This window comes from Prenolepis imparis, unplaced genomic scaffold (genome assembly GCF_030444845.1).
Source record: "Prenolepis imparis isolate NDT839.2.m4 unplaced genomic scaffold, iyPreImpa1.0 SCAF_10, whole genome shotgun sequence".
Classification (NCBI taxonomy): domain Eukaryota; kingdom Metazoa; phylum Arthropoda; class Insecta; order Hymenoptera; family Formicidae; genus Prenolepis; species Prenolepis imparis.
Genome location: NW_028141168.1, coordinates 14,981,917 through 15,103,577, shown reverse-complemented (window position 1 = coordinate 15,103,577; position 121,661 = coordinate 14,981,917). Strand labels below are relative to the sequence as shown.

The 121,661-nt window shown below is 29.4% G+C and overlaps 2 protein-coding genes across 3 annotated transcripts; one reads left to right on the top strand and one right to left on the bottom strand.

The window, feature by feature from the left end:
- Window positions 1–1,005: 1,005 nt before the first annotated feature.
- On the top strand, window positions 1,006–117,280 carry Ache-2 (acetylcholinesterase 2). 2 transcript variants are annotated; one of them, XM_083048273.1, is made up of 7 exons: window positions 1,006–1,147; window positions 5,373–6,795; window positions 83,632–83,774; window positions 91,968–92,120; window positions 100,400–100,563; window positions 104,510–104,667; window positions 108,163–117,280. In XM_083048273.1, the coding sequence occupies exons 2-7, from the start codon at window positions 5,640–5,642 to the stop codon at window positions 108,288–108,290; spliced, it is 1,902 nt and encodes a 633-aa protein (XP_082904399.1). In that variant the 5' UTR covers window positions 1,006–1,147; window positions 5,373–5,639; the 3' UTR covers window positions 108,291–117,280. The 2 variants fall into 2 exon arrangements, with proteins under 2 accessions (XP_082904399.1, XP_082904401.1); XM_083048275.1 differs by lacking the exon at window positions 1,006–1,147 and adding an exon at window positions 1,200–1,340.
- On the bottom strand, window positions 26,647–40,962 carry LOC145941889 (uncharacterized). The gene is made up of 3 exons (XM_083048277.1): window positions 40,749–40,962; window positions 26,920–27,136; window positions 26,647–26,831 (listed from the first exon to the last, which is right to left on the bottom strand). Exons 1-3 carry the CDS (start codon window positions 40,798–40,800, stop codon window positions 26,744–26,746), a joined length of 357 nt encoding a protein of 118 aa, XP_082904403.1. The 5' UTR covers window positions 40,801–40,962; the 3' UTR covers window positions 26,647–26,743.
- Window positions 117,281–121,661: the final 4,381 nt, after the last annotated feature.

Genomic DNA, 121,661 nt, shown 5'->3' with positions numbered 1-121,661 from the left:
ATGGTTCTTATCAAAACAGGAAGAAATAATAACTATTTTCCTGGGCATTCAACGCTTCTCTGTACGTCCGGGTGATTAAGAACCAAGAGTTAAAGCTGGGGTATAGATTGTAAGTAAAACAACGTGAGCGTGCGGACGAATAACACCTCGTGGTAAGAAAGGAAAAGAGAAAGAGGAAGAACGGACCGACAGAAGTGGAACAAAAAGAAGAAAAAAAAAGAAGAATAGAAAGACAAAAAAGTAAGCGATAGGAAAGAAGAGAGGAAAAGATTCAAATAAAAAAAAAGAAAGTCGAGGAAGAGAGAAAAAAAGAAATAAAAAGAAAAGGAAAATAGAAACTAAAAAAGAAGAAAGGAATAGAGAAAATGAGGAAAAGAAGAAGATTGAAAGAGATTAGTAAGGGGGAGAGAAAGAGAGCAAAGAAAGAAGATGAAAAAAGGGAAAAACAGGGGAAATTAGGAAAAAAGACGAAAGTAGGACAGGAGGTAAAAAGAAAAGGGAAGAAGAAAGAGATAATTGCATAAAAGAGAGAAAAAAGAAAAAGAAGAAGAGAAAAATAAGAAGTGAACAAGGGAGGGAGAGAAAAGGGGTGAAAGGAAGAAAAGGGAAGAGAGAACAGGAAACGGGAAGAAGAAAGGAAGAAAGAGAAAGAAGAGTGAGAGAGAGAAAAAAGGGAAATGAGGAAGAAAATTGAAGATTGAGAAGGGGAAAAAGGGAGAAGAGACGAGTCGTAGCAAGCACAAGGACAATGTTTGAAGATTGAGTCGCTTGTAGATACGACCGCGCGGCTTATGCGCGAGGCGTACGCCACCACCATCAGCATTGCCACCACTACGGCTAGGACTGCCACCACCATCAGCACCACCTCCACCTTGTACCTTCTCGATCAGTCGACCCCGTGCAACGCGGCACGCCGGTTGCCGCGTGATAACTGTGTCTACGTACGTAGTGCTCTCTTTGTGGCAGCCCGCCGGAATTACAAAGTCGAGAGATCGTAATTTTTTAACGGGGGATCTGTCACCGGGCGACAAAAAGAAGGGACGGGAGTACGTCACGAGGAGTGACGGAAAAGTCATCTCTGAAAACAATACTTTGGAGGGAGGGGGGGTGAAAAAAAGGACCGAACTAGCGGAAGCGATTTTGAGAGGTAAACCTCCATATCCGGCGCGTGTATATTGCGCACGGGAGTGTATATAGGACGGAAGATTAGGATGAGTTTGTACAAGACGGGAAGGAAAGAGAGGAAAGGGAAAAGAAAGGGAAGAAAAAATTGCAAGGGTTGTGCGACAGGGGTGATCGCGTTAAAGAGGGAAAGTTGGTTGTTTGAGAAGTCATCATTGGTGGGAAATAGCTTATTGCTATTACCGTGACTTTGATGATAAAAAGGGGTAGTCACAGTTCCTGCAAAATAGTGCTTAAAAATTATTTTAAACGATTAAATCAAGAGTGATTATTTGATAAAATGAGGCTCTAAGAAATATCAAACTCGCTATGATGAAAAAAAATATATAAAAATCTATATTAGTCAATTTTATTTTATGCGGGGAATATGTTTTCATGTTCAGCAAAATGGTTATTCTTTTCCTAATAAGAAACATGTGTGTTATATGTTTCAATATTAAAGGAAAAGAATGTGTGAGATATGATAAAAATTTGATGCACTAAGATGTAATTTTTTTTGTTTTTAAAAAAATACAGTAGTCGGGAATCATAATACAACTAAACAAGAGAGATGATCTTTGCAAAATTAAATAAAAAATAAAGAAAAAATTTTTGATGTCTTATAGAAATTGAAAAATTTTGAAATTAATAATATATTTATACTTTTTTTTAGGCTTATAATTTTTTAGACTTTATATTATGTATTATTAAATGTTGACAACAATAATTAATACATAAATATTAAAGTACAATTTTTTTAATAAAATAATTTACATTAATTTAAGTTACTAAAGAAGAAAAGAGAGAGAAAGCGAGGAGAGCAGAGAGAGGAAAGGGGAAGGGAAAAGACGAAAAAGAGAGTTATAATAAAATATCGATATAAAATATGGACAGATAAGTTTTACTTTTTAAATAAAGATAATTTGGAATTTTTAATATAGATTTTAAGTGCGACTATTGAGATAAATTCAATAATTTAAAAACAAAATTATATCAATTTATAAATTGTGTGATATTATCAATTTTCTAAATTTAAAAACAAAAGGAAAGCGTATGAGGCTTCTACGACGTATTTTGCACAATGTAAATATTACTGGAAAATGCATGTAATATTATCAAAACATATACATAATGAAAATCTAACTTATATAGCTAAATTTTTTAAAGATTTTTAAATTATTGTGACATTTTATTATTCTATTTTTTCTTTTCTAATTAATAGAAAATTAATTTTTTCTACTAATAGAAATATGATAAACATCATAATTTTCATAAAGAAAATAACAATCTGATAATACCTCAAATAATATATCAAACAATTTTACAAAAGAAATATCTCATCTCGTTAAAGAAATAATAAGAAAAAAGAGATCAAGCTAAATATAACAAAATAGATCAAATTCTAAATAATAAGTTCTACATAATAGATTCTATCGTCATTAACAATAAATAAAATATTAAACATAGAATATTAAAGTTAGCTGAATATTGTATAACAATATTCTCCCCCCCCCTCTCTCTTTTTCTAAAAAAAAAAGAAACTACATATTTATCATCTATTTCTAATTAAAAAATTGACAATCCATTTTTTGGTTGAAACAGATTCTAATATCCCAAAACTATTCTTTTAAAAGAAAAGCTTTTATCTTGTTGATAAAATTGTATTCAATCTTGACAAGCTAATGACTCTCAGGAATAATCGTTAAAAACCCTAATTTAATTTTCTAAATAATATAGTGCTTGGTGAGTGTTCAATAGCTAATACGCTGACGCAAAATCCCATCTTCGGTTCATGAAGCTTTAATGATGATTCGTGGCGATTGCATTATTGCAATCGACACTGTGCAGTATTCTGGCGTTGTGGTTTATAGCGGATACTACAATCGGAAGTAGAAACTGTTTCGTGAAATACGAAATTATTATCGTGCGACGCAAACAGTTACGTTATCATAACCAGACAACTGAATAGGAATGTAATTAGTAATTACTAATATCAAGTGTAATTTACGTGATTAGTGATTGACATGCATTAGTGATTTCATATAAGTCACTTTAAATGTAGACTTTAAATTTAAACATAGACATTATTTTCTCCGTTTTTTTTCTAACCTTAATTTTAAAAACAAAGAGAAAAAAATTAAAGTCAGATTTTAATCGATTTTGAAACTATAGGCTTTAATTATGAAGGAAAGTAATTTTGTACTATACACGTGCATAATAATAATTATTATTTTATCGTGAAAATGATTATTTTTAAATGGAAAATATATAATAATTGTAAATAATAATAATTATAATCTATCTGTAAAAAATAATTGTATATCAAACGTGATAATTATTTACTATTTAGAGTTTATATATGTAGTTACAGGAAGTAATTGTATATAGTATACCTATATTATAAAATTGAAAATAATCACTCTCTCGTAAAAAAATAATAATTTTGTATACAATAGTAATGACTTAATTATAAATTAAAAATAATTTTACATTACGCGCGATAATAATTATTACAAAACTTAATTATATAATAACCCTTTTTATTATCGCGTTATACTATTTCTTCTTACTTATTACAAACATTACTCCTCAATAAGTTCATATATTTAACGCAAAATATTTTCCTTTCCTTCTTTTTTCTCTTTAAATAGGCTTAGAAATATCGAAAGAAGGAAGTTGGTATTTTCCCCACCACGCTAATGCTGGCCTTTCGGTCTCTAACTTGTTGAGTCTCTCTCTCCTGGTAGATACAGTACCCATAGGAAACGTTTTATGACAATTCTAAATCTTTTACGTGGATATTATTTTTCAATGACCTATAAAAGTTTTATAGCAAAAGGAAGTATCCGCTGTAATATACTATTGTATATAGCGTTGTAATTTGGAATGTATGACATTCGTTTTTTACGAAAGATTACAATTGCGATTGGTATTTTAAGCAATAGATATCTATTGTCTTAATATCTATGTCTAAATATTTATCGTATAATAAAATAATAAAAATAAATAAAAAATTAACTCACAGCAAGATATCGAGCGTATAATAGTCAGACTAAATATAAATGAGCAGCTATTGTGAAAGAAATGATTTTTTTAGCGAAGTGGAGAAATCATTTTAGAGGAATAAAGTTTTTCATGCAAATTGTAATTTTTGTTAATGTTGCGATTAAGAACAGTCTATTCTTATTGTTTCATAATACTAATTACATTAAGTCTCATTTGATATTACTAAAATAATTATTAAAAAATGAGTCATATTTTTATCTTATTTTCTTTGAATTGGCGTTTTGAATGATAATATACGCGGAAGCTGATAAATGCAAAGGCTTAAATAATTATTGACGCAAAAATATTTTAGTAAAAATTTGTATTTTTTAATCTTTTGCGGTTCACACACACAATTCTCATCCGACTTTTTTTTAATAATGTTATGGTACAAAATAAAATAATTCAATACGAAAAATAATATGTAACAATATACAAGAAATATATTTTATTTTATTTTTGTATTATTAAAGTAGTAATAATTACTAATAATATAAAATAATAAAATAAATGCTAAAAGAATTTTATTAATGTAAACATAATAAATTTTTTTTATTCACAAAATTAAAAAAAACAATGAAAAAATTACAATACTTTTCCTTGAATAACTACGATTTTAGAGTTTCAATGAGAGAAAGTGTTGCGTGATGCGCATTATAAATAAAAAAAATAATTATTCAATCAAAACGTAATGTAAAGAATTGCAACAATTTAAATAATTATTTATTTTTACCACCATGGGCATTTTAATAACGAAATAATGTGCCATCTATACTTCATTAATACAATCAGTTATAATAATAACAATATATTCGCGATATGCCTTGAAGGCACACTTGGACCACAATGCCAAATACTGTAATAATATTGGTGAATTGCAAAAAATATTCTTTTTTTAAACCAATATCAGTTACATAGATTATATACAAGATATGAAAACATGTAGAGTTTTATGTCTTTCCCATAGTGCAACAAAAATTTTCCCCGTTAAAAAGCAACATACAAAGCACATTGAATGTAGCTTGCGCAAGATTGATGATTCACCTAAGGGAAACTCTATCCCTCAAAATCGTCTTACTCTTCGCCAAAGAATCGCTCTCTATTCCCCCATCTTTCCGATACGTTATATGCATAAGAAGAAACTTCTTTTTTATGTATCTTCCTAGACGACAACGAAGACATCGGGATAAACGATTCCTGAAGTGTGCAAAATCCTGACAAACTAAATGCATGCTGAGTGAAACTTCGACGAGCTTATTTTCGCGCAAAGGACGCTCGGACGTGGAGTATCATCGCCTATACTGATGATTGAATAATTGAACTCTCACAGTGCTACTCTTACCAGACCACACAAATCTCGCTCGCGAGAACGTGATCGATTTAACAAGCGAGACAATTGTTTCTTATTGACATACAAGGTTATTCAATTGACCATGAGTTTTTGGATGAATTGTCCGTCGTCGTTGTTGCTGTTGCTGTTAGGTCTGAGCCTGCACAGCGCGTGCATCACTCGAGCGAACGTCGCCGGCCAGCACAGTGGTGGCCAGGAGAGTGGTCACGATCCTTTGTTAGTAGAGACTACAAGCGGCTTGATGCGTGGTTTCTCCCGTACAGTGCTTGAACGCGAGGTTCACGTATTCTACGGGGTGCCGTTCGCGAAACCCCCGGTCGGACCGCTGCGGTTTCGCAAGCCGCTGCCGATCGAACCCTGGCACGGAATCCTGAATGCTACCACGTTACCCAACAGTTGCTACCAGGAGCGTTATGAATATTTCCCTGGCTTCGAGGGCGAGGAGATGTGGAATCCAAACACTAACATCTCTGAGGATTGTCTCTATCTAAATATTTGGGTGCCGCAGAAGCTGCGTCTACGTCACAAGCCGGAGTCGCAGGACAGTAATGGTAATAATGGTATGGCAATATTAGTATGGATCTATGGCGGCGGATTCATGAGTGGTACCGCCACTCTGGACGTCTATGACGCCGATCTTATGGCAGCGGCAGGCAATGCGATAATCGCATCGATGCAGTATCGAGTCGGTGCTTTCGGCTTTCTGTATCTCAAGCAGCACTTCCCTAACAGTGAGGAAGCACCGGGAAATATGGGCCTTTGGGATCAAGCCTTGGCTCTCAAATGGCTTCGCGAAAATGCGCGCGCTTTTGGTGGCGATCCCGATCTGATTACAATCTTCGGCGAATCCGCAGGCGGTAGCTCGGTATCTTTACACCTGATCTCACCAGTTACTCAAGGTCTAGTACGCCGGGGGATCCTTCAGAGTGGCACCCTGAACGCCCCGTGGAGCTACATGACCGGCGAAAAGGCGACTGAAGTGGCCCGAGTATTGGTAGACGATTGCGGATGTAATTCGACGATGCTGCAGGAAAACCCGGCGCGAGTTATGGCCTGCATGAGATCGGTAGACGCAAAAACCCTCTCCGTGCAGCAGTGGAACAGTTATTGGGGTATCCTCGGCTTTCCGTCAGCGCCTACCATTGACGGGGTTTTTCTACCGAAGGATCCGTTGGACTTGGTCAGGGAGGCGGATTTCAAAGACACCGAGATCCTGATTGGAAATAACGAAAACGAAGGTAAGGGCACCAACGTGTATGTATATATATGTATGTATGTTTGTATAGATGTGTATATGTATGTGTGAGAGTATTGTTTTACGATGGCATTATTGCGATGTTATTTATGGTCGGTGGCGCGGTTAAGCCACCAACATACTGTACGGCTGGCTTTTGTGGGATGAGAATATGTGTGTCTTCTCTATATGGCGTTCTTTGGATTACTATCAGAAAGATGGAATACAAGAATTTTTGTAAATCTTTCAGATTTTTTGTTACGATTATTTTAATATACCAAAAATTTCATTCGCGCGTTAACTCAGTTTATGATGTAAAAATATGAAAATAATGGATTGTGGAAATTATATTTATCTGTCGACGTGATTTTTCTTTCTATATCACTTTTGATTGGATAGCAAAAAATATTTTTCTACATAACAACAGTTAGATATACAAAATTTGTATGTAAAATTATTATATACAAAATTTTGTTAATACATTTAAGATGTATTTGATTGAGTTACATGTAAGTTAATTTTTTTTATGATTTGTCATTGATAGTGTATTTTATACTTTAATTTGTTTTATTATATGCTCTCTCTTGATATATTTTTAACTTTATATATTTTTTGAATGAAGAAATAAATTTTTAAACGAGATTTTAAAAAAAGAAAATTTTCAAATTGACTCTGTTTTATATGTATATCTCTAAAATTTAATTAACATAAATATCAATTTAATTTCTTTGTAATATTTATTTTTTCAGTAAAGTATTAGAATTTGTATTAAATTTTCTCTAAAAAAAGATAGTTTTCAAAATTCACTAAAATTAATCATTAAAATTCAATCACGTTAAATCATTATACGTGGATTTAATATTTATACGGATATTCTTAATTTACAAATATTAAAATTATTTAAGTGTTGCTAAATGCTTTCAGTTTCCCTAGTTTTGTTAATTATATTTCAAATTTGTTGTAGTTAACCAATCGTTTTATTTATTATTTTATAGAAGTTGGTTTTTAATTTAATTATTTAGCTGTTATTCGAATTGCGAAATATGTTACTCATTTATTGCATACACACACATACATACTTTTCGCGATAATCTTGAGATTGTAAAATAGCGAAAAAATATATCTGTGTGTGTCCAGAGATGCAATATTTAATAAACATCCATCTATCCGACAACTACTTACATAACATTAATAAAATTTTCTACTACGTAGTTATTTAGCATGTCAACAAGCATATCAATAAATATGTTGTTGCTCAAGATTATCGATAAAATTCTGGAATTCAGAAAAATATCGTTCTTTTCGCTCAATGATAAACTGGATTACTCGGAATAAAGCTACGTAATTATGAAAACTGTTTATGTCGCAGCTAATATGTGGTTCTGGCATATATTGATAAGTAGTCAATAGAGAGTGAAACGCGCGACATGCATGTATCGACTTTAGCTTATTCGGATACTTTTTCGCCGATATCCGAGAAGTGTTATATATTATTTTTAATTAGTACGTAGCGCATGATATTCCGCTCGCGTACTAAAAAAATTCATTTAGTTAGAATTGTGTGTGTGTGTGTGAATTTGATATTGATAAAGTATTATCTGGTATTGAAACTCAAATATGTGAATTATATTTACGAATGCGGAAAGAATTTGATAAAATTTTAGTTCACTGAATAAACATAGAAGGCCAAACAAATTCAATAGAAACTTATAATTAATACGAAATTTCGGTAAATTAATTTTGCAGCAAAATAATAAGAAAGATGTTTTTGTCCTGCATAGCCATGAAATTTTGAAAATAACATATAATGTTTCTATCTAATATAAAATATTAAAATAAAAATAAAATAATTTAATAAAATATTAGTAGAAAAATAATGAATTTAAAGTTTACGGTAATTTCTTTCATAAATAGAGTTTGACTCGTTTTTCGAAAAAAAGTACTTAAAAAAATATTAGCATTTATAATTTTTTATTTTTTATTTTAAATACTTTATACCGATTAAACATTAAAATTTTATAAAATATAATTGATCAATTACTTACTTTTTAACTCTTTCAACGTAAAATATATAATTAATACAATTTTATACATAAATATAAATTATAATAAAATTATATATTATCAAAATTATATTGTTATAATTTGATATAGTAAAAAAGTTTTATATATATCTGCATGTTAAATAAAAGTTTAGTGAGAATATAACATAAATTATCGCTGTATACTGTAAAGTGCAAAGAAATATGTTCATTTCATTCACATGATAAATTGATCAGTTAATTTTGAAACGGTTTCACATGTCAAATGATGTAAATTGAACGATACATTACAATTACTCACTCCACGTCTCTTCTTGTTTTCCCCATTTCTCTCTTATCCTTCCATATATTTTGTCTTTTATAATCTGTCGAGAAGTATTACGTGATGTCTCTTGCATAGTACACCTCAAAATCGGAGTTATTAAATTATTAACAGATAATTTAGTGCCCTTTCTCTTCAGTCTTTACTAATTAGTAAATCATGATATTCTCTAATTTTATTTCCATCATTATTTAATTATTTCGTTTATATTATTCGTTTATATATGGCTTAGCGATGAGAAACTTTAATAAATTATTTCTCATTATATCTTATTTTATTCTTTGTTAAGTATTGTATTCTACTGTTTTAATGCAAAATTAAAGAAGTAGAACGTAAATCTTTTAATAAATCTTTTAATTATATATATACATATACTATCTAAGAGTTTTTAAAATTTTTTATTTCATTAATTAAATATCAAAAAGATTAATAATTATTATTGTGACTTCCGTGCTTTGTTATAGTCAATATATTATCACGTAAGCAATATATCCTATTAGCAATTCGAATAGACATTCGCACATATGTCATATATCTTTATCTGGTCATACGAATGTTACTGCCGATTTAATGACCGTATTACTTCCCACGCAGGATCGTTATCTTATATGTTTGATTATCCAGGCGCTTTCTGTTGCTGGCGCATCTATCGAACATGCAAATGTCGTGCCGAGATAAATCGGTATTGTCTGCAGAGGCCACGCACAGATGCATGTTTAATGCAAATTCAAAATATATCCAAGCCTGCTCACTAAATCAATTAATTAAACTTTGCTATTGACAGCCAGTCACTACCGGAAACGATTATGTGTGTGTGAGAGAGAGAGAGAGAGAGAGAGAGAAATTGTAGAGATAATTTCTTGAATTGGCACTTAACGATAATTTTTAAAACCTATTAAAAACGGATAGGGAGGAGAGGGTAGTGAAATAGATTAAATAGTGAGGGAACCAAGAATAGAGTGTCCGGGCTATTGTTAAAATTGAATTGAACTCCCCATATATCACCAAATATCTGCAACAGGTTTCTAGTAATGGCAGAAGGAGGATAGAATTTGCTGAATGGACGAAAAGAGGAGAGGAAGAGTGTAATTTTTGCTGGGGTCAGAACTCGATCACAAGCCCGAAGAGATTTAATTAAGGATATTTTAGTGGATGATTGGCGTTGTTACATTGAATTGTTATACGAGAAATCTCCATATTTTCCGCGACACATTTCGCAAAACGTCACCACAAACGCATTATTTATGCATACTGACTCGCGACGATACATAACGCGACGTTTTGTTTCATTTTTTGAAATGATTAATATTACTATGGACATATCAAACACACATTTTACTTAAAATAAAATTTAGTAATTTGAATTTTAATAATAATTATTTTATTTTACGTAACAATTAAAATAAAAGGATTGCAGAGTAATAATAATTAATTTTTTAATAAACAAGTAAATAAAATATTTTGTATTAAGAAGGAAGTGTAAATTGTAAAAAAATATTGTATAATGATAAATATTTTGTTGAAATTAGTAAGAAATAATAAATAGATAATTTAATCTTTAATCACACAAGGCAACACAAAAATTAAAAAATGATATAATTTAAACTTTGGAGAACTGAAATGAGTAACAAAATCTTTTTCTTTAGTGAAATGGACTTTACTTCAACAAAGTTATAATCTGATGTTTTTAATTATCATGATATTTAATATCAAAAAATAAAAGTTTTTGAGATATTTTTTGAGACAAACTTTTTAGAATAATTTTTCATAAAATTTTCTTTACAAAAAGATATTTATTTTAAATTTGTCAAAGAACCTATTATTAAAATACATTTTGTCAATTTAGCAAAATCTTATTGATCCTCAAAGCATTATTCGAAGGATTAAACAACGTCCGATCTAAATCAGAGGTCGTTCGTATACTCTCCAATCTTTTACAACGATATTTTAGAGACGAAAGTGATGGAGGCGATCATTAATAGCTGTTTCATGCTCGAACGGATCAGGGCAATTAAGTACCTGGCCGTCCACCCCATCACTTTTGCTTCTTCACTTCGTTCCACATTGAACCGTAAATCAGATATATGTTTTTTTTTTACGAAATATATAGTTAGGCTTATAATTTGATAATAATTTGTTCATGGGAGTTGTGTGTGTGTGTAGGTGTATGAAATAAGAAGTTTACTATAAAACTGTATGTCGCATAATTAATCAAAAAATATATTAAATAATGAATGGACAGCTTTTTTGAAACATGATATAAATATATTCCATTTTGTAAATAATAATAAATTTGAATTAAAAACTTTACAAACAAACTTGAATTTGCCTTATATGCATATATCTACAATATATTTAAAAATTATCTCCTAATATAATTAAATATTAAATATTATATTGAATCTCTCTCAAATTATATTATACGATAATATAAAAAAATCATATAAAAAGACATATCTGTCATTTATAATATTATTGCTCTTGCTTTGCGTTATTTTCAATATAAATAAAGTTGTACAACGTCATATATAATATCATTTACATAAATTGTCAAAATTACAGAATAAATTATAGATGTAATTATGTAAATATATAATTACATTTATCAATTTATTTTGTAACTCTCAATTTATTTGAATGATTACTCAACATGTATTTTGTTAACTAGATGTATTTTTATCAATATATCTCTCTTAATTATCGAAAAAATGTCGCTTACAATAATAAGAGCAATAATTTATATAAATATTTTGCATAATTGGAAAATATAGGATTGCATAAAAAATTTATTTTGCTACCAATATTGCAAGCAATGTTGTTTTGCATTAATTAAGATATCGATAAACGTTATTGACATTATAGAAAATACCATTATAGATTATATTTTGTACTCTTTTCATTCTCTTAATTACTAATATCCATTTTGATTATCCCTTGTTTCCCGTGTAATTTGAAGAGCTATATAGACAGATATCAAGTCATTGCGCGAATATATGAATAATATATCAATCTTATATGAGAGCAAAACGTGTGTGCTATCATCGTGAAGAAATATGTATCAGTAATTTACGATAAAACTCAATGTTAATTATATATAATTATAACAATGTTACATTTTGACATTTATTGTATCGAGATATAATTTTTAATCAAAATGAATTTTTACTTGAAACTTCTCACATTGCACTTTACATGCTGCATGACACTTGCACGACTTACATGTAGTTGTACTTTGGTGCCTAAATTAGCTAATTGTAAGTGACATTTACATGTGCTACATGAGAGCTTCTATATTTAAAGTGCTTACATATGTAAAACAGTACTTCGTTCTACATTCGGGTCATCTCTTTTGCATTTTGAGCATCGGTATAAAACTACATTGTTGCAAAATAAAAACATATAAGACATAGCGAAAGAAGCGATCCACACAAAACATTAAAATATACTTATGTACATTGCATACAATTATTATATGTATAGGTATATTCTACAGTTGTACTTTTTTAATGACTTCTGACATCGGACATATTTATATCATTTTCGGTTTCAAAAATATCAGTATATATATTAAATTTCAATATTTATTAAAGATTTTTATATTTATATATTTATTCGGTTTCAAAAATATCAGTATATATGTATATTAAATTTCAATATTTATTAAAGATTTTTATATTTATATTTTATATTTATATATTTAAGGATTTAAATATTTATTCTAATGATAATTTAATTGACGTTGATTTTTGGTATAAATGATATCTCCCGAGATATAAAAAGTTGTACATTAAAGATTAATCGATACGATACAATATAGCTAAATATATTATTCCAAGAAAAATTTTGAAAAGAGCGCTCTCTCTCTCTCTCTCTCTCTCTCTCTCTCTCTCTCTTTGTGCACGAATAAAAAAAATTAAGTTGATGATTAGTAAAACAAAAAGAGTTTGATCTAATTCAACCAAAGTGACATATTATATATCTGATAGCGTGATATCTTAACGACTATCTGCAGAAAAAAAAGAAAATATTTTATACAATTTGAATAAATATTTTGACTTTATATGTTGAAAAAATTCCACACTGCACGTGTCCATTTTTTGTAGTCATATATAGTTAGATATCTAACTTTTGCATTATTTCGTGTTATATTAAGCGCGCAATAGAATTCGTTCTGTATTTTTCCTCGGGCAAACGAATTTTGATAGATATTCAAACCAATCGCCATTTTGATAGAGATTCAAACCAATCGCCATCAGTCATTAATAACGCACACGATTATATTAATAGTATTTAATTTAATAATTGATAGTGTTGTCTTTAATAAAATAATTAGCAAAATTATTTTTTATATCAAAAACAATCTATTTATTACATCGTGTTTTGCTTCCTTACACATTGTTTGTGTTTACGTTGTTATCATTCATGCGATAAAGCATTAGGAGCATTTGGAGGATTTGGTTGAACTTTCAAACTAATTAAGATATTTGATAATAACTAACTATTATTTAACTCTTTTGGGAAATACGCTGATATACAGAGTGGATTAAGGAAGCGTATATACACAGGTTTTTCAACTTATCTTAGAAAAATACATATCATAAAATTAAAAGTTAATTGCGAGAGAAACATATTTGCGTATTTTTTGCAGAAAGTAAAATAGTGTTTTATTAATTACGATGGCTGCCATAAATTTAATCTTTCCCACAATACGAAATATCGAAGAGGACCATGTGCTTTTATCATTATTGCACTTTATTAATTATTTGGGTGGGAAAGCTTGTCGCTTTGTTGCCGGCTCTTTACGTACACATTTACTTATGCAACGGATAATTAAGCAGGTCATAACGGATATTCTCTGAAAAACAGTATGTGCTTAATTAATACCATTTTAAGTCGGTTTTTTTATTTTTTCTAATTTTAATTACACTGAAAGTATATCGCGCTTAATTACACCACGGTTTCAAGTTCCCGACTTGTGGGCCACGCTAGCAAATAAAAAACATGTTTTTCCTTTTAAAAGCGAAAGATCTCTTGCATAAAATCTTATCTCAATGTGTTTATAATATGACGAATATATAATGTGAAAATATTTATACCAAAATATATAATTATAATTATAATTATACCAAATATGGATTTTATGCTCGTGACAATCCGAATAAAATAAGGAACTTTAACAAACACATAAAATAAACATTTCTAATAATAATATTAGAAATCATATATACATACACAAATATTTTTTTAATAGTAAATTTATATCCACTTGCGATTAGCAAGAAAGAGAGACAGAGGAAAGAGAAAAATGCGTCTTTTACTGCACATTATATTGGTTTCGCAATAAAAAATACCAAGAATAAATAATAATTAAAGCTATTAACAAAACTAAATCTGATGTGACTGATAACTGTATATATTTCATAGATATTTTATGTCATGAATGTCGAATGCAAATTTTTTGGCGCATTCATATTCGCCGCACGCGCAAAATTTATAATTTCGCTAAACTACGCGGTATGCATATTTTTCTAAATCCTCTCACCAGTCCGCAACTTTATTAACGCCCGGCTATTGTAAACGGAGCAGAGTTTTTATGTAACAATTTTTCGCCCTGCATTCCACGCCTCTATAACTGGTCGACGCGTAGCAGAGATGATCCGATCGAGTCAGTCGATGTTGAAAAAAAATTGAAATTTTTCGCGATTCGTCACGTGTTGCTAAATCGATCAAAAACGTAAAAATAATAAAAGAAGAACTAAAAATGTCAATGGAACGCGACATCGCTGTACACAAGGTGCCTTAAAAAAAATAATGTTTCAAATTTCTTCGAAAGATAATTCCTGATACGGTACTTGAACTTAATTCTTAATCTACCTGATGGTATTGCGAACCATATATATATGATTAAGCCATGTGTGTAAATATTATGTTTGTAAATAAGATATTCTTTAGTGTTTCCCCAGAGAAAAAGATCTAATGGATTGAGATATTGTTGACGAACGAAATGTTGTTGACCAACAAATGTGTCTCTTCTTATCGATTGGTAATTTTATATCGAGGATATTACGTACAAACAATGAATTATGCACAGGATATTCATCATGTGTATTCGATTTTCAATTGGAATGTCCTTGTAATTCAAACAGATTTTTGAAAAAAAATTCTTGTATTATCTATTTACTACATCATTTCTACAATAATGTTGTAAAAGCTGTAAAAGAAAGAAACTACAAACAATTTCAATATAATTTATTAATGACTTGATCACCATTGATAGAAATTTTGATCAAAAATTTTTTATCTATTCTTTAATACGTTTTATAATAAGAAACTTTATTGGACCTTTCTGATTATGGTTAAACAAATAAAAATAGTTTTTTTGGTAGTTTTTTTTATATATAACATATTTGCAATAATTTACATTTATATATTTATTTGATATATATTGTGTAAACATATATTGTGTGAATAAAATAAATAGAAAAAATCTATATTTTTAAAGAAAAATGTTAGTTCTCTCGAATAATGTCCTCTTATGCGTTCTGTTAAAATGGCAAGCTTCCATATGCTATTCTAGAAGAGCGCTCCTTATTTCGTTACGTTTCTCCGGACTTTCTATTCTATCTCTTTTCGTCTGACAACTTGACTTGCCTTTCTTATTCTATTCTTGTTCTATGGTAGCCCGTACTCTTAATTATCGTTTTGACACGTTTTAACATTCATATAAGAAGTGCAGAAATGATCTATCATACGAATTTATTTTTATTTGAGACTGCATTGAATGATTGAAAAGTATTATCGCGAATTTAAGTACAACATACGGAATATATGTACGTAATATGTATTTAAAGTATCCAAAAGATTATATTAAAAAGTCATATTAATGCATAAAAAAAAATAAAAATGCGTTTTTTAATAGTACAGAATTGCTATGACTTCGTATGTATATATTTGATAGTTTGATATATTATCTTTATTTCAATTCATAGTTTTTTATTTGTATATGCTACAATAATATACATATGTATATCTAGATATACACAATTATTTATTTATAGTCTACTACAGTTCTCTTTTGCATAACAAAATTAAATAATATTAAATAAAATATACACACGTACACACAAACAAAGAATCTGTTTTATTTTCATGAACAGAAAATTCAACTAAATATTTTACTTATATCTTTTTCATATATAATACTATTGGATTGTTCAGAAAGTTCTAGTTTTTTTATAATAGAATATATATAATGTATGAATTAAAGAGTAATATAAATAACTTTTTGAACAATTTAATATAGGTAACTTGTATTGAATTTTTTTCTTTATAATTTTCTGATTTAAATTTTATTCCATTTAATATCTAATTTTGAATTATTTTATGTAACTACACAACTACACGATTGCAATATACTTTTCAAATGGCCTGAATTGTTATAAAATTGAGAGAAATAAAAGAATTGTATATTATTACATTTAATGAATAAAATAACACCATTATATTCCATGTTTAATAATACTTTTGTAACAATTACTTCTTTCTGATATAATATTCTTCTGATACCACATATTCTGTGAATAATTACTTTATTATTATTTATTAATGCTTTGATATTAAGCTAATAATTGCTGGAGAGTTATTTAAAAATTTTTATTTTTACTTAAAAACTTGGGTATATTAATGTTACATTTTCCAAGAGAATATTTATAATGCTTATGTTACATACAGATTGTCTTGGATTAGTAAGTATAGCGTACTTAGATATCTAAAGCGAAAAATATTTCATAGCAAGGAGAGACAACTCATATCTCTCGTCGTATCTTACATTGATCTTTTTCTTTTACTCTCGTTTCTGCCCACTTCGTCCTTTAGGTTGACTGCACGTACCTCGTTCTACTTACGCTCAAGATGTCGTATCTCATGTGAGCGCATCAAATCCACAAGAGACACTTTACGAACCAAGTCTTGCGACTTTTTTCGTAGACAGACATTTGAAAATTACATGAAACCGCGTTGAAAAAAAGGATTAATTAATTCGCATATCAACATTAGAGCAATCTGCCTATATCCCTTTAGCCTAATTATCCTTGTCTACATTAATCATTAATTTTTCATTAATTTTTTCATTAATTAATTAATTAATTAATTTTTAATATAAATTTAACACATATATTTAACGAGAATTTTCTACAATCTAAAATTTGTCTATTCATATTATAAATATAAAAAATATAGTATTGATCAAGCATTGTCAAAATTAAAAAGAGAAAAAGCTTGAAGGAGTCTTCTCTTTCAAATTTAAGAGCCGAGATATATCAGATCATAGATAGAGAGCACGAGGGGGATCTATAATCACATCTAGCTAAATTAAAGAGAGATAAACAAATTCTCCCGAAATACTGTTTCATTTTAACTGCTACATCAACGCTTTACATTTACTTATATATATATTACAATTTTCTAACGCAAAAATAAAATTGACAATTTTTCTTTGGTTTAAAAATATTACTATATACACTCGTCAACAAAATTAACGCATATGTATTTTAAGTCAAAATTTCGCATAATTTCAAATAAGCATAACTCCGCTAAAAATGATCGGATTTGAAAAAAATTTTTTTTTACTGTCAAGCTTGAAGTCTCTACTTTAAAAACCATTCGTCAGATTTTTAATTTATCCTCCTCTCCCGTACGCTACTGCTTCAAAAGTAAGGACGTGTTTTGTCTCTAAAAAATTGCGTACTTTGTTGCACTCCAGGGTGAAATAAATTTTTTTTGCAAATATTATCATAACTATCGTAAAATGTGGACTTTTTACTACAAATTTTAAAAAAAAGCAAAGTTCGTACGATTTTTTTTCGCGGAGTTATTACATATGAACCCATACATTTTTTCCATTTACCGCCAGCATTAGTATTACCCGACACGCACCACGAGGTTGCTGGTTGGATTTGGCGCATAGTGTGTGTGTGCATGTGTGTGTATGTGTGTGTGTGTGTGTATGCGCCCACGCGTGCCTGATGCGTGCGTGTAAATTTGGGCTCAAATTCCTTAAACAACAATTAGAGCATGCATTAATATGCGTGAACGTATAGAAGAAGTAATTTGAAGACGAGGCGGGAACACACAATTTTGAATGAGAACATTCCTACATTTCCCTCTCCTAACCATACGCACGCACGCATACGCACGCACGCACGCACACACACACACACACACACACACACACACACACACACAGCAGAGAGGGTTTGGAGTCATTAAATGGAAAAAATGTATGGGTAACTTTCATATAATAACTCCGCGAAAAAAAATCGTACAAACTTTGCTTTTTTTTTTAAATTTGTAGTAAAAAGTCCACATTTGACGATAGTTATAATAAGATTTGCGAAAAAAATTTATTCCACCCCGTGGAGTGCGTCAAAGTACGCAATTTTTTTGAGACAAAACACGTTCTTACTTTTGAAGCAGTGGCGTATAGGGGAGGAGGATAAATTAAAAATCTGACGAACGGTTTTTAAAGTAGAGACTTCAAGCTTGACAGTGAAAAAAAAATTTGTCAAATCCAATCATTTTTAGCGGAGTTATGCTTATTTGAAATTATGCGAAATTTTGACTTAAAATACATATGCGTTAATTTTGTTGGCGAGTGTAGAATGATTTTTTGTCACCTTTTGTTAATCGATTAATTAAGTTTATGTAGATACGCAAAATATTCTCTCTTTCTCTCTCTTTGTAATTAGGTTTTCATAAATTAAGTCCGTTTATGTACTATTATACAGATAACTGGAAAATTCTGATTTTAATGAGGCTTTGTCCAATTTCTCTAAAGACGTCTCTAATATAAGCATCGAGCTATCTCTGTTTTATCTCGAAAAAGAGATCTTAAAGATGAAAGCGTAGTCTCTCAAAGGGTAGTTGATGCTTGTACAATAGTGCGTTAAATTAAATTTTTTAAAATGAATGTTATATACGATTGATCGTTCGCAGGATTTGGAATGTGTTATGCTCAAATGTAGAGAAGAGCAGTGCTTAAAGTTTGATACGCGCATTCCAAATCGCGCTCTCAATCAGCTAGAATTCGCGACGCTAACGTAATTCTACGCTACAATTTTAACAAAGATAAAAAGTTTCTCTTCAAGGCTTTTTAAATATCTTTTTATAGTGAAAATGTATCTTTATACATTTATAAATTTTATAAGCTCTAAAGTAAGTAAAAAAAAAAAATAAAACATGCTCGCGTTTTTTCGATCCAACGCAGACGAGATAACATTGCGGAATAATTTATATAGCATAAATCTTGTGCGTTGAGTTCAAACCTTATAGCTTTATGGCTCGTACTATTGCACCACGTGCATCGAATTCATTTTAAATAGCACAATCTCGCGAATATGAGGATACGATTATTGCTGTCATAGGATTGCCAAGTTTTTCAAAGTTAATCCGTCTGACAAGACGGTAGATAAAGTGTGAGATTTAACGAGAGTTGCGACTTCGGTCATAATTTTTCTATTTCACAGGCCTTCGATTTTCAGGATACACCTACATCACGAAGCGAAGAAATAAAAGTCACGTGACAATTTATGCGATGACGTTTCACGTAAAATCAATGGTAAATTTACATTTAATGTTTCGTCAAAGATAAACTCCGTGCACATCCATGTATTTGCTTTTGAATATAGTGATACAGAGCGTTCCAGAAACTATTGATTGTATAAAATAATTTCATGATTATATATAATGAAACAAAGTGAAAAATTTGATTTAATATGATTTAAATGGTTTTATCAAATAATTATTATTGTATCTCTTATTTTATTATTATTACATTGTTATATGTCATATTTAATCGATATTATAATTGCAATATGGAAGATATTTTTTTAATTTTAAAGATGAAATTTTTTTTATGGATATTATGTACAAAATAAAAATAATTGTCTATTTTTTATGTTTCGGACGTTCGCAAATTTATATAATCTACATATATTTGAATGGCCAAGTTGAAGCAAATAACTCTCGTGGAATGAATTATTATCCGAGATAGCAATTTAAATTAAACAAGAGGGAAGTAGCTTTTATTAAACGATGGATAGTAATTAAAATATATCATTACTCTCTTACCTAGAAATAAATTACCTATAGAAATAAATTGATGATAATAACTCGATTTTTTATATTCTATTTAATAATAATAAAATGAAATATAAAAAACGAGTTTTTTAATTGTTAAAATGACACGTTAAAGCAATTTATTAAAAGAAAAATTATTTTTTAAAAAGTAAAATATTACTTAATATTTATTATCTTATAACTCTATCCGATAATTCTAAAATTCTAAAATAATGTACAATATAAAAAATGTTTAATTTTTGTACAATTGTAATAAAATAACTTATTATATTTACATATATTCTATGCAAATCATATCCATAATATATTGCGAATATTTAATCTAAATTATATCATATTTAAATCTCTTTTAGTAGATTCTTTTTTATATTACATATTAATTCGAGATTAAATTTTTATTTAAAAATCTATAAATTAATAAATAACTATTCGTTTTACATATGCATATAATATATGTATGTGTGTATACAGAAAATGTCTAAATAAATGCTGTTTGAAATAATTATTAAACTAGGTATAACAGACATGAAAAAACTATAATAACAGACACTATAAAAAAGCCTTTTTGTATTATTGTTTATACAGAATCTAATAATGCAAGAAAAATTTTAATTATTTTAAAATTATATCGAAGTTATTTTATGTTTTTTTAAGCCGGACGTTGCATATTTATATTTTGCAATTTTGTACTTTTTGAAAACATCAATAATAACAAATACTCATTATTTAGAAATTATTCAATCCACTAAAGAGTTTACAAAAATATGTTAACATATCATAAAACAATCGGATAAAAATTTATGCGCAATTGTTTCTTGATAAGGAACAGAAAAATGGTATTGAATTTTTGTTCGCAATAATCGTTCTTTCACCTTTCCACCTTTTTGCCCTTCCTGCGAACAGTAATATCAACTTTCAGATACACATGGCTCTGAGTAATTTGCACACGGTGGTCACACGCGGAATTTTAAATAACTAAAGAAAGGTTCTTTCGCGGGTCGTGCCCGCGATTCACCGAGGGCATGCATATTTTAGAGGCTCGGAAGGTGCGAAGGTATAAAAGAAGCTACTTGCACTTTCGTGCGCTTTAAATTATGATTCTACCTTTCTGCCTTCGTGATGAAGATACATTCAACTTATATTAATGTCATTGTTCTCCCGGAAAATATGACTGGAGACACTTCTGTCAAAAAGAAATATCATCCCTTTTTAAAAATCGTTTAAATCGGTAGTAAAAGTTATGGTAATTATTACGAAAAGATTACATTTCAGCGATCACTTTGATTTTCATCGATTATACGTACAGTAAATAGAGTTCTGAATCACGTTGAGGACTCTTCTGATTTCTGAGAGATATACCACTTCAAAATTTTCTATTTTTTAAACTTAAAAATAACATATCTTTAATAACTTTGATTTATCATGTTCAAAAATATTGGTACTTTCAGTATTATAATTATATAATTTAATATGAGTTTTGCAACATTTTATCCAAAACAAGGATAAAACGTAGCGGAAAGTAACTTTCTAATTTACGCGGAAAATGATGCATTTTATTATTTTACTACACTGTAAAATATACATGCAATGAAGGATTTCCGTCCCTTCTCCTACTGAGTTCCTACACTGAGAGAAGAAAATCATGGTAATCGTAGGACAATATGGTATGGAAAGAATTTTATAAGAATTTCTCTGATTAATATTTATCACAATAAACATAATATCTATCACAATAAAATATAAAACATGTTTGATTAATTTTATTAAACTGCATAGTAAAATTATCAAACATATTTTACATTTTATTGTAATAGATATTATTTTTATTGTGATAAATATTAATCAAAGAAATTCTCATAAAATTCTTTCCATACCATGTTGTCCCACGATTATCATGATTTTCAGGGTAAATTCTAAGAGAAAATTCTCTCTGTGTCTTTTCCTCTATTCCGAAAATAATGTTTAATTTAATCTAAATATTTTAATTTAAAAAACAGAAATTAGTTTGAGTTAAGTTTTCCTCCTCCATATACACGTACTTTACAATAAAGTAAAACAATAAAATTCAAGCTTTCTTTGCACTCAAAAACTTGTGTAGTTTTATAAAGCAAAATTGTTTAAGAAATAAATAAGCAGAGAAATAAATAAAGTTTGTTGATAGTATAATACTCATACAGAAGTCAAAAGAGGTAGCGTACATAATCAAATATGTCAACAAAGAGGTACGAATAATACACAGTACAAAAAACTAAATATAATCAAATATAAAAATGCAATACTTAAAAATATTATATTTAAGAAACTAGAAAAGTTTCCAACGCGATTCAAAGTGTACGTGATTCTGGACTCTATCGATTATAATATATGTGAAAATCAATATGATCGGTGAGGCGTAACCTTCTCGTAATAGTTACCAAAGTTATTCCAAGTTGTATTTATTAAGAGTAAAATAATTATTTTAAATACATAATTTTGAAAATTATAGAAATAAACACATAAATTGCACTCTTGTATAGAAACCTTGGCTTTCATATTGTTTAAACATTGTGAGTTATTAAGTTTAAATTTTCTGTTTTATTTAACTTTAGATTTTCAAAATTGCTTCAACTAAGATATTCATTACTACGATATTTAATATTAAGAATTAGAAGCAAATAAAATAAATGTTCTATTTTTTTGCAAAGGAAAAATTATTTATTTTTTGACATATGTAATAATCAAAGATTGATATGTTTATATGATACATTAAACATAAACAAAGCAATGTATTATTCGAGATATAAATTCGTGGTAGAAACTGCGTTTCCAATGTGAGATTTGTTTTAAGAATTGTGAAATGGAACATCATCATGGGATTATCGATTAAACATTAATACGGTTTATTAGGCAACTCGTTGATGCATAAACCTCTGCTCATCGAATGATGTAATTTACATACTCGCGGCAGTACATTATCGTTTATCTACGCTTAATTGATTCTACGGTGTGAATAACCTACCTATTACGCCTTTCTAAAGCGGGGGGTGAAATCTCGATACGAAACTATACTGTTGCGTCTATTCGCGTATACAAGAACGTAAATATTTTAACATTGCGGCTTAAGGGTAAAAAAATTAAGTGACGCGCGCGTAATTTGTACGTGGATAAAAATATTTGTTAATACTTGTGAAATACACAATCGTTAAATTGGGTTAAATTATATCGAATAATCAAGTAAGTTCGCGTGCTTATCTTCTATCATAAAAGCCGCATGAACTTATCTTGGTTACCTGATATTTATAATCGTGTATCGAGATGAGTGAGTATACGAAGGAATATCTTTAATTGATGCGATTAGAATTGTATTTTTTTAATTAAATTTCTCAAAGAAAACAAAAATATATATATAGATGATATAAGATATTATATAATCACTATTAAAAATATATTATTAATTAATAAAAATTCCTCCGAATAATACAATGTTTCCAAATAACACACAAAGTGTTAGCAAGTACATATTTATTACACAAATTCGGAAGATATATATCAATTATTTATTTCCCTTGGATTTAATTGATTTATTTTTATTGAATATCTATATTTTCAAGATATGTGAAGACAGGATGGGCCAGTTTTAGTTTGTTTATAGTCAAGTTTTTATTATATAAGAGATATTAATGCTGTCTGTATATAGGATGATAGTCTGTGTATAGGATGATAATTAATAATTAATTAATAATTTGTGTTTGTATCTTTATAATTACACTGCAGGTATTGTTAGTCGATGTAATCCATGAAACAATCTGCAGATATTAAATGACCTATATCATATGTAACATATTAACTGTTTAATGGATGTGTAATTTTTAATGTTTGCATTATTCATTTTTGTCATAATCTATTGTCAAAATGCTAACAATTATTGTAATAATTACGATAAGAGTATAATTAAAATATTTAAACAGAAAGCTTATTATATACTGCAGACAACAAAACCGTTAATAATGCAGTTTAATTGGCGATAATTGTGCGGTTTCCCGCGATGTATTTGTGTTCTTAATGCAAATAATAATTTAAGTAACATGTACAAGCTCGATACGGTAATATATACAAGAAACGAACAATTAAAGGTTGGCAACCAATCAGGTTGCATCTTATATGGCTTTCAAAGCCGCGTTTTTGTTTTCAGCTTGACAAATTGTTCGTCTTGAAAAAAGGTGGGTAAAACCGGAAAAAATAGACCAGAAAGGTCGCTCAGAACACCAATATCGCTGAAAGTCATGGGTTGAAAGGGTGTACCACGCTTTTGAAAAAGAAAAAAAAAACCTTTATATGTCTATTCATTGCGCGAGAATAAAAAAGAGAATAAATTTAGACTTTCATTTATTTATGAGCTTTTCTCTAAGAATTTTAAGCTCGCGCGTTGTTTTAATTGAATGATAAATTAATAATTTATTGGTCCTCTGAATTGGTTACGATATTCTTACAATTATCTTACAATTACTTACATCTATTTCAGCTCCAACTTAATTTCATCGTACATTTACAACCTAATTTTACGTCGAGCTTAATCCTTTTATTATAGGGGAAAAACCTTCAAAAGGCACTTTGGTCTTTCGGGAGGTACATAATTCCCGGAGTAATGTGGGTTTCTAACTCACTAAAAACGTAACGTTACTACACAATTCCTTGTTTCATCATTTCCCCTGCTCGTTGTCTTAATTGAGAAATTACAATAATTTATTTGTAGAAAAGTAATCGTTAAAAGTAGAAAAGTATCGTTAAAAGTAAACTCTGTTTCCTCTCCTTTTCTAACAAATTTTTAATTTACAATAGCTTTTAATTCTGAATTTTTGTTTGTCTTTTTATGTTTTATATTATGAGAGAAAAAAAATAAAAAAAGAAGAAAATTATTCAAGCGTTAATAAAATCTGACACTTTGTGTGTCTGTGTATGTATGTAATACACAACCAAATTTAAAACTTCAATTTAAAACTCCTTTAATTGTTTCTTTTCCGATTTACAATCTATATATGTATATAGTCAAACTATACGTTTATATGCGCAAAAAAAATATATGTTCTCAATTATAAATGTGTTCTAAAATAATTAGAACAAATTTTAAAATGAACGAAATTCTTTGAAGTCGATTTTTTTCTTGATGCTATCATTTAAATCCGCAAAGTTTAAAAAACAGTAGATAATTCTGATTAATTAATATAATTTAGTAACAGTTTTTAAATTTTTTTAAAGAATAGAGAGAAACATTTTACTTAATATATAGTTGTATTTTACAACGCATCGACTTTGATATTGCATGTGATCTGTATATGAAAGAGGCTAATCTAATGCTAACATAAGTTGGTATCCAGGATTCAAACACATTCATGGTTAATATTTTGATTATGAGTTCTATAACTAGTTTAGCGGAAGAGTTAAAACGCAACACACTTCAGATGAGCAATATTTTATGATGTTTCTGCGATATTACATCCTGTATACGATATTTCATTTTATATAAGGCTCTTGGTTTTAAGGCAGTATTAATAAATTTCGTTGTGCATTCTTGCGACTAATAACTATAAATTGTACACTTTATAGTTTAGCGTGCTTTATTTAAACACGATATTCTATATTATATAGGCGTCGTAAGATTCGCAATTTCCTTGATATTTTTGAGAAATCGTTCTATAAAATCATCTAACACTCAGCCATATATTGTAAATGCCGAGCGCTGACGCTTATTTAAAACTAGGTTCTTTTTACTACTAGAGCTTTTTGTTAAATATATTAAATATTAAAATATATAAATAATATATATATATATATATATATATATATATATATTATAAATGGATATATATATATCCTTTTCTAAAAAAGGATATGTAAAGTCGATACTCGCATATATCGAAGTTTATTATTGTTGCTTTTCCTCGATGCTCATTGGCTGTCAAGATTCGCGTTGTGTGTTATATTCGTAGCATTAAGAGGCTGTTATCGCAAGGATTAACAGTTTGACAATTTGTTCAAACTAAAATAAAATAAAATAATATTAGTTTTAAATAATATGTTATAATACTCATTTAAACTCGATTAATATTTTTGACAAAAATCAGCCAATAACTATCAAAAATATTAATCGAGTTTAAAGTATTATAATATATTATTTAAAACATATTATTTTATTTAATTTTATTTTGAACAAACTGTTAAACTCTCGCGACGACAGCCTCTCGATGCTACGAATATAACGCACAATGCAAATCGAAACAGTCAATCAGCATCGCGGAAAAAATGCAACAATAATTGCGAGAATCGACTTACAATTAACATGCCTTTTTTAGGAAAGGATGTTATAATATTTTAAATTCGATTAATATTTTTGACAATTATCAGCTGATTTTTGTCAAAAAATATTAATCGCGGATATAAGATATTATAACATATTATATACACCCCCATTACCGCTATAGAAATGTTATAAAATCGAAAATAAACAATTTCTCACTCACCGACACGTACAATAGCGGAGTGTAGTACACAGCACACATTGATCTGAAAACAAAATATTCAAATTATGTATATATGTGTCGAATATCTCATAAACAATGCAGTTTCGAAAAAATGTTTTTATATTGCATACCTCACAGTTGCCCCACTGTCGCCCGATGCCTCCCCGGGCCTCCTCCTCCTCTGTTCGTCGACCGTCATTGCTCCTTCATAGCACTCACGACACTCACGAAAACACGAATAATTACCGACACGATTGTCCGACACTTTACACGGCACTCCCGACACGCGAAACTTTACACGGCACTCTCGACACGACACGTGAATCGCACTGTGTATCGCAATGCTACCTGTAACAAATAAAATACATACATATATTAGAATAATCTTATTATTTCGCATTACAACATACACACTATAAATATAAATATATAAGCTAAAATATTTAATTAGCACATTTTCGCTTTATTAATATTTTTGACAGAAATCAGCTGATTAAAGCGTTAATTTATTTTTAAAATAATAATATGTTTTAAATAATATGTTATAATACTTTAAACTCGATTAATATTTTTGACACAGTTATCAGCTAATTTCTGTCAAAAAATATTAATCGAAAATAAGATATTATAACATATTATTTACAACATATTACTATTTTAATTTTTATAACATATTATTATTTTAAAATTTAATTAGCAAATTTTCGCTTTATTAATATTTTTTGACAGAAATCAGCTGATTAAAGCCTTAATTTGCTAATTGATTTTTAAAATAATAAATGTTTTAAATAATATGTTATAATAAACTTAAACTCAATTAATATTTTTGGGTTATTCTAGTTTATTTAAAAACATGTAGTAATTATAAAATAGACACTTTTAAATTAAATTATCGATAAAACAATTAAACTTATCTTTTTTGAATAGTATACTTATTGTTAGCTACAAGTTTTCTCAACTTTTATTAATATTCAATATTAATAATGCAATTATTTTGATATTAGCACGTTATAACTATTTCTAAAGCAACTTTTATCAATTTTTTTACATTCTTTTTTGTATAGATACATAGTATTTATACATAATATAGAATATAAAGTATAACACAATATAAAGCCAAGAGAGCGAGAGAGAGAGAAAGAGATTCTAATTTTTTTATTAATTTTTTTAATAAACAGATCAAATAAATATTGCAGAAACTAAACGTTCAAAAAATTATTCTTCTTATTTTAAATATTAATAATAAAAAATAAAAAATTTTAAATAATAAACAAAAAAAACTTCAATTCAAAGAATTTTTTTCTAACGAAGAATGTACTGTGTAACTTCGCAGAGAATTTCTGACGAAATTGTTCATCAAGCTGTGATAGGAATTTTCATGCAATGTTACGCGACTGCTATGTTGCAAAGGAGATTTGCCCCAGTATAGGATAAATTTTAAGTTAACGTTTAATCTCCGGTTGTTTTTAATAAGTTCCATACGATAAAACATTAAATAATGTTTACAAGACCTTTATCTTGTTTATAATAGTTGGTATAAAACAGTTTTGATATAAAAAATATAATTTTGCCACTTACAGTATCATATTCTCTCCGATTTAATTATTGGTAAAGAAATAAATTTTTATTTCTTTGTATTTTCTTTTTTATTTTTAGAAAAATATTAATAATATGATGAATAACGCGAAGTTGATAACATCTTTGTAGAAATATTACGTCGAAGTAATATATAAAATGAGAGATTATTTCTGATGTATACACTTTTTTGTTGCTACTGAAACTCTATACGTTTGTTATTACATGAATAAATTGTAAAAAAAATTTTTTTAACATTCACATAGAAAAAGCAACCTGGATATTTAACGCTTTCCTGATTTATTGCACACAAACTTCTTTTGTAACGTGGGATATTGCCGATGCGGTCGCTCAGTCAAGTAACGAATAATTGTCGAGGGGTCGATAGTTGTGCAGCTTACCCTACATATATCTCAACCGTCATGTTTTAATCAACCAATCAATAAATTCTCAAGCCAGTTCTCACGAAGTTTAAAGTTCCGGAAGTCGCCTGGAACAGTACGAACTATCAATTGTTCTGCTTGATACGTGTTGCACGTGTACTTGGTTGCGACTGCACGTTTTATGTACGTATATATGCCCTCAGCTGGCGAATAACTTTTTAATCTCGTTCTATCGTTGTTATGAATACTTTTATTGCGCAAAGGATTTCAATCGTCCAAACATTTTAATCTCGAAATATTCTAGTTAAAAAAATTCGTGTATTTTTTCTCGACTATCTTACAATTAGTTAAATTACAAGTTCGCGAAACCGAAAATTCTGATTTTAATAAAACATTTGTATTAAAGAAGGATAAATGGATGAATTTAGAAATTTTTGGTGCCCAATTTTTTGTTGCCCAAAAACAAAGGAGATAAAATTATCCCTCATACGTAGAATAATTCTTTCGGTTTTTCTCAATATATCTCGAAAACTATTCGAAATTTTATAAAATGTTTTATACAAAATTTTATTGTAAGAACATTTCTATTTAATCGCGTCAATGTTTATAATTTTAGTAATATTTTTCTGTAAGAAATCGCGTGCAGCTATTTTTCTATAATCTTAAATCATTCGTAACTTTAAAAGCTGTAGCATGTGCAAATATTTATATGTATATGATTACTTTAGAGAACTGTTTAAATGTATTTTATAATTGCCTATACTTTAAATACTTTTCTTATGCTTTTGTTTTACTTATTATTCAGAATAAAAGATCATACTTTCATTATCCGATTTTTCACGCTTTCAACTTTTACACTGTAATGATTTTTGGCACGAATTTCTTCTTTATGCGGTAAATGCATGTTATATTAGTTCAAAATTAATAAATAAAAATAGAAATATTATTTTTTTGCGTGAATTACTAGCGATAATGCTACATAATATCTCGACGATTAGTCTGTTTTGCGGATTCAGCGAAAGATTTCGGACAGAGACAGAGAGAAAGAGAGAGAAACGGATATAAAAGTATTCATAAGTATAAAAGTATTACTATTTCTAATGTAACAAACTTTTTGATTCAGCATTATACTTCCCATACTTCTACCTAGTTGTTTTCTCATCGTTAGACTACCTGTTCGAAAGTTCTGTTATACACGTGTGTATAGCAAGTGAGAGTAAAGACACTTCGCACAAGAGGAAAAAAACGATAGTCGATTTATTATGTACAACCTGAATTATATCTTTGGTCGATACTTGCACTGCCAGTACATTCCAGTTGTTATATTGTTGCTTCAGTCTTTAAAACTATGTAATACTTTAAAGGTATATATTCCACGCATGGTGTACTTCGCTAACTTTGTCGTACAAACGGTCAGAATTTCCGATGACCTCTACAAGCTTTGAACGCGCCATGAAATCGTTCTAAATAAGAGTTATGTGCCATGCCTTTTGCATATCTCGCTCGAGTGTCGAAAAGTTATAAAAGACAAATTAAAACAAATCATATATTAAATTCCAATCGATCCGATTTTTAACATCTAATTTAAAAGTGTAGATATTATACGATATGTATACGAAGAATAACGTTATAAATTTTTAAATTAGTAATATTCTCAATATAAATATTGTAATTTTATTTTGTCTTATTTCCTAAAATTTTATTTATAACCGAGAAGTTTGAAATTGATATAATTATCTTAAGATGTGCTCTAATAAACTTTATTTTAGTTTGAATTTTACTAAAATTTGCACTAATTAATTTTAATTGAATTAATTATATTGTAATAACATGAAATTATTAAATTTAAAATTTTAAAGAGCAGAGAGGTATTCATACTTTTCTTTATTTCCTAAGAAAAACCAAAGCTGTAACTTTCTTTTTTAAAATCTAAATTTTTTAAACTACATTTCTTTGTACTTAAAAAATTTTTTATTATATATTATATTTTATAAATCTTTTAAAATAATTTTGGAAAAAAAATTATACAAAAATTTTATAGAAATTCTTTTTGTTCCAAAAGAATTTGTTCATAGCTTGCATATATTTGTGAAATGTGCATATATTTATTGATATAATTTCAAATAACATAATTTCTACGTTTATCTTAAAAAATTACATATTTAAAAAACAGCATAATTTATTATGTCAAAATTTTATGAATTCTTAATATTAAAATTTGAAATGCTTAATTTCTATCTGTTTTTCTTATATATTTTTAATTAATGCCTAAAAATTATTATATATTTTTTCGTATAAATTTGAGATAGACGCGCTCTTTTATAATATTTCCGCTTGTCTTACATTTATACCACATTAAAATATTATTATTGAATTATTCGAATATGCGTCTTGGTATACAATTTAGTTTTATCAAGTTTATGAGAATTGTTGAATGTTTGCAACTAATTTACTCCACTTTCTTAAACGTTTATGTAGAATCGATTTTTATTTCCTTAAATTAATTTAATCGCGCGAAATTCTAGACTGTCTTATTATAATACGATATTATTTCTTCTAAATCGCAATGTATAATGGCGCATTGAATATTGTATAGCGTAATGTCAATAATCATCTCTCACAGCTGACAGCGCTGTTATCGACAGACCTCAATATGTTTAAATGCTATATCCGTGAGCAAGATTCTCACCCTAAATTTTATCATGTCACGCAAGTTCCGTATCTTTGATGGTGATTTAAAGAATACGTCTCAATGTACCACGAAGTGGAGTACGTGAGCAGCGCAAGAAATTGCAAGCTACGTGTTTCGAACGTAGATGCATTTTCTTGAATAATGGTGAATAATAATACTGCTCAGTTTTTATATGTATATATGTAAACGATATATGTACAAATTCTGAAATTAAAAATAGAATATCGATTTTATTTATACTTGTCACACAGTTCTGTGAAAGCGCTGTTGTACAATATCAGATATTTGTCTCTCATTTTATACAACTATTACATAATAATCTAAATTTGCAATATGGAAAATTATTTTCTACCAGATACTCTTAGAAAAATGGCGAAAAATATTTTATTAAATACATAATAATATACTGCTGTTTGTGAAAATTGTAACACCACGAAGGAATAATGATATTAGCTGTGTTGCAATTTTCACAAACAGTATATATTATCATTAATTATATATATATATATATATGTATGTATGTATTATTAACTTAATAGATTAATATAATGTTACTAATAATTATTATTAAATGTAATTAATTAGTGAATAAATTTCCATTATCAACAAACACCTAAAACATGAGGGAAATGTCTGCGTATTTGGAGAAAGATTTTAAACAAAATTATTTCGCGACATTCTCAACTACGTCGAAAAAGTTCGATTTCCAAATCGATATATCGATTAGGTTTTTCCACTTGATAGTCAAGCGACAGCAGGTCAAGCTATAGCAGCGAGAAATTGAGAGCTTGCGTGGCTCCTTAAAATTCAACTGAAAAGTCTCTGCAAAGCCATGTGCAAGATTTTCCTTTACCTAACTTCCGCAGTGACATACGATGCATCTTCGATAAGAATCCTCCGCACGCGCTCTTGTGTGCCTGTAGCGCGACTGTAGCTCGAAAACTCGATAAGTTGGGACACAAATGAAGGAATGGACTCCGAGGAGCTGATTTATTCTTATGATTGGCCGAGAACTTTTATCAAAAGCAAATATTCTCGATTTTGGTACTCGATAGAAACTTTCTTTTCGCACGAAATGTCTGAGCATAACATGAATATTTATTTTTATACTTCCTCCAAAAATTCTTAAAAACTTTTAAATAATTCTTATATGTGTGTACAAAGATTTGTATATGTTAATAATAAATAATATATTAAATTTATTAAAAAAACATTTCTCTCGAAACTTAAATGCTATCATACAAGGAGTAGTAGTTTAGTAATTTTATTTGAGTCGCACAAAAAAACCTCAATGTGTTATTTTTTTAAATATTTAACAAATTATTAGAAATTTTTTAAAATATGTAAGTTGAGTTTAATCGCATTTTTTTCTCAATTATTAATCCGTTAAACAGATAGTGTTCTGATATGAATTTTAAAAATAGTCTATCGCCCTCATGGTCAATTAAAACAATTCCAAAGTCAATTAAGAAAAAATATGTGTACCAAGGGAAGAATTAATATAAAGATATAATTTTAATATATCTATATACGAGCGTTTAAAACCTATTTCGTATCAATAAAACTCCTAATCGTCGTTCATCAAAGCGTTATCCGGACCATTGGAAGAAAATTTGTTCGGCAATTCCCTTCTCGTTAACGCGACATCAACTTCAAACTATGCCGGGAGTTAATGCGATTTTCTCTCGAACGAATGTAACATTGACTGATCTTTTCAACTCTGAGAACTAGAATTTTTGCCAGCTGGAACTTTTGTCCCACCGTAACTTTATCTACCATACATGATGGATATCCAATAAGAATTCCATTCGTCCGCTCGCTTTATCGCGTGCGCGTGCGCACTTTTGAGAATTCTTTTCTAAAGGATAACTCGCGGAACATACGACAATAGATGAGGAATGTTCCCATAGGATCGAGCAACGACAACACCATTCCCGCGATCCTTCCCGCCAAGTTTTTTATATGCACATACGTGACGCGGCCCCCGGAGCGGATATTCCCCGACGTATACTCGCGCAGATCAAACCAAAACTTAGTGGAAAACCTAGTGTGCGCTATCACGTGTGTATGTGTGTATGGGAGGGTCGTGGCAAGGTGAGAGCATACCCCTTAAAGGGGATGGAACAGGCACGAATGCGCCAGTAACCCCCTAAAATCCCAAGAAGTCGAAATTGTAACTTTTCTAGCTCGCTCGTTAGCGGAGAGGTCGGAGTCATTCGATTTAACCCCCGTCCTGGAAGCGAACTATCGAATGTAATGTCGTAACTTGTCGCTCCTGGATTTTCTCCGTTTAATGCCTCTCGGGCTAACCGAAATGTATATGTATTTTGCGCGACTTTTTTTAAAGGACTGTCGGGAGTACATACATATACAAGTCGACGAGATTTTGCATCGTTGAATTTTACATTGCATGTTTTATGAATTAACAATCTATGAATATTTTTATGATTTAGCGATCAATCGTTTAGTATTACTTTGTTCTATTCTTTATATTATATATTGAATTCATATTTATTATATATTGATTTATACTTTATGATATAAATAAAATTTAAGAATAAAAAGAATATATATATTATATATTTATACAAATAAAGTGATATGTTTAGATTGTATTCTTATTATTTCATGTATATACATATGTGTTTTATATAATCTTTATATATGTAATTAATCATCAATATAATTATTACAAACATATAGCAATGAAATTCGACAGCTGACAGATATCAAAGCAAACCTCAATTAATTAAAGCTTGAACATTATTTGATTTGTATCAATGATTATTTGATATACTAAGCAAAGATTGAGCGACTATGTCAATATTATTATATAATAATTCATGATTGTGAAAATATATTTAGAATATATTTAACTAAATAGATTCAGAAAATGGTATATCCCGTATAATCTCAGAGATTGCAAATAATCTAATGATCTAATAATTCAAAATCTAATAATCAAATGATTAAAAATTAAATAATCTAATGATTAAAAATTTATAATTATATATGCATTTTTTCTGCTATATTCCGTTTATTATACTCCTCTCTCATACCTATTTAGATTGCTACTTGAAGATAACATAAGGCGAGAAGATTGAATAATTATTATGTATTACACAAATTATCTATATTGATGATGTTATTCATTGGTATTATCATTATTGCTATAATAATAATTATTATTAATGATATTGGCATCTATTGTTAATATATTATCAGAAATCTACAGTTGTATTGTAATAAATTATTCTAATTAACAATAATCGTATTTGTATAACATATTTTAGATGTACCTATGTATATTAACGCAGGGTCAGTAATGCTTTAACATATAATTTATGAGGCATACTTGACGCATGTGATTCATATCTGAATGGTATTCGCGTATTATAACTATTGGTTATTTGAAAAACAAATAATAATTTTATTCATAAAATGATATTTATTAATAATTGCTAAAACAAAATTAAGAATAAAAATTGTTTTTAAATAATAATCTTATGTTTTAAAACAGCGTTTCTCGAATAATTAACTAATTTCAAAGCTCTTGATAAATAATACATTGATAATACAAATCTCACACTACCCCGGAACCTTTCATGAGAAACCGAGGTACCTTTTGAAGATTTCCCTGATCTACAAAAAAATATAACTGCTTATTGTGTGATACTTTTTGCAAAATATTTTGTTTTCTTCTTTTTTTATTTTAATTTTACTTTTACGAACACCATAAGGTATGCATTAAATTTCTTACTTTCAATGTGGGACACAATTTTAAAAATATTATTAATAATCATTTATTTATTATTTATTTGATTAATTTTGAATCATTTTATCACGTTTTATCTATTTATGCGTATTTAATTATATTTGATTCTATTTCTTCTGCATATCAAAATTTTAAAACTAGTCTTTTTCAATATGAGTTTCCAAACAAAATTGTTAATAAAATCAAATTGTTATGTAGAAATAAGTATGTTATTATCATTAAATAAATAATAAGTATGTTATTATTACATTAAATAAAATCCATATTTGCGATATCAGCGCGAAACTTATTTATTTCATCGGTCGAGCGTGATTAATAGCTGCAGAAATAAACACAAAATAGCCGCAGGAGTGAATTGCACGATGTATTTTGCCATACATCTCTCATTTATCTAAACCAAAAATTATTTTATTTATAAATATATTTTCGCTAATTAACAAATGTTTACTCCCGCACTATTTATTCGCCTTTACACAGGCGTACGCGCGATTTGCATTAATTATTTGACGCGAAAATATTCAACATTCGATTAATTTTCTGATAATTTGTCGTTGTTCGAGGTTTACAACGTCAGTTTACAATATATCACATAATACACGAAATAAACACTCTGAGTTTTTTCAATAGTTTGACAAGTGTTATAAACATTTTTTTTTCCAATTTTTGTACTAATTGCAATAACAAAATTATTTAAGTATTAAGATGTATACAATTTTATTAGTAAGTATTAAGATGTATACAATTTTATTATATTGCGATTTATCGTTTAATTTATCGTTTAATTTATCGTTTTGTTTTATCAGACTTATCTGAGAAATTTGCTATCGCTAAATCATCGCTAAATACCATCTTGAGGCTGCGATAATTTGTTCAAATGAAATGAAACGCACCGAAATCAACGTGCGACAAAAGTTTTTGCCTGTATAGGAGCTCGTAAACACAGAGCTCGTAATCCTACCCTTGAAATTCGTATATCATCGTCACACCGTCGTCGAGGACTGTTTTATTGATAGATCACTTGATCCTTGATACGGTAATCGACGTCTTGACTTGATAAGGAAGTGAAGCGCCTTAACTCACAATCTCGTGTAATTTCGCTAATAGTGTCAATTGGGATCGTACGTAGATGAAGCTATCTCACGAATAGCACGAATAACAACGTGCGCGCGACATTTCTCTCTCCCTTTCAATTAATCAACGTATCATTTTACAATTTAATATGGGGATTATATTTTCCAAACATCTCACTGAATTAAATTTTAGAAAGACAATTTTACATAAAAATAATATCAGTAATATAAATATTCTTATTTTGTTTTTGAAGTTATGAAATACATATCGTTAATATAACATTCGCGTTCTAGTTCTCCTTTGTATCATTTGCAAAGGCGAAATTCACGCTCGCAAATAATGCATATTTCTGATAGAACTAGAGTGGAAAAACGTTTTCGGCATTTCCAATTCCGAGAGCGTTTAGGCGTGATCAAGGTCAGCTTTATACCATAAACGTCGCGGGGTTATTGGAAAACACGCGAGCGTTCCGCTTTACAGTAGATTTCCCTTGCTTTAAGCGAAATCGTTGATTCGGTTGCAGTCACGAAACATGAGAGTATATATTGCACGAATGCATCTGCTCTTAGTTTCAGGCCTGTTGGCCAGATGCATTCCAGATTGCATTTTATATTCATGATTATATAATATCAGCCCTTTTTACGTTGCGTGCGTAAAATACTTTAGTAAAATAATAGATACATATAGAAGTGTTGCCTTGAAAGACTGATAGAAATTACAGATAAATGTGTAAATATCTCATCTTTTGCCACAAAGACAATTTTTGTGATATCACAACATAATCTCATCAATATGAAGTGATATTAAAATAATTTTATATATATATAAATAAAATTAACACATATAACACAAAAATTTAGGTAAGAAATTGACTATTAAAAGGTTAATTCTTTATAAATATACTATTACGTTATTTGTTTTATTATTTTAATTAAAAATATTACAGTTGCTTATATTTGTCAAAGAATGCTTGATATAATTATATTTTTGAAACCTTTTATTTATAATCTCTGCAAGAAATTTTGATAACGTATTTCTTATCTTGTGATTACTTTATATGAGCAATATTCCATGTGATTATTAGAATAATGCCTATGGAGAAGTTTTCGAAAGATCGTTTAAGAGAGATGATCGTCCAAATGTTCTATAGGAATTAATATGAGAAAGTTTTTGCCATTATCTGTTTGCACCGTGCATTCTGCCAGAGTCAATTATTACATCACATTAAGAAAGTTTTCTCATTGTTTCAGAAAGATAGTAAACATAATTTGCGACGCAATTGTGCAATTAAAATAGAAAGTTGCTTTCTTCCAATAACATTAGAATTTTTTTATAGTTTACTATACACAGATTGTGTTCCAGTTTAGAGAAAAACATTTCATTATATGTATAATATATTAATATAATAGCAGATAAATAAATATTTAGTTTTGTACTCCAAAGAAAATTTTTATTATTGAATAATTAAATTTTCATAAATAAAATATTGGATATAATAGATATTGAATGTAATAGAAAGCGACTTATAGATATTATTCATATTATATTAATTATTTTTAAAAAATTTAATACATATTATGTTAGAAAACATAAGGAAAATATAAGTTTATTTAGATTTGTTCTTAATATTTATTTCATGTGCGTAATTTTCCTTTTTTTAACAATCAAATTCTTATTTCTTCTATTTAAATATATCTGTATAAGAAATAAATTAAAATTTTTTTCATTATTTTAAAATTAAAATAGTGATCTTAAATCTAGTAATTTCTTGCAGGAATATACCATTTAAACAGCAATTTATAATACACGGGCAAGTTACGAGAGTTTTAAGAAAATCTGTATATGCCTCATGAGTAAAGTTTCTGCTTGGGAAACTACGAGATACGTCGCATGGCGATATTCTGAACTTAAAAAGCGCGCATTACTGAAGTTATCATACTAAGAAAATCCTAGAAGAACTGTATTACAGTAAATTTAGTGCTTTGCATCATATTACTATCAAAATTCAATGTTTTACTTTAAAGACGTGCTGCTCTTTTTTATTTTAAATATTACTTGTGCGTTTATCTTTTATTTTCATATGACTATTTTCAACAACTCTGTATCTCTATTTACAATCAATTGATGCAATAAAAATTTATACCTTATTTCATAAAAAAATTCTGCAAATTTAATAATATATGTACATATAATAATACGTTCTCAAAGAAAAATATAAAATTGAATAGGAAAAAACTATATTATATTTTGGTAAAAAAAAAAAACATCTCGTATTTTTCTCCATTAATTTTAATTTTGAATTAAAAATAATTAAAAATTATTAATTAAAAATTTTGAAAATAATATTATATATTGCATTACTGTATTTAAAATATTAAAGCAAATATTAAAGTAGAAATAGGAGCTTAGAAATGGAATTTTGCAGGAATTTACTACTTCAAATATACTGAATCGCATGCAATTGTATGCATATGTTGCCGAGTGTCGGCTTACAATTCATCGAATTTCGATTTGAGATTCAGGCGTATATTTATCGTGATACACTGTTTTGAAAAAATCGGAATACTGCGCGCACGAATATTCGCACCTCTATTCTGGACCTCGCAAAATAAAGGCGGTCCGTTCATCCATTTATCACTTCCTCTTTTATCTACTTCGCTGCTTACTTCCGCAGTGTCATAAATTCGTAGCTCAAAAAGATACATAAAGTAGCATTCTCCAGATTCGTTTTTACCGAACAACAAACAAGAATAGCCGGCCCGCGTATTTTAGCTGTACACGCAATCCCCTGATATCGATTCGAATCAATATAATCAACCATTCGCGTTATTCGCCGCAAAATAAAAATGAATTTTATAAGTTCAACTTTATAGGCGTATTATGTATGTTTTGCTATTGCATTTTGCAAACAAGATTATACGAATTGCTAATGGGTATCGTTCTCAATAAACGACTTCGCTATGCTTTTAACTTTTAATTGCAATTAAACTGTTGAATATAAATCATTTTTAATTGTATATAATTATTTAATCAAATTATACTAACTATGTGTATGTGTTAGCGATGTTACTCAGCACAAATCACAGTTAAACATAGTTATGTAATTTAAAATTAATTTCATTATTTTTAAAAGATTTTTCGTTCCTATATATATTAGAGAATTTATCGATATTACAAATGATAATTTAATCTTACAATTAAGGCAATCACGTGAGTAACATGTTACTCAGCTTTTTTAATATCTCTTTCGTTTTATTGATAAACTTCATAACTTGGGCAATTTCTAACTAAACTAATGTTGTAATTTCACCATTCATCATTCGATGAATAAATATAAAAATAAAGATGCAAAAGAAAGAGAGATAAGAAAAATTTACATTATTTTTATATTATCTTCATATTATTCATATTATTTTAACAAAAATAATGCATAAAATAGGTTTTATACTGTTCATGAACTCTAATAATGATACGTAGCGAATTTTGTAATATATTAATGTAACTAAGTTTTAAGTACAAAATAACAAAGACTAGCAATGACGTACGAAATTAATCAAGCGTTTCAAAAATATTGAAAAGTTATTTAAAGGCTTATTTATTTTAGAAATATGTTATTTTTATTTTTTTTTAATAAAAGATTATAAAAAATTGTTTTTACTTCTTTCAATTATGTTAAGAGTTATTTCATCTTTCTCTCTCTCTTTCTGTCTTTTTTTCTGTTGTGGTACAATGTTATGATGATGCTTTAGTCTTCAGTTTTTTCTTATTATATTAAAAACTTTTATGAGATTTTTCAAACATTTTATTCAATTTTGTGGGTAATTGTATCTAGAATCAAGTTATAATAAATGGCAGATGGTTCGGAGGCTACTCATTCTCTCTCAAGTTAAATAATTCTGTTATTAAAATTTTTAAATGTGTTATGTCGTAAAACTTTTCCAAGTGAAGATCGGTTAAAAATTCACATATTAATAAGGCTGTTACATAATATTAAGTTAAAGAAGTAAATTTAAAGATGCATAGTAAAATGCATAAACTGCATTCAATGTATAAGCTACAATCTAGGAAGAAAGCACATAAAAAAACTTAAATTTACCTCGAAAATCAAATAAATGTGAAAATCAATATTGCGCTTAAATTGCTAATCGCACAATTTTGCTCTGTTTCTCTTTAAATATATACATATATTTCTTGCACTATTTCTTTATCGTTTTCATCGTGTTATATATAAAACAATAATAATTACTTTTTATTTTAAATAATATTATAATTATTTATTAGATAAAACGTAGTAAATTATTGTATTTTATATAAACACATTAAATAATAGATACGTAGATATACGTCAAATAATAGATACGTAGATATACGTCAACAATCTATATGTATATATATATAAAAAATTTTAATATTTAACAGAAAAAACGAACAAAAAACCTTTTCTACAAAAATCTTTCAAAATACCTGCACATCCATTAGACTTGCGTATCTCCACTTGTCTCCGTACGTCCACCATGTTGCACGTCACGCGAGACTAACTGCATGACTCTGCCACCTGACGGCGAAACCTGACTTTACAGCCAAGCGGCGAAGCACCTCGCCTGACCAGACCCAATGTCTCTCTCTCTCTCTATCCTTTTCACTGAACTTGTACGTCCTACGCGTCCACTACGCTGCACGTCTCGTGCAAGACTGATCCCCACCACTGCGCCGTTCGCGAATAGCAAGACTCGCTGCGCCGGTCTGGCAGCGGCGAAACGTGATTGGTGCGGCGTCGCTCCCCCCGATTCGTATAAAAGGAACGCGCCTAGCAGCCGGACGATCATTTGATGCTCAGCGTTTATGCAGTAATGATGGCTTCCTGATAACGAAACTAACTTTACAGTTACAGCCAAGAATGAAGTCGAGCCGCCTCGCCTAACCAGATCCAAAATGTCTTAATGTTCAAATTTCTTATTGTTAGTATCAAATATATTAATTAAGGCTGCGTTCCAAAACGTCATTCGAATGCATTCCCTCTCTCTCTATATATTACTCGGAGAAAAGTGATACAGAAGCAGCCTTCTGTTAAAGATTTAACTATTAAATTTTTATGTATTGCATAATTAGGCTGCATTCTGTATCACTTTTCTCTGAGTAATATAGATTCTCTGAGTAACGCAGCCTTAATTAATATATTTGATACTAACAATAAGAAATTTTGGATGCATTCTGTATCACTTTTCTTTGAGTAATATATATATATATATATATATATATATATATATATATATATATTGTGTATATATAGAGAGAGGAATGCATTTGAATAACGTTTTGGAACGCAGCCTTAATTAATATATTTGGTACTAATAAGAAATTTGAACATTAAGAAATTTTGGCTCTGGTTAGGCGAGGCGGCTTCGCCGAGCTCAACTTCATTCTTGGCTGTAAAGTTAGTTTCGTTATCAGGAAGCGATCATCACTGCGTAAACGCTGAGAATCATTTGATCGTCGATCTGCTAGGCGCGTTCCTTTTATACGAATCGGGGGGAGCGACGCCGCACCAATCACGTTCTTGGCCGTGAAGTTGGGTTTCGCCGTCAGGTGGCGACATTGCTACGCAGTCTTGTGGTAGTCGGTGGGGAGTGGGGATCAGTCTTTCGCGGAACGTGCAGCATGGTGGACACATAGAACGGGCAGGTGGATAGAGAGAGAGAGAGAGAGAGAGACGCTTCGCCGAGCTTGGCGTCGTTCTTGGCCGTGAAGTTAAGTTTCGCCGTCAGGTGGCGACACGCAGTCTTGTGTCAACTTCGTGCGGAACATGTAGCGTGCAGCGTGGCGGACATATGGAGACGTGCGAATCTAATGGAAATGCACAGGTATTGTGATTAAAAGATTCTTGTAGAGAATTCTATGTTTTTGTTCGCATTTTTCTTAAAGATTTAACTATTGAATATTCAATAGTTGTGCATTGCATAATTATAATAAATTTTATGCATTGCAATAATAATTTTTATGCATGCATTGCAATTTTTAAGATTTTATTATTAAAAGAAAGAATATAACTTCGCTTCACTTCACGCGCATAATTATATTCAGTTAGATTAAAGGAAATGAGAAAAATATATATATATTGAGATATATAGATAAATTTTAGAGGGAGAGATATATATATACATAATTTATCAAATTAAATGAACAGGAAACAGAAAAAGAATATTTGTTACAGTTTACCTTCATTACACAAATACCAATCTACTGTTGAGATCTGTTTTATTTTTATCCAACTACAATTAAAGTCGTTTTAAAGTACTAGCTTAACTTGCAAATCGAGTATAATTTGTGCGAGTTCTACCTTCAACAGAACATGCTTTTACAAAAAAATGTTTTCTCGTAATTAACGACATCTTTCCCTTTTTTCAACTGTTCTCTTGTTTTAAATTGTTTTGCACATTTTTAGTTAATTACTAAGAAAATACTAACAAGCGATTATTCATCATTATAAAATCTTTAGAGCGTAAGACAAACAGAAGCTGTGTGCTATTAAGTATAGCAGACTTTAATAGCTGTTTGTTATTAAATTAAAACTGCTATTATTTTAAACTGCACATCCCCAATTAATCATAAAATAAAATAAAACTAAATAAAATAAATAAATAATTTATCTGTCATATTAACTTACTATTTGCATATTTAGAGACAATTCTTTATAATTTTGTTATTAACTTTAATATACATTTTTTCAAAAATTATTTTGAATTTATTCCTCGAAGTACAATTAATCTTCATTAGTTTCATATCATGCGATCTAATTCAACTGCATGCTGGCAATAAGAGAGAGAGAGAGAGAGAGAGAGAGAGAGAGAGAGAGAGAGAGAGAGAGAGAGAGAGAGAGACCTATATTTAATCTTCTTGTTTTTCTCTGTTTTTTTTTATTCTCTATTGATTGATAAAAAGATATCAATATATAAATTAAGAATGTGCTTTAATATAAAATTACAGGTATCGAAGTGATTTACGATTTGAAATATACTTTTATTTTCTATATTTAAAAAGAATTGGTCCATCTCTAATTCAGAGTTATCTTTATATTTTTATATTATAGATGGACAAATTTTTTTAAATATAGAAAATAAAAGGTATATTTCGAATCGTAAATCACTTCGATGTAATTTTATTAAAACACATTCTAAACTTATACATTGATATCTTTTTATCAACAGAGAATAAAAAAACAGAGAAAAACGAGAAGATTAAATGTAGCTCTCTCTTTCTTATTACCAGCATGCAGTTGAATTAGATCGCATGATATGAAACTAATGAAGACTAATTGTACTTCGAGGAATGGATTCAAAATAATTTTTGTGAAAACATATATTAAAGTTTATAATAAAATTATAAAGCATGGTCTTTAAATATGCAAATAGTAAGTTAATACAACAAATAAATTATTTATTTTATTTTATTGTTTTATTTTATTTATAATTAATTATTAAAATGCTTTTCTTGCGAACATTATTAAAACATAAAAAAATACATATTTATAAATGCTCGTTTTATTTCTCTCTTTTTATTATGAAAAAATCTAAGAGAAGATATATGTATGCAATGACATTTTCTTTAAAAGAGTATAATTACAAAATATATATAAATTTAACAATATAATATATAAAAAACATTAATTAAAACTGAAGCTGAACATAGTTACAACATTAACACAAAGAGTATATATATATATATATAAAAATGATTCATTTTTATATTTTAAAGTATGACAAATAAAGAGGTTTGAGAAATGTACACGTTGTTTCATCTCTCATCTCATATCTATAAATAGTGTATGTATACACACACACACACACACACACACACACACACACACACACACACACACATGTATACACTATACTTATAGATGTGAGAGGGCAATACAACATTTTTATATCACCACATTTCTCAAACTTCCTTTATATCTTTTATGCTTTCGTTGAAATATGAAAATAGACTTCTTTTATATTTTTTTCACATACTTTTAGTGTGCAATTATGTTATATCAGATGTATATTTAAGAGGTATACATCTTTTGTATGTATAAATATAATAAACGCATATGTGTGCACTCGCGTAAGAGAGTGAGAGAGGGGAGGGGGGAAGAGAAGAGATAAAAGATTTTTCGTTGTATGTGATTTTTTAAATCAAAATCATTGTATTCAAAAATCACACATGTTGTTTCGCATAAGAATTGGAAAACATGCGATGCTCTTTTCGCATATTGATAAATACATACATATTTTGCTGTATGTATACAATACATTAATATGCTCTTCACTATTCCATCCGATAGGTCACTATGAATATTGCGCGAATTCATATAACGTGGCTAATCGATACGATAGTTGGACATCCTCTCTTTCGAGCAACATACAGTTCAAACGAGCAGCATTATGCTAGTTATTTATAAAGTTTTCGTATATCCCTGTATCACTACGGATACGTAACTTTGGTATAACATTATCGCTAATTACAAATTAATTTAAGGACTTGAGTTAACAAGTAAATTGTGTGTAGTTTTTAGTTCTAGTGTTTATGTTGCATTTTTCCATCGTTTTATGACGCGTTTAATTATTAGTTAGAACTGATATCTTGTCCCTTTGTTGAAGTTATGATTTCAAAATTGTTACAACTGGCCTCTCAGATTTTACTTACAAGTTTATTTCTTAAAATTTATGCATTTTATAGTGCTACAAGATATAACATGTAAAAGAAAAGAATTATGGAGTCGTAATAATATTCTTTCTCTATAAACTTAAGTTTTCTCTCTTTCTGTAAATTAAAAACATAATATTTGCCCTAATCTGACGTTAATTAAAGAATTTAAATTCTTACATATATAGAATATTCTGCATATCAACATCGATATCTCTCAACGTCGCATATATTTATATATATCTGCACATACACATATATACATATATTAATATATTAATATATTAATTACATATACATAAATAAGATTATGTATGTGTGTGGCACAAATTTGCATGCAAATTGTTATGTTAAATTTTCACGTTCTCGTAAAAAAATTGGATACAAGATTTGCGCAACGCTGGATAATTTAACCTTTTTTAATCTCGTGTTTTGGTAAATGCAATATGGAGCAATAATTAATATTTACGAGTTGATAATATCAGCATGAATGATTGTAACATTTGCCTTATAATAATTCGTATAATCCTCTGTTATAAAAGATTTATATCTGTAATTATACATCGCGTGATTAATATTGTAAGTCATATATTTTTATTATTGTAATATGGCATATAATCAATAAATTGTTTAACACTTGAATCATAAAGGATATAATATATATATTTAGGGAAAAGTGTAATAAGTTTAAGTTGAAATTGAGATAAAATATTTAATTCATGAATGCGTTGAAAATTTGACAAATAATGATTTTCATAAAATTTTGCCAAAAACTTTGTAATTTTATTAATGTTTAATTACTTATATATCTTAATTATTTCGAGCTATTACTTTATATTGCTAATCCAGATCTACTATTGTTGCATCCATTTTTTATTAAAGAATAAATTTTTGATAAAAGTGTTCAATGATTTAGATATCAGGGGAAAAAGTTGTCCACATATAATTAAATATAAATATATATAAATGTATATAAAATATGTTGATACACGTTTTTCTTTCTTTTGTATAATCTCTGTTTGTACAAAAATATAATAGGAATAATGGAAAAAAATAATTAAAAGAATACTTTTTGCATTGTTTTTTTTTTTTTTTTAGAAAAAGTAAAATTTGAAGAAGTGAGAAAGAATTATTGATATATAATTATATATAAATTTATATATAAATATATTTTATATATAATTATATATAAATTTATATATTGATATATTTTTTCTTGGGAATGTAAAAAGTGGAAAGAATTTTGATGAGTTGTGCAATATCAAAAGCTTTCATGGCAAGTCTTGGAACATTAAGCGTTTTATTCAGCCGGAAGAGAACTTCATTCGGTTTGGAAACTTGTGAAATCGATCCCGACCGCGATATAATGACCAAATAAAGGTGTAAACAGAAAAATTGAAGATTCTCACATTCGTATTCTCTCTCTTTCTCTCGTTTTCTCTTGTGCACGCGGGATGCGAGAACTTCGTTTTGCGGCAGTCGCTGTGTATCACAAATAGTTTTTTTTTTAACTTTGTAACTTGTAACAACAATCGGTACCAGTTGAAAATTCTACCAATCATCTCGACTATACGTCATCACAAAATTCTTTGACTTTCGAATATCTGTAACTGACATATGTCTCGTAACATTGCGAAATTGTTTCGGAGAACAAAAACTCTTTGATATATAAAAACAAAAATAAGGAAAGAATAGCATGAGGATTCAATATACATATCAAATACTCTTATCAAATGAAATATATAATAATCTCTGTCCGTATGTGTGTACAGAAAAAAATAATAAGAAGAACAAAAATAATTAAAGCAAAATTTTTGCTCTTTTTTAGAAAAAATAAAGAACCTTGCATTGTTCTTATGGGAAATGGCTTTCCCAGTTATATCGTGATGCAGCCAAATCCATTAAAAGTCATTTTCCATCGGAATAGTGCGGAGTCCTTTAAAAACTAAAGAAAAAGTTGGCCATGTATAATTATATATAAATTTATATTTATTTATATATAATTATTTATAAACAATTTTGATTTCTTCAAATGTATTTTTTCTAGAAAAACGATGCGAAAGAATCTTCTGATATTTATAAAATTAAAATAATCTGATAATTGTATTTTAATAATGTTTATCTATGGATAATAAGAATGACATTGAGAGATTTCTTGAGACATTAATATATTAAAAAGAGAAATTTATATCATAAAAATTAATTAATTAATTAATAATTAATTTAAATTTAAAAAATGTGAATATAATTTTGTTTATATATTATATATAATATAATTTTGGTATATTTAGTAAAAAAAACATTATAACATAATATATGAACGTGTTTAATTCCATCAAGTAATTTGCGAATTACGAAGAAAATTAATTCCGCTGCAATTATTTTCTTTCAAATAAACGCAGATGAAATCCATTTCTCTTACCTTTCTGGTTGTGAGTAAGTACCGAAAGATCCTTGTGAATTCTGATCCTTATCAATTTTCTGCATTACTCCGAGCATTACGACGGTGTCTGATTAAGAAATGCACCACTATGCATCGCTTAGGATTTCTTTGTCGTCAACAATGCTTTTAAACCGGGAAAGGACGCAAAAATAGAGAAGCTTCGTATAATTCATCTCATAGCTTTTATAAACTTAACAGTCGTTCTAGTGAAAAGATATTTTGAATTTAAAGGATGTTTGAAAGGATTATCGTATAGAACTCGCGAGTGCGATCATTACTTGAGTCTCTTTATTGCCAGTTCTTCGATATAATTTTACGATGTATAATTTCAAATGCTTACTTATAATCGCTTTATCTATTAATTATATTCAGACACACAATATTTGAAATAATTAAATCATGTCTTTATAAAGTATGGTAATAATTCAAATTTTGTTTCAAACAAACATCATTAATAATAAATATATAATGTGTCATGTATATATGTATGATATCACTGTTAAATTTGTTAGTATTAAATATATTTGACTGTGTAAAAGAAATAGGTACAGGTTTCTCTTAGGAAGATAAAAATTATTTTGAATTATTACGAATTCTTATAAATTCATAAGCTACGTAAATTATAGAGACGTCACAATATGTCCTATTTTAAATTTATTAGTTGTTATTTTCCAATAATGTTTATCAAATTGATAGCTAATATCAATGTAATTATTTTTTAATATGTATTTTATAAATGAAATTATTTTATCAGAAAAAATATTACAATTCTATATCTATTAATAGATATAATTACACTCGCGAGAGAGAGAGAGAGAAATAGAAATTAATTGGAAGCTTTGCATTCATGATTTAAACGGTTTATGAAAAACAAATAGAGAGATAACGAAGCTGCTTGTTTACCGGTGGGTTATTGATTTAACTCGAGTTCTGGCAACTTGATTGATCAGGATTTAGTCTTGTAATTCTTGCAATTGATTAGTTACCTATAAACTTAACTTCGGTTTAGTTCTAAAGCAAACAGGAGCACGAACTTATTAAGCGCAGTTAAATTATGTCCGATGTTATCTTCGCAATTATCGGAAAAAAACTTGTTTTTACAAGACTAAGATCGATACATCAAAATGTATTAAAGGTTTCCAAAGGATCGAGACAATGTAACACAAAAACAATACGTTAGTGCTAAAAATATACAAAGAAAAATCAATTTTTCAAATGACATTACTTAAATATGTGTGTGTAAATAAAGATAAATTAATATATTTATATTATTTATTTCGTATATTAAGTTGTTTCTATAAAATAATATTAGATAACTCTTTGAGCAAACCACTATAAAGTCAATATGATCTGGGACGCAGTGATGGTTTCGATGTATATTTTGAAGCTTCATTAGTATTCAACTATCGTTTCAGACTATCGTACGTAATCCATTTCTCATCGCAAGTAATGATCCTCTCCAAGAATGATTCTACATTTCTGATCGTCAAAAATGAATACTTCCATATTTCTGCTTAATTGCATCGCAATTTATGAGCATTTGTCAATTTATCCGGTAATTATTTAACCAATTTTTTTTTACTTTATCTATTGCACACAGCCAGATATTGAGAACATTTTACATTAAATCTTTCTTCAATTAAATCTTCAGTTTCCAATTTCAATGTACATTATAAATTATCCTCTTTTTGTCTATTTATTTTCCTATTTCAACCATTTCGTTTCTTTATATATGTATTTTAAATTTATTTTATCAATACGCTCGTATATTTTTTAAGATATATCATATTATAATAGAAATATATGATTTATCAGATAATATCAGAATATTCAAATACTTAAGCTGCTTTTACAAGGTAGTTTTTTTAACGTACAAAACAATACTTTTTTTTATTACAAAATATACCGCGCTCAAAGAGGCATTGTGTGCAACGGTGGTGCACAAGGTTTTTTATTACCTTTTTTTTTCGGGCACTTCACAGTTTCAACGCATTTCGTGCATGCACTTGCGCATGTGTCGCATATTAGTAGATACTCACGTATGTTATTTGCCGACAGAAACATGTTGTTCCTGTTTGTGAAACGCTGCGCGTAGTTTGTTTCACGCACCAATCGTTGTTGTGGAAGTCGCCGTCTGTATAGTAGCTTAATGGAAACGACATTTTCGTTGAAAACTTTCAAACTTTTATGAATCTTATTTGCCTTTTCGTGACATCGCCGAGGTAAATGCATTGCTAATAATTATGCAAATTTCTACGGTGATGTCGGGGATGACAATTTGTGCATATTTCTCTAATCATTGAAGACCACTTTTCTGTAGTACAGAAAATTAATTTTGTGGGAATAATTATTTCTCTTGACTTTTAATAAAATCTAGAAAGAGTAGTCGATTTTTTAACTATATATAATAATATGTTTACATTATGAATATCGGAAAGTAATCTATCATTTACCATGTTTGTGTAATATCTTTTCGATATTGCTTTTTGACAGATGATTATGCAAACTGCAATTTGGATAAAAATTTAAAGCATTAAATATCCAATTTTAAAGTAAATTATAACAAAAAGAGAGAGAGAGAGAGAGATCTCACATAGATATCTGTAAAATATAAAATTTGAAGAACAATCTAATAAAAATGTTCTCTCTATCTATTTATCTTCTTCTTATATTTTACTCTTTTTTCAAATATCGTATCGACTTTTTTTGAATGTCATTACTTTTATTCATTATAGAAGGAAATTAAAAAGAAATATTTTAGAGAAAAAAATAGAGAGAAAAGAATTTTTATGCAATAAAAAATTAATATCTTTAATTATTTATTTATTTATTTCTTTATACAGAAACTAGTTAAAAGACAAAATTAAAAATTTCAGATGTGAAAATTCCTTATCTTGTTAAAAGTTAAAGAACAATATCAAAATTTGTACAATTATATTAAATTTTTTTATTATTAAATTTACTATGTTATATAGAGATAAATATAATGTAATATAATATATTAATATAATATTTTTTGTTTTTATGTTTTATTATCCTTTAATAGTAATAAATAAATGCTTTATACGTCTTATTTTAATACAGTTATTGCATAAAGATATAATTCTTGAAATGACAGGACAATTTATGTACATATGATAATGTAATTCTCTCTAAAAATATTAGTCTTGAAATTTGAGATCAATTCACTTATAATTTCTTGACACACTTGATACACCATTTATAGCTTGTGCTCGCATCTTGACTCTAATGGCTTACTATCGAGTAACGGATGAAGAAAATGTATGAAATGCTTAATAATATAGGCAACCAACATTTTCGCGAAAGTGCTGCCAGTATCTAACAAAAATGGCATTTTAAAATTACATATATCTACGAAGATCAACGAGTTTCATAGAAAAACGATACTCTGGAGCTATATAAAGTATAGAATTTTGATATAGTATTCGATATGCATAGTTTCAGAAGTACATTGTAAGTAAAAATCTCTTATTGTACTATCAAAACCTTCTAATAATACCATACTATCATTATCATTATTACAAAATTGATTTCCTATGAGAGGCGAGAGTTTAAAATTTCACAACATAAAGATTTTGTAAAATTTAAGGGTTTGAAAAGTTTATAATATGAAAAGGATTTAATTCGAAAAATCCAAGCATCTAAAGCTACGTAGAAATCGTAGAATAATTAATGCAAAAAGTTTGCTACAATCAAAAATCCTATGATTCAAGAATAAAGGATCAAGTCGACATAATAGTGACATCAAGTATAGATAGACACAGATAAAGCGACTAGCAACTATATACTAGATAATCCTGCAGGAACATGTCCGAGGGGACAAAATAATGCGAGTTCCGATGCGAATACTGTTAAACATGTCCAGTTCTAGTCATAGATATTGAGATATATGGGTTACTATGAATTCGTTTATGTCCGATTGTAGTCTTGATTGAATGTGCAATGTATTATCAGCTTTGCGGTTCTGGACAATGCATTTAAGGAAACAAGAATTATCTCCCTATTCTACTCTCTGAGAAACAGCGCAGGATTTCATTAAGATTAAACTTACACACGGACAATGAACTTGCGTTAATAAACTTTAATAGATGCAAAATAAAAAGAGTACAATATAAATTATTATATTCAAACTGGTGATTTATATATACCATTGAAAAATTATACAAATTATTTTATTGACATATAACAGTTCTATGACTTCTTAATATGATATTTATTTTAAAAAGACATTAGTAATGTTTAAATTTGTATCTTAAATTTGTATATTAAAATTTATATGTTTAACTTAAAAGAAGAAAACATGAATAACAGAAATAATTTTTAAAAGAAAATGGCAAATTTTTTAATATTTGATGGAGAAGCCACATTTTGAAAATAATGATTTATATATGTTTTTTGTTTGTGTTAAATTGTCTGTCTTATCGTTAGATTTGTGTATAATTAAAAGATTTTTATATAATATTAAATACATATAATACAAAACATATCATCCAACATCCAACATAGAAAAGCCACTTTAGAAAAGAACATAATCTTTTTTTGAACCTCAAAAAGCAAGTAAAAACTATGTTTGTAAAATCAATAATGCAAGCAATCATTGAACTAACTTTATAATGTAAAGATAATATCAGTAAGATGTATTTTCTGATAAAAATAGTAAATTAACTGGCAATCGTTAAAGTCTATTTAATTATATCAGATGTGACATTTCGATTAATGAACTAGTCGATAAAGTATTCCATTTCTCAAAATAACTTTTACAATTAAATTATACGAACAGAGAAAGAACTTGGAGTAATCACATATTTTTCGCTATTTCCAATAAATCAATTTATTCAGGCAAATGGAATTCGCAACAAAAATCACATCTAAAAGTACGACTCAATTAGATTAATAAATTAATAATGGAGCTAATTCAGTGAGCATACAGAATAGAATTACATATAGAACTTGAGTATTTAAGCACACGTTTAAGGGAATTACTTACAATTATATTTCAGTATGGAAGGTTTACATCACTTTGCGTGTATAGTATGTTCGCGCCTTTTTAATTGCGTGCTGAGTGCTTTTTTTAATTGTTACATTACGTGCCGGCTATAATTTTTATATTCTTTAAATACAAGTGTTTGCGTAATCGCTTTTGAGTGAATTAATGTATTTTGCACGATATACTCTTTAAGTGACTATGTTTTTCTATATGTTTGTTAAAAAATTGTGTCAACTCACTCAAAGGATTAAGTCAGCAGAACATTGAAAATAATTTGATAGCGTAAACTACTAAATTTTGACAATATTTAATAGTTCGGGACATAAAAAAGTATTATAAAACGTTTATATTCTTAAAACACTCTTAAAGCATTTTCGAGATAAAATATTGTAGCTATATATTACTTTCTCTCTCTTTCCCTTCTCTTTGTCTTTCTTTCTCTCTCTTGTAATATTTCTTTATTCTCTTATTATCGTAGTTTTTCTTCACCGTTTTTGATAAAATAAAGATGACTCATATAAAGGAATCAACTTAATAAATAAATTTATTATAAAAATAATAAATAAATTTATTAATAAAAAAATTTATTATTTATAATATTTTTAACATATTTATATTTACATATATTATTTATACAGGGTTTTATTGTAACTATCGCATTGGGATTTTTCGAAACCTGAGGCTACCAAGTTTCGTATAAAAAAGTTTCGTACAATAGTTTTATGGCTTCCTGGGGGATTGTTCTTGCTATCGTCCCACTACTAGGTTGAACATGAGAGAGACAGGATTAGGAGAGTTTGTCACAGAATAACCCGAGAAATATTAATATCAGTGATTGACAATTTGAACACAGACTTTAATTATATATATAGAAAATCACGATCGTAATTTTGAACACTTGATTTTGAAACAAACATTGCCTACTAATGTTACCTAATGATTGGCCGGATCAATCTATGATTTTGTCTTCATTGCCCGGATCAATCTATAGTTTTACCTTCAGGAACAACCCTTCGATTTTGCTTTCATTGGCCTGATCAATCTACAATCTTTCCTTTATTAGCTAGATCAACATCTTGTCTTGCCTTTTTGAATTAATCTAAAAGTTTTTCTCTATGATTCTTTAGGTTTATCTATGATCTTAAATTGACCTTTAGCATGTCCAAAATGAGATTTTAAAAAAATTGACTGATACAAAATCGACTATTTTCACACATCGAATACGACTCTGGCTGTATTCCGAAATTGACTGCCAGTACTGAAAATCTATATAATATATGTGACGTGAACTATAGATTTCCAGTACTGGCAGTTAATTTCGGAATATAGTCTCTGTAACGAAAAATAGAAGATTCTGTAAAAAAAAAAACTTCTAAACATGGGTAATTTCTGGTTGAGATCGAGAATCGATATTAGCAACACGTTTCTTTAGAAACTATAAAACTTTTATGTGAAACTTTTTTCGATGGAAGCCTCGATTTGAGAAATCTCAATGCAAAAAAAGTTAAAATAAAACATTCTTTATGTATATTTATAATATGTATTTATATATATTTAGTAGTGTAATAAATAAAATGTTATTACACATTAAAACATATCTCTCATCTTAATTGTTACACGTTAAACAGCGAATATTTTAAAGTAAAAATAGAGCAAGTCTAAAAATGGGGCATATTTAAAAATCCGGAAGCGCCTAAAAATTCCGACAACGAGCCGGATTTTCCACATCTACGGCTCGATCCCCGCGAGAGAGCATATGTGGACGTGTCACAACGGAATTAATGAAACAGTGGTCTCCCCGTATACGCTGTATATTTCTGATTGCGACGGAGTTTACATTCTGACGAATCAGATTAGGTGACGTTACGCTCGCGGTTATACTCGCGTCCATGGAGTTCATATATGAGTTTGTACTCGTATTCGCGAATAGCGCGGCGTGGAACGCGGCATGGGATTTTGGCGAATATCCGGAAGATCTATGGCGTCGGGTCGGATGAATAGGTAACGCAACAAGGGGATACAACTCGTTCAATTATCCCGGGGACGCTATGGCTGTTCCACTTTATGTCGCTTATGTTACACAGGGGCAACAAAGTGTGCAACAGACGGCCATTTTATTGCCATAAACCTTTTAACATCGCACAAATTTGTTGAGAAAAAATCTTGCCAGCGTCTCTGGCTTCGAGCAATTTTGTTATTTCCGATTTGAAGAATATGAAAATATTTCGGGTATGAAAACCGAAGATGTCTGTAAATAAAGTGCAGACACGAATGTAAGAAGTAATTTATACATTTATGAAGTTATATATTAAAGTAAGTTTTCTCAATTTGTATAAGATTTATAGAAATTTTCTTTTGCTATGGTTTGCGAAGAAGTGAATTATAACTTCATATATACATAAAAATCTATATTCAAACAATTTTAAAAATCTATATTCAAATTATTTTACATTGACTTATTTGTAAATAATTTTTTAACAAACAACGAGCAACGTTAGAAACTTTCAAAGTCAAGATTATTGAGGCTGATTTCTTTAATCGAAATATTTATCACAAAGAATCGTATAATTTAACTTAAAAGATAAAGTTTACTTTTAAATCTCGCAGAAGCAAGCCTATTTAAAATAAAATTATGTTGATACAACATGTTTCTACTAAAGCCAGGCGACCTTTATCTGATATTTTTTTATACAACTTATATTTTAGAAGTTATTTCAAGTGGTCTTCTTGCACGCAAAGAGCAATATCCTAAGGTGGTGTTAAACTGCCGGTTTAACACAAGTAACAGTACAATAAGTTGAATCTGAATAATGTCTCAATTGCAAAGAGAGGGAGAGAAAATGGGGAGATAGAGTTTAGCGTGAGATATTAGAATTAGATCAGAGCTAAATTCCGAGTCAACCGAGGTTTAGAGCCTGCATTTGAGCTATATCTGAATTACATCTGAGTTATGTTTGGCTTACGTTCGAGGTATATACAAGGTATATCTGAATTATGCGTGACATATGACAACGTTAGATCCACGTGATAGAATGATAACGTAGAAAGTATAGCGTGACATACGAGCGTACGTGATAACGTATAGGTATATTAGATATTGGACGCAAAAAGAAGTAGTTTAATTACGCGTTTTTTATCCTCTTATTTTGACATTAGAGATTATTTCAGTAACTTAATATATTTATCAATATATTTCCTCCTAAATATTTTATTAAAATAAAAAAAATAATTATTATATATATACACAGCATTTTTCCAACTCCAGTTATTTCGAGCTTGCGATTATTCGGTCTTGTCGGCGCTCTTTTTATAGAAAAACGATAAAAGCCGATTTATTTGTCACACATTCTCTAACATGCACAGTTGGAAAATTTGTGTTTTCTTGTTAAAAACGGTCCCCATTAAAATTTTTGTGTTAAATATTTAACACATTCATGTGTTAAATTAACATATTGCTGTTGTGTTAATTGAACTCAAATGTTAAATTATTAAAATAACTGAAAAAAGTGTAAAAATAACAAAATGTGTATTTACTTTTAATTTTACACAATAAATATGTTCGATATTATTAGTGACAAGATTTATCTGTTAAAATTTACAGAAAAAAATGTTAATTTTACTTTATAATATAAGTGGGGATGATAAAATGTAAAATTAACAATTTTTTTAGTTAATTTTTACATTAAAACTATGTTAATTTAACACAAAATTTATTTTAAGTTTACTTGAAGTTTGCATTTATTTTATGTTAAAATATTAACACAATATTCGTGTCATCATTTAACATATCCGTATTATGTTAAATTAACACAAAATTTTCTGTGGACCGTTTGGGACATGTGATATTTGTTAAATTTAACACAAATTTTTCAACTGTGTGGAATTCCTCCAAACGTGTCTTAGATTCCGTAATTTGTAACAAATGCTTAGCGAACGAACTGAAATTCATTAGAACATACAGAATAAAGGTTCTTGAGGATTATAATATCCTATGACTTTTGACCCAATTTTCATCGACTGGAACGGGTAAACGATTCTGACGCACGCCAATTCGTGGTGCCGCGTGTCCGCCACAGACTTCCATGATAAAATCGATTTCCACAAGCCTTCGGTCTTTCTCTCTCCTGTCGCTCGCTCTCTTCTCTTCCTTCCTCTCTCTCTCTCTCTCTCTTCTCTTTCTCTTTTCCCCATTTTCATTTCGTCCTACTCTCCTTTCGATATCATTTCGATCAGGCTATTTCGGTCCGGTCACGCTTTAATTGATAATGGAAAGCTGTCGTATCACTTTCGCGCTTGCCCGATCCTCCTATCAAGTTTACTTATGCACAGATTCTACTACTGCGACCATTTCGAATACTCCTTTCGCGCCACATTCGTAGTACGACATAATTCAATAGAGACATCTTTCCCTTTTGTGCTATCTGTTCGATTATATGTATATTAGTTAGAAGGATATTAAATATCTCCGATTAGATATTAAAGATCTAATCAATGTACATAATTTTGAAAAAAATTTGCAATTATATTAGATATTTCTTAATTTTCAATTCCAGATATCTCTTACTGTCATTTAATTAGACTGCTAATATTATAAGAAAATAGTGCGTAATAAAAAATTTCTAGAGACAATCTTTATATATATTTTATACATAAGAGATATTTAGAATTAAATCAGCAAAAATGAAAATTAAATTATTAATAAAATAATTATAATTATGCATATTACATAACAGTAACATAAATAAAAAAAATACAATTGAAAGAGAGATTATTTTTGAACGTTTTGTTCCCAGAACTTTCTAGATTAATTTCGAGATTATTCATTCAAGCAATAACGAACGTTGGGTTAGGTCTTTTCGACATAGCAATTTCGGATACTCTCCATAGAAGATCCTTGATGGAACTCTCATTTGGGTAGAATATTTGCATAGTACGACATGGCTTATTCGCCATTACAGCTACAAGTGGTCAATCCCGAGTTGTACCTATGTAATTCTCTGAAAGCGATCGCCTACCGCGTACCTAATGCATGGCGTAGAAAGGAGAAAGCATGGCTTCACATGCGCCGTGCAATTCGGACGATATAATTAAATCATTATCCTTCCTCTCTAAACTCAGCAACGAGCAAAACTTTCTCATTAAAAAAACAAAAGAGACAGTAGAAACATTTCAAACTGAATAAAGAATAGAATGATATATGTTTTCATTAAGACAAATAATGTTTATTAATTATATTTGACATTTATCTATTATTATCAGATATAGATTTATCACTAGTACACTTCGATCTATCGTAACTGATATTAATAGTAAATAGACTAGAAATAATCCAAGAATACACTCACACAAATATATATAATATGAAACATTATTTTCTTTAATCTTCTTATGATGTATGAGAAAAGTAGAAAATTACGCGTGGTGCAAATATATCATCATTCTCTCTTCCTATGGAAAACTATAGACTAGTATGGTACAAAGCAATATAGCTACGGCAATAGATCTTTCTTGAACAGTACAAAGATAATAAATATTCGTTTAAAAAAAGGTAATTGACGCATGATATCACGTTGCTCTAATAAGAATTTAAACATTTAAATTCCGTTAATAATTAGAGATATCCACGAAGGCTTGTACAGATTGATATAAACTTATTATTAATTAAATTTTTTTTGTATCATATATTTACGCAAAAAATTTATTATCTTTGGAAATTTTATTCATTAATAAAAGTCCAAACAATATTGAAATAAAGTTAATAAACAATATTTTTTAATGTTTGTAAAAGAATTCGATTTAGATAATAAATAAAATGTTTTATAATTGTGACTGTAGGATAAAATGTAGAAGGATTTTTCTTATTCTTCATTGCTTATCATCGAGAACATAATTTTTCATTTATTTATCGTCAGAGTTTCCTATAATTCTTTCTACTCGATCGTTTATTTTCGTTGCCTGTTCTTAGAAGCATTACTTGATGTCCACAAATTCTATAAAAAGCTCCTTAACTCTTCGTTTTCGCGAGAGTATGTTTCGATCTATCTGCGAGTATAGCTGCAGAAATAATTTAGCGACAATAGAAATATTTCAAGGTATTACACATTTTTTTTACATTTTTTATTCAATCGCTTTTTAAATACAGAAGCTCCTCGATAATTTATTCTTTTCGTTGCGCTGTGCATTTATTGAAAGTCCATTAATTTTTCGTTCACCATTCTATGTCTGGCGTGAAAAATTTAATTACAGTGCAGATTATGTATGTGAATAAATAGGAATGCTCGATATGACACAATTGAGAAATATGTCGTGAATAAAGAGAGAAAAAAAGAAGAGAAAGAAGAAATATATATATATAAGAAATATTATATACTGGATGAAAATGATATTATACTTTTCTTTCTCTTTTCCGATCACAGATATATTTTATTGCAAGAGAAGAGGGAGGGAAAGTTTAGTCTTTTTAAGCACATGTGACGACACACCAATTGATTGATATCGGCTCGATGATTTATTAACATTTTTGTTGCTCATAATAGTTTCTTAATTACAGCTTTTAAAATTATATTTGTCATTTCTTTCAGAATTTAAATATATAATTACTCTATCTTATTATTAAAAGGCGCGTACAATGCAAGAAAGCGCAATTAAAAATATAAATTTATGAAATCAAAACGTACATTTATATTATAGAGCGATTTTAAATGATAGAGAAATCGGTTATGAAATCGACTATATAAATTACGTGAAAAGTAAATCGAAGATCTAAGTTTTTCTCTCTTAAATGATCTATAGTGCCATTCTCTCATAGTGATTTATGCGATAGACTTTCAAAACTTCCGAGATAACTTATATTTCTTCAACATCTTTCATCTCTTTTTAAGAATGAAACCTAATATGTTCATCCACAAAATTCTATTATACTGCCTTTTCATATATCAACGTTTCACGCACATTTATTCTTATCCCCTCGCATTTTACACAGAAATTAATATTAGAAAAAATTAAGTTAAATTGTTATTAATTAATAATATTTTTTTAAAATTAAGCTCCCGATTAATAATTCGCTCATATCGCAATTAAAAAATCAGTTAATGTTTATGGTCTAAATAAATATATAAGTATGTAAATCATACATAATTTGATAAGAAAAAATAATTATGAGATTGACAAATAATTTGAAAATAATTACTATATTTGCATTGAAGAGAATACAGAGGTTGATTAAACAACTTACTAAGCTGTTCTTTTTTTTTAATGTTAAAATCTTATTTAAAAAATAAATGAAACAAAATAAAAAATACGTAGGTCATATAAAAAAAGAGACAGATGAGACAAATTGAGCGATTCATTTCTTTTTCATTTATAGAATCTATATAATACATCACACATATATAGCAATGTGCTAAATTAATAAATTTTAATTGAAACGAAAGTTTATTCAATTACGTATTCAATGAAACGATATAATCTCGAATTCATTAATTTGCAAAACAAAATCCGTCGAGAACCGATTAGTTGGCTTACTGACCGATTTTCCGGGTCACGAGCTTGTGTACGTGCCGAAGTTCTTCAGGAATAAAAGTAAAACAGGATTGTGTGCCGAAGGTGTAACGATGCACCAATCCATTATCAAGCTCGGGGAATTGAGGATTCATGACCGGTTTCTATGGAATGGGTATTACTTTCAGATAGCTATCGCCTCTGTGGGTTCGTTGGCCGTTAATACCTACCGATATTAAGTAAGGGTCTGTACTGTATCCCGCTATAATTAGTTGACGCCCTTTACATCGTTACATCCCTCGAGGCGATTTCATTACCCCGCTCGAATTCTCGCGACTTTGAATTATACTGAGGTGGCAGAGGCGACTGCGCGATCACACGCTCGACATCTTCGGTGCTTAATTTGCGGCGAGGATATCATTAAGCGATCTAATGTGATAATTTAATTGAGTACAAATATTATCTTACGCTATAAGAAATGTTATTGATGAGAGAGAGAGAGAGAGATATCGATAAATGAAAATATAATTATGTTGCCCGAAAAAGTAATTGAGCAACATAAAAACTTGAGTAGACACTTGTTCAAATTGTCTGACGGGTGTCCATCAGCAAACTTTTATAGGATAATTACGAACCAACATTTGCTGACCTCAGCTACTGTGTTCGCATTATGTCATTTTAGCCAACAAGTAGTGAGTCAGTAAGAATACATATAAATATATATATTCTGTTATTCTAGTCCTTGAGTATATATAATTATATATTCTATTATTCTGTCAATCCCTTCACTGACATTTAGATTTCCTGCTCTTGCAATTAACCGCAAAAGAATTAATAAGGAATTATCTGCTCGCGAAATAATCAAGAAAATCGTCGGAATAGACGAATGAAATTTGCGGTTCGGAATTGGCTGGGGAATTCAGCTATTTAATTTTAACTTAGGCACATTTTTCGATAAAATTATATATATAACATTCGAATGCAGCATTTGTATGAATTTTTATAATATTTTACACTGGACAATATTAAAATAATAACAATATTATTTTTTCCAATTGTATTAGAATTTAATAATATTATTTATATTATATTTTAAATATTGACTAAAAGTCTTTTTTCACATTATTCAAGGCTTTTCACTCAAAAAAATGATTTTGCAACTATAGCAAAAATTTTTTAGGTGCGAAAAATTAACTGAGGTAGATAAACAATTAGCAAATATTGTAATATCGTATATATTTTGCACGTAATCAATCTAAATGACAGAGACAGAACTAAAAAATTCTATCTGTGACAAACGATAATTCTATCTGTGACAAACGATATTCTATCAGATACAAAAAATAGCGATAATTTTTGTCGCGACATCTAGAAATTTTTTTGCGTGTTGAGTGATAAATTATCATAATTTCATATAAAAATGTACATTTATTTTCTATATTAATACAAAAAAATTTACTCTATATCATTTAAAATAGACAATTATTCACTTCAACTGACGCAGTTTCACGGATATTCTTCATTTTGATTTTAACGTTGACCTTGACCCCATAAGGATGACCTAAATTTAACAGCGGACACATAAACATTTCGAAAAATCATGTACTTGCTTCTTACAATACGGATATTTCCAATAAGTCATTTCGCTTCGATTTGCGAGCACTTTTCCATTCTGAGCAAACTCAACGTCGATGGGCTAAATAGGCCTTCTATTTGAAATTATATTTGAAATTATCAACGAAGTAAGAATCAAGAACTAGGTTATCGGAAGTTTCCTTAGCGCTTAATAACGATTCCGGTATACAGCCCGCAGCCTCTTTCTCTCATTTGTATTCGTTGACAAAGGAAACTTTGCCTAGCATCGTATTCCAAAGCGGCGCTTTCAGTCAATGTTCTTCAGATATCGACTTTCCACTAGCTAGTAGATAGGCCGAGTAATTGACTGACGATTTCTGTTAATGGACGCAGTGTTCATGTGAATTGTTAGATTCCGATTTTTAATCGGAAGATAAAGATGATAGATTAAAATTACACAGATCTATGTCTTGATGACGCTTGCATAATTTTGTTTTAATTTTACTTTTACTATAAAATTCTCTCGAAGAATATGAATTCTCTCTCTCTCTCTCTCTCAAAGTAGAAACAACCGAGAAATTCTGATATTTAAAATATCGGTAATTAAACTATATATGTGAGCATTGAAGATCTGGGAATTATAAATTTTTGCAAAAATTTAAAGTTTTTGTTTTATCTAAATATCTCGGGATTTAAGAATCTTCAAGAATCATAAAAATATTAGGAATCAAGTTTGCAAGAATATAAGGTACTAAAAACTTAAAAAGAAGATTGAGAAGATGTCGGATTAAAATATCTATGTAAAATAGAAAGATAAAATAGAAACAGTTACATAAAAATGATAATAATATAGACACTAAACAAAAAGATATTAATTATATATATATATAATAATTTACAATATCATTATTGTTTAAACTCTTTTTAATTATCTGCAATTATAGAATTAACAACTCTTTTAATAAACTGACGTCTTGATTATTTTTTTACAAGAACTACTATTTATAAATATTGCTATATAATAATACAATATAATCGTAAGATATTTGTTAGATCAGAATAAAGTTTGTATACATGTGTGTGTGTGTGTGTGTGTGTGTGTGTGGAATCATAAATACAAATGAAGAATTTGCATTGTAACTAAAAAAATTCGTAAACCCAAGTTGAGTTATCATGCTGATGCAATTTTCGTAAGCCCGGGTTAAGTTAACATGCTGATGCAATTCCTCTTTGCAAATGTCGAGAAATGCATAATATGTCCAACGGGAAGAGGACAGATCTCTAGAAATCTAAAATTAATCATACAAAATACAAATCATGCAAAAGATTTTTCTCATTTCTTCTCACAAGCGAGGTGAAAATATAAGGTGTCCTACTTTTGTAACTATAATAAGCTTACGCTATATACGTGTTTCCACAAACTCACGAAATTTCGAGTGTCTTTCTCCTACTTCACATGTCTAGCGTGAAATCGCGTTATCTTAACGAGCAAATTGCCGAGCTGGAAAACCCTATAATTCTTTAGGAATCACTTTCCTAATGGATACAAATCTTCGCTTAATATAATAATAATTTTTTAAATATATAATAAAATTATTCCGTTTGCATGCAATTTTTTGGAAAAGTTCGAATTCTAAAAATCGCAGCATTAATGCACATATCGTACAAGTTGGTAACTGCGAGATACCGACATTGGTCGGATAGGTGAATTCGAGAAACTCCTGTAATTTCGAGATCTCGAAGGTTTCGAGAAACTTGATGTTTATCGAGTAAAGATTATCGGACTTGAGAGTTGCTACCTCTGAAGTTTAAAGTGATATGAACAAAGTTTGAAGTTTTCAGTCTATTTCTACAATTTCCAATGATTGCCGTAAATTTCGGAAATCGCAAAATTATTAAAAAGAATATATATTATATAAAATTAACATTGTTTATTTTATAACTATTATCTTTAATAAGATAGTAATATATATATTTCAATTGTTTATACAATATATTATTATTTAAATTGAATAATTCATAAAACATCATTCAAAAAACATTATTTGGTTGATTTAAAAAAATACAATTCCCTACGGTGGTATACCTAATAAAAAATGCTTGAAAATATAAATTGTTTCGAGAAGTTTGAGAACTATCGATATCATAATAAAATCAGCGGTGCATGAGATTCTTCAGCGATATAGTCATCGCAAATCTCAAGAGAAATCAACGTGCCCGGGCATTCTCAGAGAGGGGTGCGGCGGATTCCCCTTCGATAAAGTTCGCGAACTACAAACCGCAAACTGTCAAGCTTGGCTAAAGAGGAGGACAAAGGACCATCGCGGCAAGCCGATTAACTGATTGTGCTCAGCATAGAAATCGAGCTCGTAGCTAAGAACACGTATTCAAATCGAGCTATACATATACGTTCCACGTAAATTACTTCCGGATTTACTATTGTTAGAGTAAGATTGAAGACAGATACAAATTTCTACAGAGAATAATATCGTGCTTAACGAAATAGCAAATCAATTTTGTACCTCGAATATATTGGATTATTCACTAACATCTTACCCAATAATTAATTATTTGCTACTTTATATATTTTTATTAATTTTCTTTTTTAATAATTTTTTTTAAAGAAATAATATTATACGTGTGTGTGTATCAAGTTTTAAATTATTCTTTACTTTTTATTTTTTTAATAAATAAATATAAATATTTATACGTTAATTTAATTTACAGGTATGAAATGAGCTAATAAAAGCCAGGTGTAAAAAGTAGGCGCAATAAATTTGTTTTAAAATCTGCATCTGATTTGAACGTTTAGATCCTTCCTTTGGACTATCTTCAAATCAATTTAAAAAAATTATGCGTTTTGACATCCCCCATCTTCGGTAAGACAAGATGAACAAGCAGCGAAAAACGTACATTGTCATGGCGTTTTTTACTCCTTGTTCTTCATCTCGTCTTCAATCACTTTGGAGACTTACCGAAGACATAAGGCAAGGATAAGGATCAAGATGCAAGAATTTTCTTTTTTGTCAATTAATCTGTTGATCCAAAAAGAAGAAGGACTGAAACTAAACGTTCAAATTGAAGTTAAACAATCAAATAAAGAAAATTTTAAGACAAATTTGTTGCGCCTACTTTCTGCATCAGTCTCTCATTAACCCATTTCCTATCTTTTTTTTTTGTATTTATATATCCTGAATTTTTGTATTTATATATCCGATCCTTTTTGCTTTATTATTAGTATTATTAATTTACTTTTTATGGCTAAATGTATTAATACATAAAATATTTTGTTTTGTATTATTATAAATTATTTATTAATATGTTTAACTATTATATTAATATGTTAATATGTATTACTTTTATTAGCAAACGCGATATACTCGAGGTTCAAATAATAGCGTATATTTGCTATATATGTAATGATTTATTAAAGCGACAACAAAAACAAGTGTTTTTTAACTGCTTCATAAATTGGCCATAAATTTTACGATTGTATCGCTTTTTCCGATACAAGAAACTTTTATTGACGATACTGATATATAATTTACTATGGCTATATTTCACGTTTAAATGGCTTAGAACCTATGAAAACACAACGATATGCGCTTATAGTGACCACTAGTTAGCAGTTGGTTACGTTGCATTACTAGTGCATTCATTCATCTTGCGTTGGTTGACCGTCGACAAGCCACAATGTTTGCTGGGTACTCCCCAATACATAGTTTTGATTGTCTCTCGGTCAATTAGAACTTCGGAGTGGTTGCTATTCATACCGTAGAATGCGAAACTTTCTCGCTTAAAATATGTAACACAATTATTGGATTAAAAGAGAAATCTTTTTTTTATAAGAACGATACTTCTTATAAATAAATCAAATATTTCTTTCTTATTTTTATAAAAATATAATTATATTAACTAACATGAACAGCAGAGATTCTGCAGAACCTTAATAAGAAAATTAATAAAATGTTAACACTAAAAAAATTTTCACTTTTTCAAATAAATTACATTATATATTTATCTTATAAATCTTAATTAAAAAAAATATTAGCCTATGTTCTTTTACGTTTGGAAATTCGTGTATTTACATTTATCATTACTTATTTGTGTAGACATTCAAATATTATAAAGAACTTATTTGAGAGATACGTTATACGAAAGTAAATATGATAATTCGTAAATGAGATAATTACAAAAAGCTTGAAAAGTGTCAGTGCTTTAGTAGAAACTGCTTTCTACAATAAGTCTGAAGAGTGAATATTACACAATGAACTTAATATCTCGTATAGTCTTGTTAAAAATTTAATGACTTTTCTGTAGAAAGACGGAGCTTTATAAAAACACTGGATTTTTCTTCTTTATAAAAGGATTGAATTTACAAACATTCTGCGACATATTCATATACGAGAAGATAAAATACTGAGATGGCTATTAAATTTCATAATTTCCATCTTGGCGAAGATGGTTTTTTAATTTTTGTTTCCAAGAATTCATTTAAATGCCGCTTCTTTGCACTTCCCTTAAATATACGTGAAGGATTTAACAAGCTTTCGTTCTTTATTTTAGTTGCTCTTTTATGAAAATCGAATATCATTACGTTACTAAAAGCCTTTAAAAATGTCACTTTAATTCGCAAATATTGATCATTCATTTAGCTAATAAATTTATTTGAATATCTGTTATTATTATTATATAGCAACTACATAAGACAATTTTTTTTTATAAGTATTACTTTATTTAAAACATTTTCTAGTTTAGAATTTTTAATTATTCTTTATCAAACACTTATTTAAAACATTTTCTAGTTTAGAATTTTTAATTATTCTTTATCAAACACTAAATTTGATCGTTACTTTTTCATTGTTTCTTGCAATTTGAGCAATATTTTGATAGTTTATTTTTTTACGACGCACACGGTTATAAATAAAGAATTTTTATTATTTTTTATCAACTTAAATAAAATCATGCTACTGTTAGTACTATATATTATAAATGATAGACAACATCGAAGACACATACATTTTCTTGGAAAATGATCTTCTTACTTCTTATGTTAGTATAATTTATTAGGTACTCTGTCAACAAATAACATTAACGCCGCCACAGCCATTCAAGTTTATCTTACCGCATTTTTTTTCTAACATAATCATGACTCAGGCTCGCTGTAGTTACGCGATTAAGCCCACACGAAACGCACACACTAAATAATTACTCCCGCTTATCGGGAGGGCGGACTCTCACTCAGTTGCAAAACGAAACCTCGCCTTCTTACTTTTCACGATCTTATCGAGGGCTTAAAGCAACGAATTTAACACTGTACTCGCGATAAGCACTTTTTACACCGAGGGGTTAAGGTGACCTGATGTAGCAGGGGCCTCTCCTCATCATCCCCGTTAACGAACTTTGCCGAGAGAGTCTGGAATTAGATGAATTGCAAACAAAGGGAGACACCGGCATATTTGTTCATGTATCGACGATTCGTACCGGGTACATACATTCGTACACACATACACACACACACACACACACACATATATATATATATATACTCACATGCATATACGCTTACGTAAACATAAGAACACACGATGTCGAGCTGAAACACCGACGGTTTTGCACATGCGTATATGTCGGTGACGTGGTACGTTAAAAGCACCAACTTATGTATGTATGTATGTAATTCTCGCAGAGAGATTCCGCATTTGAGTTTTGTGAAAATCATTGATTAATGAGGCACCTAGAAAGTTTTAAAAGGATTTTGAAGGTTTTTGGGGGGAATTTATGAGATTACAATGGAATTTTCTTGATGTTTTACATCAGGAAATATCGGAAGAGTTATAATAAATGTTTATAAAATGTTACAATCGGTTATTGAAATATTTTCGTTGCATAATGTATCTATTGAATTTAGCTGTCTTTAACGTGATAATTTAAACAATTTTTATTTTTTTTAAATACTTGTTTATAACGCTATCAAAAAGAAATATATTTGTCAGAATGAAACTTTGCGCTTTCACGATACCTTTCAAGCTCAATGTTATATAAAACAGCCAATTGGCTAATTTTATGATATATATGATAATATTATGAAATGAAAATATGACGTTCTATTTATGTATAAAAAATGCGTAGATCGAAAAGATATTTATATTTATTTCGACAATCTATCCTTCATATGATTAAGCACGTTATTTTATATCATTCTGTCAAATATAATTTTTATCTCGATTTTTTTTGACAGCCTCATAAATAAGTATGGTTTAAATATTTTTAAAAAATGAAAAATCGAGCCTTCATTGAAATAGAATTTTCATTTTAACAATCAACGATGTAAATAACATTACACATATACGTATGTATGTGATAATAATCGTATCATCTCTCGTGTGAAGGTAGAGCGGGTTAAACCGCGTAGGAAAATCCCTTTGCATTTATCGTTTTGCGATTTTCGCAATAATTAATGAGAAATTGATTTTAAAAAATCGGCCAATCCGCGCAAATATAAGCGCACGAATGAGAAAAGATATTCCATATCCTGTTATGTGGTTGCGAGGCGTATAATTAAACGCTCGATTATTAATCTCGACGCTTCGTCGCGTGACTAGCAATCGCATTGGGCTATCTCTTTTCACCGCGCACTTATACTCGCGCCAATTGGTGGATTTTTTAAAATTAATTTCTCATTAATTATTACGAAAACTTTCGCAAAACGACGGTTGAGAACTTTTCTATTCGGTTTAACTCTTTCTATCTGCATACAAAAGATGATACAGTTATCGGACTCTGTAGGATAATTTAATAATTATTTTAGCATCTTACTTTTGAAGTCATAATAATTGGAGAAAATTTATATAAAATTAATTCAACAAAAATTACGTAATTATAAAAAATATATATATTTATCCTTACAAAATACTTTATATTTTATATTAAAATAAATTATGATACATCATTATGCATATGTTGTAATACGATTGACACATTTTCTGAGAAACTGCCACTTTCTCTCTCTGTCTCTCCCTCTTTCTCTTCATATACATTTTAAAAGGTATTAAGCTATTAGCTTAAAACCCGAATTTCATATTACTAACTTCATCGTATCCCTTAATCGACTCACTCCGGTGGCAACCGCCACCGACGTTCTCGCGCAGCTTTGACATCGACTAACGGTGACTCGTTCTTTCATCAGGCTGCAGCTGCACGAAGGATTAAACCTAATCATCGCATAAATCTCGCTCTGCCTGGACGGTAAGCCTAGCGGCGTGTAAATGTAGCTCGACTTGTGCTTGACATACGAGAGGTACGAGTGGAGCGAAGCCGCATGTAAATGCTTCGACAAACCGCCCTCAGTGCGCGGATATCCCACCCCGTCTCTCTGTCTCTCTTTGGCTACCCTCGCTTGCTCCTCTCCACAGTCCGCTCTCTAGTATCCGGCGTAGCTTCCTGCACGTACGTATAAGGACGTACGTACGAACAGGTGGCTATGTACACAGAGAGTACCTGAGTAGCGAGGCCGCCAGGTGCGACGGCGTCCTATCATTTCCTCATTATCTACTCAAACATGGCGCCGCTTGTTTCCATCCCCTCAATCGCATTGCTGACGTATCGGGCATACCAACCAACTAGTTAGTTCGTATTGCAAGCGCTCCTTCTGCGAGCTTTCGAGCGTGAATGCCTTTTACTCAAATCGAATTCCCCAAGATTTTTAGTACAAATACTGGCTATCGCCAAATGAAGCGGATATAAGCTCCTTTAGGATTTATAGGGGGGTGTTTATACTGTAGAGTAAGCAATTAGTAAGTGCAGTTATATGGAAATATATTTACTTCCTTTTAATAAACATGGCCACATCATATATAATAATAATAATAATTTAAATATTTTTATTATTTTTTTTGTGTAAGATATAAAAATATATGTGCATTTATCTTAATTTTCTTTCTCTTGATAATTTTGTATATTATAGATATTGATATTTATTTTAATTATATAAATTACACTGATATATATGTATAAGTATGATATAATTTTGAGTATCCTTTTATTTGAAGCTTAAAATTCTCTTGGATGCTGGGCTTCTTTCTTTTAATTGTACTTCTTTCAAATAAAACTTGTGCAAATAACGCGACAGATAAATTGTGCGGTTGACAACTATCTGGAACGCGGACAAACTTCTTGCACTGTCCGTAATACTTTTACTATTCCCACACCAGATAAGTCTTACGTTAACTCATCCTGTCAGCAGTTGCTTTGCTCAAATGTTAAGCACTGCGTCGACATTAATGTTTAAACTAAGTCACTGCCGCACTAGATACCGCACAAACTTTGTTATACAACAATATAATGTGTGTGTATGTTATAATATATTTGTGTACTTATCATGACAAATGTCTTTCTAAGTAGTAATTTTACTTAATAATAATTCCAATGTTAATTATTCTATGAAATTTTATACAAATTAATTTTTAATCGCTATTCTTTAGTTATCATAAGTTTTTGCAAACCTCAAATTTTGAAGTAAATTTTTTAAGTATATTTTTTAAGTATTTTTTAAGTATAATCTATTAAAATTTAATATCTACGTAAATTTTGCATATATTATATATATATATTTATTTATTTGACATATATTTTGTTGTTGCAAATAATTTAAATCGGTTGCATCAGTTGATGCTTCTTCATCACTAAACGTAAAAGAATGTGCATATATGTCTGTTTTCTTTCGGATTATTTTAAAACTATGTGTCAACAATTTTGCAATGTAAGCTAGCACTCGTTTTTTAAGGAAAGTTATGGAATTGTTCAGGCACTCGTTCGATCTCGTTTTTAAGGAAATTTAAAACCTCGTGTCTCTACAAGAAACGATCGTATCGACACGAAACAAAATAGGTTTTTAAGCTCACGCCCAGTTGCATCCTCGTATTTTGTGCATTCCTATTGTGACACGTAAGAAGCGGTATAATAGAGTGCTCCTCAACCACCGCGAAACTGAAGCATTCCCCAAAAGAACTCTCTTCACGTGTTTTTTGCGAAATGATAAATATATTTACAAACTTCTAAACGTTTTTATACTTTTTCACTAGACGCTGCTATTTAAAAAAGATAAACTTGACTGGTTTTACATTTTTGAGAGATAGAAGTAAAGTGTAAAATCGATTTATTTAAAATTTAGATACGTATAATTTGTAATATGATATTTATTTATTGATATATAAAAAAGATTAAATTGCATATTGAATTAATATTAGGCTAAAAAAGATATTTTTGCGCGTTATGAATTTTTAAATATCTTTTATATTAAAATAATATATTATATAAAAAAATATCGTAAAACAGAGACAAAGAAAGGGAGCGAAAGAAATAAATAATATTTATATCTTTATGCTTCGTTATTGACAAAAATATAAGATACAATGCAAGAAATGTAAAACAAATTTATTGAATTCAATTAAGCATATAAATTGATCTTACATAATATTCTGATTAATTATTTCATAAATAAATTACATCGTTTTATTTTTTACATATTTAGCTTTATATTTTCTTTCAAACTCTTGTTATGCTTAAAAATCTTTTTTTCTCTTTTTATTCTTTAATTATACTATATAATATCATACTAGTAGTATTGCTTCAAGAAGACAAAGAAATTTAAAAAAGTAATAAGATTAGAGAAACAGTAATATAAAGTACAACAGAAAAATTCTAGATTATTTTGGGATGCATGCAAAAAATGTTATTGTAGGTCAAAACTCACCCGACATTTGTTGAATATGCGACTATGTTATTCGAGTATTAAAATAATAATTGATAGATAAAGTAATATCTACTTTATTAATTTTGGAGAAAAAATGGGAAAAAGGATTCTTAAATCTGTTTTTTTTATTTATTTTGCTTAATAGAATTAGCACAAGCCCAAAGAAGAAATAATTTAAATACTTTAAATAATACATATTGAATGAAAATAAGCGGAAAAAGAATCGTAAGAATAATATTATTGTATGACAAAGTGATGGATTTCAGTAACGTGAAATTCGCGATAGGAAATGAGATGTAGAAATGGAAATGTGCGGGAAAAAACAATGTATTGTATTTATTGTTACGGTTCCCTCCATTTCTCTTAGGCATTTGCCCAAGTAACAGCCCTTAGGTGAGAAAACCTTCAGAACCCCTGACCTACTTTCTTTTCCGGTAAAATGACTTTCTTCGATAGTCTTCAGCTACGTGGTTGAGCACCAAGTTTCTGAAGATACATTATATTACTTTTACATTACTTTAATCCTTTACAATTTAAATGCAATACAGTAATACGGTTGCAGAATAAGATATCTAAATATCAGAATGAGATATCTCTCTGATTATAAATGGGCATATAAATTATATTGATTTATTTAAAACTTGTTAAGTAGAACTTTATTTAATACAACTTGCTTCATCGACTGATCTACATATTGATTTCATACAATTAATACAATATTTTTTCAAGTTTTTTATTGGCTATAATATAACTTTCTAGAAATTATAATATAATAGATAATAATTATACAATTATGTAATTATAATATAAATTATAATTATAATATATTATAATTATAATATATTATAATTATAATATATTATAATTATAATATAAATGGAGTAATAAATACATTTGGATGCATGTTTCTTAAAAAACTAAACTAATCTTTTCTTCATCAAAGATGAAAGACGTAGTTAAATATTTTTCTAGTTGTGATTAATTGAAACAAAATTTTAGTATATAAATTGTACTTTAGAAATTACATATGCTATAAAGGAAGATTTATTTTAATTTTTTATTATAAATCTCAGAGTACTCAGATAAATATTGAACTTTTAAAAGATAGTTTTATTTATGTATGTGTTACATACATATATCTTCCGTTTATTTCTTGAATATATATTTTAATCAATCTATTTTATCGATTTAGAGCAACTACCTATTAATCTTATAAGGAGAAAATTATTATTGATTTCTTTTAAGATTGAAATGTGTCTAAAAATTATATATTATTTCTATTTATATATAGAAATGTCGTTTTATATTCTCCAATTTATATAAATTCTTAATGCGCGAACTTTGAGAGTAAACTTTATTATATTTATATTACACTATATTTGTGTTACACGTGCAAATAAATTTATTTTTTAGAATATTGATTGAGAAAGCCAATAAAGAGTCATTTGCGCCTTTCGCTTAGCAACGAGATAAGTACGATATGAAAATCGATCTGTAACTAACGATCTCGAACACTAAACTCAGCGTCCGGTACAGCAGAATTAATTTACTCTGTCGAGTTAACTCGCGACAATTACTTTGATTAAGCATTTCGTTTTATCCTCGCCAACAAACTCAATTTTCTTCGACAATGAGCGAACAAAGGATCAAGAATTTAGATTCTCCGCGGTTTTGTCACAAGTATAGCGTTCGTATATTTTTTTCTCTTGCTTTCTTTATCCTTGTCATTCAACGAGAGAATTTTATTCCTGCGAATCGACGAGGGAATGAAAGTAGTTGCAGAAATTATCGATGTGCGAATGTTGCACAAATGCCGATGGCTACTACCGAATTAAAAAAAAAAAAAAAAAACGGAGAAACAATGGAAAAAAAAGAAGGGAAAGGTGGAACGAAAAACAGGAAGTGAGATTTAACGCACATGTGAAATTATACACACGGAAGAAAGAACCCCGGCCTCGGTGCGTAGGTAACGCGTTTTTACGTTATCAAGAACAAATTCAATTTGTTTCTACACATGCATCCGCGCACTACTTGCGTTTTCCATCGCAGTTTCCGACCGCTGAATGCGGATCCAATATCAGCTTGTTTCTCCCGCATCGATGGAAATGCAGTTAACGGACGCCTGGAACATTGGGCGCATATTGAACTATATAAACAGGAGGAACGAGGGGTAACAAAATAAAATCGAAGGAAAAATAACCGGAGGCGCCAAAGAAGCGCGATATTTTTTTGTATAGGATAATCTATCGAGTAAAATATTCGAATCATCTATTAATTTATCATTCGATATACATATATGCGATAGCAATATTGAGCAATCGTGTTTGAATTTTTTTTTTTTTTAGTTATTCGAGTTTAAATAAGTATTTCGAAATGTGGAGGGATGTCGAGCTTGACATTTCCGAAAATAACCCGTGTCAAAAATCTAACGATATATTACAGTCATATTATAGTTTCGACATTTTTGCCCTGTCAGCTCACGTATACATATCGCTGGCAAAGCTCTTGCAAAGTGTTACGAACCAGGAATTTTATCTCATATCGTATATATAATATATATATAAAATTTTTTTGACAGTATTATTAGACAATATTAAAACTAATTTACATTTAGTTGAATTTAACGCCTGTGCATATTTGCAGATGAAAATAAACTTTAGTTTAGTGAAAAAGTCGTATTGATAATTAAATAATTTTTTGTGTAGATATATATTTTGGTAAAAAATATTTCAAGAAAAAAATGAAAATATTTTTTGAACTACTTCTTAAATCGTAACGATATATCGAAATAATCTGGATTTTATAATGTAGCTTCTTTCGTACTATAGAAATTGTACATCGATATAGTTCAATGTTTTATATCTCTCGTAAAAAGAGATTTGAAAAGTTATAGTTATTAATTTTTAAGAGGAAAGGAAGAGAAGCTACGGAAATGAAAAGACAAGAAAGAAATCGATTGAAAAAATTTTCGATAGAAAAAATAAAATATATGAAATCATATTTCGAATTTTTGATATATTTTATATAATTGTTATGAAAAACAATGTTTAATTTTTATTATGTTAATTTAATTTTAATTATTTCTATTTCACAACATATGTAATACGTGACTTTAGTTATTTATTATACACTATTGCTATCGCATCTTGATATATTCCAACTTAAATGAGACGTGCCCGCTTAATTCGTTAAATTCGTTAAGAATTTATATGATACATGAAGGAGGGTAAAAGAATTATTGGAGGCAGAAATATTTTATACGCCTGAAAAATATCTTCCTTCCTTTTCTCATTTCCGTTAAACGTATTTATTCCCGCAAGCACTTATTCGACATGAGTTACCGTTATTGTTGTGCTTCGACGCATCCACCTAAAGGTTAACAGACGTCACCTCGAGCGAGCGCGAGAAGATTGTCGGCAGTTCTGACAGTGAAGATAGCCAACAAGTTGGTGGTATTGAATCGATAGAAATGGGTGAGCCTAGGGGGGTAGGTAGGTAGGTAGACAGGCGGGGTCGTAGCAGGTCTGCCGCCCTTTTCGCTCGAGTTCTCTCTCTCTCTTTCCCTCTTCCTCCCCTTTTATCCGAACCGAGTACAACCACCGTTCCAAGTTCCGTTCTTACACCTTCTTTCGCGCGCCTTTTTCTCTTCCCCTTTCTGACATTTTCTCTCTTTCTTTCTCTTCTCGTGTACCTTCGTCCCTTTCTCTATCTTCTCCCTTTCTCGACTTTGCCAGCAATCCGTCAAGCTTGGAATCGCGCGCGTGGCTACAGCTCCTTTCTTCTCCTTGCCTCCGCCGAGCCTCGGGGGAGTTGCTCGTAATTGAGTTCTTTTGCATCGGACTTACCTTCGAGGCGATGGAAATATGCTTCCACGTCTTCATCGTAACAGCGGTGAATTCTTTATTCTCTCGCATTGACGGATCGTACATCGTTTAGATGCCGATTCGATAATGGACGAAAATATAAATCTTCATTTGCCTGTGACATATCTGACCTGAAAAAAATTAAAATTCGGATATACGATACGAGTAGGTGTTAATTTATTGCTAATTTCTCACTTTAACTCTGAAATTATTGCCGCACAATCTCGATTATTAGCAGGAAATTGATATTAAAGATGAGAGTATATGCCATTACGCAAATAGTATCGAGAAACACAACGAATTGTAAACAAAACAACAAACACATCCAAATTAATTGCTAATTGATTGGTCAAAGATACTGTAAATAAATTTCAAAATTGAATTTTCATAGATGCAATTTCAACACGAAATATTATTTATTTATCTCTTTATTTGCATTTTTTATTATATATTTATCTTGGAGTGTTATCTTCATCAAGTAGTATTTTTTAAATTTATTTAGCGTATAATAAATTCGATTAGTATATTTTGAGAGTAAGTAATTTGAGAAATAATTTAACACAAACTGATATTGTTAATTTTACTCTCTTATATCGTTATAATATTTTGTGTTGGTGCATCTATGGTGTATCATAAAAATTTAATAATTTTAAAATTTAGTTGCAGAGTTCTTTGACCAATTAATTAGCAATTAACTTTTATGTACTTGTTTTTTCTTTGCGACTCGCTGTAAGTGTTTTTCGAAAATAGGGCTGCGCTAACGTATTAATAGCAAGTCAATCAGCACCCTCATCTTTAATATCAATTTCCCGCTAATTGATTGATAACTTCGGGATTAAAGCAATAAATTAGCACTTAATAAACTGAATTTATTTTCTGATGATGGGGTTGCCAGGTTAACAGAGATCGGAAAGACACTCACCTAGTAACTGCATTCGTATACTTGTCTCTCGAAAAGGACAGTAAATGATGCGAGTCAATTAAAAAATAATTGTGAATTTCTTCTTTAAAATATTCAATTTGCTCCCTTTATTTATACCATGCAACTTTCTATTCTAATTCGAACAATTTTCTTTTAACACCAACTATTTACGAGTTTTTTAGACACCCTGTGAATATCTGATTAAGACTGTATTAAAACATATATGTGTATTATTTGAACAAGAACTAAGTAATGACAAAAAATTAAAATATTGAGATAAAAAGTTGAATCTGCACAAATCTCAATGGAGATTTTTGTATAAGACATAAGTTATTTTCTCATTATTAATTGAAATGTTTTTCGCAAGTTCCTCCAAAGATATTATATCTTCATTTCTTTTATCTTGTATACGTGGGTTTTATTTTTTATTTTATATTTTTTTGCAACAATTTAGAAGTTAAAGCCACGAAGGGACGCAAATTTACTTATTCGCGTTCTTTTGTGATGGCCACGTTGAGTTCTGGAAACATGAAAGCGTAAACAAGATAAAAAAAGATGAGTTCCTGTACAAGATTCATTAGGAGTATCTTTAAGAGAACCGTGAGAAGCGGAGAAAAGGAAGTTTTTTGTTTGCCGCTCGGCTTCTCTCAAAGGGAGAGAGAATGAGTTTTTGTATACAGAAGCATTCGGGTTTATTTCGCGCAAATTTAACAATTATTCCGCGAATTATAATATAAAAAACGATTGAAACTTACAATACATATAAATTATTTAGAATTTTGCTTACATCTATCAGATATGCTCTCTCCGTTTAATAATTAATGTTTCCTTTTTTTTATTTATTCATTAACATTATGACTTTCGTTAATTAATTTCGATGCAATTACAAATTATACGGACTTAAAAAATTTATTTTAAAATTTTTTTTATTTTTGTCAGAAGTCCGAAATTCTATCCAAAATTCTACATTCGTTGATAGATATATGAGAAGGAAACTCCTGGACGCAAACGTGACGTTACCTAATTCGTTACCATTTTGGGCAGCTAAGGGCGCACCGCAAAAGCTTGAATTCGCTATTTGCTACAATGGCTCTCCCCCCGAAAGTCAATCCGCGCGGAGTTCGTAATGCTATGTCGGTGTTTGCGGTTAAGTTACGGTGCCGTTTCGTTTCTAAGCCGCGAATCTGTTTCTCTCACGACAGAATAACTCCTTTCCCTAAATCTTTCCCGCATTCCACGCTCAAGGTAGTCTGACCAATTACATTTTCTGTCGATAAGACTCCTTCAACCAATTTGTATGCAAGTAGTTTTCGTAATTTACTTGCAACCAGTATCATTGTTTTGGATCTTAATTTAAAATTTATTAATGGTTAAACAATTCTAGATATTTTTCTTTTTAACAGTAAAGAAAGATAAACAGAGAGAAAAAGAGATTTTTGTAATTCTTGGACAAAAAAAATTGAAGTCTTCAAATATATGATTATAATTATCAACACATAAATCATCATATAAAAAGATGCACTAATTTATCTAATCTTTAATATGATTATTGATTAAATTAGTTTTAAAATAGAAATTATTTTAATTAAATTATTTCAATAAAATCTAAATATTTTATAATATATAAAGATATATCTCTCGCGCGCAAAGATATAGTTTTGATTTATTTCATTTTATTCTCTCTAGATCTGGAATAGACATTCCATATGCATGAAAAGCCCGAAAGACGGGGGAGTAGAATCGAGGTCTTTTGTTTTAGCACACGTCCTACAGTAGTGTGTCGTCATATAAATTATTTATCGACACCATTTCGTTTCTCATTGAAACCACCGCGATGCAAGATTGCGCTCGTCCTAGTTGTCGATTTGTTGAGCCCCCGGTGTCCCCTACCTATCCTTTTCATCGGAATCTGTTTTACTATCCATTAACCCGGAAACCGAAACAAAAACGAAAGCACCTCGGGCAAGTCAACTGGGTTTCCAGCTTTGTTGTCAGACGCAATATTACTACAATACACCAGTTTCCGGTAAACCAGCACACCGAGCGCACCTCCACAATACACAATCGCGTATGTGTGTTTTGTTGCGATAAAAAAGAGAACTGGAGGAAAAAGAATAGCTTCTCCGTGAGATCCCGTCATTTTGCGACACGCGTCGGCTGCGTCGGACGTAAAAACCGAATTCCGCTGCTTTTTGAAGAAATAAATTTCACGCACGTCTTCCGCACGTGTCTCCCATGGAAGATCACGCAATAAAACCCTCTCCTATTTGTCATAAATACCAATATCTTTTAGTCTCCCAATATCTTGGGATATCGACACGCGCGCGAGGGTGTCAAGGTTTACTTTTTTATATTTATTTTTGGATGTGTGCAATAGCAATTTTCCATCGTTTCCAACGTTAGTTGTACAGCTGAACTACTTGGACGTAGCACGTGTAAATCAAGCTGATATAAAATTCCTTGCAAAAGTAATGAGATTAATTTTCAGAATAACACGTGCATCGAATATCAAAGCGCAAGTCGCTTTAACCTGGGAGAACTTTGCCAACATGTATAACTAAGTACGGAACGCGTCGCGTTGTAGTGGAGAAATGAGAGTATAACCCGACCTAATACATATATAACTAAGTGCGGTTTGGTTCGGTTACGAGTCGAATAATCGTGTGAAATAAACAAGAGTACATTCGTCGAAAATATCACGAAGAATATTGCAATTTCATAGGTGGCTCATATTAAATTCACCTAATATCAATCTTATTGCATATTTTTCATCAGATATACCTACGATCCCGTTATCTCCATGTGTTTCCAAATATTATTCTTGAATTACAAATAAAAGCCTTCATATTATATGAATCAAAAGCTAAATTTAAATTTCAAGCTTTCCACTGGGAAGGATTCTCTAAATATGTGCTCGTATCTTTTCTGTCAGAATAAAAGAGAAAGAGAGAGAGAGAGAGCATATCTAATGATCTATTTTAGTAACGAAAAACGAAAATTCTACAAAGGCAAAAAATCTCATTTTTGTGGTTTTTTTTAAGATTTAACACAATAGTTATCTCGTATCTTTGGAAGGAATCTAATGAGTAATTATCATGTTGATTTAAAAATCTACTTTCAAAGTATTTAAATCATTTTTTAATAAAAACTTATTCTTTTCATCAATAAATGATATAAAATATTCAGAAATATACCTTTGTTATATAATTTTTGTAAAATAAAATATAAATTAAATCTTTTTAAACATAAACTACTCAAATATAGATTATTTAAAAGTTAACGTAGAATAAATTTGCTAGAACAAATAGCCAAATATATATTCAAAAGATATAACAATAAGATCAATATACGTTATATACATATCCAATGCAAATTAAATTATTAAAAGTTCTATTAATACTTTATTATTACTCCAATTATAGCCACGAAATGAGTATCAATTCAACTTTCTCGCAATTTTTTTATTAAATAAAATAAAAAATATTAATGCGTTTAATTTGTAAATACATACTTGTTAATAATAAAAATTGAAAACATCATCGTTTCGATCCAGATATACATATGTGCAAGTCGAGAAAAATTCGTCACGAGCATAAATGAATATTGACATTGCTTTATTAAATTCCATTCTGTTTGCTTTTTTATTAAATTTGCAATGTTTGTTTTTATTAAATTTGCAATCAAAATTTAAAATTTAAAATTTTAAGAAATTTGTTTGTTCTGTATTTTATTATAAGTTGACATGTGTTATAGATACGAAAAGTCCGTAAATATATGTTGAGTATGACTTGTTAGATAATTTAAAATGTATTAGTACTATCGAATTTTGTATTATCTATAAATTGAATTAATTATAAATTGAAATTTATAATTTTTTTTTAGGGGGAGAAATGGTTTATTATTTTTTTCATTAAAGGTATTATATAAAATAGATAAATATGTGTAAAGTACATAATAATATTTTACACTTTATCGGATATACAATATTCTTAATATTCAACGGTTTTATGGCACAATTTTCCGATATTATCATTTTTGTAGAAGGAACAAATTTAAAGAAAACATTGTAATACATTTCTCAAATGTTGATATATTAAAGCAACATTTTTTCTAGAATTTTTCGACAAGTGCATGCATTTGGCGTTTTTATTTAAAAAAAAAGGTACATTTACTTTATATGTAATATATTCTATATATACATTTACTATATATATATAATGCAACATACAATATACATGGTTGCATAATAAAGCCGCACGGCTTTCATATAATTCTCAAGTAAAGTTTATTATACGCACGAGAGTCTATATGTCGACAATTCCCAAAAGTGGTGTTATATGTAGCAAATAAACTATGAAACATTCAGTTACTGTTTATTTAAAAGTGTTATATATATATATATATATATATATATATATATATATTTCAACACCGAGATTAGATGCATCTGGGAATTCTCTTGAAGCGCTTAAAATATAAAATATATATAAACGTGCATGTGTGTATATTCGAGAAGTTATAATTTTACTTTAAAATGTTCCCATACGTTAATTTTATCCGATACGTTAATTAGTAATTTCCAATCCGTTTATGTATCTAAAATTGCAAGAATGCAATGTTTACATCAGGCTCTTTTATCGTTTAATTGTGCTATAATCGAATTGCTGTAATTTCCTCGAACGAGTTTACGCGATTAAAAAGCTACCAGCATAATGTTATGTTAATCATATCTATTTAGTGATATGCTCACTGTTTCTCTCTTTCAATAATTACTATGTATTATTTTACTTATAAACTTCACTCATGTTCATATTTATTATATTTGAATTTCAAAGAGAAATAATTATTATCGCTTTCGCTATAAGTTATAACGTTTATCAATTTTATGCGTGCCTTTCTATAATACAAATCTTATTATTAAAAAATAAAACAACGATTATTCAGTATGTTAATGAACGATACGAATGTTAACGTTCTTTATTGAAAATTTCTCGGAAAAACAAATTTTATTAACTTTTTTTTTTTTTTAATTATGCTAAATACAAAATTATGCCTAAGTAAATGAAAGCCCTCAGAGCGTTAAAATCCTCACATAGAAGGTAATTGAAATAAATGAAAAGCAAAAAGATTTCTTCATTACTATTTGTCTTAAAAATACGCTATCTCCATTCTGACAGAACTTAATCCCTTTATTGTCCGCTCATGTTTTTCTCTCTTTTACAGCTTGTATCTAGTATTGTTTGGTAGAATGCATGATATATTCTCTTTTCAGCTCTTTCTGTTATTTGTGTGTGTATGCGCGCGCGCTTTATCCTTCGGCGTCATTCCATATCGCGCATTTATTTTTGAAAAGAGAAGAAATCCTCCTGCTCTCTTATAAAGATATGCAGGGAAATACTTTGATTTATGACTATGAATATTAAACATTTTTTAATCACTATATATTGTAAAAGATCTGCTGTTTTTCGAAATCGTAATCACAATACCATGAAATTATGAAAAAAATATTTAACTTTCTCAAATATATATGAAAAAATTAACATTTTTAAACAGAATTTATATATATAATGATTAAAATTATTGCATTGATCGTGAATTAATTATGATGATCTCATTCAACGATTATGTAAGACAGATAACTCTTGTTGTCTCGAATTCCCTATTAATACTACTTGCATGTGATAAACAAAGAAATGTAAAAATATAAACTTTAAATCGCAGAATAGAATGAAACATATTTTTAATATTTTTATTTTTTCTATCTCACGGAAAGAAATATTTCAAACGATTAAACGATTCTGCTTTGAAAACGTAGTAATAATTTTCATCTTCTAATCTTAAAGTTTACCACGCGTGGTAAAACACGCCTTTGATTCTCTTGCCTTTTAATTAAAGCCATTTATCTCTCGCTCGTAAAAGAAACTTTTGATATGCGAAGATAATATTTTAAATGCTAGAAGAGAGTGATTGTGTGGAACACGAAGATGTATATAGATGCCATTAAAACGTGTTTGGGATAAATCATAACGAAATATAAAAACAGGCAAGCAATGCGCTTAGTTGCCCGAATAATTAAAGTGCAGTAAACGTTGTGCGATATTCAGAGCTTTGTATTTAGTGACTAAACGAGACTATTTGTTTCTGAGTCTCAGTGACATGATTACACACAGAAGTTTGATCGCACAAAAAAGATCTCATATCTAATCGATGTCGCGAAAAAGATATGTAATGAGAAAAAGAATTTATCATAAATTTATTAAAGACTAATACTTTTTCATATTGTTTGTTCATATTGTAATGACATTCTTCTGGAATATATTATAAACATTGTTTATTGATGGCAGTTTTTATGCCAGTAATGTAATTAATGTAAGTTTACTTTGTTAATGAAATTTATTTCTATTTTCTCCGTGCCCCCTTTGACACGGAAAAAGAGAAACTTTTTTTTTATGCCGTCCATATTTATAATTAAATTAATTACATTACATATGGCAAGAAAAGAACTAATTATTTTTTGTTTATAACTTTCTGATTCTATTGCATTTATATTGATGGCGTGATCAAAATATAAATATTATATAGATAGTAGATTGATAATTATATAAATAGATAATTTACTCGCGACAATTATAAGATTAATTGTAAGCTTCTCTAAAAAGTTCATGAGAGACTGACTAAAAGTAGCACGTGTTAAAATATTTACTACGATATAAGGCTTCTGGCTGCCTGTTATGCATATTGCTCGACAAAAGAGAGAGAAAAATCCTTCACATATTGGAAAAAAAACTACGTTTCCTTTTCGAGACGTCTTTTCTTTGAAGCCCTCGTGCACGATTTCAAAGATAGTCGCGCGCCCGAGGCGATTCTCGCCAAGAGGGGCCACGAGAAGTTTCCGCATCGCGCATGTGTAAGCAGCGGAAATCCGGAGTTTCGCGCGCTGGAGAACGGAGCAAGAATGCATATGATGACGCGCGGGGCGGTCAACTTTTTTCATTAAACAAAGCTGATGCATTCTAAAAACGCGCGCGTGTCTCTCTCCCTCTTTCTTTGTGAATTACGCGGTAACGCTTTTAGTAGTTGCGTCACGTTGCGAGAGTTGCGAGTCGGAACAAATTGTTGGTTGCATCACTTAAGTACGCTTTCAAAGAGGTGCAGACGTGGCTCTGTGTAGGGCACTCGAATCATTTTCAGCCTAACAAATAATGGCTAGAGAAAACGATATTTTCGGACTAGAAAAATATTTCAGGTGGCTGAATAGAAATTTGAATCTGAACTTTTCATTATTCGCAATATTAATGTCAATATTAAAGTCATTATATCAGTCACTCTGATCATAGATCATAAAAAACAATTTTCTTGCTTTTTATTCTAGATTTTTGTAGCTATTTTATCGAGAAAATTTCAAAGTACTATAATTCTATTTATGTGTATCATTCAAAATATTCATATTTTTATCTTTAAAATATGTATTACAAAGACTTTGATATATATAGTATGAATTGTGTGTATGTGTGCGTACGTGCGTATTAATATTATCGAATAGCTATCTTTATGAAAGTCTTTCATTCAACAGATATATATATTTTTGTTTCAGGAACGTACTTCATCCTGTACGATTTTATTGACTTCTTCGAGAAAGATCAAGCCAGTTTTCTCGAACGAGACAAGTTTCTTAATATCATCAATACAATCTTCAAGAATATGTCGCAAATTGAGCGGGAAGCCATCATTTTCCAAGTAAGTTTTGCTATGCATTTTTTAACATTGCACCGTATATGACAAATTCGACTATTAAAAAAATGCTATATGTATATAATTGAAAATTGAATATAAAATGAATAAAGTTATATTTATATAAATTATTTTTCTCAATAATAATTTTTTTAAAATTATTTTTTTCTCACTAAGAATGCCGAGAGTGAATCTTATTTATTGCATTCCTTCTCAGTAGATATTTAACATTGAATTTTAATATCTTTTTAAATATCGCAATTCTACTTCGCAATTCTCTTGGATTCTCGTAGCTTCTTAAAACTTAAGAATTCTTTCTATGTACATTTCAAAACTGAAAATTAGTATCACGTATATACGTATGTGCGGCTACTTTAAATAAAAGATGTACTAAACGCACATAATTAAATTAAAAGAATCTCTCAACACACACATTGAGAATGCATTTTTTTCAACTTTAATCACTAATTAATAAGTCACCAAAGAAGAAAGGGATTTTATTTGCATTTATTACGTTTACTTATGCGAACAGAATTCGTATTATAAATGTTGAAAATCAAAATGTCTCACGGGAGATTAAGATAGAACGCCCGAACTACGTTTCTCACAGAAATGTACGTATATACGTCAAGCAGAAGGCACTGCGACACATTGCGACCCACATATTTTTTATCACTCAACGAGACATGGGCTACATTCACTTTCGGCCCCAGGCGCTTTTCTTGTTAGCTAACTTGAACTTGCAATTGTCGCTAAATCACTTCAGGCTTTCTTTCGACGGCATGAAAGAACAAGCGAGCTATACATCAGATGTCAATTCGACCTCTTACAGTTTGCTGAAAATACACATATGACATACAAGATATAACTTGACAAGCGATGTCTTTGTACGAAATGTACCTAATTACAGTAATTGATTTATTATGTAAATCATATAAATAAAAAAAATTGATGATCAAAAATAATACTTGAAGAACTATACAATATTTTAAGAAGACGAATATGCAAAATATACATATATAGATGCAATCGAAATCTTGAAATCAAAGTTTTTTTTTCAAAATTAACAATTTACGTAATTTTCTAAAAATTATAATACTTCACTCTAATTCCATATAAACAATATATAAAATTACACTCTATATTCTCTTGAATATCCACATAGATTGATTATAGAATAATATTGGAATAATATAATGTGTGCAAAAATTCTTTAACGGTTTACAATAACGCAATATTTATTTCTGCATAAATATGTAATAAAAGTTACGTACCACGTAGTATCGGAACACAATTTCAGTTTTAACTCGTCGATCTTTGGCTCGCTTATTTATGCATTAAAACTGCGTGGCTCTTCCTCTCTCTCTTTCTCTCACACACACACATATACATGACATATATACGCTCGCGCGCGTAGCTTAAAAATGCACGCCGGCGTTAGTTTGTTGTACTATAAAGGATTGGCCATAATTATATTATATTAAACGTGTATTTTTCTCACTCGGGCGCGTATCGCGTCGGATGGGCGCAGTGTGAAAAACCGTTAATTGGAACGCCTACCCGCCATTCTTTTATCTCCCTTTCCGCAACTTTTTCCGCGCGCTTTTGTCTTCCTTTTTTTTTTTTCTTTTTTTGCGCGCCCACGTTGATTTTCCGCAAACCAGAGACAGTGGCCCCGTGTAATTGCGATTATAACAAACCGCAATTTTTTCTAATCAGAAAAAAAATTGCCCTATCGATCAAATTTCCATTTCATTTGAGAAGAAATATTTATTGATCCGTTAGCTTTCGAAACGAACGTAAATTAAGCTACTATTCTGTCATTCGTTCGTTATATTATACGCGTGAATTATTTCGAATTGAACAAAATATCCCGATGAAGAACTTGCATTTGCATAAAGATTTTTTGCAAATCAAAATTTTTATTTAAAAAATTATATTGTTTATTATATTAAACGTGCATTTAGGGATAAACTTTTATATTTTTGTATTAATTTATCATTATTAAATTCATTAATCTCTCGTCTCCGCTATTTTAATTGCTTTATTATAATCGTATCATCTTTCTCTTACAAGTTTAAATGTTTGTTAATTTATTCTAACGAAATTGTATTAATTTTGCACGGACGATGCACAAAGTTTTATTACATTTCTTCTAAAGCTAACATATCCGAAAGTGTAATATCTCTGTCGGGAATATCTGTTTTGCGAAAATTCACCGTGTTGTGCAGTTGTGCTTCTTGACTGATTTATGGAATACCCATATGCAGTTTCCAACGGCATCTCCTTATTTTTCTGGAATGTGCCATGTACGTTATAACCATTCCACCAGCGGATACGTAATCGTGTTATATAAAGAAGATAAGGGAAACACGAAAATATAAAACAAACGAAATATATAGCACAGAAAGTTATTGGTAATCAACGATTTATTAACCTGGTTTTTTAATCGAAAGTCATTGCGTAAATTAAATTTCTCGCGAAACGAAAATTATTTTTGCATACAAAAGATATTTGTTATTCCGATATGTGCCCGAGTTGTATATATACACAGCGGACGGAAAGTAGAATGTATTTACCATGTAAAGTTCAATCCTTCCGTTCTCGTTGCACATAAAAAATGCATTAGAGACACATCGCGGTTTTTCTCTCAGATATAAATTTCTTATTTCGTATTCAATGATTTTCTTTAAAAAAATTGATTTAAGATCGTTATCAAATTATTAGTTTTTAAATCTTTGTAATTTAGCGCTACATCCAAATTTTATTAAAGAGATAGCCGCTTAAAAATTACTAAAAATCTTACAATTAGAGACACATCACGGTTTTCCTCTCAGATATAAATTTCTTATTTCGTATTCAAATTTTCTTTAAAAAAATTGATTTAAGATCGCTATCAAATTATTAATTTTTAAATATCTTTGTAATTTAGCGCTACACCCAAATTTTATTAAAGAGATAGCCGCTTAAAAATTACTAAAAATCTTACAATTAGAGACACATCACGGTTTTTCTCTCAGATATAAATTTCTTATTTCGTATTCAATGATTTTCTTTAAAAAAATTGATTTAAGATCGCTATCAAATTATTAGTTTTTAAATATCTTTGTAATTTAGCGCTACATCCAAATTTTATTAAAGAGATAGCCGCTTAAAAATTACTAAAAATCTTACAATTAGAGACACATCACGGTTTTTCTCTCAGATATAAATTTCTTATTTCGTATTCAATGATTTTCTTTAAAAAAATTGATTTAAGATCGCTATCAAATTATTAGTTTTTAAATATCTTTGTAATTTAGCACTACATCTAAATTTTATTAAAGAGATAGCCGCTTAAAAATTACTAAAAATCTTACAATTAGAGACACATCACGGTTTTCCTCTCAGATATAAATTTCTTATTTCGTATTCAATGATTTTCTTTAAAAAAATTGATTTAAGATCGTTATCAAATTATTAGTTTTTAAATCTTTGTAATTTAGCGCTACATCCAAATTTTATTAAAGAGATAGCCGCTTAAAAATTACTAAAAATCTTACAATTAGAGACACATCACGGTTTTCCTCTCAGATATAAATTTCTTATTTCGTATTCAATGATTTTCTTTAAAAAAATTGATTTAAGATCGCTATCAAATTATTAATTTTTAAATATCTTTGTAATTTAGCGCTACACCCAAATTTTATTAAAGAGATAGCCGCTTAAAAATTACTAAAAATCTTACAATTAGAGACACATCACGGTTTTTCTCTCAGATATAAATTTCTTATTTCGTATTCAATGATTTTCTTTAAAAAAATTGATTTAAGATCGCTATCAAATTATTAGTTTTTAAATATCTTTGTAATTTAGCGCTACATCCAAATTTTATTAAAGAGATAGCCGCTTAAAAATTACTAAAAATCTTACAATTAGAGACACATCACGGTTTTTCTCTCAGATATAAATTTCTTATTTCGTATTCAATGATTTTCTTTAAAAAAATTGATTTAAGATCGCTATCAAATTATTAGTTTTTAAATATCTTTGTAATTTAGCGCTACATCTAAATTTTATTAAAGAGATAGCCGCTTAAAAATTACTAAAAATCTTACAATTAGAGACACATCACGGTTTTCCTCTCAGATATAAATTTCTTATTTCGTATTCAATGATTTTCTTTAAAAAAAATTGATTTAAGATCGCTATCAAATTATTAATTTTTAAATATCTTTGTAATTTAGCGCTACACCCAAATTTTATTAAAGAGATAGCCGCTTAAAAATTACTAAAAATCTTACAATTAGAGACACATCACGGTTTTCTTCTCAGATTTTCTTATTTCGTATTCAATGATTTTCTTTTAAAAAATTGATTTAAGATCGCTATCAAATTATTAATTTTTAAATATCTTTGTAATTTAGCGCTACACCCAAATTTTATTAAAGAGATAGCCGCTTAAAAATTACTAAAAATCTTACAATTAGAGACACATCACGGTTTTCTTCTCAGATTTTCTTATTTCGTATTCAATGATTTTCTTTTAAAAAATTGATTTAAGATCGCTATCAAATTATTAGTTTTTAAATATCTTTGTAATTTAGCGCTACATCCAAATTTTATTAAAGAGATAGCCGCTTAAAAATGACTAAAAATCTACTTTTATATATATATGTATATATATATTAAGAGACACAGTAGTGTCTCTCTAACTAAATTACATGCAGGAACAAAGATGGACCGGATATTTATATGAAAATTGCCCAGTTGAGAGTATCTTATAGATCATCAGTTTTCAATAATTCAATCGAGTTCTCTAATTAAATTTAATCGATAACTTGGATCTTGATTATATAAGGAAAGTGTCTTTATATTATTACTTTACTTTATACTATGGACAGAGATATTATGGTACAAAATCCTAATGTAGAAATTTTTAAGTTTAAAAACCGTTATCGGAAAAAGTTACAACTAAAATAATCTTGATCTGAAATATCAAAAATTAATGAGTAGAATAATCCAATGTGCAATAAATAGATGCGATGAGATTGATATAATATAATAGCATAATTTGATTTGCTGCGCGCATCGCATATGTATCAAAATATCGCTGAGTAATAATTGTCACATATTGTATTGTATTTTAATTATTTAAAATAAAATATCTGGTTATTAACGATAACTTTTTTTACTTTAACAGTCAAAATGTTATCGTTTATTAGCATATAATATGTTCTGCAATGATTTCCACATAATGTATTGAATCTTAATTAGTTAATAAAATATCTGGTTTTTAATAATTCTTTAATATCTATATATATACATGCATATTATTGCATATACATATTTTTTTAAATATAGAATTTTTACATTGTGGTCAATAAGGTCAATCAACAATAAAAAATTTAATGCAAATGAGCTCGGCGGTGTTGTAACAATTAAAAATAACATTTAACTGTTAAACACAAATTAACAAAAAACTCTGATATACAAATACGAAGATTCAGATAGCAAATGAGCTAATAAGAAACAGGTGCAAAAAAGTAGGCACAGCAAACTTTTCTTAAAATCTTCTTTAATTAATCCTCTTTAACTTGAACGTTTCAGTCTTCCTTTTGATCTATCTACAGCAGACTAATTGACATATAAATTACAGAAAAAATTCATGCATTTTCATCCTTATTTCCTATTTAGAAATATAACAGAAAATTTAGCAATAATTTTTTCTATTTTTGGATGTAGAAAATGATAAATATTATTTATTTTAGAAAATGTTATATATCACATATATTATCATATAGTGTATAAAATATTATATATTTAAAAAATTACAACACTTTATAGAGTATTGTATACAATGCAGTAAAATTATTTTCTTTTAATACTTTTTGTTATAAATTCCGTAACAGGTAACTAATAATCTAAATTAATAAAAATATATTTATTTACAAGTTATATATTTGTGTAGATAATTAAATTATGTATTAAGTAACTCGAATAACATTGAAATTAGAATAGGTGAGATATAGAATTTATATAAATTGGATATACACTCTTATAATTTAATTTTAAATTCAAGCCAGAGAATCTATATATAATTTTAATGAGCTCATTTATATATGGTATAATTAATGCCTCAGACATAAAATTATCTTAAGTTGCATACACCATAATATATTGATATTAATTATCATTACTTTAGATAAGCATCCGATTGCATTATATATAAATAATCTTATATATACATTGGATATAATTATGCAATATTTAGAACCAACTTCAAAACCCATTTTTTTAATGTTTTTAAAGAAATAAATAAAATGTCATTTTTGTATTATACGTAAAATAATAATGAATTAATTAATGAATCATTAATATAAATAAAATATGTTTCAAGAACACACACATATAACTTTAGATTTATTTTATAATAATCAAAGATAGGAGTTGGTTTTTATGTTACATCAATTACGCCTAATTTTTTTTTCACAAGGGAAAGACATGAAACGACGCAATACTATATTCTCTTTCGCGTAAAATTTTATATAAAACAAATGATGGAAAATTTTGCAACGACACAATTGTAGATTCTGTCGCGATACTTGTAACAGATTTTCTAGTGCGTAACACAGAGACCGAGTTTACGGTCACGGAGAAAATCGATATCGTTATGTACCGGGGTAATGTCACTCTTCAAAGAGAACTCCGTTCTGCTGGCCGACCGCTAATTACTTTCCGATCAGCAGAACGGCATGTCAAAGTTCCTTTGTCAAGAGCCGTTTCATGGCTGTGTGAAACCTCGAGTTCCGTATACATTTCATTAAGCATCCGGGAACAAAAGACGCCACAAACGAGGAGGTGCCTTACGTTTACGACGTATACTATAAGCGTAAAGATCGTCGGGAGGACGTGTGTTTTGATGATATTCATTACTGATTCGCCCACGCGCGAGTAATCGAACGGAACACCGAAAAAATTGTATTCTCATTTTAAGTATATGCCACTTATCTTTATAATATCTTTCACTAAAATATATAGGCGCCAAAAGGATCCTCTTAATTTAAGAGGAAAATTCTCTAAACAGATATTCTTATTAAATATTCTTATTAGATATTCTTAACATGCAAGAATATATACATAATGGGATGTTTTTTTTTTATCAATGTATGATCGAAATTATTAATCGTGATAACAAAAATTGTCTTACAAATGGATATTTAAATGTTACACATATAATTGAATATTTTTTGTGTATTTGACATAGTTAAATACACATTTTTGCTTAATATATTATTATTTTTAATATTAATTGTAAACTTATAAATTTATTTATAAATTAAAATAATTTAAATAATTTTATTTTATTATATTTATTTATTGCGGCGCTAAAGTTGCAAAAAAAATTAAGAATATATTCTCAATTTAAGAGGATATTCCAAAAAGTAAAAATAAAGATGGAAATATTCTTATTCATTAAGAATATCTATTAAGAGTACTTATTAAGTATGAATTTCAAGAAAACATTTTTTTCGGTGAATGAATTCGTAAAAGCGCGCGCATTTTTTACCGCCGTTTCGAATGGAAGAAAATCGATGATACAAAGCTATAACTAGCTCTCAGTAATATCTTTTGACCCGCGAGTTATGTGCGAGAGAATGTTGCGCTCGGGTAAAAAATTATTTCCTTTCAACACAATAGCGCAAAAAGGTGGAGAGAACGAGTCCCAAAAGTCCAGCAACATCTAAAAAAGGAGATGTGTAATTTCCATGGCTAATGGCCATGTCTAATTTTCCCAAGCGCATTTGAATTTTTTCTCTTAATGCAACAGCCTGATGATACTTTGAAATTACTGATTAAGATTTAAATGCCGGATCTTAGAAGTAAAGGTTTCACAATGCCGTAAGATTAATTTTTTTTCAATGAAAATTGTTATAAATATAATTGACAAGAAAATAAATTTTTACTTTATAATGTAATATTTTATAAATTTTATCAAATAAGAGTTGAATAAAAATAATCTGTAATTCTTGTATTTAGAAATGTTGTGTAATTTGTTGCGAGCTTGTCGGAAAATTTTGAAAATAGATGTAATACTCTTTTCCGAAATAGAGTGAAAACGAGCTGAATTTAAATCTGTCTGAAATTACGCTTGAAATATACATTTTTGTACTTTAATTGGCTATCTTTAATAGAAATTTGCCCGGATTTCTGTTTCAGTACACTGATTGGGATCAGATAAATGATGGCTACAAAAATCAGAAAGCGGTAGCGGATGTTGTGGGCGATTATTTCTTCATCTGCCCATCCACGCATTTCGCGCAATTGTTTGCGGATCGTGGCATGAAGGTCTACTATTACTTCTTTACGCAGGTAAGGCTATACTGGTGTTATTCTTACAGACTAGGCATTAATCATTAAGGACATTTCACTCGTCAAATGTCAATCGCCAGTTGATAAGCTATCATTATATACGCGTTGAGATATTTCTGACTGTCGTCAAAATTTATCTTCTTAATTTATTAAGCAAGTAAGAAAAGTTTTGCATTTTAATCTGCCGAGCTTCTCACATAGCGGCTAGTACATAATTTATGAGACACTCTGTACGTGCGGATGAATATTTGCGAATTCCCATTTTTCAGGCCATTTATGGCAATCTTGAAATTAATACATTTAAATATTTTCTTAAATTATTAATATTTTCTAATATGATTGATATTAATATTTTATATCTATTTGTATAAATTGTTTGATATGAATTTTTAGTAGATTTGTTCGATTAGTAAACATTTTTTATAGTTTTTTTAAATATTAGATATTTCAGTATAATTAATCCTAAATAATAATTTTCAAAGTTAACTTTATTGGAGATAATATATGAATAACCAAAGAAATATGAATTGCAAAACTCTCAGCATTTTAAGTCATCAATATTTTCTAAATCTTATTTGTTCACAATACTAAGAATTGTCAAATTTTTAAATTATTTTTCATGTATTGAATGAAAGTATATAATTTAGCAAACATTCTATATAGGATTACGAAACTTTACGTTTATAGAGAGATGAGAATACCAATTTATTGTTTCGAAATAAAAAAGAAACTCAAAACATATAATAATATTTCTAAAAAATATAAAAATATCTCTTTAATATGCAGTAACTCCTTCCTGATACATATATTCGTATAATTTTATTAAATCATATAATATGATATAATATTTGTATTAAATTATACGAGAAATTGAAAAATTTTAATTACTACGTGTATCGCGATAAATCTCTCATCGCCTCGAACATTATTATCTTGAAAAGTTGCGTATGCTCGATACAACGTGATTGTTATACCGAGCTTGTGTGTGCTGCTATTCTCCCTAAAGTAGGTCCGAAAGAACGGAGTTTACAAGACCGGGAAATTACCGCAAAAGTATTATGTAAATTGGATTCTAAGCCGCTTGCATAATGCTACCAGAAGATTTCGTGATGGAAAATAGCCTAGGGGGGGAAGCAGAACGGAAAGATAAAAAGCGGTAAACTTATCGGAATTAAACGTTGTTGAGTGGGGGTTGAAATGACGGTAATGTATAATAGGGGAAACAATTGTCCGAGCGCAACGTGTTATTAATGTATTTCTTTCTTTTTTTTTTTAATGATACTCGTGACGTCAATCAATCATCGACGCGCCGCCTGTCGTCGTGATAAAGTGTAGGGGCGAATATTTGGATAGCGAATAATAACCAGACGTCCCTCCGCACGCTTTGCAATATCAATCACGCGCGAATCACGCGCGCGTGATTTATTTCGCCATTTTAACGGCACTGTGATTTCGCCGGGTGTAATTACAGGGGAGGACACAATGCGTTCCCCGCAATGTCATCGGAGTGTATAATGTTTAGATCTAGAACGCGAGGGGGCAAATTGTGCGCATTCATTCAACACTATATAATTATCGACTCGTCCCCTTCCCTCCTCTCCTCTCATGACCATCCTACGAAATTATATAAATGCAAACTCATGCGAGAGGGCATTATAGACTGCGTACACGAATGGTTATACGGTATCGCGTTTGCCATATACCTGTTCCTACTGTCATGTTCAGCTCTTTATCGCCGCTTATCTCGCTCACGAAATCTCCGCCGTCGAAAACTTGTTGATTCTTATACATCGAAATTGTAGGGTTGTTTAGAAAATTGTGTATAAAATCCTTGAACTTTGCCGATAACTCTTTGGCACTCAAATATTTGAAACGTGATTTTTTTCGCAATTTTTATGGCATTAATATATTTGTCGTGTTGTAGCTATATGTAGTTTGTATTATTTCAATTATTTTTACATGAAGCTTTCGTGTAATGTAAAAAATTCCAAACGTGTATGTTATATTAAATAATATTTTCCCCCCTTGAAATAAATATTTTTTTTACAAAAAAGATTTAAAAATAAATCATATTTATTTAATATTTTATCAAAAATATGCATCAAATATCTTGATATACAATAATATTTTAAATAAAATGTATTAATTTCAGATAAAGCGAAGATTTTATGTAATTACTCGTTTTTGTAATGATTAATTTGATAGAATGCTTTAACTTTTTATATAAAATAAAAATTTAATAGACTTATTTATTATTATTATTTATTATGCGGTTCTTTTGATGAAATCTGTCTTTTTTTTTCTTGATAAAAAATTTCGCTAATTAATATCAGAACGAATAAATAATTGAGCATTTTTTAAATCGATGAAATCGACGCGTGATTTATCACTGACTCAAATGATAAGCGATCTGTGGCCAGGTGCCAAATTCTCTTTCTCTCTCTTTTCCTTCCTCTGCCTTTCTTTCTCTCTCAGTATTCAAGTTGAAAAGTGACTCCATATGTCTTAAAAAACGTGAACTAAAATTGAAATGAATTACAAAACCGACACCTGAGCTTTACTTTCGTATTTATGATCGTTACAAAGTTAGTAAATTCTTAAAGAGTCCAAAGTTTGCCGATTTGAGGATTTAACCGAGCTATATTTTATGCATTACATATATTATATGATTCTGAAATATTTAAACAAGCTTTCCAAAAGTCTTGTATCAAAACACATAAAGCAATTTGTATCAATATAGTATATCAGCTTAGGTTCTGAGATATAGCTTAATAATATTATAGAACTTTTGATTTTCATTTTTAATGTTACTAGTAAAACGCAAGAGAGGAGAAAATTATGAAAGCTACTGTATAATACTTGAACAAGATTTGGTCAGTTTATTATAAATAGTTAATATATAAACTGTACTTTTTAATAATTACACAGTTTTTAAATTTTTATAAATAAATTTTGAATATACTTTATTATATATTATTTTTATATATTTATATTAATAATTTATATTAATAATATTTTACTATTTCTTGGCTATATGCATAATTTTAGCTGCATGTAATTTATTAATATTAATGTTCTGTTTATCTCGACTGTATAATGTAAAACACCTAATTGTCTTTAGGATTAGCAAGAAAACTGTTACAAATAATGTTACTAAAACAAAGGCATCACATTAATTAAATTTTATACAAAATAAAAAATGTTTTTCCTTTTATTGTTAGATGAAATACGTATGCGCATAATATTATACATTTTTTCAGTCTCACTAAATTAGCAATTGATAGCCATAGTTTTCTTTGCGATAATTTGAGATATTGTTCTTTTCAATGGTTTTCATAAATCCCTAAAAATTACATAAATCCTCAAATTACATACCTAATGGCTCTATGATTCCGCATTTAGTAAATGCAAAGTGTTCGCGATATTTTTGAATGTCGTAAACGTTCGTTGAAAATTATTTAAGTCCGACGATTCATTTTTGCGGTTGACACTCTCGTAAGGGTGTTAGAAGCCATTGTGGGAAAGAAATGGAGGAAAGAGAAAGGAAGAAAGAAAGACAGAGAGAGAAGAGCAAAAGAGACGAAATTGCAGAGGAAGAATGGGATAATGCTTGTAGAATTTAAGGACCGTGAGAGATTAACGATGAAAGTAATGATGATTTACACTCTTTTGCTTCATTTAATACTGTCAATTCTTTCGTCCGTATTATTGACCTACTAAAAAAGGTCCTAAATGCATCAAAAAATGTCTGCGACACTTATCGTCAACAAGACTTATCGTCAATAATTCTTCTAAAAGTTAATTAAGATTAATAGATTTATTAATAGATTGTGTCCAGTCCCGTGTATTTTTCGTACGAATGATAGCTTCGTGTGTGTATATACATATGTATGTATGTGTGCGCGCGTGTATGTGTATATGTACATACAAACACATATATATCTATATATATATACTTATATCTAATCAAGATATCTAATGAAAAATAATCAAAATATTTCAAATAGCTACTTGTGAATTATATGCGCGTTTATGCATAAAATATATAATAATCTACATTTTAGGGCCACTTCGACCAGCTCTGATTTAATCGTCGATTAAAGTTAATCAGAGCTGGTCGAAGTGGCCCTAAATGTAGATTATTATATATTTTTTGCATAAACGCGCATATAATTCACAAGTAGCTATTTGTAAAATATTTTGATTATTTTTCATTAGATATCTTGATTAGAAATAAATTTAATTTATCAGTCTGCGATTTCATTGTATCATATCGAAATTTAATAAGAAATAATGCTAATTTTATTTAACTTAACCACTTATTCAACCTTTTTTGGCTCTTATTATTACTTTCACCACCATGTTAATTAAGATTAATAGATTTATTAATAGATTTATTAATAGATTTATTAATAGATTTTTCTTTTTCATTGCATTAAATATGAAGTATTGCAAACTCCTCTTAGTTACTGGCGATAATTGTAAGAATATAGACAAAGTAATACTGTTTTTTTTTTCTGAAATGTTTTTTTCTAAAAATGTTAAGATATTAATAATTTTTCAAAAAACAATCAACAATGAAAGCATTTAAACATCAATACAATTTTTATTCAAATATAGAAAGTTTTTTTTTAATAATATGAGATTTAAAGATATTGCATATTAAATTAACGTTAAATAAACGTTGCAAAGTTGTTGAAAAAGATAGGTCAAATCATCAGAGCAATCCACTTTTCCCTAGATAATCCGTCCTACGAAGAAATAAATTCCACACACACATTAATGAAAAAATCTGCGCATGAAATAATAATGTCCCGAAATTGAAATGAAAATGTAGTGAAAGCGCAATATAATATGTACATACGTATATATTGCAAGTGAAGCATTCGATCGGACATCGATAACAAATAAACGTTCCGTCAGCACGTTTTTGCGACTCAGACTTTCCTCACTTTCGTATTCCGGCAATCGCGATGTGTGATTCAATTTGATGCGATAACATGATCTCGAAGTATCCCTCTCTCTTGTATATATGTACACTCGTCGTGTGTTTTTCGCTCTCTCTGGGGCATTTCGATGGTAGCCTTTGCGTCCCAAAAGAGCAAAAAAATTGCGCAAAATGTATTTTAAGTGAAAATGAATAATAAATGAATGCGTTGCCCACGCGGACCTCTGTATAATATTATCTCGATTTTTTTTCCGCGAATATATATATACAGGGTGTCCCAGAATGATGGGGACTAAATTCGTGTGCAGATTCCTGGGATCATTTTTCCTCAGCAAAAATGTCGAGACACCAATAATTTTCGCGTTATAAGCGATTGAAAATAAAGGGTTTTTCGCAAACTAAGCCTTGTGGAAATAAACTAATAATAAATTCACATTCTTCAATTAATTTCAGGTAGAGTTTACTTCAATAGAATTTTAATTTAAGGCTTATTGTTAGTTACAAATATACACGATGGCAAAAATTGGAAACATGCAAAAAATAATGACCTCCCTCGACATTTTCGCTGAGGAAAAATCGTCTCCAAATGATCCCAGGAATCTGCACACGAATTTAGTCCCCATCATTCTGGGACACCCTGATATGATATGTGTACGATTCACGCGTAACATCAATTGATCAATAATCCAAAAACACTAACGTTTCGCAGAAGGACTATATTATAAAAAAAAAAAGCGTATGGAGAAAAGAATCTAATGTAAAAAGATTTAATGGAGGAAATGGTATCTCTCATAACGCGAGAAGAGATTGTAATAATTAGCAATTAATTTTCGCTCGGCCGCAGATTCGCCAGAGATAGGAAGAATCAGAAATATATGGAGAAAGTACTTTTTATGGCGTAGTATATCTTGCGACCGTATAACGTTATTTTTGCGTAATTTTATTCGCCAGATGAAGTTTTTGGAACTTCGGGTACGAAGGGGAAGGGGAGAGTTCGCAGAAACACAATAATAACATTCAAAAGCGAGTGGAGTTGGAATTACAAATGGGAATCCTAGCTCACAGGCGAAGGAAACTTTGACTCGCGTTTCCATCGTCAATTTCAATATTATCTAGATTTAAGTTGTCACGCTATATTTTTAGTTGCGGTTGCCACGTTATTTTTAACATTGCATATCACAAATATTGCTCCGGATGTATGTGACAGGTCAGTTGACAGCCAACCGCGTAATTGCATCTCAAGATTCGTGTGATCAGTTTTTATATTAATATGGAATGATATTAAATAATATTTAATAATGTAATATATAATTAATAATATATAATATATATATTATACATATATTATTAATTATATATTACATTATATATTATATATTATATATATATATAATAACATAATATATATTATATATATAGTAATAATATATAATTAATAATATAAATAATACAATAGAGCGCAATAAATTATATCAGAAACAAATATGATTGACGACATAAATAATGAGAGGAAAATAAATGATATCAGAGATCAGCAACGATTCGCTTGAACGTTCTCTTCTATAAAATCTACTCGAGAGTCATATATCAGATCGTAAAACAATTCATACAGATCTTTCTTGTCGTGTTATCCACAACGCATCTACCATCTACTCGTGAAGTTTAGTTCAAGAGAGTTACCATGAAAAATAGCGCTTTTATCTAATCCACGCTGTTGATCACGTCACTCTTTCCCTACCTACATTTGACGCCGCTGCTCTTCTCCCCTTCTTCTTCTTCCATCCCCGCAGTTTCCCGCTCATTTACCTAGTATACGTTCCCTATTTTTCACCATTCTATTTTCCCTCTTTCGGTTTCCTCTGCATAAGCATCTTCTCTCTTTTTCTTACACTCATTCTGCCAGCCTCCCTCTCTCTTTGTCTCTTGTTCGCGTTGCGCTTTTCAATTTGCGTGGCTCTCTTTTTTTTTTTGCCTTTTACTTCCTTCCTCTTTCATCCTCTCGCTACTTCGCGCTACTTCATCGCAGCTCCTGGATCTGCCAGGACGTGCGTGAAGCGAAATTCCACGGCACGGAGGTTCAAGCAATTAACGGAACAGGTAATTTATCAGACGGTAACGCTCGGTTCTCCTGAATACTGCGGGAAGTAAAGAAGATGTCATTACTCATGCGCGCCAGCCGTAATCTTAATAACGGCTTTACCCGCTGATTAGACGAAGCCTTCGCACGCTATCTCCCTTTTTTCTCTTGTCGCGTTGCCCCTTTCCGTCCTTGCGACTTTAGCTTGTCAGACGATCGATATTCAATCACATATCCCAATCACATGCCGATCACGTTATCGCAATCCCAAACACTTGGGACCTCGACTCTTTTACCGTGATAATACTGTTTATGGATATTTTATTGTATTTTTTAACTAAATGTTACAATAGGAATCAGAAGTATTATTCTCATAAAAAATTGATGTCTGTTTTCTATTTCATACACTATATTTTACTATATGAGTATATACACACATACAGATATTTATATGAATATATATAAAGTGCTCCTGTAACAAAAATTTAATTTAATAAAATATTTAATTAATAAGTAAATCCAAAATGTATTGGATTAAATTTTTGTTGAAAAAAAAATTAATTTTAAACACACATTTCAGAAATCTCATTGCTTTGCATCTTGTAAGAATAAAAGTCAAAAAAATATCTCAGTTTTTTTTTAACAAGACTAAAATTACTTTATTATTTTCAATAATCTGCAAAATTTAGAAATACAATTATTAGAATAACATTATGTAACATTATCTCTTAGGACGTCTGATGTAGAATATAATAGTGAAATAATTTTCAGCTCTTATAGTCTGCGTTATCTATTATTTAATACTCTTCATTACCCCTACATTTCAAGGCAAATGAATATTTTTACCCCAGGCACACGTTCATATATTCTCATTTAAAAATAACATTGCTTACTCACCGCTTAAGATTCAGGACTATTATAATTTATAGGTGTGTACTATGTTATTTACATCAGTTAAATACTAAATTTATTTTTCTTTGAAAAATTTATTTATATTATGTATATTTATTTTTATTAACAAACGTACAGCGATTAATTAAATTTAAATTAAATTATTTGTCTACGAGCGAAGATTTAAAAGTATAACAAGCTACATAGGATATATTTTCAAATATACATATATCTGCTTAAATGTAAAATCAATGGCATGATACATTTTATATATTTAATCTGAAGAGTTAAATAAAAATATATTATTTTTGTACAAAACGACAATCAAGGAAGTAACGACGGAGGATGCATTGTGTGTTACAGAGAACAAGTACCAATGTATGGGGCGAATGGATGGGTGTAATGCATGGTGACGAGGTGGAATATGTCTTCGGGCATCCCCTTAACCAATCTCTGGTATACAACGACAAAGAGCGAGATCTGGCTTTCAGAATAATTCGCTATTATTCCCAATTCGCATATACAGGGTAAGTACATTGTACCGCAAATCGTATAACAAGTCGTATAACATTCCACATATTGTCTGAAGTAAATATAACACATGTATCGGCAAAGATGCACTGTCATATTTCTATTAAGTTTTGTTTCAAATTACTATAATTTCAGGTTCTTTGAAAAACATTATTTAAAATTTGTTTTTGGATGAAAAAAATTTCGAAATCAAAATAATGATTATTTTAATTGTCAATAGTAATTACTTCGATTAGGTATATATTTATTTATTTATTTCTTTATTTATTTGTAACTTTATTTGATGAACTAATTTTCGAAAATGTCGGAATTAATCCATTTTGTTATATTAAATGATAATTAGTGTTAAATAAAATTAATGGATTTCTTCAAATATCATCTACATAATTATTTCAATGTAATAATGTAATTTTAAATTATTATAAATATAACAATTTTTCTCGTTATTATAAAAAATGGCGGAACAGATGCGGAAGAACCTTCTGGCAATGCACGTCTGCATATCTGCAAGTCAGATATTAACTTTCACATATGTTTGAAATCTGAAAATACTGATGTTATAGACATTCGATAAAGTTTAACGCGAAGGCGAAGGTTAGCAATATTTCTAACAAAGTCACTATCACACGTTATAAAAGACATATGGAGAGAACATCGGGATCAATTTTCTCAAGGGCGATGTCTATGTCGCTTCATTGACTATTACTTATACGAACTGAAAACCACAAATCATACACAATGTAGTAAATGTAGAAATTACCTAACATTACGACACAATGTTCGATAAGCACTTAAATGTCGATTCAGCATTATACAAGTTAGCTGTTTTGACGAATGTACATTTACATACACTAGATATTCTACAAAAAATAAAGAGAGGACTTTTTTCTCGTCAAAAATTGTTTATATGCACATTTCTATCTATCTATCTACATTCATTTTTGCATACTTTGCTTATAGTTATAAAAATATTAAAATAACTAATAATAAACTTCTATCCTAAAAGCCTTATTAATGATTAAGCGTTAAATTTTATAATTAAATTTTCGCTCAATTATACCACGTAGAATTCATAAATTCACTTATTATATAAAAAGAAAAAATATTATAAATATTTAAATACATTATTTAAATATTGACGAGAAATGTTCCAATTTCGAGCAAATTCCATATAAAATATTTTGCTTTAGTAAAACCTGAGAGTGATATGGCAGTCTATTACTATTTTAAGATCTTTATAATTTCAGATGTGTGTCACTTGGGACAGAGAAAATTTAAGGTTCTTTCAAAAAATGTCTTTTTTAACTTTTATCTAATATTGATTTCGCCAATGTTGTGTTTAATGTTTAATATTTAATTTTGAAATATTTTCTTAGTTTTCTTCTCATTCAATTAGTGAAAAAATTATAAGAATAAACTCTAATACAAATAATTAAATAATTGAGAATAAAACTTACTAATCTGTTATATTACTATATTATTATATTACTAAAAATATTAGTTTTGATACATTTAAGACATTTTGACCACTTTCTCACTTTAGATGGATAAAAATGTTACCATCGTTTTCAGCGATTCAAAAAACATAAGGTTACATTAATTAAATTTAATTTATGTTACATTTTTAGGCAAAAATTAGCTTGTTTATCCTCTATTTGTGTTTTGAGTCTCGAAAAATTAAAATAATATTTTTTAATCTAAAATTTTACATGATCAAAAAACAACAAAATGATTTATATAATTATTATAACAATATAATGTAGAAATACAAAACTAATTATACATCTGTAATCTTCAAAATTATTTGCGTTAAATATTAATAATATATAAACAAGTTATTATATGTATATGAAATATTATACATATTCTAAAATTATTGAATAAAAAATGGCATAATTGATGAATAATATATTATTGACACAAATTAATATTTTATTGTGCACAAATATTTAATCAATTTTACACGAATACGCGCGCGTGAAACAGAAGTTAGACATTTAAACAATATTAACAAAGTATTAGGAATTTGCATACATTACATAGGTATGTTCAGTGTATGTACAATAATATATGTAAATGTAAGTAATGTATTATGAATGCACTAACACGTATGCGAATAAATTCGCTCTGACGTGTGAAACAAAGTTAATTTAAATTTAAATTATAACTGCGAGAAAGAATAAGTTTCACACTAAAAATTGGTTTTGATATTCACATTCAAATCAAGACTTCCAAGTGTTAACACATGGAAATGTTAATATCACGTACAGAGATGATAACACGATAGAAAAATTTTCCTCGAAACATAATAAAATATAAAAAAAGAACTTAAAGTAAACAATTTGATGAAAATTTTTATTTATTGAATTGCTACAAAAATATAGTAATTAATTCCTAATTTCAGTTTTCCTCGCCGTTACATTTTAGTTTTCAATATTAATTTCCAAGGCAAACGTATCTCAATATTTTAACTAAAATACGAGAAATATCGAATATATTCGGTTACAATTATCAAAAGAAAATTGATATTGAAAATATTGTATTAAGACGATTATTTCTAATTTAATAATTTATAAAACCTATACTATTTTAAATTCTTTTTCTTTAAGAAACTTATTAAATAAAAATTGTTAGATAACAATTAACCAAGTAAAAAAGTAAACTGATTAATGCCTGAATTCTCAATTAAAAAGAGATCAAAATTCATCAAGTTTTTAATCCTATTTTCCGCTTTTAATTATGCGTCGTAAAATTAAATATGAAAATTATCTATCTGTAGACTTATTCTATTTAATACACAATTTTATATTACACATTTAATTAAATATATCATATTCAGCATGGAATTGCACAACTAATTACTTTTATTTTGTAATGGGATGGTAAAACCGCAATAAATTAGTTTAATTATAAAGCTTAGTGAAGTTTAATTCTTCTTGTGTATTGTAGTGATGAGATTGAATTTTTATGCACAGGGCATGCTTCCATCTATTAACTTTGAATAAAAAAAAGAGAGCAGTTTCCTGTTCTGTCGCACGATGAATTTATCGAGATTTAAAGTTATTATGACATATCGCACTCTGTGCTAGGTAGTATACGTCTTTTATTTCTTTCCACGTACGATCGACGTATTGCCTTTATGTATGATATTTGAAGTCTGTTTTTACTACAGTTTTTACTATAGTATAAGCGTAAAAGTAAAAACACATCGGATGAATAATATAAAACATGATAAATTTAATTCTTAAAATTTCAAATTTCTGAAATCGATATAAAGCAAGCGATATAAATAAAAAATTAGGAAAATTAGGAAATAGAAATTACAGATTCTTTTTTAAATATATATTATAATAATCTATAATCACACATATACTTGATAAATATTTTAACAGCTATTTTTTGCACAGTTTACTCTTTAACGTGGAAATAACTAGAAAGAATCTATTTACTTTCCTGAAGAGAGCTTGACAGAAAGTTCACTTAAAGCATATTCTCAAAACTGCGAAACGCTTTCTAAAAACACCCTGTAAAGAAGACATTCGATTACATTTTATATACACACATATATGTATATATAATAATCTTTTGCAAATATTGCTAGACAGCAAATGTAAGTGGGTTTCCTGTTTAATTCGTGACGAATGTACGTATATATTTGCGCAAAGATTCCGAGCAAACAACCGTGCTCTTCTTTCATCGCAAACAGATTCCATTCCGTTTGACGTCTGAAGACGGTTCCGCATCTGACTCGCCTCGCGTTCTTCCTCTTTCGCGTTTCTTCTGATTCTCCATCGTTCATTTCGCACGTCTCGCCACCTTCCCTCCCTTTTTCCGATAAACTCCGACTGCTCGTTCTCGAGCGCGATTCAAGCGATTTGCAAGTGACGCAATCAACTGAGAGAGAGAGCCAACCTTACCTTTCCTTTTTGAATTGTTTTTCAGGATGCCGACGCAGGATGAGGCCGATTGGCCGCCGTACACCAGGGATTCGCCGCAATATTTTATTTTGGACGCGGAGAAGAAGGACTACGGCCAGGGTCCACGTACGACGGCCTGCGCATTTTGGAACGACTTCCTGCCGCGGCTGAAGGGAATCCCCGGTAAGTGATAGTAACGTAGATAATGAATCCTTGCCGTGAAAAATAAAATCAAGTGTAATTCGGCACTAATTAATTCGCGACTCGTGGAGCATTTCTAACGAGGAATCGTGCTCGTGGAACGACCATTCGAAAATTTCTATATGTGGAGGCGCAAAATAGTCTTTGATGCGCTCATTATGATAATAGTGTTGTCGACGGTACTAATTACACTAATCGCACAAAGCACGCTAATCGTACAATCTCTCGATTCGTTATGTTCCATGAACACATTTACAACTGTCTTTAATAAAGTAATAAATCATGAATCAATTTGTTTTGGAATATTATTTAGCTATAATTGATAACGTTACATAATCATCTTCAAATTCTTTTGTAATTTATCAGAAAATAAAGAGAATTAAAGTTAATTTTTTTATCAGAGAGAGAGAGAGAGAAAGAAAAGATAGAAGTCCATGATAATCAGCGTCCTACTTAGTAAAAATGTTCGCAAACGTGCAATTGTCACGTGAATAGAATGTTTTTTTCTAATCTGATGTAATATACTTACGTATCTTGAGAGTGGTAATAAATTATCTTAATTGCAGTGTATCTTAACAATCACAAAAAATGAATGCTTTGAAATACATTAGGGATATACTTACATATAAGTATAAAGATCCAAATATATATAATCTATAATAAAATAATGAGATTAGTTCTGTAAAAGGTTTCTATAATAATCTTTTTTTCTCATTAAAGGACTTAATATCTAAACTGGAATCAGCTTCTATTTCTCTTTCTTTTTTGTTGTTAAAATTATTTATTTTAACAATTATTTTCTTTAACGGTATTATCACGTGATTTGGTCTTATTATCATTTGCAGTAACTAAGAAAATCGATTAACATAAAAAATATATTATAATGATTTCCTAAACATCTAAAAGCCTTGATATTTTGAAAAAATTATGATCTTTCAAAAGAATTTTTATTAACCATAATGTGTCTATGTAAATCAAATAGGTTCTTCTTCAGATAGAAATAAAAAGAATCATATAAACACACATTTATATGGTTTACATTAGAGCCAAGAAAATACTTTGCTGCCAAAGAAATTTATTTTATATTAATTCAAGTATTCAAGTTTTTTTTTTTTTATTATAAAAGTGTATATTTAATTTAATTATAACAGAATTGCTAAATTTTTACACGAGGAGTCAAGGAACAGCAAATACACTGTATTAATAATGAGATCTGAAAATAATACATTTCCGAATATTTTGCCAAAGAGAAAAGATTATTTATTTTTAATTATTTTTTTATAAGAAATATATGATAATATCGGTCTATATTTTATCTATAAGAACACTTCGTAGACCGAAAATTGCACATCAGATATGCACATATACATATTTTCAATATCATTAGAGTCATTGATTATCTCATATGATGAATATATAGAATATATTATAGAATTAATTATATATAAAATATGATAATAATTTAATATGACACCTTTTGTTAAACAATAAAAGTTATAATGGTAGATAATAACAATAATATTATATCGAATTATATACATTATGTTATATATTCGGATAGAGAGACTGTACTAATATTTTAGCGAAAAAGAAGATCAAAGCAAATTCGCAGAATTGCCATATTCAAATATTCACGGCGCTCTATTAGTCATGTAAATATTTTATGTTAGCAATATATATGACGGAACGTGGTACTAAAAGCGAATTTGAATTCCGTCAATATATATTTTGAGTTTCTGCGCAACAGTACGTCAAATCGCACGTCCACGTGAGAGAATGTAATTATGATTACGGATAATTATAATCTTTTTATATATATTATACGTGTAATATAATCTATATACCTATGTGTATATAATAACCTTATAATATATATATATATATATATATATATATATATATATAGACTAAATATAACACACTATATAAAATAATATATAACATGCGATTTTGCCGATTTGTGCTACGGTCTTAATTCTAGTATGGTAAATCAGGTAAATAATTTAGTTGTCATTCAATCAATAGCAACCTACTTTTCAATGTTGACTACTTCATTATGTCAGCGATTGACATTGCGCTATAGGGGAGAGTTTTGCGCATTGGGGAGAATCCAATAGTCGCGGCTCTGGCCAGTTATTATTGCAAATAATTTTGATGTTTCTGTTTATGTGTATTCGGAATATATCGGATTAAACAGCAGCGATTGTTTGCGAAACGAAGCAAGCGATTGTACACGTATTCATTTCCAATAGTTCTCCATTCAGTACTGCAACGCGTGATAACGGAAAATCACGTGTAATTGAAAGCTTCCGCTTTTATAATAATGTTATAATGATTGTACTTGTAGAAAATATATTGCAAATAACTTAATCATATTACGCAAAATTCGATGCATGCTAAGTATCACTATGACTTTTGTGATAACAAAACGTGTTATCTATAAATAATACATTACATATTTTTTTACTTCAATCTTCAATCACACATACACATTGATTTATTTATTAAAACTTAGATTTGTTACGCGGTTTTATAAAATATTTTAAAAATATTAATACTACACATACACATTAAAACTGTTTTACACATTAATTAGACTGAAATATACAACAACCTTGTTTAGGCTTCGTATTAAATTAAAAACGCGAAGATATTAAATATCTCTAATATTAAACATCTAACTAATAAGAAATAAGCTATATTAAGAGCCAGGCGCGGTTAGCAAAGCGCAGATGTTTTTCTTCTAATGAGAGTCTATTAATTTTATACATGATATTTAAAATTTTCAACATTTTCTTAAGAGTCAAAATTTCTTTTTTTCAAATAATATTCGATTCTTTATATGAATTGCATGAAAACTTTCAAAACGAATGTCAATTTACAAAATATCTTAATTTAATTTTTCTCATATATTGCGAGAAAAATAGAGAGATACAAATAAAATTAAAACAGATCTAGAGATACAAGAATAGCGTGATATGTAGAATAAGTGTAATATTATAACAAAAATTACTATTTAGATGTCAATTTGCCTGAGAAAGTCAAAGAAAGAGAAACTTTCGAGCTTCAAAAACTCAATACAAGTCGATTTAGCATATAAACGAACAATGAAATGCCATGAACTATGGACTTCTGATGAATAAAACAGAAAACTAAAACAAACCAAGTTCATATTAATTCTGAGAAAGTACAATATATTTAATTGCTAAAAAAATAAAAATCTGTCGATTTGGAGATCTACGTCAGTTTTGATACTTTTTCTCTACACAAAATATTCAAATGTCCTGCATTTTTTTCCATTTATTTTCAATTCAACAAAATCTTTAATTAAACAAAAAAATTAATTTTTATACACTGAAAAGTCCTGACATCTAGTCACAATTTCACTATATATTATGGTGTGTATTTATTGTGTCAGAGTATACTTGCATTTAATTCTCATTCTTCATTCATTTCGCGTCTTTGTTCCTGTTCCAGATCCTACGCCCGAGGTGTGCAAAAGCGCGATGTCGAGCGTTTCCGCGAGCGGTGTCGGCGAGCTGCGCGGTTCACCAATCGTGTCCATCTTCTTACTTCCGGTGCTGGCGGTACATAGATTCATATAAGTGATTAATCATCCATGTCAACAAACCCTTTACACGGCTGGCAGGTAACCGGCTGGGCAGAAACACTCCACACTCTGGCGTCACCGTCCGGCAAACAGGTCCTATATAACGAGCGTTGTTTACGCTTCAAGGTCGCATTAGCGGTCGTCAACCATTCGTAGATCGATAAGTCCGCCGTAGAGGACGTACATACGGCTATCGTCGCATCGTATAGCAGTAGTCCGTTTTCACTGTGTCGTGTTACGTCACCGGCACCGGTTTAGCACAGCGCGACGTATTTGCGAATGATAATCAAGAAATGTCCCAAAGAATTTCGCGCCCCCTTTTCGAGATAATCGATCAGGTCTAATCAGGACGCGACAGATCCTCGGAACAGAAAACGATCCGCGGCAGAAGACGCCGCGTCTAAATCGATCGACGTCAGTATAAAATCCGATTTCGACGATCATCCCACATCCGAGTTGCACTCCACCTCCGTCTCGTGCAGCCGCGAACACACCTGATTCTTTCTCTTTGATTCGCTGTCTCTTGCAAAAGCATCCGCTCTCACCGATTCTCATCGATCTCTGCGGACTTGATCGATCTTGTCGTAGATTTGATTGTTGCTACGATGTTACAAAAATTCTTGCACGAATTTAATATCGCGATTTCGTGACAAATATTTTTAAATCGATCGCTCGAGCTTAGTACGAATGATGGATTTACCGGAAGATGATGGATCGACTAAAAGTCAATATCTCCGATTGATCATAAAAATGACGATTGCATTGAAGAAAAGTTAATTAAGGAAATCGAATTAATTAAGGAGTTCTTAATATTGGATTCTAAGAAAGTCATTTTTAATCATTTTATTCGATGTTTATATTCATGATCGTTCCTAGAATTCGGCTTGCAAGAAATCAACTGCTATTTAGCTGCAAATTACAAACATCTCGCAATATATTTGATCTCTTAGTTTGCGACATAGTCAATCCTCTAGCACGACGATAAGTTGTATATATCCAAGACCAATTTCAGGAACACGTAAGTAAAGAAAGAGAAATGACGAAGACGATAAATAACGAACGCGTAGCTAAAGAAAATTAGCCGGCGTAGAGAAAGACGTGAATTATTAACTCCGAACTCATTAAATCGGAGAGCGACTAAGTAACGTCGATTTTTATCGCATCGATTGCGAGAGAGACGTCTTTAAAAAAAAACTTTAAGCACTTTTAATAAGGAAGAGAGATAAATTAAACCAGAGTTAATGTGTAAAAATTTTCATACTCGCGAAATTAAATGCACTTATCCCGAATCAAGATAGATTTTGTAATTGAGATAATTATGTCGATTGTATCGATATATATGTAAATATTGCTACTACATATTAACAATACATCGATGACAAAATATAATTCTTTAATAAGGAAAGAGACTTGACGTATAATTGAAGATTTCAGTGAATGTTTGAGATTATTGGAAACGTGATCATGATATGTCATTAAAAATTTACAGTAATATAATTTTATCGCGTGAAACAAGAAGAGTATTTAAAAAAATTTAGAACTAATTGATTATGTCATAAAAAAAAAACCAAAAATATTATAAGCGTACTCTCCTTTACACAATTAGAATGAACCCCTTAGATTATTACTATAAAGCCTAGAATGAATGATTCTATTAAAGCATTTATTAGCAGTAATAATCTAGAACAAAGTAAACGAAGACAGTAAAGCATCAATAAATCATTTGACACCAAATCGATTCTTAGGATATTAATAATAAGAGATAGAAGAGATCTAATAAATAAGCAATCTGTTGGTTATAATTATCGCACGAACTATCAACGTTAATCATCCCTGTGCAATGAATCATTTATTTAATAGTTGACAAAGTCAACGAGGAAAAAAAGAAAATCGATAAGATCGCGAGAGATAACTCAGATATAAAAGTTACATTTTCATCTAAGTGCTCAACGCGATTTTCCAAGAAATTTAACTTTTGCTTTTAATAATTTATTACGATATGAGTTGCCATAAAGTGAGCCGAGAGTGGAAGATTAATAAATTCCCATAGAAACCGCATGAGGGAGAAACCGAGTGAGAGAGAAGTAATAACGTGCGAAATTAGCAATGAGAGATCTATTGTTACTAAATTTTCAATTTCCAAGTAATTAAAATAACTTGGGACCCATTTATGATAAAATATGTTCTACATTAAAAGTGTAAAATTATCCTATCAACATTTTATAAGGATTTACATATATATTGTGTATATATATATATATATATATATATATATATATAATAGTTATATATATAAAAATCTATTATATCTATTATATATTATATATATATATATATAATAAATTCCGCTCTTTTATGATTTATTGCCATATAAAAAAATTTATCCGCGTCTGCATAAACAAAATAAGTTCTAAAATCGAGTTGTACGAATTTAATTTTCCAGGAATGATGACCATTTGAAATTTATTCATTAATTCAATTGGCGCAATCGAACGAGACATTCGTTCGTGACGTATCGCGAAACGATACAGTAATATTCTCATCGAAGCGAATTACAATGATATCATTATTCTCTCGTTTTTCGCGAAAGACCGTCGTTTCTTTTAATGTGCTGCCTCAGCGAAACGCTCTCTTTCGAGTCTCTCAACAGAATCAAAGATTCTGGGAAGCCGAGATGAAGCGGACTACGTCGCGTTTCCGCGAAGCTTTTAAGGGTATCTTACAGAAAGAGATGGATGGAGACCTACGTGCATCTGAGCTGGTTTTCAGAGGGAAAACGAGATGAATTTTATAAAAAAAAAAAAAATTGCTCTCCGAAAGATACACGTTACTTGTTACGCGAAATTGTACGATTGTCCGTTTATCATATCAGAAAGATGAAGCTTTGAAAAAAAGTTGGAAAAAATTTCTGCCATGAATATAAATACGGAATTTCCATTGCGGATCACGAATTCTTGATGTCAGATTTTGCGGAAAAATCCCCCCGGGAAATCTAATTTCGGGCATTTATTCGAGAAAAATTTCAAACGCGTTTGTCGCGCGCTCATCGATCATTTCGTCGATGTTGATATTACGACAGTCGCGACTTATCGGGAGGATGTCGGGACGACGGGAGAAAAGCGAGAAGAAGAAAGAGGAGAACAGGGAGGATAGGAAAGTGGACCAGAGAGCGAGAGAGGAGATTCGAAATCAATCGTTCAGTTTATCCATTTTATTGGCAAGTGAACTTCCCATCCGAGATAAGATCAGTGAAGGAGGTAAGTGATTCCCGATGCAAATGCACCGTGAGGTTGAAGGTTACGGGCACGTGAAAGCGCATTAAGGCTCCTCGTTTCGTCTCACGTATCCGCAATTTAACATTTTATTAGGACGTAACTGCTCCTGGTTGGCAACGATAGGAATCTGGACAAAGAAAAAACCGTAAAAGTCGTAAATTTTGACGGAATAATACAAATATCGGAGCTATTAGCGTCTCTTTATCGCGCTCGACGAGAAAAACGCGTAAAGTGATTTTAAATTGAATGTAAAGTTCGTTGTTAATGCTTATTTGTCACGATAAACACGCGATCGTACAAAAAAAAATATTGGCTAGAATTTAATTAAGGAGCTCTCATTGCGAAACACACCGGAAATGTTTGCAAGAGAGGATTTTGTTTGTGATTAATTAAACTGATAGTGTGTGTGTGTGTGAGTGTGAATGTGTATGTGTCTTGCATGTGTGCAACTTATAGCTATCAAGCAGTTATTGACCACTTTTCACGAGCTTCTAATTAAAAACCATCTATTGACATCTGAAGAGTCTTAATTTCCTTTCTTTTATTCGTGAAAAAAAAAAAAACAAATAATTTAATTTTACTTGATAAAATGTTCTTGGAAATTATTTTTATTCTTCAAACAAATAGTATTATGTTTTTATATTATATAGTTTTTATATGAAAAAATTTATGAAACCTGTTATTCTTATATTATAAATGCACACGTGTTTTTAGAGGTCAATAAATTCATAAATTTATCAATCGTTATAAACTCAGAAATATGATCAATAATGATACGTCATTGTTTCTTCTGACGAAGAATTTTATTTTAATGACTTACAAGTCTTGTCACTCTCTACAGAAAGTTAGATATGAACAGTTTATTTATATATATAATAATATTACATTTATAGTAAAATATTTAATAGATATTCACGTATCTTATACAATCAGGATAAAAAATATCATCACGTTGTGTGTCTAGAAACAATAAATTTTACGCTATTTATGCAAATACACATTGGAGTGCATATCTCGATTTAGATTTTAAATAATCAATCTATATTTACAGTCGACAAAATTTTTTAACATTTTAATTTTTTTTAAATTAACGATTTAAGATATATCGAAAATGTTTTGACTAGCTAAAAGAAAAATGAAAATATTCCACTCTCTCCCAATACAAACACACACATTCTATTATAATATATAAAACAATCGACGACAAATAATGTTTTAAGTATATTTAACATTTTTAACGTGATATTATTTGACGATACTAATCAATAACCTGCGAAATTCACTAATTCTAATTAATTAACAACTTACATATTACATTGATTTCCCCCAATCAATAACGTCGTAAATGCACGATATGTAATATACAAGCAGCAACTAATGTAGTACAGCACAATTCGGACAATAAAATAGTCGGAGCTCAAAGTGTTAATGAATTTAAAACCAAATCAATCTATTTACAATTACATTAATCAACTATCGTCGATTTAAAAAAAAAATTGACATATTTAATTGTATCTATGAAAATATTTATATATAATCTATACGAATCATGATCGATTTATTTACGTACAAAGATACGAAGTTTGTCCCGTTCCAAATCATCTTTCAAATTAAGATCGATCAAATATGATCGAGATCTACGAGAATGAATGAGATTATCTCGCAAAAGGGCGGAAGCAAGGGAGGCAGATCAGCTTGTGTAATATTATACAGCATTTATATTACAATTGCTTGAAAACAAATTTTACACCCGAGAATTTTACACTATCGTGAATATAAACATCAGAGGAGGAGGAAACTCGCGTCGATAGAGATGCCGACGTCGAATCGTTACGTTAAGAGAATGAGGTATATATAATAATAATAATAAAAAAAAAGAAACCAGAATTTTTCAGCTGGTCAAAATCAGACATTGTTGAAGTCACAAACGATAGCGATACGAAAAGCAAAAAAAGGAAAACACAGAAATGTACATGCATATATATACACACGTACACATTATTGATAAGCGAGAGAGATGTACATTATATATAAATATATATATATATATATAAATGCAAATATAATTATATACTATGTGTATCCAGATTACGTGTGACGTCACGCACGAGACAAGGTCTAGCTGTAGGCTTAAGTGTTAAGGCATTGTACAACTTGCGATCAGCAAACTCGCTGATGGAACCCTAGGTTCCTTTTGCAGCGATTTCAGCTTTATCTAAGGATCAATGTGAGAGAAGAAATGTGTGATAAACGGTCTCTTGTTTCCGCGGTATAATAATCAAGAAAAGAATTCCGGTGAATTCTGTCTTCTATACATAGGTTGAAAAAAAAAACTCGAGCTCTCGGACTCGTCTGTCTCTATTTTTGCGTTCGACGAACTTTCAAATCTGACTTTTAAATCGGATGATTATTGTCAGTATATCATTTGATTGCCGATTAGTCATTGTAGGTACAAAAAAATGATCTGATCCGTGCGAAAACAACCATTCATTCGTTTATTCGAATATCTTACACGTATATAATAATAGTACACACAGATACACATACACGCACGCGCGCACAATATTCTTTAAAATAAAAAAAATAAAAAAATTATAAATTTTCAGAAAAGTAGATTATATTTTCTAAGTAGAGTGAGATATATAGAAATATGTATATTTCGCGCGAATTAATTCGCAGTGCGGCTAATTGAAGATTAGATTATAAGGAGGAAAAGTCTCTGAAAAAGCTAGTAATAGATTTACTCGTGATTTAAACGCGTATATTTACATATGCATACATATGCCGCGTGTACAGGGTGTTCTATATGAATCAATATAGTAAAATATGGTTGTTGTGTAGAAAAGCGATGAATTAAGAAGCAGAAAAAAAAAGATTATTACACGCATATACGAGGTATATCGTCACGCATACACATCGTAAGCTCACCACCTAGATTTGGAATCCAGTTTCATATCGATCCGGCTTTACGCAGAGACGGATTCTCTTGCAAGTTTGCAAGGAGAGGGTTCAGTCGATTTTCAGCACGTCGCGAGAAAATCGTATTAATCGATTTCAGCGAGAGATCCGTGAGAGATCTAAAATGAACTCTGAGATATTTCAGCAATTTTGAGCTCGTGAATTAATTCTTGGTGTGACATTGTCAAAATTATTCGGAGCGGACGATTGCTGGTGAACACGGAGAGAGAGAAATTTAACCGGGTATGTATTAGGAATGTTTTAGGAGAGAAAGGGGAAATTTCATTTCAACAGCTGCGCAATGGCGACACATACAGACATTGCGAAAATCGCGCCCGCCTCGTCAGCTCGCGCGATTTTGCAAACTCGAACACCACGTATATGATGTCGAGCATTTCTCTGTACGAATGAATTCAATTTCTTCACTTTTATCTAAAATTGATATCTCTTGAACGGATGCCTCGAGCAGGAGAAGGTTATTAGGGGGGAGGCAGGAAGTATTTACGATACTCTTTCGAAAGTGTCTTGCTCCGAAACTTAGTGCATCTGAATACATGTGTGATTCGTATTTTATCTCCTTATTTTTATATATTTCTAAAATTCTATATCTCGAAATACTTGTCGCAAAAAAATCATTCATGCGAATATTTATATTTATTTATTATGTACAATATAATGAATCAGAAGATATAATATGTACGTCAATGAATGATCGCGTAATATACAGTTATTTCTGCAGCTATTGCATATTGTATATAATGTAATTATTTTTTCAAAAATGTTAACATGATACTAGTTTTCAAAGAGAGAGAGAAATTTTATTACATACTATAAATTAAAACTAGTGGTTACAAGCAATTTTACGCGTTTTGTTATTCTTTTCATTAATTTTATTTAGCGTGCTTTCCACGTAAGATTAATAACAATAAGATTCATAATTCGAAAGTTTAAATTTTATTCAGATCCATAAGAGTATATAAAAAAAAGATAATAGAAATAATGTTCTTTAATAGATCATTTATTCATATATATTATTATTCTTTTATGATCTTCTATTTTAATGGAACTAACATGTTTAATCAGCGCATTTTATTTTTGTATATTTAATATTTATATCTGTTTGTTCTTTCAAAATTTTCAATTTTAAGGCTCCTGGTACCTTGCCGACCATGTCGGAATCGTGACGTTAGAGGCGAGAAAATACACGCTATTTTTTTTTAGATGCCGTTTCTAAATAAAAACATATTTGTATAAAATAACACTTAAGATCTCTTTAATACACTTCTAAAAAACGCCGAAAACTATTCTTTTCCCTTTATAATCAATCAACAGCTGTAAAATGTAATATTATGAGGCCCAGTCCTTCTGATCTTTGCACATGTGCAGTCATTCCGCATGTCAAAGTCTGATATCTCGATCATTTTACGGTTGTTGATTGACTGTCAAGGGAAAAGAATAGTTTTCGGCGTTTTTTAGAAGTGTATTAAAGAGATCTTAAGTGTTATTTTATGCAAATATGTTTTTATTTAGAAATGGCATCTAAAAAAAATAGCGTGTGTTTTCTCGCCTCTAACGTCACGATTCCAATATGGCCGCGGTGAGCACCCAGGAGCCTTAATTTTACAAAGAAGAAAAAACGAAGCTAACACATTATTGCCGTAAAAAGTGAAAAAATTTAACGTTTTGGATCTCGAAAATCTCCCCAATTCAAGTTTATCAACAGATTTTGCAAAGTACATTTGCTTCATTGACAGAAAGAATTAATACACGATTCATCATATTGTCGACATAATTTTAACAAGATCTGCTAACAAAGAATAAGCCAGATTAATGCTAGAGATCAAGTGTGGATTCTATCGAACGCAGCAAATTCGAAAAAAATAATATCAATATTTAACCCGATGTGCCATTTAAATAAAGTTTATTGCCACCAATCTGTCATCCGTCACTGCGATTGATAAATCTATACTCGATTTTTGCTACCAATTTAATTTATGTTTGTTGGTTCTGTCAGCAGAACGCAAGATTAATGTCAACAATATATTATGTGTATTGAGTCAAAATTTTTGACTTAATAACACTTGTCTGGTTTCTCGCGAAATATTAATTATCTTGAAACCGTATCTCATACGCGAGCATCTCTCTCATGAAAACACAAATATTCGAAATATTTCAGAGTCAATAATATATTTATGATTTGCGTTTCTTATAATATGCGTGATAGTCCGACTGACGATATATTCGCGTCAACGAAATAGTTATTAAACGGGCATTTCGTTGACATATTAGATAAAAATCTTGCTTTGTTTCGAAAGAAAAAATAAGAGACCCGTCGGAAATACGAAATCTTCCATTTACATATCATCTACATAGAAAGAGATAAATATATATATATGTATGTATGTATGTGTGTGTGCGCATAAATTTGTGAACGTGCGTGTTTCATATATCAATGTTATAATTATAGAGTATATATATATATATATATATATATATATATATATATATATATATATATTATTTGTAACCCAATCGACAAATACGGCCGTTAATTAGCATCGATCTACGGATCGCTGAATGAAAGATAAAGAAATAACGATAGAAAAGAAGGAAGAAGAAGATTCATTAATTGTATTTTAATTAAACAAGCAAGACAAAACTATTTTCTACAGTTCAACCATCGGCTCTAACGTCAATCGGCTTAAGAGAGAGAGAGAGAGAGAGAGAGAGAGAGAGAGAGAGAGAGAAAGAGCACCTTGTCAAATGACAAGTCATATCGACTGCAGCATTGCATGTCAGAAATATGACGGAAGTACATGGTATCTTTCGACAGTGAAATGTGAGAACATATCAATGTATGCATATATTCGCGATAAGTCTATACGATATGTCCCTAATGTCGCACGCACTTCTTTTAAACATGCATTGTCCATTTATATATTAAAAATGGTATGACAGATATTGCAACTTTGTACATATAAAGTTTTTTTTTTTTATAAAAGCATAATCTTCTGATAATGTGATACTTTTAATATCAGGCCTTTTAATATCAAATCTACAAAGAGTATTAATTGCGTGATTCGATCACGTTTTATCGCTATTTCATGGCATTTACAAAGTTTATTTTTTTTTGCTGAAAAAATAAAACTAATGTAAAGATAAGCTTTTCAATAATTTTACGAATATTATATAGTAAATGTACGCCGATGATTTAAGAGAGAATTTTTCGCGGCATTTGTTAAGAAATTTTTTTCTCAACACAAACACTTTTTCTCAGCGTGAGAAAAGTTAAAGCAAGTCGGAATTTATATATTTATATTATCATTTTTGCATCGCGTTTGTCTTTCTATATATTAAAATTCACTCTAGTTTTACTTGTAAAACGCTCAGTTTCACTCTCTAACTAGCATATATTCCAAGCGCAAACACATGACTTTATAAGAAATTTATTTTGCAAACTGCTTGTTTGCAGATTAATATTTCATATCTTACAATTAGATATGAAAGGAGTGGCCTTTAACGATTCACATAAGTTTTATCAGGATTTGCAAGAAATTTTTAAATTCCATCATTTTACTATCCTAAGAGCTTTGCTTTATTACTCTAAAAAAATAATTATCAAATATTCCTCTTTGTTCGGTAATATATTCGTAATAAAATGCAGACATCTTATTTTTATTCGTGCAATAAAATCAGATAATCTTTTTTATACGTTGAGCATCTATTCTTTATAACCGGATTTTTTACAATTGGATTTACGATGGAAGAAGATGGTATCTATATAAACGGCAGATACCAAACCCAATGGGAAAATTCGAAAAAAAGATTCAAGAAAGAGAACAATGCATTTTTGTATTATTCTGAAATGTCATAAAATAGTTCTCCGAAATATTAAATATTGTGCGAAATTTAAAAACACCGCAACATTCAAATCGAAAAAATCAGACATTATTTCAAAAATGTATTTATTCGAGTGTCATAATTTGCATAATTTTATAATTATACGTGTGAATATATATATATATTTTTTTTTATTTACTAATAAATTTACAAAATTTTTCAAAATTCTATTAAATTTAAAATTATCGTCTTTCTCTCGAGCATTTTGCAAAAAATATATTTTTAATTTGTTTTCTTTTAATTGTAATATTCTTATTTTTGCACATCAATGAAGATATATATATTATATATTTTTTTATTACTTATATATATTTTTATCTGAAAAAAATGCATATGTACCTTTCTCAAATTTAATGAATTAAAAATAATAAAAAATTGTGCTATCTCACAATTATTTTAAGTAATGAATAAAGCTTCATTATTATTAAAACTGTAGTAAAAACTCGAAGAAAATAATTTGACAATTATCATTTTTATTATTAAAATTTTTTAATATCTTAATTATTATATACGTATAAATGAACATAGTAAATTTTTAATATATTACAGAGGAAATAAATACTGTTGCTTGCAATAATAATATTTATATAGTAACTATAACATTTACAGAGAGAATTGAACATTCCTTAGCTCCGAAATGTTTAAAACTTTTTTTCACAAAAACAATTTGCTATTATACGGATACGAATCCAGAATCATTCTCAATTCATGGCGCGACTCGAATCACATAGAAGAACGGAAGATCTCCGAGATCCCTCCGCTTTACATGGTCGAGAACATTATATAAAGCTCACGTTCAACGACGGAAAGTCGTTTCCTCCGCAATAGTCGCCATCGCTAGGGTGGTCGAATCGTGTCAGAATCGCACACGGTAACATGGATCGGACACGGGGGCCATAACGATCGACAATTTTTCCAAATTTGCCCTCGCTTGAGGGCGCCTTAATGCTCATCAAAAGGCGAGTTATGAGCAATTTGCGCGCCGCCATTAAATCGTTCCCTCGAAATCCGGTGATGGATCACAAAGGCGTGACCTCGTTTTCCCTCCCGATGCGACACGGCACTGTCGGGAGCACCGCCGGGTGCACCTGCACAACTTCGTCACACATTCTGACAAGCAATCTGCCGTCGCGTTCTTGCATCAACGAGAGCGATGTGACTAACATAAGGGACACCGCGAGCGAGCACTTTAATTGCACCGACGTACCTAAATAGATATTGTACGGGGATCTCCGATATATATATATATATATATATATATCTATATATTTGATGATGCAGACTGAAACGTGCATTTTTTAGACTTTTTGAATAAAGCCGAGCCGCCCGCGCAATATTTGTCAATATTTTTCGTCCTCGAGCGGGACGAAAGAGATTGTGATAATGAGCTCTCGCGTAATTCAGGTGACAATATAATACAAGAGGCGGAGTATTATAGAGGGAGACGAAAGAAATCAACAATTCATGGTGTGTACGTACAATGAAGGGAGGAGCTTTCTGATTTATAGATAAATGCGAGAGATTATATTACACATTACCTGAATTATATATACATATATAGGGTGTTTTCTGCATATCTCATTTCCTTTTGGCTGTGGATTCTATGATCTAACATATGATCGATTGTTGCTCGACAAGAATTATAGTTAAGAGAATAACGAAATTCTCGTAAATTATGTGATTCCAAAAAAATTAAAAAAAAAACGCAAATTAACAACAAACTTGATTTTATCTCTTCTTCAAAAATTGATCCTCATTTTAACAAAATTTTCAATGCGTTAACTAAAATGTAAAAATATCTCATTCATCAAGAGTTTGAACATTTGATCATAAATTGTGGACTCTCGTTAAATTGTTAAAGAGAAAACGTGAAGGAGAAAATACGCGAGGTATTTCCGTGGGTCAAGGAATCCGTGGGTCAAGGAATACGCGATAAACGTTGAATATTCTGTATAAAATACGCGAAAAGGATGTCGCATGTGCAAGTAAAGGGAGAAAAACAAAAAGGAAAAAAAATATATGTATATATATATATATTTGTGTTTTAACGAGATAAATATATTTGTGTTTTAAAGAGAAAAAAAAAAAAGAAAGAAAGTCAAAGTGAAGAGAGGATAAAGGGCAAGTCTCAGAGCAAGATAATGTTAATAGGGCCTAGGCTTTAGCGTTTCATGCGCCCCTCTCGTTAACGATTAGCATGCCCTCATACATATCATTAGATAGTCTTTTATTTATCGAAGCGTCCAGTGAAAATAAGTTTAGGATTAGTGCCTCGACGATGCGTTCAATGATCGGCTATGCAGGGTGACACGAGCAAGAACGTTATGCATTGTCGCTTATACGGAACGAGACGTCAGAAAATTGAATTTTTTAGATTTCTCGCGCAATTTCGAAAATATTCCGTGATATATGATAATGTGTTTTTCGGAAATATATACGGGAGACACACGTATCACTTTTATACACGCATCGTATTACAAGTAATATATTATTTCGTTGGTAACAACAAGTAAAAATGAAAGAATTTAATACAAAATATTCTTGATTTATAATTATAAATTTTCTTGATTTATATATATATAATTTTTGGAAAACTGACTCATGCTGTTCGATAATACAATGCAAAAACTACATATACATATACATATGTTTATGTATTCTATATTAATCACAATCACAGGTCATCAGCAAATCATCATAAGTCAATACGAGTCGTCAGCTTTACACATCGACAGAAATCGATAATATTACGATGTGAGATAATTTCAAATAAAAACGTAGCGGATATAAATGTATCTCTGATGCATTTTTATTTGAAATATTATTGATAATTAGCTGGAACATTTTCGAAAATGTTATTTATAATAAAGTGACATTTTTTTTTCAAGTATCCAAGTTTCAGAGTTCGTTCGTTTTTATAAAGAAAAGTTGCATGTTCCACTTAGGCGACAAAATAACCCCTTAATTTGTGTCATCCTGTAGAACAGAAGTGTACAACACACGAATGATTTATTACCATTTTCTGTCTAATTGTTTTGTCAAAATTCATTTATAAGAACAATATATACAAATTTATTTTTTATTATACTATATACAATTATGAGAATTATTTTCACATTTATTTTCTAATATTTTATAATATTACATATATTAAGAGAATACATAGAGTAGGATAAGTAAAATATTGAATTATTTCTTTTAACCAAAAAATTTTTTTAGCCAAAAGTGTTTTA

Coding starts and splice junctions, on each gene's coding strand:
- Ache-2 (XM_083048273.1), top strand. CDS start 5,640: ATGAGTTTTTGGATGAATTGTCCGTCGTCGTTGTTGCTGTTGCTGTTA. Junction 6,796..83,631: donor TGGAAATAACGAAAACGAAG/GTAAGGGCACCA, acceptor TTTTTGTTTCAG/GAACGTACTTCATCCTGTAC. Junction 104,668..108,162: donor GCGGCTGAAGGGAATCCCCG/GTAAGTGATAGT, acceptor TTCCTGTTCCAG/ATCCTACGCCCGAGGTGTGC.
- LOC145941889 (XM_083048277.1), bottom strand. CDS start 40,800: ATGGTGGACGTACGGAGACAAGTGGAGATACGCAAGTCTAATGGATGT. Junction 27,137..40,748: donor CAAGTCTAATGGATGTGCAG/GTATTTTGAAAG, acceptor TATTTGTTACAG/GTAGCATTGCGATACACAGT. Junction 26,832..26,919: donor GACAGTGGGGCAACTGTGAG/GTATGCAATATA, acceptor TTTTGTTTTCAG/ATCAATGTGTGCTGTGTACT.